Source organism: Scyliorhinus torazame, chromosome 18 (genome assembly GCF_047496885.1).
Source record: "Scyliorhinus torazame isolate Kashiwa2021f chromosome 18, sScyTor2.1, whole genome shotgun sequence".
Classification (NCBI taxonomy): domain Eukaryota; kingdom Metazoa; phylum Chordata; class Chondrichthyes; order Carcharhiniformes; family Scyliorhinidae; genus Scyliorhinus; species Scyliorhinus torazame.
Genome location: NC_092724.1, coordinates 42,751,727 through 42,895,905, shown reverse-complemented (window position 1 = coordinate 42,895,905; position 144,179 = coordinate 42,751,727). Strand labels below are relative to the sequence as shown.

The 144,179-nt window shown below is 47.8% G+C and overlaps 1 protein-coding gene across 1 annotated transcript; it reads right to left on the bottom strand.

The window, feature by feature from the left end:
- Positions 1–27,278: 27,278 nt before the first annotated feature.
- Positions 27,279–99,481, bottom strand: LOC140395170 (G-protein coupled receptor 54-like). The gene is made up of 5 exons (XM_072482674.1): positions 99,046–99,481; positions 98,259–98,383; positions 38,346–38,481; positions 35,825–36,063; positions 27,279–29,619 (listed from the first exon to the last, which is right to left on the bottom strand). Exons 1-5 carry the CDS (start codon positions 99,284–99,286, stop codon positions 29,263–29,265), a joined length of 1,098 nt encoding a protein of 365 aa, XP_072338775.1. The 5' UTR covers positions 99,287–99,481; the 3' UTR covers positions 27,279–29,262.
- Between the last annotated feature and the right edge of the window lie 44,698 nt (positions 99,482–144,179).

Genomic DNA, 144,179 nt, shown 5'->3' with positions numbered 1-144,179 from the left:
ATTCCTGACATACCTATAGAAATGTCCTCTGCTCGCTTTTAAAGGCTTCCCAATCCTGTGGCTTCCCACTAATCCTTGCCACTTTGTATGCTTTTTCTTTTTCTTTTTATGCTGTCCTTGACTTCCCTCGTCAGCCATGGATGCCCTCTCCTCCCCTTAGCATGTTTCCTCTTCCTTGGGGTGAATTTCTGTTGTGCCTCCCGAATAACCCCCAAAAACTCCTGCCATTGCTGTTCCACTGTCTTCCTTGGTAGGCTCCTTTTCCAATCAACTCTGGCCAGCTCATCCCTCATGTCTTTGTAGTTACCCTTATTTAATTGTAATACCATTACATCTGATTGCAGCTTCTCCCTCTCAAAGTGCAGGGTCAATTCTATCATGTTGTGGTCACTGCTCCCTCAGGATTCCTTCACCTTAAGTTCCCTAATCAAGTCTGCCTCATTACACATCACCAAATCCCTAGGAAGCTCTCACAATCAAATATTCCTTTTGCTTTAAGAGGGAGAATCTGTTAGGAAAGAGTTAATGTTCCCCAGTGCTTAAGTTAGAATTGGAGCTTTATTGTAGATCACACTTGTTGTTTGATGTATTGCACATATATATATAAAGGGGATAGAGGTGAAACTGTGGTGCTGGATGAGAAATGATTGTAGAACACAAAATTGGAATTGAGAAGTTAAGACTTGCTTTTCAGATTACATTACTGATACCATCAAAGCTAAACACCACTGGCCCTGATTCATTATGGTGAGGCTCTTTCCTTTGCCCAGCCTGGCGGCAATGGGTCCTCCTCCTCAGTTGCCTGATTTCCAGGTTGATCGCAACATTGCCTGCTCCATAGAATAGTACAGCACAGAACAGGCCCTTTGGCTCTCGATGTTGTGCCGAGCTTTGTCCGAAATCAGCACTTGTACTTGAGTCTGTGAAACATTGAACAGAAACATGAATGAGCACAAGCCTTCAAATGTTACCTTCCAGTTGCAAACTAGGGAGTCAGTGTGGAACCTCTGGTTAACTTTCATCCAGCCATTACATCCCTGGAGTGTTATTACAGACTTCTGGATCACTGGTAGGGCACCCATACCACCAACTCCCCCCTGCCACTCCCTCCCAAATGATAGGGGCATGACAGAGCTTTGACACAGGAGTTTGAATCTAGCTGAGTTCTGCTAGGTGGGAGAAGCCTCAGTCAGGGTGCTGTCAGACTGTATGCTTTGGATTTCACAGCAACCCCAACTTGCACTCATCTTAAGAGAGTTTTGTGGTGGAGGGCATGTCAAAATCTGAAGCTGCCAGTTGCAAGGTTTAGAGTTGCTAGGGCCATGAGGCATATTTATTATGACCCGTGGCCCCTTTTCAGTTGCTTCCTTCTGCTCTTTGGGATTTCCCACAAGAGAGACAAAGGGTCTTTGGAAATAAACCCTACAATGGCCCCAATCAGGTATATCCTCTTGCAAGAATGCCCAACATCTGTTAAGGTGCCACATTTCCTAAATTGCCCTTTGACTGTTCCTAACATGTCCCAGCTGCGCCTTCCACTCTATTTGTTAAAGCGTAAATTAGTCGGGCACCCCTTCAACCAGTGCAGTAGTTGACGCACCTTGCAAACACTGACAGCCACCCCCCCCAGCAATTTTTTCATAGCTTCTTGTATAAGGGCAGCACGGTAGCATTGTGGATAGCACAATTGCTTCACAGCTCCAGGGTCCCAAGTTTGATTCTGGCTTGGATCACTGTCTGTGCGGAGTCTGCACATCCTCCCCGTGTCTGCGTGGGTTTCCTCCGGGTGCTCCGGTTTCCTCCCACAGTCCAAAGATGTGCAGGTTAGGTGGATTGGCCATGATAAATTGCCCTTAGTGTCCAAAATTGCCCTTAGTGTTGGGTGGAGGTGTTGACTTTGGGTAGTGTGCTCTTTCCAAGAGCCGGTGCAAACTCAATGGGCTGAATGGCCTCCTTCTGCCCTGTAAATTCAATGATAATCTATGATTAATCTAGCACAAAGGTTCGGCACAACATCGTGGGCCGAAGGGCCTGTTCTGTGCTGTATTTTACTATGTTCTATGTTCTTTTTACATTGTGTCATTGGGTCAACAAAGAAAATGGTGAAGCTGATCTTTTACTACCAGACCAGCTCTGAGCATCTCCGGTGACCGTTGAAATCCCTCCCGTCATGCTGCAGGAACATCATCTGCAGGTTTACTCCCTCCAATCACTCTCCTTCATCTCCCTCTAATCCTTGATTCCCCTCTAACCCTTGATCCCATTGTTATAGTCATTACTATCCCTGTCCTCCCACCTGAACCGTCCCATGTTGATGTCCTGGCGCCCTTGTTAGCCCTAACCTCTCCCCATCTTCAAGTCAACTGCATTATGACTTACAGAGATCCCCACCCTCCATAAGACTATCAAGTCCCCTCCCCCCACCCCCACAATGCCTGTTCCTCATCTACAGGCTGCAAATTCCTTCCCTGACTGTGACTATGTCATCTGTTGCCCAGTATCAAGAAACCAACCCCCAAGAGCAAAGTGTGTGAGCAACTGAGCACATCTTGTGTACCGTGCTGGGAGTGACTGTTACAGGACTAATAGATCCACCCCCTCCCTGGACTAGGGCCAGAACAAGTGTGCCAAACATAGCCCTATAAATTGTGGTGCAGATCCACAGGACTGACTAGGCTTTGCGGTCCTGACTACCCATGGCTCTTTTGCCCAGGACTGTCTATGTTTTCTGGACCAGAATACTCCCCCCCACCCCACAACTCATGTGTTTCTGCACTCTTTTTGCCAGCCTTTACACCCCCCCCCCAGTTATGTGTTTTTGTGTATTTTCCCTAGTCAACGTCCCCCATTCAAACCTTTGATCTCCAGCCACTTCCCTTGCTTCTACATTGTCTCAGTAACCTCCACTCTCCATCTCAGTCAAGCCTTTACATTCCAGCCCCTTCCAACCCCCTCTCCCACACACCCAAGCCTTCAGGCTGGTCTTGCATGGTAAGCCTTGGTTCTGACCTATGCTTAGGTTCCCGCTGGTCCTGTTTGTGCAGCCTTGGACATACTCAGAGCAGCCACGAGCACAGCACAATGAAAATAGGGCTAACCTGACTTCTGGTGGTGGCCATGGTGTGAGTGGTCGCACATTTGTTAGCTCCCGCTCGTGGCGGTATTTTTGGATCTTTTCCCTGGCTAATGGATGGATGTGTTGAAGAAAAAATATGCAGGGGTAGTGGAGGGCAGGGTGCTCCACAGGTGAATGGATTTGTGGACCAGGAGTTGTTTTAAAAGAAAGGAGCCGTTGGAATGAGACACTGTGTCTGCGACCAGGGGAAGATGGCATAGGGTCAGGGATTGGCCCTACCATCTCAGTGATCGATGGAGCAGTTGGTAGACTTCTCGAATGAGAAGTTCATCCAGCAGAGGAAGGAGACTCTGGAGGACCTGGCGAGGATGGGGATCCAATTAAAGTGAAGGTCGACCGCCAGGAAACTAGGCTGGAGGCCCAGAACCAGGTGATCCAGTGAGTAGACGAGCAGTGGGGGAGCATGAGGAGCAGCTCACCTCGATTGTGGCCAAGTTGGGGGTGTTGCGGGACACTCAGAGGTGGCTGCAGGAGAAGGTGGAGGACTTGGAGAACCGGCCCCGGAGGCGGAACCTGAGGATCGTGGGTCTGCCGGGGGCAGCAAGGGAGCTGATGCCGGCTCGTATGGATGTTTGAGAAGCTGATGGGAGAGGGGACCTTTGAGCTACTCTTGGAGGTGGACCGAACACACAGCGCCCTAATGAGGAAGCCGCAGGGGAACGAGCTGCTGAGGGAGATGGTGGTGCGGCTGCACCGGTTCCTGGATAAGGACCGGATCCTGATGTGGGCCAGGCAGATGAAGCAATGTACCTGGGAGGGTAACAAGCTGCGAGAGTACCAGGACCTGGGTGGGGAGCTGGCCAAGAGACGAGTGGGGTTCAATAAGGTGAGGGCGGCCCCCTTTAAGAAGGGGATGAAATTCGGAATGTTGTACCCGGCTCGCCTATGGGTGTCTTATAATGGTCATGAACTTTATTTTGGGATGCCAGAGGAAGGGGTGGAGTTTGTCAGGGACAATGGGCTGGCAGGAGAAGGAGGACATTCAATTTTGGAGGAGTTCTCTGTTCCTTTTGGTTTGATTTCTTTGGGGTCCATTGTCCTGTGTTTTTCTCTGGGGGATGGGTGATTGGTCTTTTCTTTGTTTTTGGGTTGGTGTTGTTGTTTGCACGAGGGGGGTAGCAATATTGATTAATAACTGGGACGCATAGTGGCTCTGGAAGGAGGTATGTTATGGTGAATGAGAAATTGGAAGGGATGCCAGTAGCATTGGTGAATGTCTATGCCCTGAACTGGGACAATGTGGAGTTCATGAGTTTGGGTGTTGGCGAGGACCCGGGCCCTGGACTCGCACCGGTTGATAATCGGGGTGTGGGGGGTACTTCAATACGGTTCTGGACCCAAGGTTGGATCTGTCGAGTCCGAGGTGAGGGAGAGTATCGGTGGTAACGAAGGAACTGAGGGGGTTTATGGAGCGCATGGGGCGTGGCGGGTGGGGGGGGTGCTGGATCCATGAAGGTTTGATAGGCCATGGGTGAAGGAACTTTTGTTTTTCTCCCATGTGCACAGGGTGTACTCTCGAATTGACTTTTTCATGATGGATAGGACTTTGTTGGTCAGTTCGGAGTACTCTGCAATTGTAGCGTCGCACCATGCGCTGCACTGGGTAGACTTGCGGGTAAACCTGGATCTATTTCTGGAAACAAGCTGGGCGCGATTCTCCAACCCCCCCACCGGGTCGGAGTATCGCCGGGGGCTGGCGTGAATCATGCCCCCGTCATGTCCCGAATTCTCCGCCACCAGAGATTCGGCGGGGGCAGGAATCGCGCCGCGCCGGTCGGCGGGAATTGCACCGGTCAGCGGGCCCACCCCCGGTGATTCTCCGGCCTGCAATGGGCCGAAGTCCCACCGCTGTCAACCCTCTCCAGCCGGCGTGGATTAAACCACCTTGTGAATGGCGGAACCAGGTGGTGCGGGCGGGCACCGGGGTCCTGGGTGGGGGCGCAGGGCGATCTGGCCCCAGGGAATGCCCCAACGGTGGCCTGGCCCGTGATTGGGGCCCACCGATCCGCGGGCGGGCCTGTGCCGTGGGGGCACTCTTTTTCTTCCGCCTTCGCCATGGTCTTCACTATGGCAGAGGCAGAAGAGACCCCCTCCCCTGCGCATGCGCGGGGATGCCGTGAGCGGCCGCTGATGCTCAAGGTGAGGGATTGGCCCCTAAAGGTGTGGAGAATTCCGCACCTTTGGGGCGGCCCGACGCCGGAGTGGTTCCCGCCACTCCATTATGCCAAAACCCCCCGTCCCGCCGGGTAGGGGAGAATCCCGCCCACTCTCAGGTATAAACTTAAAAATTTAAGTGAGGTAATCAAGATAGGCAACTTTTGCAATCACATACACAGTTTGAGATTTCATGTTGATAAAGTTAACTAATAACAGACTCTCATGGTGACAGTTAGGACTGGAACATGTGATAAGTATATTGGTGAAGTAATACTTTTACTTATCAGGAACTAAAGTTACTGTGGAACTCAAATTTTATTTGCTGCACTATTGGGTGAGATGCTGAGGCACTAAGCTCTTAAGTTCCGAAGCCTGCCTGCCTCCCTCCATCTCTTTTCTCCTTTTACACATTGCGTTAAACCAAGCTCTTAACACAAATATTTCCTTATGTGACTCATAACAAATTTCATTTGATAATGTTCCTGTAAAACATCTTTGGACATTTACTACATTAAGTATGCTATTTAAGTGCAAGTTGTTATTGTATAAAATGATTTTCAGGTCATTAAGAAGCCATCAACAAGTTCACCCCAATTTATAATACGTCTTGAGTACATGCATGCATGCATTGTAAATTTGCATATGAGATATCAATATAGCCCTGATATTTCATAATCCTCACATTCTGAGATATAAAATAAGATTTGTGATGAGATAAATTGCAACAGCCTGCAAATGAAAATAAAACTCGATATCAATGCAATGGTTAAAGCATATGTTTTCAAACTGAAGTCTCTGGACCATGAACAATCTTCAGAGGGATCTTGGTGGTTCACCAGATTATTTGATTATTGTGTACTTGGATAATTTTTTTGAATATTTCTGTTTAAACATCGCAAGATAATTTTCTGAAATCACAACAATGTTTTCCTTTGGGTACTTCACTGTTGGAAGTTAGGAGAACAGGATTCTCCGATAATGGGGCTAAGTGTTGACTCGTCGTAAAGACCGTAGAGTTTTACGATGGTGTCAATGAGCGCCCCCCCCAGGTCCATCGATTCAACGGCCCACAAGGGGCCACCACGGGCGCCGCGGGAAGTGCCCGAGGGAGTGGCCGCCGTTACGTGGCGCCTTAAAAGAAACACACATCCGTTGTAGGGAAGATGGCCGCCCGCCGTGCATTGCCGAGATTTTGGGAGGGAGAATTAGATACCCTCCTGAAAGCCACGGAGTAGAGGAGGGTGGTTCTGTACCCCGGACTCGGCCACAGGACACCAGTCACCATTGTCCGGCGTTCGCGGGTAGAGGTGAGCGAGGCGATCAGCGCCGCCGGGCCGGTTGCCAGGACAGCTGACCAGTGCCGGAAGAAGCTGCACGACCTACTCAGGGCAGCCAGGGTGAGTACCCAACACTGTGCCCCTGGCACCAACCCCTCTACCCGACACATGTGAGCCCGCCCCCTCCCCCCCTCAGTGGGATGGCTCCAACCCTGCCCTGACCCACATTGCTGCACCCACCCATGCCAGCTGCAGTGGCCGTGTGCCAATGACTTCACAGACCCAACCGGTGGGCCGCATGCGTCTGACCGTCTAACACTGTTGATGTTTGTGTGCCCCCTTCCCAGGAGAGGTCCGCCCATAACCACAGGGAGCGGGATAAGACCGGGGGGGGAGGGGGGGGCCTGAACTGCGTCCCCTCATTGTGCACCAGCAGATGGCACTCAATCTCGTTGGCGAACCTGAGGAGCGGGAGATTGCCGATGCCGAGGTTGGAGGTGTGCCACCAATGTGAGACGTGCCTCTGCCTGGCCGTGGCCCCTCACAACACATTTGTGCCAACCCCCACCCCCTCACCCCACCCCCCTTTACCCCACCCCCCTCACCCCACCCCCCTCACCACAACCCCTATCACCAACCCCCTCAGCACAACGCCCCCCCCTCACCTCCGTCCGTCAGTCTAACCATACATGCTGTCTTGTGTCTCACAGGACCAGCCGGCGATGTTCTGGGCCCATCCGGCGCCTCCCCCCGCCCCCAGCCAGTGCCAGGGCCGGTGCCATCCTGGGATGCAAGCACCGACGGGGAGGGCAGCCATCTCAACAGCCCTGCGCCCACACGAGCCAGGACACACCTACACAGGGGACAGAAATAGAGGGGACTGAAACAGAGGGGACGGACACACAGCACACGACACAGGGGCTGGACACACATGGGATGATGACACAGGGGACGAACACAGAGGGGACGGGCACACAGGAGTCACTGCCAACAGACAGCACACAATGACACAGGAGACACCGGACTTCGGGTCTGATGATGACACTGCGTTAGACTTTCCAGCACTGCTATCACCCACATCCTCCACCATCGCAGAGACTATCACCTCGGTAGGGATCTTTGGTGAGGAGGCTCCTGGAACACATACTGGTGCGCACCACACAGCCGTTCCGGTTCAGCAAGTGGAGGTAGGAGCTGCCGAGGGGCCGGATGGTCAGAAGGCAGGCCCGGTCCCAGCAACCAGCTGCTGCCCAGCCAGGTCTCGGGTTCCTGAAATTTCCACACCCACCCATAGATCCGATGCAGTCAGTGATCCAGGGACCACACAAGGGGATGACGGCCGGCTTGCAGCACTTGCAGACGCAGGTGGAGGAGTCTAACCATCTGCAAGAGCAGGGAGTGGTGCCGGTCATGCGTGCTACCCAGGCCGAAACCACATGGGTGCGACGAAACCCACTGCCTGGGTATCCTGGTGGGCGCGGTCCACGAGGAACTGCATATAGTAGTCCGCAAGGGCATACAGGGCATCTGTCATGGCACGGATGCACCTGTGCACCGACGCTTGGGAGATTTCGGCAGGTCCCCACTCAGTGACTGGAACGACCCCGTGGCGTAAATGTTTAGGGCGACCGTAATCTTGATGGCCACCGGGAGAGGGTGTCCTCCCCGAGTCCCATGAGGTGCCAGGTGTGCCACCATGTGGCATATGTGGGCCACGGTTTCCCGTCTCCTCCTGCATGCCCTGTCTGGGAGTTCCTGGAAAGACATGCGGCGCCGGTACACACGGGGCCTCATCAGGCACCTCCGTGGCACCACCACCACCTCTCCCTCCTCATCCTCCCCCTCCTCCTCATCGTCATCCTTGTCCTGCGGCTCCCCCCTCGACTGGTTCTTCCACCTCCTCCTCCTCCTCGGCCTGTCGAGCAGACGGACCTGCAGCCTGAGCGGCTGGCACATGCCCCTCTGCAGCCCGCTCCTCTGCTGCGCCCACCACCTCCTCTCTGAGCTGCCCCCGCTCACACTCCCACAGGGCAGCGGCCCCCGCCACGCCGGCCAACATTGCTCGCTGGTGGCCAAACATTTCTGGCTGGTGGTCAAACATTATGATTTGCAAGGGTGAGGGGAAACAAAATGTTATCATGGTGCCTACACCCGTCCACAACCAGGTGCCATGGTCTACATGGCCGCCCCCGATGGCACCGTGCACCCCAGCCACGCATGCTCCCCCACCCCCGCCCCTTCGGTGCCTCTGCACCTATCACCTGTCCCTCCTGCTAGGGCCACCATTCCATGGCACAGCACTAACTGGGGACTGCCGTGGGTGTGGCCCTGCATGTCCACTCCCGATGGGTGCCGCTGGCTGGGTAGGGTGGACGGCGAGGGGCCCGCCAAACACCCAAACGGCCGTGATGCCTGCGATGAGCCAGCGCCCGGTGTGGGTGTGAGGTACCCTCAATAATGATGCTTAGAGATTAAACTGTAAAGAAGGCTTTATTAGGCTAATAACTATGCTACAGATTTGGACGAGAGCTGACTGCTATACAGACCATGAGGCAGGCCTTTATGTATGACTCCCAGATGGGCAGAGCCAGAGGCGGAGTCCCCAGGGTTCCAAGCCTGGTCTTAAAGGGGACATCACCTTACATGATGATAAGGCAGTAACAGTTCATCACAGGGTGCCCATCAACATGGCCGCCGTATTGGTGTCCGTTGTGTGGGCATCGCCCTGTCATGGTGTGGGGTTCCTGGCTGCTCAGCCTGTCTCCCCCGCCTTCCCCGAAAGACCCCCGACCCTGGAGGACTCCCCCCCCACCCCTGCAACAGTAAAGAATTAATAGTAAGAACCTTCCATATCCTGTTACAGTATTATTGTTTCAGGGCCTTTTGACATCCTCTTACAAATACATTTAGTTGTCATAAATACAAGATATATAGCAAAAATAAAGAACATGACCGAGCCTTGCACCACTGAGGCTCCTAAGCATCTTCGCCATTCAGTAGCCCAACCCCAAAGAGTGTTAGATTCGGGTTTTTAAAGTTTTTCAACCTCCTTTTGGGTGTGGTTTGCTAAATCAATGATTTCTTTGGAACTATCTGGATTGTAAGTACAGCATTCTGACCCAATCAGGGCACACATTCCTCCTTTTTCAGCAAGAATATAATCAAGAGCCATTGGATTTTGTAAAGTCACAGTACGCATAACTAGCATTTCAACAGAAATTTTGAATAAGGCTGTAGAAGAGTCTTTAACTATGTTTTCTTTGATGGTTGTCATTTTATTAAATTATTTGGCTACTTTTGTATCCCAATAAAAGGAATAGCCTGAACAGGAAATCTATCTCATGCAGTGAGAGCACGTTTACTTCTTATTCTTGGTACTTCTGATAAAGAAGGGAGATGATAGATGGTGAGTATTACATATCCTAAATAACAAGATCCTAACCAAAGTTTTGGAAGCCAAGGGTATGCTCTATGGTTACAAATAAAATAAGTACCATTGTAAGAAGTGAAGTGGGCAACTTCCTCTGTGTACCAATGATCTGATAATTTATTACCATTAGTGAAATTTTATAAACCTGTCAATAAAGAGGAACCAATAAACATCTGTAATAATGTTGGTGTGCATTTGTAAGCTCTGCTTACATTAAAGTAGTGAGTACAGTTACTATATCCCATTTCTACTCTTTTAGGATGAACTCATCAAACATATTGATCCTTCCTGATTAATAGTAGCTGGGAGGTTTATATGGGGAGGAATTTGGTTCCTGTTGTAATTGGGTTGATACCATCCTGAAGATGTGTTCAGTGAATAACCTGCAGACTTCCACAACTGAATCTTTAAAAAAATTTGACCTGATACTTGGTTTCCCAGTATGTGTTAGCTCCCTCACGATTTTGAGAAGGCAGGCGTACCCTGAAAAATATACCATTCTGCTGTTTTTGAAGTGTTTAGAGGGATAGACAAGAAGGCGATACCTTCTCCTGAGTGAGTAGGGATTGCATAACATACCCAACATTTGGAAAAATTGACATTTTTGGCATACAACTTGGACATATAAAGAAAAGTATTATCATTTAACTCCTTGTGAACCTTTGTGAGCTGGCTGTAGACTGTTAAATAAAAAAGGCATCCAAGAATCAAAGTGGCAAAAAACACTTTATAAGTAACCATTTTAATCTTAATGAGCTCTTTTAACATGTGAAGCATGGATCCAGGACTACTTTCTATGAACCTTCACAGCCGCTGGAGTTGTGAGTAGCATCTGATAGGGTCCCTCCCACTTAGTCCCCAGTGGTTCCTTCTGTAACTTCTTCATGTAGACTTCAATTCCTGGCACAAGGTCGTGTCTGCCTTCGGGAGGATCATCCCACGCTGCTGATACCTGTAAGGAAGCAGAACTGATGGCATTTGTTAGATCCTGACAATATTTAAGTAATGCATCACTCATTAAATGACAATCAGCTTTTGGTAAGTCAATAGTTCCTGGTAAGGGCCAGGTATGGGCCTGCCAGTGATTACTTAAAATGGATTCAGGCCTGTGGTTCTGTTTGGTATTGCTCTGATGCTGCACAGGACTAATGGTAAAGCCAGAGGTCATGGCCTTCCCTCTTGGTGATATTTTGATAATCGTTCTTTCAAGTTTCGATTTGTGCGTTCCACCTGTCCTGATGATTGTGGGTGTTAAGGACAATGTAGTTCCCACTGGATGTTTAATAATCTACAAAAGTCTTTGCAGACAGCTCCTGTAAAATGAGTTCCTTTGTCTGAGTCTATGCTGACTGGTATTTCCCATCTAGGGATATAATCCTTGCATAAAACCTTAGCTATGTGGCTAGCTGTAGCTCTTCTGGCTGTAACATCCTTAGCCATCTGGAAAATGTGTCCATTATTACTGGAACCTCTGAATATCTTTGACATTGTGGAAGGGTAATGTAGTCAATTTGTATCTGCTGAAATGGTGCTGGAGGGGCAGGAACCTTTCACCGCGCGGCATGGATGTTGTAGGTCCCAAATTGTTCTTTTGACTGTTCTACTACTACCTGGACATGTTTCTTGAATCCTCGACCCCGCCACCTCTTTTGGAATCGAGCCATCATCTGTTGAGGAGCCAGGTGCCCCCATGAATGGATTTGTTGGGCTAAATAGATCATCAGTGACTGTGGTGTAATTGGTTTATTAGTCTCAGCTTATCTCCAAATACCATCCTCACAGAATTTGATAACTGCTTCCATCCAGGTCCATTTTCGTTCTCATGGACACTCACACTGCATTTTACATGGATCTTGTAACAGGCTGTACACTCCCAGTCGACAGATTTGTTTTGATTCCACTAAAGGATTACATAGTGAGGCAGCTTCTTTTGCTGCTCGATCTGCGAGGGCATTCCATGTGCTTCTAGGGTGTCTTCTTTGGTTTGGGCCTTACATTTCAAAATAGCTACTTCTTTTGGCAATTTTAGGGCTTCTAGTAGGTTTTGTACCTCATTTACATTTTGAATAAGTGTTCCTATGGCAGTAAGGAACAACTTTTCTTCCATGTCTGACCAAAATTGTGAACTACCCCAAAACCATACCTTGAGTCTGTATAGATGTTGGCTGATGTTGTTCCAGCTGAAGTGCTTCAGCTAGGCCCTCAACTCAGCTTATTGGGCTGATGTCCCTGAGGGCAACCTTCCATTTGCCATAATAGTATACAGACTTGTGACTGCCCATCCTCCCTTCTGAGAACCATTTTCAACAAAGAGGACCCATTTGCAAATAAAATTAGGTCTGGGTTCTGTAATGGATCTTCCTTCATTAGGTGTGCCTCCTCCATCTCTATTGTCTCAATACAGTCATGCTCTTCTTCACCCCCTTTTGTTCTCCGGGAAGCGGGAGCAAAAGTGATGGATTTACTGGGCCTAAGGTTGGCAGCTTCCAAGGTTGTTGTCCATTTAGTCCACCTGGCTGAGGTGACTGTGTGATCCTATTTATTGAAAGTAATGTATGATCTGTGTGAGGGTGTTTAGTGGTCAGTTTTTGGTCCAGAACAATGCCTGCAGACACTGTTGCGGCTTTACATGTGGCTTCTATGTCTCTCAGGCAACTTTCCCATCCAAGGGCCACTGGGTCTAATTTCCTGAATAGTACACAATTGGTCTCTGTTGATCCCCATGATCCTGTGTTAAAATTGTTGTCATATATCCTTTTTTGTGAACAAATAAGGTAAATCTATGAAGGCTTTTTCCTATTCTGTTGAATGATTTCCTCTTTTGATTTCCGACTTCCTTTGAAGAGATCAAAAAGAGGTTGTGCTAATTGGATGTATCAGTCAATCCAATTTATATTAAAGTTACATAAACCCAGAAAAGGTCTCAGCTGTTTAATCGTGGTGTTTTTTTTAGCAATTCGAAATGCCCCTGTTCTATCTTGAGTCTGTTCTCTTTTGCCCTTTGAAATTTTCTGACCTAAGTAGATTACTTCATTTTGAGCAATTTGTGCTTTGGCCATATTGGCTGTATGACTCCTTTGACTGAGATGCTCCAGCAAAACACGTAAATCCTTCTCATGATTTTCTTCCGTAATGGTAGCTAACAGAATGTCACCTATGTGGATGGCACGGTAGCACAGTGGTTAGCACTGTCCTTTCACAACGCCAGAACCCCAGGTTCGATTCCTGCTTGGGTCTCAGTCTGTGCGGAGTCTGCACGTTCCCCCATTGTCTGCGTGGGTTTCCTCCGGGTCCTCAGGTTTCCTCCCACAGTCCAAAGATGTGCAGGTTAGGTGGATTGACCATGCTAAATTGCCCTTAGTGTCCAAAAAAAAAATGTTGGGTGGGTTTACTGGGTTACGGAGATAGGGTGGAAGTGTGGGCTTAGGTAGGGTGCTCTTTCCAAGAGCCGGTGCAGACTCAATGGGCTGAATTGTTGTCATATATCCTTTTTCGTGAACAAATAAGGTAAATTTACCATTTACCTTATTTGTTCACGAAAAAGGATATATGACAACAATTCAGCCCATTGAGTCTGCACCAGCTCTTGGAAAGAGCAACCTCCTTCTGCACTATAAATTCTATGATTCTACATACTGGATAATGGTAGAGGGCAACACGGGTAACTCCCTCAAATAATGTTGTAAAGTCATATGGAATACAGTAGGACTGTTGTGAAAACCTTGTGGTAATCTTGTCCAGGTGTATTGTTGCTCTTGAATCGTAAATGCCAACCAAGGTTGAACATCCTGTGCTATTGGTACTGACCAAAAGCCATTAGCCAAATCATCTGAAACCCATTCAAGTTCTGGCGTTAAAGAGAGCATATGGTGCCACCAGTGTGCTTCAGACCTTGCATGACCAGTGGGCACTGCGGGAGCAGTAGTGCATTATTACCCCCAGTATTGACATTTTGGTTTAGTTAGTTAAGTTTCCACTTTGACGTTTTGTTTTAGTTACAGTGCCTCACCAAGGGCTGTCACCCCTCTCATATAATGTATTTATTTTCATTTCATTTTAAAAGAGCATGAAGAATTATTCTCACCAGGGGCTGTCACCCCCACTCATTATTTTTTGTATATTTTTTATTATTCAAAAGTGTATAAAGGCTGACTTTCACACAGTGCAGGAGTTGAGGGCGATAGGAGGACCTCCCCGTAAGCCTGCCAAGGTGACCATCAACAGATCCAGGCAGCAGGCGGTCGAGGGGAGTCATCTGACCTGACTATTGTTGTGTTCTGTGATATGGTCGTTGCAATGAGATACACAGAACATCTAGTTGTTTAACTAGAAAGATGACAAACACGTGGAAATAGTGTACAGATTACTATACAGACAAAACTACTAAATGAACTCAGTGAATTCTACTAGAACTACTCTAAGCACGACTATCCTCTTGTACGTCTTACTACCAACAGGCAGGTATCTCAAGTCACGTGAAGGATGTCTGATGCCACCAGCTGGTTGGAGATCGCATTACTAACCATCTACAAAACTGCACAGGCATATCTCCACATCCCACTTCCTTTGGAAATGTTAATGTTTATATTTAAATACAAAAACATGGGGCGTCATTCTCCGCCGGCGGGAGTCTCCGTTCTGCCGGCACTGGGGGGTTTCCCGACGGCGTGGGGCTGCCCCACAATGGGAAACCCCATTGACCGGCCGGTGTTACGGAGACTCCCGCCGGACGGTCAGCGCAGAAATGTGGCGGGGCGGGTAGGAGAATTTCGCCCATGATCTGTATTACGATTTTGCACATGTTTATATACATATATACATACAGAACTGTGCTTCAAACAACGTTATATGCCTGATGAAGATATACCTGGTGCACAGCTTATTGTACATCATTGATCTTCTGGGCTCTTATCAGCTTCCCGATGTCGCTTTTGCTTCTGGAATACCAGTTTTCTTGCAGGTCTTTTTTTAATTAACATTTTGTTTGGCCTCTTTATGCGATGCGTCCTGAAGACCGGTTTCCTTGCGTGCTTGCCTGTGTCACCAGATTTTTCATGCAATGCTTTTTGCTGCTTCGCTGTAGACTTTCACTTTCTGGCCTGTCGGCCACATTGCCAATGTCTTCTTGTTTAGTACCATAGGTGGGACTCACTGTATCCTCCACTCTCCTTTTCCTCTTTTTTGTGGAAGGGATCCTTTGAATGCACCTTTTTTTCTGTTTGGTTTTGGTTGCACCCGTCCTGCCGCTGGAGTGTGCCTTGGGAGTAGTTGCTTGTGGATTGTCTGTTGAGACATCCACATACTTATGAGGGACTGTGCAGTTGTGGTCAAGTCTGCATCTTCAGTAGTAGACGTGTCTGGATTGGATGCATGCCTCCAGTATTGGGTGCTGCTCCCTCGTCCCGTGATTGAGCCCCAAGTGATGGCTCATCATCACTTGAAATGATAATGTACAGGTAATCTTTTCCTGAAGAGCCGCGTAGTGGCTCATCCTCACCTGGCAGTACGATGTATGTATCATCTGCTGTTGATGGGGCTGGTTTAGCACAGTGGGCTAACCAGCTGGCTTGTAATGCAGAACAAGGCCAGCAGCGCGTGTTCAATTCCCGTACCCGCCTCCCCGAACAGGCGCCGGAATGTGGCGACTAGGGGCTTTTCACAGTAACTTCATTGAAGCCTACTTGTGACAATAAGTGATTATTATTATTATTACTATTATTATTATTATTATTGTGGAGCTGCATATAGATACAGCCACCTGCTCCTCTAGCACATATTTTGGTCGAGTCTCAGGGGGTCCACTACCGGAATCATTTTGTGGGTCTGAGGTGATTCACCGTATGTGCCTGGCGCCAGTTTCTCCAGGATGGGGATGATTTCTTCTGTTATCAGTCTGTTCGGAGCCGAGTTGCTCTCATCTGAAGTGTTTGCTTCTGCAATCTCACTTTCAGCCTCTGCATATGCCATCTTAGAGCTTTCACACTTCTTGGTGTCCTGCACAGACTGGACGTCCCTTGTGATCACCTCATCACTCCCACCAAACCACTGGAATGGCGTTTCACGGCCATCCCCTTTTGGCTCATCATCTGAGTATTTACTTCCCTCATCGTAGTTTTCATCGTCATAATAATCATTATCGCATTCAGCATCATCGTTCTCATCATCATCGTCTGCAATATTGTCTTCCGTGAAGTATAACACCGCTCGTGGAATTATGTGTGCATGTAAGAAATGACCGATTTTCAAGTCAGCAGCTAGTCTTGCTGTAGAGCTTCCATCTGAAGCTCCATGCTCTGGAACCTCAGGAGGAGTGAAGAAATTGGAGAAGGAGTCATTTAGCACAGTTTCGTAACTGTTTTGTGAGTATTCCGACCCTTATGCGTCTGCTTCATTTTAATGGTTTTCAGTGTGACATTTTTCCTTTCTTCAAGTTGATCTGGCATCCTGTGCATCCCGTGATTGCAAATACAATGAGGTCTGACCCATCAGGCTGCGACTCCATCTGGTATGTTTTTGCGAGTACCTCTTTTGTGAAGTGCTCATTCGGTTCAAACTTAAACTCCAATGTAAAGCTCATTTGCTGCCCCGGGTCTGAAACATTTACAGCTGAAACATTTACAGCTACATCTTGTAGATGCTTCAGGATGGGCTCATCATGTCACTGAGCAAATCCTCATTTTTGAAGACTGCTAACCAGAACTCTGGAGTTCCCTTTGGATCCTCCATTTCTGCTTCTGGTTGAGCTTCCTCCACTTTGCTTGTATCTCATCGGATAACTGTGCCACTGTATTTTGTTTCGAGTTGCAGTAATCTTTTATTGCCTCACAGTCTGGAACGTACAGCCGCTCAACTAGGTTCAAGGCCTCTTTTGTGAGGGCCACGAAGAATCCAGCACGAGTTGAAGAATAGAAAGAAATAACATTTATTTACAATAACATATATATACAACAGCAGCAGCTACTCCCTTGCTGCTCACTCCGGTCTAGCTGGTTCCAAACTGGCTAGCTTTATTTATGCAGGGAATCTGCTAATGATTTCTCCGCCCCCCTCATTGGGGAAGCTCATACTCCCAAAGGATTATGGGATTGCCATTAGTCCCCAGCCAGTGGTAAGCAGGCAGGTTATAGCAGCCTCATACACGTCCGCTCCTATGATGGGCTCGCGTTTCGTGTCCACAATGGAAAATGGTACAATGTGACTTCAACTGTGCACCCATGCTTCGAGTTCACATACACCCAGCATCTCAATTTCATTCCCACTGTAGTCTATTGTTATGGGCTAGGGTTTAGAGAACCCCAAAGTGTATCATGGAGTTCACCTAACCCACAACTTTTAATAGATAGTGGTATGGGGAGCACACGGCCCACTCTACAGGTGTGGTACAGCAGAAATGGAAAAGTATTTTTTGAAGCAAAACAATGTTTATTCTATGAACTCAAGTTAACCTTTTTAAAACATACAGTGAACATCTTAGCAACCATCAATTCAAATACAAACCCCAAAGAATGCAACACTAAGTAATCCTTAATAACTTCCCAAACAACATCCATAAGACAAAAGAAACACCTTTTAACAGAAGCACATCAGGTTTACATTCACTACTGAGAACATTTATAATTCTGAATTCACCTAATGATCAAGAGATAGTCTTTTCATGGCAGAGAGAACAGCAGTACACCTGCTTTGTCTGGCTTCAGCTCCAACACTGAAAAACGAAACCAAAAAAAAACCAGACACACTCAAGCTTTTCTCAAAGTGAAACTAAAAAGCAGAGCCAGAGCTCAGCTCCGCCCACACTCTGACATCACTGCAGTAACATGAGCAGCCAAACATTTCTTAAAACGACATTCTCATGACACGATCAACAGTCTCGGTTGATTGACAACTTTCGGTTTGACCCACAGCCCATGCAAATCGGACAGACTGAAGACGTTTGCCCTCGCACCCGTGTCGAGCTTGCATTTTATCAATGTGTCATTCAACATCACTGGAATTGTCCGTCTGTTTTCTATGATATCAGCTTCAGCAACACTATTGTGCCAACTGGTCAGTGAAACTTTTTCAGTTGTCATGTTTGGTCTCTTCGTGTCCTTGGTTGAAATCAGATCAACAAAAAATAATTCTTCAAGGGGCATCTGATCAATTGCATTGACTGACCCTGTAGGACGCAAAAAACATTGTTTCGCAAAATGATTTGTACAGCCACACTTGGAACATGCTTTTCTATACGCTGGATGTTGCCGTGGCCCATGATGATTGCCACATCTCTGGCATAAAATGGCAAATCCGGTCGGCCACTTAAAATGGCCACCTGCACTGAGACCACATTTTTTATTGAACTGCATCACAGTGCCGATGGCGTTGGCGTCTTCTTCCATATTGGCACCAATATGTTTCAAGCTGAGTGTACGGATCTGCTGTGCAGCCAACTCACTTGTGTGGCTGATCCTATTAGCATTTTCTAATTTCACGTCTTCTTCCCGTAACAATCTCTCACAAAGTTTGTCATTTGATTTCCCAAACACTATTTGGTCGTGGATCATCAATGACTTTAGATTACTGAAACTGCAAGACAGGGCCTTAAACCTCAAGTTGGCTATAAAGCTATCAAAAGATTTGCCTGGTTTTTGGGTACACGTACGAAATATGTATCATTCAAATGTTTCGTTTTTCTTCGGAGACAATGCCGATCAAATTACTTTTTTCACCTCATCGTAGATCTTGCTTTCCTCTTCATTATCAAAATGAAGCTGTCAGAGTGCCTTTAAACCTTCCATCTCTAACTTTACCATTGTTTATTGCGTTGAGTTGCAGATAGCAGTAGTTTACCAGGTGGGCAGAAGAACCTTCTCTTTTCGGCATATTTTGCCTCGTCCTCTCTGTCATTATCTTAAAACATTCTGCACTCTTGGTACCATCATGTGTTTTGTGATTTAGCCGTTGTAATGAGATACAGAAAACATCTAGTTGTTTCACTAGAAAGATGATTTATTAACAAACATGTGGAAAGATAACTAACATATTACTATACAGACAATAACTACTAAATGAATTCAGTGAACTATCCTCTCGTATGTCCTATTACCAACAGGCGGGTATCTCTAAGTTACGTGAAGGATGTCTGATGTCTGATGCCAGCAGCTGGTTGGAATTCACATTACTAACGATCTACAAAACTGTGCACAGGCAGATCACCACAACAGGATGCCCCTCTACCATGGCAATGTTTGGGGTGGGGAACAGGTGACCGTGGAGAGGAACTACGTGCTGTCCACTGGTGCACTCTGTGATGTTCTTTGTTGTTCAGATCCTAGGATGGTTGGCGTAGTGTTTACAACGGCCACAACTAGCTTTTGTAATAAACAAAGCTAAAGATGTATTTACACTACTTAAATGAATTCAACCTTGATAAACAATTGACAATAAACATACAATTTACACTCATCTACCACTAATCTCTACACTCATACAATAACTAAGATCTCCTCTCACTCACACTAGCTTTCTTACAGTCTTTCTCCTAGCCTTCTCCTCAACACTCTCCCAGATGGCTTAGCATCGATGCTTTCTATTGTTCTGCATCTAGCTCCCTGGACATAACATTAACCCTTGCAGTTCTGTACATTTCTCATAATGTCACATCCCCTTTCTTTGAAGAAAAATTCTGTTTCTTACATTTTTTTGAATGTAACACTAACGAGAATGCACCATTATTCTTTTTTACATTCAACAGCAAAAGCTAAATGTCACATTGCAGCAGTGATTACAGAGCAATAGTTATTAACATGTCATTAACAGGGTGTCATGGTGACACAGTGGCTATCACTGTGGCTTCACATGCCAGGGTCCCAGGTTCGATTCCCCGCTGGGTCACTGTCTCTGCGGAGTCTGCACATTCTCCCCGTGTCTGTGTGGGTTTCCTCCGGGTGCTCCGGTTTCCTTCCACAGTCCAAAGACATGCAGGTTAGGTGAATTGGCCATGCTAAGTTGCCCTTAGTGTCCAAATAGGTTAGGAGGGGTTATTGGGTTATGGGGATAGGGTGAAGTGAGGGCTCAAATGGATCGGTGCAGACTCGATGGGCCGAATGTACTGTATGTTCTATGTTCTATGATCTATTAGAAATTCAGTCTATTCAGCAGTTTTCTTGCTCTCGTCGATCTTCTTTGTGTACTTGTTGAAGTGTTAAAATCGTCCTCCATGTTTTCTGGATTTCTTGTCAACAATGAAGGATTTGGAATGTGAATGTTTGGAATATGGCATCCGGAGAAACAATATTAGGAATTTAAAGTGGAACGTAATTCTTTATCTTCAATAATGCTCTTCGATTCCTTCAAAACATTGTGCCATGTTCAGTTTGTACCAAATATGATCTTGGTGCTATCTCTCGTGATACATCAGCAACATGTGACGATCCACCATCAGGATTCTGTATTCTGACACAATCTTCTTCTTGTAACGGCGGTAAAGGTTTTGTATGCCTATTGTAGTCAGCTTTTTGTTTTCTTTTTTGTAAATTTATCCTGTCATGTAGTACTTGTTCAATCATATTTGGAATTGTGATTTCTAGTAGAATCGTATAAATGTTTCTTCCCATCAATATCTGGGCGGGCAACAAACTTGATGACAATGGAGTAGCTCTGTATGTTAACAGTGCTGATGAGAAATCTTTGTTGTCATCTAGTGCTTTGCTGAATAGCTTCCTAACTATTCTGATGTCTTTCTCAGCTTTTCCATTGGATTGGGAGTACAATGGACTTGGCGTTATATGGTGGAAATTATAACTTTCCACAAATTGTGACCATTCCCAGCTGGTAAAGCAAGGACCATTGTCGGAAACAACTTTCAATGGAATTCCGTGTTGAGGAAATATAGATTTGCTGCTCTGATTACTGAACGAGTTGTTGAATCTGTCAGCGTAATAATCTGAGGATAGTTAGAATAGTAGTCAGTAATGACTAAATAATCATGTCCTTTGAAATAGAAGAGGTCCATTCCAACTTTCAACCATGGGTAAGTGACTACTACATTTTCCTCAATGCTTTCTTTACATTGTGCGGATTGATGCATCTGACAAATGCTGCATTCCTGCACATGATTGTCCACATTCTTGTTAATCCCAGGTCAGTACATAGATTGCCTTGCTTGTCTGCGACATTTTTCAATTCCTTGGTGCCCTTCATGTATCTGTTCCAAGATATCTTTCCGTAGGCAGGAGGGAATAACTATTCTATCTCCTTTAAATAAGAATCCATTGATCACAGTGAGATCATCTTTGATACTACAAAAACTGGTGCAACAGCCAATGGGCCATCCTTCTCTCGGGTATTGGATTACCCTTTGGAGTGTCAAGTCCTTTGCTGTTTCTTCTCGGGTTAGACGTAGCTTGTTGTCAGACACTGGTGCGTGTCTGCAATAAATGAAGCTTGTGCTTCCACAATGTGTACTATTTCCGAAGCCGTGGTATCAACATTATTTGTAGCTCTTGATAAAATGTGTTCAATTTAATCTTTAAACATAACATTTAAATTATTGGTTGCGTGTATCCTTTGAACCAAATTGAATTTGCTGCAAGCATCCACCCATAGTGATGATTTGTCATTTTCTACTATTTTGAAGTCTAGTGGCATGCTGATGTCATCATTCTGAACGATGAGACAGCAGGAACCTTTCATGGCTGTGGTATTGCCATTATAGTCAGTCAATTGGCAAGTTGATTTCTTTATCTGTCGTTTGCTGTGCACTTGTCTGAGAGCCTGTTCCTTAATGAAATTTGCATGTGCACCTGTATCTAATTTAAATGGAACCCAAACCCATTAATGTTGTGTAGTACAGTCCACTCCTAAGTAATCTTGGAGAGCTGATATATTGGATTGTTATCACAGTCCAGTACATTAACCCTAGTAATCGCATCAACCATGAAAGTATCTTTCAGTGCATATTGGGACGAACCATCATTATCAGATAAGATTTTTTCTTCTTTTCCTTCACTCTTTATACTCTGAATCTTCCCATAATCATTGTATGAACTTTAAAATTTATTAGCTGTTGAGGCTGTTGCGAAGCGGCATTGTGCTGCAAAGTAATTGTATTTGCAACACTTGGAACATTGTTTGCCTTTTGCCAGACAGTTTTTTTTACTGTGGGCATGGTGTCACTTTCAAAATGGCCGCCAGCCATTGTGCACAATTTTCTGTGCTGCACCAAACATTAATGGCGTTGGCCATGTTTCCCGACTTCATGCCTTTTTTGTTTGCCCTGAACTCCGCATATTCAAAGGTTGTTTGTTCACTGGTTTAACAGATTTTAATTGCTTCATCTAGTGGCAAAGTCGGTCATCTCAGCACTTTGTCTTGCAAACGTTCATCATTAATTCCAAAGACAATTTGATCGTGAAGCATTGAATCATCAACGGAGGAGAAGTTACACGACTGTGCTCTTAATTTTAAAGCAGTAATCAAAGAATCTACTGATTCCACTTTCAGCTGCAGCCATTTTCTAAACATATAGTGCTCCTATGTCTCATTTCACGTGCTTTTTGCAGTGAGCATCAAATTTTTGCAGCACCATATTATATGTTTTTTATCCTCATCTTCTGCAAATTCAAATGTGTTAACTGCTCTAATGCCTGCGGTCCAGCCAAATTAAGAAGAAGAGCGATTTTTCTCTGATCAGAAGCATTTTCTAGCGTGGAGGCAGATAAGAAACTTTCAAACTGTTATTTGATAAATTTCCAATTTTGACACGGTTTACCAGTCGTCCTGAAGTGTTCTGTTTTTTTCAGACCTTCCACCTTACGATCCGTTGGTTGTGCAGATTTTTCAATCGGTGTAGCGGTGTGACTGTTTTTCTGAATTTTCTTAAAGCTATACTATCTAACCTAATTGCTTATTGTTTAGAAATACACTCCTGGTCCCGTGTGGTGTTCTTTGTAGTTCAGATCCTAGGATGGTTGATGTAGTGTTCACAAAGACAACAACTAGCTTTTGTATTAAACAAACCTAAAGATTTATTTACACTACTTAATTGAATTGTATGCACTCCAGAAATTTCTCTTCTTTTGTACTGTGATTAAATTGATTCACCCAATCTATATGCAGATTAAAGTCATCCATAATCAGTTCAGGCAGTTAAGTTTCCTTTGATGTTTCGTTTAATTGTAGTGGCCCACGAGGGGCTGGCACCCATCTCATTTTTCTTTAATTTATTGATTTTAAAAATATTAAAAATAGTATAAAGAATTACTCTCACCAGGTGAGGAGGGGGGCAGGGAGAGAGGAGAACCTACTCTTAAGCCTGCTCCTAGGCCTGTCCAACGTGGCCATCAACAGGTCCAGGCAGTGGGTGATTGAGGTGTTGTGTGACCTAACTGCCTGCCCCTCATCTGTGGCTACATCCATGCCCAGATGTCCTTGGAAAGGGAACACGCAGTGTCCACCAGTGAACTGGAGTTCTTCACTGATTGGCGGACACCACAGAGGCTGGAGTGAATTATCTCCCCGCCAAAATATTATTTTAATTTAATTTGTTAAGTTTCCTTGAAATTTTTGATTTTGCTACAGTGCTCCTTTAAGCAACAGTTCATTAGTTAAATTGTTTATGAGCGAAATCATTAGATTTATCAAAAGAATATAAAGAGACACATTCTTATAGGGCTGTCAACTTTGAACTCAAAAGATATACTTCTCCAAATACTTGAGACCTTCTGTGATGGTTGAACGCTGCAGGGATTCAAGGGCATCATCAGTCCTGAGAACATAGGTCATGATCCAACGGCCATGCTGTGTCCAAAAAGCAGCTCACTGCGGTGCAATATGGACGTTGAAAGCCGGGAGACCCCGCTCCCGAGATCTACCCACCCACAACGCCTCGCGAGATTCAACGCGATCTTGCGAGATGTTGCGATGTGAATCCCGCGCAAAATGGACGGGATCACTTTTTTGCAAATTTGCATATTAGAGCGAGGCAGTAAGACTCACTCTAATGTACAAGTCCCAAGGTACCTGAGGCTTTGGGATTCAACCCCTTCATCTCAGAGACCTCGGGCGAGCACCACAAATGGGGACCCGATGGAACGGCACTCGTGGGGGTCTCCCAGGGGATCGAAAGCCCCCAGCTGCATGTCCTTTGGGTATGGTGGTGCCCTGGCACTGCTGGTGCCACCTGGGTGCCAGCCTGGTACTGCCAAGGTGCCCATGTGGCACTGCCAGCTAACTGGAGCACTGTTAGGGTACCAGCTTGGCACTGCCAAGGTGCCAGGCTCGCATTTTGTTGTGCGCATGAATTGGCCGGGGGTGCCTGCCATGGGTGTTAGGGATTGCTGGGAGTATGGGGGGGCAGGGACCCTCCCTAAGTGCCTTCGGGCTTGGGGGCAGGGAGATCAGGGTTTGCTTTGGGTTCTCTGTTATGGGATCTTCCAGTCCCGCCGACGGCATGGAACACGCCGAGTTAAGGGGTGGATTCAATGGGACATGCCATTGACAATGGCAAGAGCAGAAGATCCCGACGCCAACAGCAGGCCGCCTTCCGCTGACATAAAACATACCGCAAGGTGGCCAGAGAATCTCACCACTTATTTTTCTTGCCAAAATGCACCTTACATTTATCCATATTTAAATTAATGTTCCAATTATTTCCAAGTTTATGAACATCTTCTTGTCAGTTGTTGCAGTCTTCCTCGGTATTAATGATAACTCACAATTTGGGTGTCATCTACAAACTTAGAAATCATGTTTTCATTCCAAAGTCTAAATCAGTAATATAAATTTTGACAAGTTGCATTTCACAAGTGATTCATCCTGAGTTTCAGTAACAGGCTCAGCAATCATCCAGGAGGTGGCCTCCTAATTGTCTGCCAATATGCTTCCTGCTCTACGAAGGGCTCCCATGCAGCGGCCCAATCGGAGGACTGGCAGTTCTGGAGCCTCAGCAGCCTCACTGGGTGTGCACTGCTGAGGCACCTTGGCAACCATTATGGAGACACCTTAAGAGGCATGCATTTAAATTTAAAATTCTGATGGGCAAAGTTGGTAGACTCCATGAATTAGAAGGAGCCCCTCTGGGTGGCTCATTTGGCCATAGGTGAGGTCATTCTGATCTGTGGCCTCATCATTGGGGCATGGCTCCTCTGGTTCTGATGATTCCCCTGCCTTCCACAAAGAGGCTGCCTTCACTAAGCTGGTGATCTTTGTAGACAAAAGGTTTATGTGGCCACAAGATTGCCCCTAATTGGGGAATTAACAATGTTAATTGGCTGCTTACCCTTGTGGGGTAGACAGCTGATCTACTACCCAGCCTGTCCCAGGATAGTTCCCTGGCAACAGGAATGCACTGGGAAGCCATCCAGATGCGGCTCCACAATATTTTCTCAACCCCCAAGCCCACCATCAGAAGGCCTGGTAAATTCATCTCTATGTTTCAGATTATATTTTCTTATTTATGCCTATCCTGGTAGCTTTCAATTCCATTATTTTTTTTGAAATACATTTAGAGTACCCAATTTTGTTTTTCCAATTAAGGGGCAATTTGCATGAGCAATCCACCTAACCTGCACATCTTTGGGTTGTGGGGGTGAAACCCACGCAGACACGGGGAGAATGTGCAAACACCACACAGACAGTGACCCGGAGCCGGGATCGAACTCAGGTCCTCAGCGCCGCAGGCATCGGTGCTTGCCACCATGTCGCCCTTCAATTCCATTCTTAAATAGATATTGATCATCTTCAGAGTAAATTTAGCGCTGGAAATGAGAATTCCAGAATCATTTAAGAACTGATTTAATGGCGCAATGGAGAGAGTTTAGGATTGTTCTGGTTGGATGAAGTAAGATGGACCACAATGTGTTCCCTGTCTACTAGTGACTCATTATCTTGCGAAGATGTTCCATATATTACACAGTTATAAAAATCTTAGCCTAGAAATTAGTGTTACCCATATTGGTTAACATGAACCTAACATATTTATAAAACAATTCTCTGCTATTTTTACCAGAGATGTTGACACATTCAAGATAAACCTGAGATAAAATTTGAATTTTCCATTACTATTCACTTAACACAAATATTTTCATGTCAGATATTTACATGAGGAATTGTAATGTAAAGATTGTTAATACTGTATCCCCTTAATAACTTGTAAGTGGGACATGCTTTAAACAAGAAGACCACCCTTTGAACTTACTGCATCATGTGAACTCACATTTTCTCCCTGGCACAGATAATCCTAGCTCAATGCCTTTTAGTATTAATTTAGTGGGGTGAACCTGGGCATCTTAAATCACAAATATATTTTTTCACGGCATGGCCCATATCTAAACATAAAAATTTGTAAAATATATTCAGCACATGATTTTATTCACTAGCTAAAATTATTTATAAAAGGATATTACTGTACTGAACAAATTAAAAGCTAGGTTTTCTTTACATTGTGTAACTTGTACAATCATTGAAATTATAATCAAATAATGAACAAAACAGCCTAGATATCCCCAACTACAACACAACAACAGAACTTGGAATGTTAATTGAGCCAATTGCATGCAGTGCAGAAATAGTTTTCCATATTATAAATATTTACAATGTTTCTTACTGTTTGAAAAATGGAAAACATTCACAAAGAACAGATTGAAGCTGTCATCCTAATAATATTATTATTGTTACCTCAGTCACAGGTTTTCCTCATCAAAGATATCCATTGTTCAATGCTGCCAATATACTTATTTACCTATGTATCCTTAAAGTTCAGGCAAGATCAAATTTGAAAAAGGGTTAGGGTGGGTGAGTGAACTAAATGGATAGTTTTTTAAAAGAAATTCCACAGGCATGATAGGTCACATGACCTCCTGTGCTGTAAAATCTTATGATTCTGTAAGAAATTGAGACAATAGGTGCAATATCTAACTCTATGGTGACTCCTTTCCATAATTCTCTGGTTATACTACGAATAACCACCAGACATTTTGAAAGATGGTGAATGCTGGCAGTCTAGTTGACCGGGTGCACAAGGGTAGCATAGTAAATCTGATCCTTGCTCCATCTGACATCCACAAACAATGGACAGAGAGCAGAAGAGGAAACACTTCCTGAACTTACCCCTTCTTAGCTTTTCGCACGAAGGTTTTTAGAGAATTTTACTGCCAGCTTGAATTGGGTCAGATAACTCAACAATTTTCAACAATGGAATCTTGAATCCTTCAAGCCTGCATTGGTCAGTAAGACAGCTATTTTTTCTATTTGAGCCATAATTTACTTCACTGTAGAATGCATTGAATGTGCAACAAGAGATTTTAAAACCCCTTTTAATCTCTGAATCATGTTATGCAACAAAACATCCAATGAATATATTTGCAAGATTAACACAAAAATCATGCTTCATGTCTATTATTGTACCGAACACAACATGTACCAAGATACACATATATTAAATATAACTAGTCATTTTCTGTTTATAGACAAAGAAAGGACAGAACTGTTTTCTACATGTTAGGCATGGCTTAGAGAGTAGGTAGCACTCTTGCCTCCGAGACAGAAAATTATGATCATCCAGGCTGGTGCTTCAGTACTAAGGGTGCAGATGAGATGTTAAACTGAGAGTCTGCCTACCCTTTCAAGCAGTTGCAAAAGATCCCCTGACAGTATATTTTAATTAATAATCTTTTATTGTCACAAGTAGACATTAATACTGCAATAAAGTTACTGTGGAAAGCCCTTAGTCGCCACATTCCGGCGCCTGTTTGGGTACATGGAGGGAGAATTCAGAATGTCCAAATTACCTAACAGCACATCTTTCAGGACTTGTGGGAGGAAACTGGAGCACCCGGAGGAAATCCACAATCTGAAGAAGGGCTGAGATTTCTGGTGTTTGGAGTCTTTTTTTAAATTTGGAGCACCCTATTCATTTTTTCCAATTGAGGGGCAAGTTTAGCATGGCCAATCCAACTACCATGCACATCTTTGTGTTGTGGGGGCGAACCCCACTCAAACACGGCCGTCACTGTCCATAAGGACAGTGACCCAGAGCCGGATCAAACCGGGGATTTTGGCGCCGTGAGACAGCATTGCTAACCACTGCCCCACCGTGCTGCCCAGTGTTTGGGGTCTTTAACCAACATCACTAAATCAGCTGCTCGGGTCATTATCACATTACTGTTTGTGGGACCTTGCTATGGACAAAATGACACATCCAAAATGGATAGAGATCAGGAGAGGAAGTATTTTCTAATCATAACTATGACTATAATTTAAGAATATTTAATTTTCTGTGACGTGCTTTGGATGTTCTGAGGTCATAAAAGGTGTACATAAATTAAAGATCATTCTTTCTTCTTGACCTGCAAAGTTATTACCACTTTATTTCTCATCAAATCCTGCAGCTGTCTCTTGAATTATTTGTTTGGGAGGGTATAGGATAGGCTGGATGGAACTGTGCGACACACATAGCACTCTACTGATGATTCAGCCTGAACTTCCAGCTTTCCCACCAGCAGGATCTTCCAGTCCTCCAATGGCAACCCTTCGCGGCGCATTCCCTGGTGGCGTAGGGAGCAGGGCATGCAAAATCCCTTAGACATCAGTGGAGTGGTTTTTATTTACTGCACATTGAAGATCTGGGGCTGAAAAAGACACAGGCCAGGATTTTATGCCCAAAATGACGACGTAGGGTCAAAATCCCACAAGAGTCAAAAGATTTCTTTGCCTTACTACCCGGGATGCTCATTACCTTCAGCTGGAGGCACTAAGAGCATAAGTGTCAGTAGGCTGTTGAAACTCAAGGGACATCAGTCATGTGCCTAATCCAGTGGATAGCAACAAGAGTTCAAAGACCACGGGTCCTGAGGCGAACTCTCATGATGAACCTGACAGATACCATCTACCTCAGCAAAGTCCAGGAACGAATCCAAGGGCCTTCCTGTATTTAATACCTCAGTTATACATGGTATGGGACATTTAGTCCCAAAGCCACCAGGGATGCCAGACTGCAAGGGCCTATACAATACGTTTTTTAAAATCCATCAATGGTATGAATGATAAGTCTTTTTATATGTAAGCAGGCTGATGTTGCTGTCATTCCAGGTTGTGTAGGATCAACGACTCACCCACTAAACTAAAGTTTGAAAGGCTCAGTTAATGGTTGCCTGGCACTTAACCAAATAGAATACAATGTTAACATACATTTGATATGAACTCTCCCTATCACATTATATCCTCCTGAATCAACTGAAATATTTTCAATATTAAAGTAACACATCTCAAAATGCGCAATTTTCTTATGTTCCAGATGAAACAAAATGCATCTCTGTGTTGCCAGCAGCATTTCCACTGTTTGTGTTCCCAACTCTTTGTTTGAAGATGAATGGGAATGCCTTCTTGAACGATTTTCTGAAGTTGTCTCCCATAAATGCATATATTATGGGATTGATGGAGGAATTTGTGTAGGACATGCAATGAGCCCAGATCTTGACTTTGTATGTGTAGTAATTCCTGTTAAAGTTTGGAAGGAAAGATTGGAAAAGGATGTATAACTGGATGGGACCCCAGCAGATAGCAAAGAGAAGGACCATAACTGCCAACATCCTGGAGATCTTTGTGCGCATGGCCTCTGATCTTTCAGCAAGAAGTTGCACCTGCAAAATACAATTGTTGTCTGTGATCAGAACATGGAAACATATGAAAGCATGGGATGAGAAAAGATTGGCCAATCCATCAACCCTATTCTTCCACAGACTCTTTACAATCTACACTATTCAGGATTGTATTTAATTCTGATGGAAAGTTCTGCACAAATATTCCCTGACCTCTCAAAGGCAGCCCAGCAAAACTCTGAGTTGGCTCATTCATTCTTACATGTCCCTTTGGCCTGCTGTCTGCAAGAAAGCGTTCGCCACCCCTTTAATCCACAACAATAATAACAACTTCATATAACACCTTTAACACTGTAAAATGCCTAAAGGGACAATATCAAACAAAAAAATTAACATTAAGCCATATAAGATATTAGGGAAGGTGGCCAAAGGCTGAGTCAAAAAAATAGGCTGTCTAAAAAGTGGAAAAAGAAGCAGAGGTGCAGAGAGAGTTAAGCAGTGAATTCCAGAACTTAGGACCCTAGCAGTTAAAGATACGGTTGCAATTGGTGCAACTTTGGATGCTCAAGAGACCAGATTTGGAGGAGCGTAGATGTCTCAGAGAATTAAAGGGTTGGAGGAGATTAAAGAGTTAGGGTGGGGTGAAACCATGGGGAGGATTTGAAAACAAGGATGAGCATTTTAGGATTGAGGAGTTGCTTAACTGGGAAGCAGTGTAGGTCAGTGAACATGGCAGATGGGTAAACGGGAGTTGGTCCAAGCTGGACAAGAGGCAGCAAGCAGGACATCCGGTGACAGCCATGGTGTGAGTGTTCGCACACAGGGCAGCTCTTGCTCGAAGGGTTAGAAACAAGCTCTTTGTGGCTGAAAACGGGAGAAGGAGTGACGGGAAAATGCAGTTGAAAGTTGGAGGAGAGGTTCCCCCCGGGTGTGGCATGTCTGCTGGTTGCCAGACCCGGCAGAAGAAGGTGGAAGACCAGGCCAAGGAGCTGGAAGAGACTTGTGGCAGCAGCTATTGGAAAGATGGTGGAGGGAGAAGTGCCAGTGCAGGTTGGGAAGCCTCAGATGGAGCAGTTGATGGCCTTCATCAGGGTAGAGTTCCGTCAACAAAGAAAAGAGACACAGAAGGACCGATCGAAAGCCATTGAAGGGGCTGTGGCACTCCGAAGGGTTCGATGGAAAGGGTTGAGAAATGTTTGGAGGCACAGGAGTCGCAGATCCGGGAGATGGAGAGGGTGACGTCGGACCATAGTGATCAGGTGGTGGCATTGGAGGTGGAGGTCGGGCTCTTGGAGAACCTTTACAAACGTTAAGAGCAAAGGTAGAAAAGCAAGAGAACAGGTCTAGAAGACAGAACCTATGCATCGTCGGCCTGCCTGAAGGAGTGGAAGGCACGAGTGCCACGAGGTACGTCTCGGGTTTTTGGCAGGGCTGGTGGCAGGGAGGTGCTGGACACGGCCCCAGAGGTGGATATGGTGCACAGGTTCTAAGACAGCAGCTAAGAGCAGGGGAGCCGCCGTGGGTGGTGATCATAAGGCTCCACAAGTTTGTGGAAAAGGCAAAGATCAAGGGAGAAACGGAATTGTGAATGGGAGGGGGGCAAAGTCCGAATATACCAGGACATTGGAGCTGAACTGGCAAAACGGCGTGCACGATTTAACAGGGCCAAGGTGGTGCTTTATCAATGTCAGATCAGGTTCGGGGTGTTGTACCCGGCAAAACTGTGGGTGACCTATGAAGGCTGGGAATGTTACTTTGAAGCCCCAGAGTCGGCCAATGACTTCATTAAAGAGCACAAACTGGGGGAGAACGGGGCTGGGATTCTCCGAGCCCATGTCGGCTCAGAGCCCGATTCTCCAAGCCCGCGATGCCGGTCCGACGCCAGGCCGCGATTCTCCAGCGACCGGAGCTTCGGTGCCAGTCGCGCGCATGGTCGATGTGGCGCCGGTCGGGGGCCGTTGAAAGAGGCCCCCGCGGCAATTCTCCGCGGTCGACCGGCCGAGTTCCTGCCGACATGGTTCCCATATGGTTCCACTCTGGTGTTTACGCCGGCGTCAACATTTAGCCGCGATTTCAGAGAATCCCGGCCCTGAACTTTATTGGGAGCTGGAGGAGCCGGCAATATGGAGTCCGGAAGATACGTGTAGAGTGAGGGATGGAGGGTGGGGGAGGAGGTATTCTGCTTCATTCCAGGTGGAGGGATCTTATTGGGTCGATTATTTGTTGTTGGGGTAATAGGTTTGTAAGGGGACAGCTGTTTCCACCACCACCCCCCCCCCCCTCTTGCTGACTGTGGCGGGGGTTTTTTTTTTGAGGATCCAACCTGTAGTTTTGGATGTATCTTTGTTTGGGTGGAGATGGGGGAGGGGGAGGTCCACATGGAGCCTTTTACACAGATCAAAGAGGAGGGTGGTGGGAGGGATGGAGGGGTTAGTAGGAGGAGCCTTCAGGCAGGAGTTGCCATGCTGGCAGGTAATGCTGGTGAACGGAAATTAGGTGGAGGAGACGGCCGCAAGGGATGACCGAGGGAGAGGGGAAGGAGGGAGCAGGAGGGATACAGAGGGGGGCGGGGGGGAGACAGAGGGGGGCGGGGGGAGATTGTGGTAATCACCACTGTTGTATATATTAGGAGATGTGTGGTAAGGCCCTGTACTACAGGTACGGGGGTAGTCGCTGCCTGCTGGCTCCGCCCAGTAGGCGGAGTATAAATATGTGTGCTCCCTATACAGCAGCCATTTCGCCAGCTGCTGTAGGAGGCCACACATCTTAGAGTAATAAAGCCTCAGTTGTATTCAACTCTCGTCTCTGTGCAATTGATCGTGCATCAGAGATGCAACGTGGCAGAGCTGGAGAAGCGTGGTCAGGGGCGGAGAAGGGGGCCATCTTGGATGGGCCCGGTACAGGTCAAAATTAAAGGGGAGAGAGCCGAAAGAGGAAGTTGGCGGACGGTAGAGGGGAATGGAGGCGTACGCCTCTGGTAAGGGTTATAACGTAGAACGTGCAAGGGCTCAATGGGTGGGTGAAGTGATCTCGGGTCTTTGCGCACCGTACGAGTTTGAAGGCGGGGGTGGTCTATTTGCAGGAACATAGAACATTACAGCGCAGTACAGGCCCTTCAGCCCTCGATGTTGCGCCGACCTGTGAAACCACTCTAAAGCCCATCTACACTATTCCCTTATTGTCCATATGTCTATCCAATGACCATTTGAATGTCCTTAGTGTTGGCGAGTCCACTACTGTTGCAGGCAGGGCATTCCACGCCCTTACTACTCTCTGAGTAAAGAACCTACCTCTGACATCTGTCTTATATATATCTCCCCTCAATTTAAAGGTATGTCCCCTCGTGCTAGACATCACCATCCGAGGAAAAAGGCTCTCACTGTCCACCCTATCCAATCCTCTGATCATCTTGTATGCCTCAATTAAGTCACCTCTTAACCTTCTTATCTCTAACGAAAACAGCCTCAAGTCCCTCAGCCTTTCCTCATAAGATCTTCCCTCCATACCAGGCAACATTCTGGTAAATCTCCTCTGCACCCTTTCCAATGCTTCCACATCCTTCCTATAATGCGGCGGCCAGAATTGCACGCAATACTCCAAATGCGGCCGCACCAGAGTGTTGTATAGCTGCAACATGTCCTCATGGCTCCTAAACTCAATCCCTCTACCAATAAAAGCTAACACATCGTACGCCTTCTTAACAACCCTCTCAACCTGGGTGGCAACTTTCAGGGATCTATGTACATGTACACCGAGATCTCTCTGCTCATCCACACTGCCAAGAATCTTACCATTAGCCCAGTACTCAGTCTTCCTGTTATTCTTTCAAAATGAATCACCTCACACTTTTCTGCATTAAACTCCATTTGCCACCTCTCAGCCCAGCGCTGCAGCTTATCTATGTCCCTCTGTACCTTGTAACATCCTTCCGCACTGTCCACAACTCCACCGACTTTAGTGTCATCTGCAAATTTACTCACCCATCCTTCTACGCCCTCCTCCAGGTCATTTATAAAAATGACAAACAGCAGTGGCCCCAAAACAGGTCCTTGTGGTACACCACTAGTAACTGGACTCCAGTCTGAACATTTCCCATCAACCACCACCCTTTGTTTTTGAGGAGGCGCACCTCTGCGTGAAAGACCAGGTCAGGTTGAGAAAGGGATGGTTGGGTCAGGTATTCCACTCGGGATTTGACTCGAAGTCGGGGGTGTGGCTATTTTGTTCAGTAAAAAGATGGGGTTCGTGAGTGCGAAGGAGGTGAGGGACCCAGGTGGGAGATATGGGGCAGCATGGTAGCATGGTGGTTAGCACAATTGCTTCACAGCTCCAGGGTCCCAGGTTCGATTCCCGGCTTGGGTCACTGTCTGTGCGGAGTCTGCATGTTCTCCCCGTGTGTGCGTGGGTTTCCTCCGGGTGCTCCGGTTTCCTCCCACAATCCAAAGATGTGCAGGTTAGGTGGATTGGCCATGCTAAATTGCCCTTAGTGTCCAAAATTGCCCTTAGTGTTGGGTGGGGTTACTGGGTTATGTGGATAGGGTGGAGGTGTGGACTTGGGTAGGGTGCTCTTTCAAAGAGCCGGTGCAGACTGGATGGGCTGAATGGCCTCGTTCTGCACTGTAAATTCTATGAAATGTGATGGTGAGTGGGCTGTTGAAACAGACGCTGGTGGTGTTGGTGAATGTATACACACCAAATTGGGATGATTTGGGGTTTGTGAGGGGGTTGTTGGGAGCGATTCCAGAATTGGCCACGCTTCAGTTGATTATGGGCGGAGATTTTAACTGTGTGTTGGAGCCGAGGGTGGACAGGTTGAGCCCCAGGTCAATGGAAAGGTCGCGGATGGTGAAGGAGCTGGGAGGGTTTATGGAAAGGAAGGGCATGGTAGACCCGTGGCGTTTTAAGAATTCGGGAGAGTGGGGGAGAGTACTCCTTCTGCACGTATATAAGCTATACTCCAGAATTGACTTTTTTGTGGTGAGACGTAAGGTACTGGTGGGAGTGGTGGGGGCAGAGCACGCAGGGATAGTAATTTTGGACCATACGCCACACTGGCTGGAGGTTCCTATGGTAGCTATCTTTGAGATATCGGAGAAACTGATGGAGGGGAGGAAGGCCGATGTCGTGGCCTTTGCCTTTCTGATTGCCAGGCGGTCGGCAACGCCACCCGGGGTGGCGGCCTGGCTAGGGGACCTGTATGACTTCCTCTGGTTGGAGAAAATCAAGTATGAACTGAGTGGCTCGGCAGTGGGCTTTGAGACAAGGTGGGGATTGTTCGCGGCTATGCTTGAGGAGCTGTTCATCGCGGGGGGAGGGGGGCACGGGGTGAAAATGGGGAAAAGCCTGTACAGGCTGTAAAACTGAGCTGGGGAGCGTGTTCCCCGGATTATTTATGTTTTGTAACTGGTTGAGTAAGTTTGGAATAAAATTGGGCAGCCAGTGCACAGAAAGAAGAATTAGCTGGAAAGAACCACATGCCTGTTACAGAGTTACAGTGTAAATTTGTGTTGCTGATGATTTTTAAAAAAATTTTGAAGCAACTCATTTTATCCTTAGTCAAAACTGATCCTTTGAGGACTGCAGCAAAAGTGGAACTGTAACAAGATGAAATATTTCTGATTTAATTTTAGAGTGGGATAAGACTCAAGAATCTTTAGTCTAGATGTTCTGATAGACATATTTTACGGTGAATTTTAATCACTTATTCTAATTAGCTACTGTAAGTGTTAAAATGATTGTGATATGCAAATCTAGGCCATAATTATGTATATTTCTCTAACTGAACTAAAAATAATATTCATCAGTATGAGTTTAAAGAAAATAATTTCTGTGAGCATTACATGAAAAAAGCAAACTATTTTGTCCACTTTTCCTTCCTTCCTCCATCTCATCCGATATTGCACTCTTTCTAATTTCTCCTCTTTCTCCTTGATTCCCTTCCATCATTCAGATTCTTCCACTCGCTCTCAATGCAGAAAAACAGCAAGTCACACTTGATGTCCAAACGAAAAGCAGGAATTTTCTATAAGCAGCTTCATGCACTTTAGTAAATGCTTTATTTCTTTGTCGTGTCATGTATTGGCATATTTATTCACTTGATCACTTGGGAAAATATTTGCAAGTAAAGATTTATCCCAAAAAATATAATTTAGCTCAACTAGTCGATTTCCTCTGGCCCTATTTATAAGCAATTCGAAGCACGGGGGGTTTCCTTTAAATTAATGGAGTACACATAAATAAATTCTACCTGGTAGTTATTGTCAATGGGTTCCACAGCTGGTCGCCCCATTTGATGCAGCATGGCAGTATAAGACACACAGATCGTGATCAATGGGAGAAGATAGACAGCTAAGAAGTTATGTAAAATGAAGGCCTTCTCATGTGAAGCTGAAGGGAAAGATTCACTGCAGTAGACCTGGGGCCCAAACCAGTATCCGTTTTGAATTTTCTGATACAAAGCCACCGGTATGGACACAATAAAAGACCCTGCAGTAGATCAGAAGAGGCCATCATTTCATATAAAAGTATAATTTATATCTCATTTTACAGAGTTTCCAATAGTTATTTTTATCATTTCATGACGAAAATTCATTATTATTTTAATTAAATGTCAATACGAGCCAATAGAATCAATTGTGCAGCAATTTACATTTATAGCCACTTTAACATGGAAGCATATCCCAAGGTACTTATCTGGCAAAAAAAATCCATAGAAGGAAAGATTAGGAAGAGTTGACTAAAAATTTCTTCACAGAGGTGAACTTTATAGAGTGTCTTAAAGAGCATGTGTGGCCATCTAAAATGGCTGCCCGCAAAGGATAATGGGAATTGTGGTCAAGTTGGGACACAGAAAGTACACAGCACCTGTGTATTGTGCAAAGGAAAACCAGACCGAACTGAAACTTGCACCTGTTAAAGGTCAATCACCGATTTCCCCAGAACAATAGACTCAAATCAAGGAATAGCAACAGTAGCAGACTCACCGGCGCCGCTTCCCCTTCTTTGGAAAGGCATACGTACTTGGGACAATGGTAACTAGGGCCGCCCAGCCATCGAGATACCTGCCCCTAATTGGCCAGAATCGATTAGGGTGATCGAGACCCTATCGATCCATTGGATCCGAAGTTAGCACCGCCCAAAGGGTGCGAAAAAGGAGAAGGATAAGAGGCACTGCGTCACTCGGGATCGGTCTCTTTTGGGATTCCACTGACAGCCTGCTAGAAACCAGTGCCCTGGGTCGTATAGGTGACCCCCCCCCCCCCCATCCCACCGGAGCACCCCCCTGGGTGCTCTCTGGTCCCAGCCGACCCATCAGCCATATGGGTGGTCCAGCACAACCTTTCGGCCGCGATTTGTGTGTATGTGGGGGGTGTATAGTGTGAGCACGGCTGCAGTTTGTCAGCCCAGCGAGTGTCCATCATGGACCCAGCGATTCCCACACCATTTTTTGTGTGTTCTGCTGGTGTTCCACGTGGCGCCGGTGCTAGCCCCTCACCGATAGCGGAATCGGTGCGGGAGTGGCATTGCTTTTTCTGACATGAAACTCCATGGATCTCTGTTGGTGTCAGCACTTAGACTCAGGAATGGAGAATCCAGCCCCATGGGTTTATTCCTGCGCCAATGTAAAAGTGTGACACAGATATCCCTGTGTCCTGCCAGTGACTTAACAGAAATCCCGGTGTTCAACATCGGGAACATTATTATAATACATTTACACATTATTATCAGCCTTCGACGTTTGAATCATCCCGCCCCGTAAGGAAATCCATTCATGTCGGCATAAGGGCCATGAATTACGACTGGTCGACCACGACATGAACCTTGCAAGTAGATCTCCCAGAGGAGCTCAAATGAGTGCATTGCTTAGGAGGGAGAGGGTGATGCCCGGGCATTACCTATACACTGCCCCCTGCTAATGTTTGGGCACTGCCCCTAGTGTGGAGGGAGTTCATGGGGGCCGGGGGCAGGGGGGGGGGAATGGGGGTGGGGGGGGTCCCTGGTGTACATCTTTGCATCTTTGCACTGGGATGGCCTTTAGAAATGGTGCCCCCACTTTTGAAAAACAAAAGGGCAGAGATTTCTCATTGTTTGGCAGAGTCGCATAGCGGGTAGGAAAAACAGAGTGGAAGCCACCGGACCCAAGAGTGGCTTCTTCTGCCTTATTGTGAGCCTCTTAGAAGAAAATGGCAAGGAGCAGATGCCACAACATCGCAGTGGCGGGGTGGGCTCTGATTCAGCCCACCACCTCAGCAACCTTGGTTTTCAGAAGATTACGGCGTAGTTTTTAATGGTCACCCCGACTTAAAATAGAAAACCCCTTTTCCCAACCGCTGTCACACTCTTCCAAGTACAGGTAAAATTTAAGCCACGATCTTATCTTGCAATTCAATTCTACATTTTCTCAAGATTAACCCCCATCTAGAAGGTTAATGTTGATATTTGATAAGAATAAATAGCAAGTTGTATTAAGTTGTTTGACTTGGGAAAAGATTGATTTATCACCCACATTTGTTTGGTTGCAATGGTTGCAAAAATTTAAGTTACATTTTAACTGTTAAATTAGTAGAGTTAAAATTGTGGAATGTCAATTACACTTTCCTGAAGTACATTAATGAACCAGTTGTTATTGTTATCAGAATATTGTTTTCTGTAAAGAAAATCTTTTTTTGGTGTATGTAGACTGAATGTGCATCCTCTGAAAAAATACTAACCAAATATTCCCTTAATAACGCCCTTTTAGCATTTTTGGCCTTGATGTTTTCACTTACCAATCCATATCCCAAGACTGACAGCCATAGCCACCCGAGGTGTTCTCTGCCTCAGGGATCTGAGTGGATATACTGTCACATACCACCTATCTATGCTCATTGCAGTCAATGTAACGCATGTTGCCTGCACTGATACCTGCAAAGACACAGAGTGCATTTTTGAAAAATACAAACCAAACAGAAAATATTTATACCGGTGGGTCTGTGTGAACTGTGCAATGCTGAGTGAGTAAAGGCAGTGAGTGAATTATTCTAAACAAACTTGAAATTCACCGGTAATCATTTGTCCAAACCCACAATCCAGTGCTGGGCAAAAGAGAGAAAAAAGAAAGTCGCATTAATTTTAATCCCACTTCCCGGCACTTGGTCTATAGCCTTGCAGGTTACAGCACTTCAGATGCAGATCCAGGTAGAGCATTTCAGCCTCAAGCACCAACTTCGACAGTTTATTCCAGATGTCCTCATGTCCACTCTAATCCTTCTACCAATCACCTTAAATCTATGCCCCCCAGTAATTGACCCCTCAGCTGGGGAGACAAGTCTTTCCTGTCCACCCTATCCACAATTATGTAGTTGAAGGAATGTAAATGTAGTCAACGAGAATTTAAGAATGAGAACCATTAAAAAAAATAAAGTCTGTAATAGACACTCAGACCAGGTTCTTCCAGCCCCTCTGCCCACGTGACAGTCGCTCCCTTGGCTGAGGCAGTCACCAGGGGCCACTAGCAAAATCTTCCAGTCCCGCCAAAGTCTACATTGTCTTGCAATGCTCACTGACCCCGCCATGAAGGTCAACTTCAGCGGGACAAGAAGATCCTGAAGTCGGGAAGGGCTGTAAAATCCCACCTTTAGAACTTTGTTTTATTTAATCTATGTATGGGCTCTGAGGTCTTTCCATAATAGATACTAGGTGAGTTGGCATGGAGGGTGTAAGAGCATGGGTTGGCACATAGAGAATGATGGATCATGGGTGATGGGTAGAGGGGCATAGGTTAGCAGGCAAGGTACGAGGGGAAATAGGGAGCAGGGACATGAGGTGGCCTGTAGGACATGAGGTGGCATGTAGGGTATGAGGGCCATGGTGGTGTGTAGGGGGCATGAGGAGGCTTGGGGTGGCATGGATGAGGCATGGGAAGTGCATGGCGGGTTGAAGGAGTGTGTGGGTGTGTGGGCTGGAGGACTGCTTTTTTCAAATTCCAGATTATCAAGGCAGGTCTTTCTCACAGACCTCCTCCATACCCGAAAGTCCTTGCTGCTGACTCCAAACTCTTTCTGGGAATAGAGGGCCGAACTCCCATTAACACCTTCACCCTGAGAACAAAAATCAAACCACCCAGGCCACTTTCTCCCAAATGGGGTTTGCAGAGTTGGAAATGTTCTTGACTCTGCACTCCTCACTCAGGAGTGAAAATTCAGGCCAATATATTTTTGTAGCTCCAGTGAAGTAAAAGTTCCCAGATAAAGAATGTTCTGCAAAATTGTTGGTTGCTGTACACATTCGCTTTACTAACAAAGAGGAAACTTTTCTATTAGTTAACACAATGCATACATCTGTCTGGATTGAGGAACTCATATCCAAACTTAGTTCATAGTTCCAAGTTTCCGGTATCAATTAAATTCATGTTTCTTCCGTTTGCTAGGAATATACTTACTATTTAAATGTATCATGACACTGAGCATTGGTAGGGTATTCAATCATGATGGGCATCGCAATAAAGCACAATTTTGTCCTCATTTAACATCCACTTTCTAGTTGGTAGTAACAGGATAATGATCAGAAGTAGGAATGTGAGTTGATTTTTACCTCCCCAACCCAGAGACATTCAGGAAAATTATAGTTACTGCACGACTACTTCTCTGGGGTCAACTAGATGTGACAACCCCCTGGGCTAGTGCACAGTCAATTCCAGCCCCACTTGACACGGAGTCACAATACAAGTGAAATTAGATGTTATTTTAAAGTACCCGACACCTTGGCTGAGCCCACTAAACTGCAGTCACCAGATTTGAAAATTTAACACAAATAACCTTTTATTATTTAACAATAATATAATTAAACTGTCAAAAATGCAACTGACTGCCTAATACCCCTTACCTAACACCCATCTTTCCAACTCACCATATATACACACACACATAGAGAGAAAGGGTGGTGGAGAGGGACGAAAAATGATGATAAAGCAATATGGGTAAAAGATCTCCAATGCATACGATGGTTTTCGGTTAAAGTCTTTCAGGAGTTCAAGCTTTCACTTTGATGCTTCTTCCTTCTAAGCTTGAGAGGGTTTTCTCTAGCGAGGCCGACTACTCTCTTTGTAAATTCAAGATCATTTCAAATATATGGTAAAGATATGCCAGGCACTCAGGTTTTCAAACAATAAAGCAGTCCTTTACATCAGAAATAAAAGAGAACAATAAAGCAGTCCTTTACTTCAGCAGAGAAATGGAGAGAAAGAGTTCATCCTTCATCCAAGGTCTAATCACATCTGACAAGCTCTCTCGGAAGCATCCCGCAGGAACCAATCACTGACTGGTGTCAGCCAGAACACTATCTCTGGCGTTTGAATCTCCAAGGCCCCAGAAATGATCCCCGACCTTTCCCCCAGCTCAAGCGCATTATGGGAGGAGCCCCCAGCTTGGCAGTGCCAACTTAGCACCCTGTCAACGTCTATGCTAGCTGGCACTGTCAGAGTGCTAAGCTGGCAGCAGCAGTGCCAGGGCACCACCCTGCTCAAAGGCTGGGGGGGCTGCCAATCCTTTGGGAGACCCCCACAGATGCCATTCTGTCTGGTTCCCATTCGTGGGGACCGCCCGAGGTCTCTGAGGCAAAGGGGATAAATCCCAAAGCCTCAGGTACTTCAGGAATCTGCACATTAGCCTCACTCTAATATGCAGATTTCCCAAAACGTGGTCCCGCCCACAATGGGCACGATTTACATCGCAATGTCTTGCAAGATCACATTGGATCTTGTGAGGCGTGGCGATCCAGGTAGATCCTGGGAGTGGGGTCTCCCAGCTTTCATAGGCCACGCTGTGCCGCCGCGAGCTGCTTTTCTGGCACAGCGTGGCCGTTGGATTGCGCCCTAAGTCCACTGCTTGAGGGAGCATTCTGATTACGTGTTCACGGACCAAAACTAATAAAATAAAACAAAAGAAATGGGAGCAAAGATAATTAAAAAGGAAGGACACTAACATAGATCTCATACATTCTCTCTCCATAGGGCAGCACGGTAGCATTGTGGTTAGCACAATTGCTTCACAGCTCCAAGGTCCCAGGTTCGATTCCGGCTTGGGTCACCGTCTGTGCGGAGTCTGCACATCCTCCCCATGTGTGCGTGGGTTTCCTCCGGGTGCTCCGGTTTCCTCCCGCAGTCCAAAGATGTGCAGGTTAGGTGGATTGGCCATTCTAAATTGCCCTTAGTGTCCAAAATTGCCCTTAGTGTTGGGTGGGGTTACTGGGTTATGGGGATAGGGTGGAGGTGTGGATCTTGGGTAGGGTGCTCTTTTCAAGAGCCGGTGCAGACACGATGGGCTGAATGGCCTCCTTCTGCACTGTAAATTCTATGAAATTCTATGGCATATGTTTCAACTGTTCACTGATTCAATGGGGAAGGAAGTTGCTGAGAGCTATATGTATTGACTGGTCTCTAACCAATGCTGTTTTCCAGATAAGCAGTAGAGGATGCCATTGCAATGTGCAGAACTCTTCTTCCTTTCACAAACATAGCTGAAGCTAGAAACTGGGGGATAGGAGTCACAACCTGCCAATTTGAGTATCATTGTACTCTGGGTTTGATTATAGTTCTATTAAAGGCTGGAATTACATATAAAGGACAAGCCACAAGATCTTTTAGAGCATAAATAAGCTGTATTCATATATGTCAAGTTGACAGCATTAACTAATCACATGTATGCTTCTATTTTACAGATCATTTGGAGTCTATAAATAGTCTAATTTCTCAGGGTCTGTTCTTCACAGTTGCTCATAGAAAATGTGACAAGTGAAGCAGTTGTAAAGATTTAAAGACCTAGTTAATTATCACATTACTCAATTTAGGTGATTAAGTTTGATCATTACTAGCTGGCTCCATATATACTGTGACATCGACTGAAAACCTATCTCGTCACCTAGATTTTTGACTTTTTCATTATCTGTTGATTAAATTTCCAATACTATTACATTGTTGGCAGGTACTCCAGCAATATCTTCACAAAATTACAAGTTAGACAACAACTGATTAGCTCTGGAAAATTAAGTGAGAGACTCATAATTAGACATTCCCTGGCAACTTTATATAAATAACACATTTTGTTAAACTCAGGTGTTTCTCCAATCTAAAAAACCTCCTTGCAATTGATTACATCAAAAATAAAAATGATCATTAAAGAATACTTCTTGCCAAAATATTCTAAATGTGATCCATATAGAAATTTTCAAAAGCAGTAAAGGTCTGAATTTAGTCCAGATGACAGGGGTTCTGCCAGCAAGCCCAAAGGTGAGGGCAGGGAAGTGGTATCCCCCCTTTCATCATTCAGTGTGGCCTGGGACTGCACTTTGTCAGCAGCAACCCATTAAATCCTTATTAAGGATGGCTACCCACCCCAAAGACCTGCTGTCCAATCAGAGGATTGGTGTCTCAACAGCCCCACCAAAGGCGGTGGTCACTACCGGAGCTGCACCTGGAGGAGGCGGATCCAGCAATGAATATGCATCTCACGGTCTGGTAAGCGGCCTCTGGGGAGTCAGGACCGGTCAGGTAGGCCCGATGAAGGATGTGGGGCGGGCGGGCGGGCGGGCGGGCGGGCGGGGGCGGGGGGGGGGGGGCGGGGCGGGGGGCATGTTGGTGAGGGCAGGTGGCACCCTTCCCACAGGGGTGGCCATTGCACACTCCCTACTTAAACTAAAATACCACACCTGAAAAGCAACCACAATATGGTCACCCATAACTGTCTTTAAGTTCACAAAGCCAATCCAATAGATAGACATTTATCCCCTTCGAGCCCCCAATTTGTTATGGGCCAGGGTTTAGAGAACCCCAAAGTGTATCATGGAGTTCACCTGACCCACAACCTTTACTAGATTGTGGTATGGGTAGCACATGGCCCACTCTACAGGAGTGGTACAGCAGAAGTGGAAAAGTATTTTTTTAAACAAAACAATGTTTATTCTATGAACTCAAGTTAACCTTTTTAAAACATACAGTGAACATCTTAGCAACCATTAATTCAAATACAACCCCCAAAGTATACAACACTAAGTAATCCTTTAAGCTTTCCTTCTAACATCCATAAGACTTAAAACACCTTTTACCAGAAGCACATCAGGTTAAAGTCACTACTGTTATTAGTATTAAATCACTAGGATCGATGTATAGTCTTTAGATTACAGGGAGAAACTCATACACCTTCTGGCTGTGACTGCAGCTATCCAGCTCTGAAAACGAAACTAAAACACATCCTGCAGCAAACAGCCTAAAACAAAAGTAAAAAGCTGACAGACAGCCCAGCTCCACCCACACTCTGACATCACTGATAAACACCCATTTCTTAAAGGTACTCTCACATGCCAAGGTCTTCAACTGCCCAATTAAGTGGCAATTAAGCACACCAGTCAGCCTGCATGGCCATAAAACCACTGAACAGTGGCAAGTGGACCGAAGTGCAAAAGTCTCTTTCTGGATCTCCATTGCTCTTCTTCCTGGCGATGTTTGCAGCCCCGGTAGCAGCCAGTACTGAGCATGGCCCTGCTGGGGGTGCTAGAGATGCCGGCTGGTACTCTCGAGGGTGGACACTTGCTGTGCACTATTTAGCCTGCGAGCAGCATTATCGTTGTGAGAAAAGCTTTTAAAACGTTGGCCTGTTCAGGAGCCACTTTCCTTCCAGGGAGTGCACTGTTTGCCTTAAGTGCAATGTCTGATGGGCTTTAGAGTGCATCAAGCATTTTCCAATATCCTTCTTCTGCATCCTAGCCCATCATAGTCTTAATCTGATTTATTTGCAGCATAACTAGGGTGTGACCTCACCAGCTGGTGAACTTGCATTATCATTCCTGACTCTTGTACACTTTTTCTGCGTCTCACCACAAGCAGATCCCTCCTTTATCGTAGCCTCTAAAATATATGCCGGCATGGTAGCACAGTGGTTAGCATTGTTGCTTCAGAGCGCCAGGGACAAGGGTTTGATTCCTGGGACATGTGGGAGGAAACCGGAGCACCTGGAGGAAACCCCACACAGACACGGGGAGAAGGTGTAGACTCCACACAGACAGTGACCCAAGCCGGGAATTGAACCTGGGACCCTGGAGCTGTGAAGCAACAGTGCTACCCACTGTGCTATCGTGCCCCCCTCCCTCATCATTGACTATTTCAGGTCCCCCGGTGTCCATAGCCTCAGGTGGTGCGCACTATCTCCTCCTTGGGGCTTGAAATTTACTTGTCCATTTCATGTCCATTACTTCCACCTTCTCCCACAAGAAAGAAGTGTCTCATGAGTGCCCTAGGGGCCACAGAAGAGGCATTCGTACCTTTATTCCTGTCAGTCTTTGTGCAGCCTGGAAATCTCTCTATAGCGCTGCACCCAACTTCCTGCCACCTAGATTTCCTCAACATGCATGGAATAATAACAAGGGATGGTCTTGTGACACAACAAAAAGAAGAAGTGAGTGTTTGAGTGATGTGGTTGAGTATCTCCCAGAATGTGTGAGATGTGACTTGAGAGTGTAAGGCTTGCAAAAGTGCTAAGTCTGTGAGGGTGAGGTAAAGCATAATAACTGTAGATTGTGTACTGATTGCTGGCGATTGCTGGTAGATGGATAATGCTCAGGATGAGGCAACTGTCACAATTGGCAGGATATGACATTTGAAGGTGAGGCACTCACCTTGACAACTTAAGGGACATCATTAAACTCTGACACTCCATCTATTTTCTTGGAAAAACATTTGTGGCATTGACATCTGTTCCTTCTTCCCATTGCCTTCGAAGCTTCTGTCTAGAGGACATCCTGCCCACAACCCCACCCCATGTGGATATTGAGCATCTTTCTTCCTTTCTAGCTCTCCGATCAAGACCTCCAATGTAGGGTTTGAAAACCTTGGCATATGCTGTCTCTTATGCTTGGCATAACCAGCATATGGGGCTGGTTTAGCACACTGGGCTAAATCGCTGGCTTTGAAAGCAGACCAAGCAGGCCAGCAGCACGGTTCAATTCCCGCAGCAGCCTCCCCGAACAGGCGCCGGAATGTGGCGACTAGGGGCTTTTCACAGTAACTTCATTTGAAGCCTACTTGTGACAATAAGCAATTTTCATTTTTCATTTCTCACATGTTCAACAGTTCCTCAAAATATCATAGCACATATTCAATTTTCAAATGACTTTCACCACTTCCTGCAAACACAAGGCACCTCTTCTTTCAGAGATGCTGTCTGCCTTTAAGTAGTGCTAACTGTCGTGTTGGGTGTTCCGATACACAAACGAACCAACACGGTTGTAGATGGTACAACTCTGTTTTATTATTCTGTACAATAATAACTATTAACTTCTGGCTGTGGTTCGTACTTCACCAGTTAACCTGTGGACCCAGCCCTATCACTATCTTAGTGAGGCACTCAACACATGGTGTATGTCTGAGTGGCACGCTGTGAGCTCTGTGCTCTGAGCTATCTCCTGGTAGAATCAGCGGGAATTGTGCTGTTCCCTGTTTTATAGTGCGTGTGCTCTCACTGGTGATTGGCTGTGATGTTGTGTGTGTGTTGGTTGGTCCATCTACCTGTCCATCAGTGTATGTGTGATTGCACCATGATATGTTAATATGGATATCATGACACTAACCATTTGTGTTATTGGGCCCCCTGCTGATGTGTGCAGTCAATGGTCAGTGTGGGTAGCACTGGCTGCACACAGCACCAATGTAAACCAATAGACAGCACAAATTTACTGTGCTGACTGCAGCACAATGAATAAGCGTAGGTCAATTGTGCGCCACATGGCCATTATCAGAGGTTAGCCAATATTCTTCAGGAGAAAATTCTGCAGCACTGCTGCTCTAAGGAAAATATTTTCAGTAAACATTGTCATTGAAACATATCAGGGAAATACAAGAAATTTGAATATTTTCTGCTGGTAATGTTCTGGTTATAAATTGTTACTGTGGGAGTAAGTGAGTAAGATAATTAAAGCAGAGAAAGTATGTGTATGAATGGAACTAGTGCATTTGGTTCGTTGATGAGCTTATCCACCCTGCAAACAGATGTTTATCTAAGGCAATATAGTGAAAATGGATGCAGAACATGAATAGATTTGAAGAAGTTGTTAAGGATTCAAAAGAAAATATGCAAGGTGAGAAGGAAAGGTGTCATCGGGAAGGTTAATGAAGGGAGTTTACTTTTCTTTTAAACTCTAAAAGCTAAAATAGAGAGATGCGAGTAACCAAGTCAGTGAGAGAGCAGTTATAAGGAAATTAGGTCAGAGAAGGGAGAGATCAGAGGAAAAAAGTATTTTAGGAGATACTGAAACCTATGCAAGAGAGCTGTTTTTTTCAATCTCAGTCAACAGCAGGAATAGCTGCTATCCCCCAGCAAGTAGCATGTGAAGGAAACCTGATTTGAAAAGCAAACTGCTAGTTTACCTCAGAAGCAGTCCCAAGAGATGTAAAAGCATTGCGTTGTAAAAGTTATTGGATTTTTATAGACCTTAAAATCTAGAAGGCGTTGTGGAACAGTTTGGGGAGAATTATCTCTGAAGGTGGTTAAGTTAAGATTGTTTGAAACTTTAAATTAGTGATATTGTGTAAAGTTATTCGGCTGGATTCTTCGTTCCTGAGACTAAGTGTTGATGCCAGGGCCGGATCCATGGACTTCCACAACAGCAAAACTGGCACCCCACCTGGACTGATTCAGCGACTGTTAAGGGGCTAACAACGGCGCCACGTGGAGCACAATCGATTCCAATGAGAAACGATGCCGGATTCGCAGGGTCGCAATTGACACTCAGGAGGCTGACAAGCTGCAGCCGCATATACACACTTCACTCCCCACACGCACCATCCCATCCAATAAAATGGCAGCAAGACCCACGACACCAAGGTTCACAGGTGCCGAGCTCAAGTCCCTCCTGGACGCAGTGGAGGAGAGGCAGGCCACCCGGCCTGGAAGGAGGCTGCCAGCTGCTGCCGTTTGCCCTGCCTGGTTGCAGGTGTCAGAGGTAGTCAGTGCCACACCCTCCGAACCGGCTTGCAGTGCTGTAATAAAACTGCATGACCTCCTCAGGGCAGCCAGGGTGAGAAGGCAGCACTCTGCCCCGGCACCAATCCCCATTGCACACACACATCCCCCCCCCCCCCCCAACCAGGAGAGTGAGCGCACCCCCACCCTGCACCACATGCTGGCCACCAGCTACCCAACCCCTGGGCTGCATGCGTTGGACTGTCTAACATTGTCATTTTCTGTTTCACTCCCTTCCCCCCCCCCAGCCCCTCCCAGGAGAAGGCAGCCCATAACCACCGGGAGCAGGAGAAAACTGCCCAGGGACATCCAGACGGGTTTCGGGCTTCTGGAACGGCCGGTCCCATTGAATGTGGAGATGCAGTCGCAGAGCCAGCGACTACATGAGGGGTTGTCGGCGAGCACCAAGCAGATGGAGGAGTCCAACCGCGTGCAGAAGCAGGAGGTGGTGCCAACCATGCATGCCACCCGAGCCAACACCACCTGGGTGGCATCTGCGGTCGAAGCATTGGCGGCGCGGGTTTGCCTATGGATCAGCATGTCCAAGGCCTGGGGCATTCTGAGCAGGCCGAGGCCCAGGACAGGGCCCTCTCACAGGCAACCATGTGCCAGAGCCACCTAGACATTGTAGTGGTCCTTATGAGCGTGGCCCAGTCAAAGGGGGCCATGGCTGAGAATGTTGGCGGCATTGCCCCAGTGCTGGCCGACGTGGCGCAGACACCGAGCGAGGTGACTCAGTCCCAGAGGGAAATGGAGCAGTCACTGACTGATGTGTCACAGACTCAGAAGATAGTGGTACAGTCCCAGACGGAGATGGTCCACTCCCTGTACTCCATGGTCGTGAGCATTCAGACCCTGGTTGAGACCAGAGTTGGCCTCCAGGAGTGGCAGCGGCAGGTGGTGGGGCTGCCTTAGCGGATAGCTCCCCTCGCACTCCTGTCCGATGGAGTAGCCCGGGGGACATCTGGCACCCCAAGCGAGGAGAAGGTGATGGGGCCTGTGCCCGTGACTCCCCCAGAGGAGATTCCGGAACTACGCAGCACCATGGTCTCCCCCCCCCCCACCCCCTCCGTCCATGGCGCAACTGGTGGTCAGTGGTCAGAACAGGGCAGCACAACGCCACCTGGGACACCCGAGCAGCAGCCGGGCCATCCAGGCTCAGTTGCCCCAGAATACGGACACCAACGGGGACCCAGGTCATCGCAGCAGGCGATGTACCATCTGGCTAACCACCTAGCTATAGCGTTAGGGCCCGTAAGGCCAGAACGTTAGACACCAGTTAAGTTGGCACGGGTTAGTTATAGGGGCTTGGGCACGTAACTACATATTTGTGCACATTAAACACCTGGGGCGGGATTCTCCGACCCCCCGTCGGGTTGGAGAATCGCCGGGGGCTGGCGTGAATCCCGCCCCCGCCGGTTGCCAAATTCTCCGGCACTGGATATTCGGCGGGGGTGGGAATCGCGCCGCGCCGGTTGGCGGGCCCCCCACTGGCGATTCTCCGGCCCGGAAGTCCCGCTGCTGGAATGCCTGTCCCGTCGGCGTGGATTAAACCACCTCTCTTACCGGCGGGACAAGGTGGCGTGGGCGGGCTCCGGGGTCCTGGAGGCCCCTAGCCTGGCCCACGATCGGGGCCCACTGATCTGCGGGCGGGCCTGTGACGTGGGGGCACTCTTTTCCTTCCGCTTTCGCCACGGTCTCCACCATGGCGGAGGCGGAAGAGACGCCCCTCCACTGCGCATACGCGGGGATGCCGTGAGCGGCCGCTAACGCTCCCGCGCATGCGCCACCCGGCAAAGTCATTTCCGCGCCAGCTGGCGGGGCACCAAAGGCCTTTCCCGCCAGCTGGCGGGGCGGAAATCAGTCCGGCGCAGGCCTAGTCCCTCAAGGTTAGGGCTCAGCCGCTCAAGATGCGGAGGATTCCGCACCTTTGGGGTGGCACGATGCCGGACTGATTCGCGCCGTTTTGGGCGCCTGTCGGCGGACATCGTGCCGATTGCGGAGAATTCCGTCCCTGTTCACACTTTTACAACCTGCCTCGGTGCTCTGTAAGTGGGTCTGTGGGGTCGGCTGGACTTGGTCAGAGAGGGGACGTGGTGGGTGGTATGGAAAATAGGCAGACGTTGTGGGTGTGGTGGGCTGGGCTCCCCACCCTCCTCCCTGATCGTCCCCAACACCCCAGGCATCAGATGGCACCATGTGTCGTGTGATGGAATGGCCAGCTCGCATACAGAGATCACCCGGTGGATGGTGGAAAGTGTTACCATGGCCACTCGGTGAACCTGGAGACAATCAGAGCGCCCCATGCGCGATGGCCCTGACGCACATGTCATGCGGTCTCCCGTGCATGCCTAGGCCCCATCCCTTGCTCATCCTCACTCTCTCCCTCATCCTCCTCGTCGGAGGAGGCCTGGTGTCCATCCTCCTCCTCCAGCACGTCTCCCCTCTGCTGCGCGATGTTGTGGAGGATGCAGCAGGCCGCCACGATGTGGGCAACCCTCTCAGAGTCATACTGGAGGGCTCCTCTAGAGTGGTCCAGGCACCTGAACCGCACCTTCAGGATGCCAAAGCACTGCTCGATCGCTGCATGGGCGTCATTGTAGCAGGTCTCAGCGTTGGTCTGTGGCTTCCGAATAGGTGTCATCAGCCACGACTGCAGTAGATAACCCCTGTCACCCAGCCGGGGGGGTCTTCTCGAACATGCCAGGAATTGTCGAGTGTGCCAGGATGAAGGTATCCTGCACAATGCCTGGGTATCAGGCGCAGACATGCATGATATCAACTGCACATTCAACAGGTGGAAGTCTTTTCGGTTTGTGTAGAGTGGGCTGTTATCTGCAGGCACTTATAGGATGACATGCACCCAGTCGATCACCCCTTCCACCCGGGGCATGTCGGCCAACCCCGCTGCCTGGGCATCTGGGTAGGCTCGGCCCACATTGAAATGGATGTATTGTGTCAACTGGGCATATAGGGCCTCCGTGACGGCATGGATGTATCTGTACACCGAGGTCTGTGAGATCCCAGACAGGCCCCCACCCGGCACCTGGAAGGGCTCTGTGGTGTAAAGGTTCAGGGTGACCATCACCTGGACGGCCACTGACAGCGGGTGTCCTCCCCCATTCCTCCACGGTGTCAGGTGCGCCATGATCTGGCAGATATGTCGCACTGCCTCCCTACTCAGCTGGAGTCTGCATGCCCAGTCCGGCAGGTCCTCGAATGACAGGCACTGCCGATACATACAAGGCCTCATGAGGCGCCTCCTTTGCACCTCCTTCTCCTCGGCCTGTTGGCTGGCTGGTTCTTCATCCTGAGCGGCTACCTCCTGTTCCTCTGGGGCACGCTCTGCCATTTCTGCTTCCTCCCCCTCGAGCAGCTCTAGCTCGTACAGCCGCAGGGCATCCCCCAGGATTACGGAGACTCGCAGGAAAGCCATTGCTGGTTGAATTCCAATATCCATTGTCTGTAGGGCGTGAAAGACCAACATGTTAGCATGGTGCGTACCCTCAATCCCAAACAGGTCTAACATGGTGCCCCTGGTTGACACTGTGGACCCTGCACCCGAATGTTCCCCCATCCATCTCTGCACCCCTGGCCCTGTCGGTGCCCAGCACCATGGGGGCCTCTGGCCCTGGCACCTGTCCCTGCTACCAGGGATACCATCGGCTCGCACTGCAATTGCCAGCGGTATGCTCTGCTGCCTCCACCCAGCACCCCGGTAGGGGCTACTATGGTCGTTGTTCTCGGGTGGGCCACCTGATGCCTCGCCGGCGGGTGGCAACTGGGGGGTGGTATGTCAGAGTGTGGGGTGGAGGGTGAGGACTGGGGTTCGGGGTCGGTGGGATGGGGACACATATACGACCTGTATCACTGCACAATCAGGGGCCAAGGTGGGTTGTCAGTGGGATGCGTAGCAAGTTGGCTGCCTTGCAGGCCCCGGTAATGGCGGCCCTTACCTGGACACTGCCCCAGTTCCATGGGGTATAGCCCCGGCCACACTGCCTGTTCCCCCCCGTGTCCGGACTGGCAATCCACGGTCATATCTCTCCGTGTCCTACCTCCTCTGTCTCTCCCTCATCAGCCACGATGCCAATTTCACAATTTTTAAAAGTACAAGTGGACGTCACCGTTGAGTATTCGGCCTATTGGAGGCGGAGAATTGCAGAGACTCCGGAGAATACCAGGTCGGGCCCACTAATGATATGCAAATGGTGTTTACTTTATGTGTATTCTGGAACGCATTGACGCCGCTGTCGAGGTGAGGGAGATCTGCGATTTTACTTGAAATCGGCATTCGCCACGATTTCGGCATCGGAATCATTTCTGAACAGAACAGCAGCTCCTGGAAAAAGCTGTGGTTTGACACAGGCAAGAACCTGCAGGCTGTTTCCTGAACGATCTTTCACTCGCCAAGACATCTCTATACAGCAAGTATCCCTGTGTTTGCTGACTGTATTTATAAGTAGTGTTTGAGCTGAAATAGGTTTCGCTTGATTGGAGATAAATAAACGATAGCAGTTAAGGGTTAAAGTCTTTTATTTTATTATGAAGCATTCTTTAACAGGTAATTGTAAGCTATATTTCTGTGATGTTAAAACTAGTTTAATGCTGTGTTAATAAAGTTTGTTTTAATATTCCTGGGGCGAAATTCTCCAGTATCGGCGCGATGTCCGCCGACCGGCGCCCAAAACGGCGCAAATCAGTCGGGCATCACACCGCCCCAAAGGTGCGGAATTCTCCGCATCTTGGGGGGCCGAGCCCCAACCTTAAGAGGCTGGGCCTGCGCCGGACTAATTTCCGCCCCGCCAGCTGGCGGAAAAGGCCTTTGGTGCCCCGCCAGCTGGTGCGGAAATTACATCTCCAGGCGGCGCATGCGCGGGAGCGTTAGCGGCCGCTCACGGCATCCCCACGCATGCGCTGTGGAGGGAGTCTCTTCCGTCTCCGCCATGGTGGAGATCGTGGCGAAGGCGGAAGGAAAAGAGTGCCCCCACGGCACAGGCCCGCCCGCGGATGGGTGGGCCCCGATCGTGGGCCAGGCCACTGTGGGGGCACCCCCCGGGGCCAGATCGCCCCGCGCCCCCCCCAGGACCCCGGAGCCCGCCCGCGCCGCCTTGTCCCGCCGGTAAGGTAGGTGGTTTAATCTACGCCGGCGGGACAGGCATTCTAGCAGCGGGACTTCGGCCCATCCCGGCCGGAGAATCGCGGGGGGGGGCCCGCCAACCGGCGCGGCGCGATTCCCGCTCCCGCCGAATATCCGGTGCCGGAGAATTCGGCAACCGCCGGGGGCGGGATTCACGCCAGCCCCCGGCGATGCTCCAACCCGGCGGGGGGTCGGAGAATCTCGCCCCTGATCCCTATTTGTGCATGGAGTCGCTCCTGGAGTGACTTATCCTTTCCTCACAGCTTTACAAATTAAAAAAAAATTAGGGACTAGATTCTCAGTCCCGCCGCACCAGATTTCTGGTTCAGCACGCCGGCGGGTTGCTCTGTTTCGCTGGCTGGTCAATGGGGTTTCCCATTGTGTGGCAGTCCCATGCCGTCGGGAAACTCCCGGGCTGTCGACAAAACGGAGTAGCCTGATGGCGGAGAATCCAATCCCAGGCTTCTGTCAGGTATCCTAGCAAAGGTTGGGGTCAGGTCCTGGATGGTAATAAAAAATTTACTTTGTTAAAATCATGACATAGAGTTGGGGATGTCATTTTCTGGATTTCAAACCTCTCCTCATACTACATGAACTGGGGGGTTGGGGGGGTGGGGGGGGGGGGGGGTAGCAGTTTCAAGGTTCCCTTCTGGGATTTTGCATAACTCGACATTTACAATCAGCCATGCCCTTAACAGCGTGATTCATTTCAATAAGCACTTGTCAGATTGGTTGTACTAGAGTCTGTCTTACGTACCTGCAGGTTTATGTTAGGAGCACAAATAACCCTAAAAAATCACAACCTAGTTGTGAAAACCTATTAGCTTCCTCTGCAGTTACTTATCTTAGCATACAGAATGCAATGCAGTTTTGTTAAGTACATTTGCCACTGGAATCATGGGAAATCCAGATGTGTCTCATAGCATTTTGATTGGTAAATAAAATGAGTAATAGTCACCATTGTTGTAAGCGCAGCTAGCTGAAAAGCTGCAATATGTAAACACCGAAAGCAACGTAATTAATGGCAAATTTGAATTCTCAGAGTTTAATGTAATATTTAATTCTACTCTGAAATACACTGAATAGAAAATGGTCTTAAAAACTTATATGGCATCATTTTTGTGGCCGTATTTGTATACTCTCAAAGAGATATCTCTGAAAGAGATTGTGAACACTACAGGATTGAAACAGTCTTTTCACTGACTATGAGTCACAGGTCCTTGATGTGAAAATAACAGTCCTTTAGGCTGATGCTCGACATATATCTTGAGATTGCAGAAGAATCACTCCGGAATAGATATTGTCTAAACAGTGTCTGTCACTGTTTTGCTGTTAGAATAATATGCAAATGTTTCTCTCCAGCATTAAGGTAGTAAGAAGTTTTACAACACCAGGTTAAAGTCCAACAGGTTTGTTTCAAACACTAGCTTTCGGAGCACTGCTCCTTCCTCAGGTGAATCCGAAAGCTAGTGTTTGAAACAAACCTGTTGGACTTTAACCTGGTGTTGTAAGACTTCTTACTGTGCTCACCCCAGTCCAACGCCGGCATCTCCACATCATAGCATTAAGATAGCTTGCCGAAACACATTAACCGCAATTCTGGAAAACAAAATTAAGTACTGTATCATCACTGAACACAATACTGTGCGTTACACTTCCTTTGTCTTTATGGTTTTCATATGTGAGAGAGATAAGAAGAATTTCTGTAAGATTAATTGACAAGAGAGAGAATCATAATTTCACATCCATTTGTTATTAGTCCTTTACTTTTTTGTCAGGCTGTTTAACACCATGTCTGGCAGGATGTTAGTTAATTATCCCATTACTGACTAATTCATATTAGTTGTTGTGCTCAGTAAGGAATTATGTTACAACAGGCACGAGAGGAAAATTAACCAATTATAGTGTAATAATTTAGTGTGCAGATTTTGTACAGTGTGAGCTCTGTAGGATCTACCACTAAGCAAGAAAGGTGCTGAAGGTTCAAAACAATCTGCTGTTAATCCAAACATAGTTTAGCAGTGGTGGATAAATCACTATTCCTACACCGCACATGTACATACATGCATAAATGTCCATACATGCACACATCAAAAGGTTGGCAGTTTAATGTTCATTTTCAGTTCATGGATTTTGAAACATTTAGCAGTTGTGATTAAGCCTGATATTTAAAATGCCTATGTAATTTTATCTGTTAAGATTCATTTTTCCTCTTGTACACCACATCCATTCATGAGTAACGGTTTCACAGAGACAGGGGAATAGAGCGTACATCACCTCGAGCAGATCACTACAGCTTAAAGAAAAATTAAGAATGGTGCTGTGTAGCGTGCTTTGCAAAGGTTTTCTTGGAAAATTTTAGTCAGAAACTACCCTAAGAACTAGACTCTGGCCGAGGGAGATTTCTTGACATCACCATAGAAGAGCTGTCACATTTGTCACCCCTACCATCCACCAGGGCAGATATTCACACCTCGGTGGTATTACCTAGGAAGCAGGCTTCTGGGTCACTCACTGGTGAGCGCCTCATAATCAAAGATCCACAGCAGGTGGAGGACGAAATGTCTCCGGGAACTGACACTTAAGGGGACACTGGAGCCCAGGACTCAGCAGAGATCCTAGCCAATGGCCTGCCCCTTGGTTCGGTCGTTACAAAGACTACAAAGGCAGCCGCTACGGCAAGATCCCGATTTCGCCTATGGGAGTGGGCCGGTTGCATCGCAAACTGTTTGCCGCCTGGATAGATCATGTTTTTGGCCTCTCTCGCTATTCACCAGCTTGTTATGCTTGAGCGAGAGCACCATGAAGCCGGAGAATCACGCCCCTAGTCTCAGGAACAGAGAATCCAGCCCAATGTTGGAGGAATTAGTTGACACGAACAGCCTGGGAAAGGGGAACTACAGGAACATATACGGAAAACTTTTAGAAAGGACATGCTTCCCACTGGACGGAACAAGGTAGGAAGAGTTAAGAACAGAAGTAGGGTGGGGACTCTGTGATGCACAATCAGTTGCACAAAAACTAAGGTTGGGTACAACTGTGGCTTTATTGCAGTCAGATGCATGGCCTCCTGCTGCAGCTGACAAAATGGCAGCTGAATGGAGGACACGCATATTTATACTCCTCCTACTGGGCGGAGCCAGCCGGCAGGGGCTACCGGCGAATCTGTAGCACAGGTCCTAACATTACATCCCCTAATACAGGTGTACAGTGGTTCACCACATTCACACCCTGTTAAAAATGAGTCCGGCGGGGGTGGTGTGGAACTATATACAGTGTTGAACATTATTTACAGGGTCGTAGAAACAACACGAAGAGAGAAAAAAAAAAATTGTCCATTTTGAAGGTCCAGTTAAAGGTTCAATCTGTCTGGAGCCTTGACGTTCCGTTGGGAGCGGCGTAACGGTGGCGGCGACGGCGGTGCTGGCCTGCTGTTAGATGACTCCGGGAGCGTGCCGAAATCTTCGTCGTCCTCTTGTGTGAGCAGGGAAGGAGGGATGGGCCTGGTGGGGACAATGGTGGAAACGCCGGGGAAGGGGAGGATGGTGCTGCGGCGGGGGAGTATGTTCGGTTGGAATCCGGACGGTGCCAGGTCCCTGAGGGAGACAGTATCATGGTGGCTGTCGGGGTACACAACGTAGGCATACTGGGGGTTGGCGTGGAGCAAGAGTACCCTATCCACCAACGGGCCCGCCTTGTGGAGTCGGACGTGCCTACGGAGCAGGACCGGTCCTGGAGCTGCGAGCCAAGTTGGGAGCGACACCCCGGATGTGGACTTCCTGGGGAAGGTAAAAAGACGTTCATGGGGTGTGTTATTCGTAGCGGTGCACAGTAGTGACTGGATGGAGTGCAGTGCATCAGGGAGGACCTCCTGCCAGCGAGAAGCTGGAAGGTTCCTGGACCGTAGGGCCAGCTGGACGGCCCCCCAAACCGTCCCGTTCTCCCTTTCTACCTGCCCGTTTCCCCGGGGGTTGTAGCTGGTCGTTCTGCTGGAGGCGATACCCCTGCTGAGCAGGAACTGACGCAGCTCATCACTCATGAATGAGGATCCCCTGTCACTGTGGATGTAGACGGGGAAACCGAACAGAGCGAAGATTGTGTTCAGGGACTTGATGACGGTGGCGGATGTCATATCCGGGCATGGGACGGCGAAGGGCAACCTGGAGTACTCATCGACCACGCTGAAACGTTCAAAGGGGCGGGAGGCCTTCACCAGGTGCGCACGGTCCGGCCAGTAGAAGTGCGGCTTGCACTCCGCACAGACCTGGCAGTCCCTGGTAACTGTCCGTATCTCCTCGACAGTAGGGCAGGTTGCGAGCCTTGATAAGGTGGTACAGTCGTGTGACCCCCCGGGTGACAAAGGCTGTCGAGTAGGGCCCGGAGTTGGTCCACTTGTGCGCTGGCACATGTACCTCGGGAGAGGGCGTCTGGGGGCTTGTTGAGCTTGCCGGGGCGATACAAAATCTCGTAATTATAGGTGGAGAGCTCGATTCTCCACCGCAAGATTTTTATCATTTTTGATCTTGCCCCGCTGCGTTGGTCAGTGAGGAGAGTGAATCTCCTGCCGGCCAGATAATGCCTCCAATGCGGCACAGCTTCTACGATAGCCTGGGCCTCTTTTTCGACGGATGAGTGCCGAATTTCAGAGGCATGAAGGGTGCGGGTCTGCTTGCCTGATTGAGGGTGGCGGCAAGGGCGACATCTGATGCGTCGCTTTCTACTTGAAAGGGCAGTGTCTCGTCTACTGCGTGCATCCCTGCCTTGGCTATAGCAGCTCTGATCCGGGCGAAGGCCTGTTGTGCCTCGGCCGCGAGGGGGAACTGGGTGGACTGTATGAGTGGGCGAGTCTTGTCCGCATAGTTTGGGACCCACTGAGCTTAGTACGAAAAGAACCTCAGGCAGCGTTTGAGGGCCTTGGGCAGTGAGGGAGGGGAAGCTCCATGAGGGGTCGGGATCGGCCCCAGAACTCCATTCTGGACCACATCACCGAGGATGGCTAAGCGGGTCGTGCTGAACACACACTTCTCTTTGTTATAAGTAAGATTGAGGAGAGTGTCGGTGTGGAGAAATTTAGCGAGGTTGGCATCCTGGTCCTGCTGATCATGGCCGCAGATGGTGACATTGGGCGAAATTCTCCGTAATCGGCGCGATGTCCGCCGACCGGCGCCCAAAACGGCGCAAATCAGTCCGACATCGCGCCGCCCCAAAGGTGCGGAATCCTCCGCATCTTGACCGGCCGAGCCCTAACCTTGAGGGGCTAGGCCCGTGCCGGACTGATTTCCACCCTGCCAGCTGGCGGGAAAGGCCTTTGGTGCCCCACCAGCTGGCGTGGAAATGACATTGCCGGGCGGCGCATGCGCGGGTTAATCAGCGGCTGCTCACGGCATCCCCGCGCATGCGCAGTGGAGGGAGTCTCTTCCGCCTCCGCCATGGTGGAGACAGGGGCGAAGGCGGAAGGAAAAGAATGCCCCCACGGCACAGGCCCACCCGCGGATCGGTGGGCCCCGATCGCAGGCCAGGCCACCGTGTGGGCACCCCCCCGGGGCCAGATCGCCTGGCGCCCCCCCCAGGACCCCGGAGCCCGCCCGCGCCGCCTTGTCCCGCCGGTAAGAGAGGTGGTTTATACCACGCCGGCGGGACAGGCATTCTAGCAGCGGGACTTCGGCCCATCCGGGCCGGAGAATCGCTGGGGGGGGGGGGGGCGCCGACTATCCGGTGCCGGAGAATTCGGCAACCGGCGGGGGCGGGATTCACGCCAGCCCCCGGCGGTTCTCCAACTCGGCAGGGGGTCGGAGAATCTCGCCCATTGTCTAGGTACGGGAACGTGGCCCGCAAACCGTACCAGTCGACCATTCGGTCCATCTCCCTTTGGAAGACCGAGACCCCATTAGTGACGCCAAAGGGAACCCTAAGAAAATGATAGAGACGACTGTCCGCCTCGAAGGCAGTGTATGGGCGGTCGGATTTACGGATGGGGAGCTGGTGGTAGGCGGATTTTAGGTCAATCGTTGAGAAGACCCGGTACTGCGCAATCTGATTGACCATATTAGATATGCGTGGGAGTGGGTACGCGTCGAGCTGCGTGTACCGATTGATGGTCTGGCTGTAGTCCACGACCATTCGGTGTTTCTCCCCAGTTTTAACGACTACCACTTGGGCTCTCCAGGTGCTGTTGCTGGCCTCGATGACACCCTCCCGAAGCAGCCGCTGGACCTCGGACCTGATGAAGGTCTTGTCCTGGGTGCTGTACCGTCTGCTCCTGGTGGCGACGGGCTTGCAATCTGAAGTAAGATTGACAAAGAGGGAGGGGGGGTCGACCTTTAGGGTTGTGAGGCCGCACACAGTGAGGGGTGGAAGGGGCCCGCCAAATTTGAGGGTGAGGCTCTGGAGATTGCACTGAAAATCCAGGCCTAGCAATAGTGCAGCGCAGAGATTAGGAAGGACGTAGAGGCGAAAGTCGCTGAACTCTAAGCCCTGGACTGTGAGAGTGACTGTGCAGAACCCTCGGATCGGAACAGAGTGGGACCCGGAGGCCAGGGAGATCCGTTGATTGGCGGGGTGGACCGCGAGGGAGCAGTGCCTTACCATATCCGGGTGTATGAAGCTTTCGGTGCTTCCGGAGTCCAACAGGCAAGAGGTCACGTGGCCGTTGATTTTCACCTTTGTCGAAGCGGTGGCCAGGTTGTGTGGACGAGACTGGTCCAGCGTCATCGAGGCGAGCTGCGGGTGATCGTCACTGGTTTCAGACAGAGAGCGTTGGGGGCCCAGGTCATGGAAGGTCGTTGGCGTCTATGCCCCGTGGGGAAGGCAAGATGGCGGCGGCTGGAGATCCTGCGGGGAACAAAATGGCAGCGCCCATGGGGCGCACGCTGCGGGGGCGGGACAAAATGGCAGCGCCCACTGGCCGCGCGTGGCCCCGGGAGGTGAAGATGGTGGCGCCCACTGGCCGCGCGTGGTCCGTGGGGGTGAAGAGAGCGGCGCCCATTGTGCGTTTGGCAGGGGGGAGGGGGCGATAGCGGCGACTGCGCGGGCCTGGCTCACTGCGGCGAAGTGGCCTTTTTTGCCGTAAGCCTTGCAAATGGCGGTGCGGGTCGGACAGCGTTGGCGAGGGTGCTTCTGCTGACCGCAGAAATAGCATCGGGGACCCCCGGGGTGCGCGGTTTTGCGTGCGGCGCAGGTGTATTGGCTAGGCAGGGCCCCAGCTGAGGCGGTTGTTTGCGGGGTCCAGGAGGGATAGGAGGGGTGGGCCGCGCGGCTGGAGGGGTAGGCCTGAACATTACGGGAGGCGACCGTCATGGAGAGCGTTAATTTTTTTGTCTCCGCTAGGTCGAGTGTGGCCCCTTCCAGCAATCGTTGTCGGATGAGGTCCGATCCAATCCCCGTTACAAAAGCATCGCGCATGAGGAGATTAGAATGTTCGGCGGCCGTAACAGCCTGACAGTCACAGTCCCGGACAAGTGGGATTAGGGCCCGCCAGAAGTCTTCGATGGACTCACCAGGGAGTTGAGCTCGAGTGGGGAGTATGTGCCTGGGGAAGAGCGTGTTCGCTTTCTGCGCGTAGTTCTTTTTGAGGAGTGCCATGGCTTCGGCGTAAATCGGGCTTGAGCTCAACCTGGAATACAGAACCTGTATCTTCTGAGCCTCCGTCAGTGGGGTGGTCGCTGAATTAATGTAGGCCTCGAAGCAAGCTAGCCAGTGATTAAAGTCTTTTTTTTTTAATTTAGTGTACCCAATTCATTTTTTTCCAATTAAGGGGCAATTTTAGTGTGTTCAATCCACCTACCTTGCACATCTTTGGGTTGTGGGGGCAAAACCCACACAAACACGGGGAGAATGTGCAAACTCCACACGGACAGTGACCCAGAGCTGGGATCGAACCTGGGACCTCGGTGCCGTGAGGCAACAGGGCTAACCCACTGCGCCACCGTGCTGCCCTGTGATTAAAGTCTTTTCTGGCGTCGGTCGATTGCGGATCCGGCTGCAGGCAATCTGGTTTGATACGGATGCCCATCCTATGGAAAATCTGACTGCAATAAATTGATGCACGATCAATTGCACAAAGACTTAGGTTGGGTACAACTGTGGCTTTATTGCAGTCAGATGCGTGGCCTCCTGCTGCAGCTGGCGAAATGGCAGCTGAATGGAGGACACGCATATTTATACTCCTGCTACTGGGCAGAGCCAGCCGGCAGGGGCTACCGGCAAACCTGTAGTACAGGTCCTACCTTACATCCCCTAATACAAGTGGTTCACCACACTCTGGAGCGAAGCACTGAACAGGGCCACCTGCATCTCCTCCTGAGCAAGGCTAAGCCTCATGCAGCTTAAATTGGTGCACTGGGCACAGCTAACAAGAACTCGAATGAGCAGGTTCACCCTGGAAGTGGAGGACAAATGTGAACGGTGCCAGGGGTGCATGACCAACCACGCCCCCATGTTCTGGGACTGCCCCAAACTTGTCGGGTACTGGACAGCCTTCTTCGAGGCAGAGGCAATGTCCAAGGTTGTGGGGATGAAGATGGAGCATGCTAATTAGTGGCAGTCTTCGGGGTATCGGACCAGCCAGAAATACATATGGGAAAGAGGCCAACGCCCTTGCCTTTACTTCTTTAATCACCCGCTGGAGAATCCTGCTTGGCTGGCGATCAGCAGCACCATCCACAGCTACAGACTGGCTAGCAGACCATTTGGAATTTCTCCACCTGGAGAAGATCAAATAACAATCTAAGGGTCTGAAGATGGCTTCCACAAAGCATGAGGCCCATTCATTGATTGTTCCAAGACCTGTTCGAAGCCAACAACTGATAGAGTGGGGGGATGCATGGGAGCCACCGTGACCATAGAAAGCAGACAGGAACGAGGGGGGTGCAACAGGGGTGGAGAGACCGGAGGAAACAGCAAGGGGGAGCCCAGAGAGAGACATGGGGACAAGAGTGCCCAACGCAAAGCCACAAGAAAAAGACAAAACCAAACAAACTACCTATGATAAAAGGGTCTCGGATAATAGCATAAGACCCGGAAACAGCCGAAGAGGGAAAGTCAAATAGGAACAACATGTAAACTGTCACCATTTCATCTGTTTTTATGTAATAAAATTAAAATATTTTTTAAAATAATCAACAGGTGATCAGTGTTTTTTAAAAAAAATATATTTTATTCAAATTTTTCGGCCAAACAAAACAGTACAAAAGTTTTTCCCCTTTTTACAACAATAAAACAATATGAATAACAGTGACCGTTTTTAACAAATAAATCAATAATATATAAACTAAATGGCAACTGCCATAACAAAAATAATAGCTCTCCCAAATAATAAAATCAGCAATTCAATATACATAACCAAGTACAAATATCTATACAAAAACACCCCTGAGGACCCACCCGGCCCCCCCCCCCCCTTCCCCCCTGGGTTGCTGCTGTTACCTTCCCATTTCCTTTATCGTTCTGCGAGGTAGTTAATGAACGGTCGCCACCGCCTGGTGAACCCTTGAGCCGAACCCCTTAGTGCGAACTTTATCCGTTCTAGTTTTATAAACCCTGCCATGTCGTTTATCCAGGTCTCCACGCCCGGGGGTTTGGCTTCCTTCCACATAAGCAATATCCTTCGCCAGGCTACTAGAGACGCAAAGGCCAAAACATCAGCCTCTCTCGCCTCCTGCACTCCCGGCTCTTCTGCAACCCCAAATATAGCCAACCCCCAGCCTGGCTCGACCCGGACCCCTACCACCTTCGAAAGCACATTCGCCACCCCCACCCAGAACCCCTGCAGTGCCGGGCATGACCAAAACATGTGGGTGTGGTTTGCTGGGCTCCTCGAACATCTCCCAAGCCTATCCTCTACCCCGAAAAATTTACTGAGCCTTGCTCCGGTCATATGCACCCTGTGCAAAACCTTGAATTGTATCAGGCTAAGCCTGGCGCACGAGGACGAAGAGTTTACCCTACGTAGGGCATCTGCCCACAGCCCCTCTTCAATCTCTTCCCCCAGCTCTTCTTCCCATTTTCCCTTCAGCTCATCCACCATGATCTCCCCCTCGTCTCTCATTTCCCTGTATATATCCGACACTCTACCATCCCCCACCCATGTCCCTGAGATCACTCTATCCTGAATCTCCTGCGTCGGGAGCTGCGGGAATTCCCTCCCCTGTTGCCTCGCAAAAGCCCTCAGTTGCATGTACCAAAATGCATTCCCTTGGGGCAACCCATATTTTTCCGTCAGCGCTCCCAGACTCGCAAACGTCCCGTCTAGGAACAGATCCCTCAGTTGCACAATCCCAGCTCTCTGCCATGCTCTAAATCCCCCATCTATTCTCCCTGGGACAAACCTATGATTATTTCTTATCGGGGACCGCACCGAGGCTCCCGTCATTCCCCTATGCCGTCTCCACTGCCCCCAAATTTTCAATGTTGCCACCACCACTGGACTTGTGGTGTATTTCTTCGGGGAGAACGGCAACGGCGCCGTCGCCAGTGCTTGTAGGCTGGTTCCTTTGCAGGACGCCATCTCCAATCTCTTCCACGCCGCTCCCTCCCCTTCTCCCATCCACTTACACACCATTGAGATATTAGCGGCCCAATAGTACTCACTTAAGCTCGGTAGTGCCAGTCCCCCCCTATCCCTGCTACGCTGCAAAAAAACCCTCCTCACTCTCGGGGTCTTCCCAGCCCACACAAAACTCATGACACTTTTCTCGATTTTCTTGAAAAAAGCCTTCGTGACCATCACCGGGAGGAACTGAAACACAAAAAGGAATCTCGGGAGGACTACCATTTTGACCGCCTGCACCCTACCCACTAGTGACAGGGGCACCATGTCCCATCTCTTAAAATCCTCCTCCATCTGTTCCACCAATCGTGTTAGATTTAGCCTATGTAAGGTTCCCCAACTCCTGGCTATCTGAATCCCTAAGTACCGGAAATCTCTTGTTACCTTCCTCAGCGGTAAATCATCTATTCCCCTACTCTGCTCCCCCGGGTGCACCACAAACAACTCACTCTTCCCCATTCAATTTGTACCCCGAGAATTCCCCAAACTCCCTGAGTGTCTGCATTATCTCAGGCATCCCCTCCACTGGGTCCGCAACATACAGCAATAAATCATCTGCATACAATGATACCCGGTGTTCGTCTCCTCCCCTGAGTACTCACCTCCACTGCCTGGAGCCCCTCAATGCTATGGCCAGGGGCTCAATTGCCAATGCAAACAGTAACGGAGATAGGGGACACCCCTGCCTCGTCCCTCTATAAAGACGGAAGTAGTCAGACCTCTGCCTGTTCGTGATCACACTTGCCACCAGGGCCCAATATAGCAGCTGTACCCATCCAATAAACCCTTCTCCAAAACCAAATCTCCTCAACACTTCCCACAGGTAGTCCCACTCCACTCTGTCGAATGCTTTCTCGGCGTCCATCGCCACCACTATCTCCGCCTCCCCCTCGGGTGGGGGCATCATCATCACCCCTAGCACCCTCCGTATGTTTGTGTTCAGCTGTCTCCCCTTAACGAACCCAGTTTGATCCTCGTGGACCACCCCCGGGACACAATCCTCTATCCTCGTCGCCATCACCTTGGCCAGGAGCTTAGCATCTACGTTCAAAAGGGAAATGGGCCTGTAGGACCCACACTGCAACGGGTCTTTTTCCTTCTTCAAAAGTAACGATATCGTCGCCTCCGACATAGTCGGGGGCAGCTTCCCCCTTTTCCTGGCCTCATTAAAGGTTCTCGTCAAAAGCGGGGCCAGTAGGTTCATATATTTCCTATAAAATTCCACCGGGAACCCATCCGGTCCCGGGGCCTTCCCCGCCTGCATGCTCCCAATCCCCTTTATCACCTCCTCCACCTCAATCTGTGCTCCCAGTCCCGCCCTCCCCTGCTCCTCCACCTTCGGGAATTCCAGCTGATCCAGGAAATGCATCATTCCCTCCTTCCCTTCCGGGGGCTGAGCCTTATACAACCTCTCATAAAATGCCTTGAACACCCCGTTCACTCTCTCCGCTCCCCGTTCCATCTCTCCCTCCTCATCTCTCACCCCACCTATCTCCCTCGCCGCTCCCCTCTTCCTCAATTGTTGGGCCAGTAGCCGGCTCGCCTTCTCTCCATACTCATACTGTACACCCTGTGCCCTCCTCCACTGTGCCTCTGCCTTACCCGTGGTCAGCAGGTCAAATTCCACATGTAACCTTTGTCTTTCCCTATACAGTCCCTCCTCCGGTGCCTCTGCATATTGCCTGTCCACCCTCAGAAGTTCTCTCAACAATCGCTCCCTTTCTTTACTCTCTTGCTTCCCTTTATGTGCCCTTATGGATATCAGTTCCCCTCTGACCACCGCCTTCAACGCCTCCCAGACCACTCCCACCTGAACCTCTCCATTGTCATTAAGCTCCAAGTACCTTTCGATACACCCCCTCACCCTTAGACATACCCCCTCATCCGCCAATAAGCCTATATCCATTCTCCAGAGTGGGTGCTGTTCTTTTTCCTCTCCTACCTCCAGATCTACCCAATGTGGAGCGTGGTCCGAGATGGCTATGGCCGTGTACTCCGTCCCTGTCACCTTCGGAATCAGTGCCCTTCCCAGGACAAAAAAGTCTATCCGTGAATATACCTTGTGAACATGGGAGAAAAATGAGAACTCCTTACTCCTAGGCCTAATAAATCTCCATGGGTCTACTCCTCCCATCTGCTCCATGAAGTCCTTAAGCACCTTGGCCGCTGCCGGCCTCCTCCCGGACCTGAACCTCGACCGGTCCAGCCCTGGATCAAGCACCGTATTGAAGTCTCCCCCCATTACCAACTTTCCCGCCTCCAGGTCCGGGATACGCCCCAACATACGCCTCATGAAGTTTGCATCATCCCAGTTCGGGGCGTATACGTTCACCAGAACCACCGCCTCCCCTTGCAATCTGCCACTCACCATCACGTATCTACCCCCACTGTCCGCCACTATGGTCTTTGCCTCAAAAAGCACCCGTTTCCCCACTAAAATAGCCACCCCCCTATGCTTCGTATCTAGACCTGAATAAAACACCTGTCCCACCCATCCTTTACGTAGTCTAACCTGGTCTGTCCGTTTCAGGTGCGTCTCCTGCAACATAACCACATCTGCCTTTAATTTCTTTAGGTGTGCGAGTACCCGTGCCCTTTTAATCGGCCCATTCAGCCCTCTCACGTTCCACGTGATCAGCCGGGTTGGGGGGCTCTTTACCCCCCCCCCTTGTCGACTAGCCATCCCCTTTTTTAACCCAGCTCCTTCCCCGGTTCCCACGTACCCGTATATCCCACCGACGGTGCCCTCCCGTCTCGTCCACCCCGCCCCATAACAGCTCCCCTTCCCCTTAGCAGCAGCAACCCAGTTAACTCCCTCTCCCCCCCCCCCTCCGCTAGATCCCCCTCTAGCGTAATTACACCCCCATGTTACTCCCAGAAGTCAGCGAACTCTGGCTGACGTCGGCTTCCCCGTTTGCCCTCGGCCTCTCACTGTGCGAGGCCCCCACCTTCCTGCGTCCCTGTTCCCGCCATAATTAACCTAGCGCGGGAGCAACTCCCGCGTTTCCCACTCGGCCCCGCCCCTAATGGCGCAGTTCCCTTCTCCTTCCCCTTTCCTTCCCACCGGCGCCCACAGTTCCTCATACTCCCCCCCCCCCCCCCCCAATGAGGGGAAGAGAGAAAAGTTACAGGATTGAAAAATTAACAAATTGAAAAATCATCCCCCCCCCTTCCCCTTCCTCGCCCCACATAGTCACCCCACCACTTTATCCCAGAAGCTCTTTCTCTCGCCAGACTATTCCAGCTTCTCGTCCACAATGAATGTCCACGCCTCTTCTGCCGTCTCAAAGTAGTGGTGCTTCCCTTGGTGTGTGACCCACAGTCTCGCCGGTTGCAACATTCCAAATTTAACCTTTTTGTGAAGCACCGCTTTAGCCCGATTGAAACTTGCCCTCCTTCTCGCCACCTCCGCACTCCAATCCTGGTATACGCGGATCACCGCGTTCTCCCACCTACAACTCCGAGTTTTCTTTGCCCATCTTAGGACCATCTCTCTGTCGTTGTAGCGGTGGAACCTCAGCACTATGGCTCGAGGTATTTCTCCAGCCTTTGGTCTTCGCGCCAGAACTCGATAAGCTCCCTCCACCTCCAAAGGGCCCGTCGGGACCTCCGATCCCATTAGCAAGTGAAGCACCGTGCTCACATATGCCCCGACGTCCACCCCCTCTGCGCCTTCGGGAAGACCCAGGACTCTTAAATTCTTCCTCCTCGAATTATTCTCCAGGGCTTCCAACCTCTCCACACACCTTTTCTGCTGTGCCTCGTGCGTCTCTGTCTTCACCACCAGGCCCTGTATTTCATCTTCATTTTCAGCAGCCTTTGCCTTCACGACCCGAAGCTCCAGCTCCTGGGTCCTCTGCACCTCCTTTAGCCCTTCAATCGCCTGTAGCATCGGGGCCAACACCTCCTTCTTCAGCTCTTCCACACAGCGCCGCAGGAACTCTTGTTGCTCCGGGCCCCATACCAAATGGCCACCTTCCGACGCCATCTTGCTTCAAGCTTTCCTTCCTTGCCGCTGCTCCAACGGATCCACTGCAATCCGGCCGCTATCCTCTCCTTTTTCCATATATATCCGGGGGGATTCCCTTCTATTTCACCGCACAGTGATTTTTGCCGTTAAAAATTGCCGTTGGGGCTCCTAATAAGAGCCCAAAAGTCCGTTCCAACGGGAGGTGCCGAAACGTGCGACTTAGCTGGTCATCGCCGCACCCGGAAGCATTGTGATCAGTGGTTTTTAACACGATGCAGCGCCAGTTTATATTCCTAAGGGACAAGAACTCTTATTAACCAAAACAAAACAGCCACAAGCGACAAAGAGTTTAGGGACAAAAAGGCAGAAAATGCAAAACACTGCACAGACCATGGTGACTGAGAGCGATACAAAGAACAATAAAAGGAAACAATAGGTAATAAGAGCTACAATTGAGAATGAAAAAAACTTGCAAAAAATATCAAAATCAACACAAAAGAACTTTGCATTTATACTGGGGAAAAAGAAGTGGTCTGATGCAATCTGAGCCCCTTGAAAACAGGTAACTGTAAATGCAAATAAAGAAAAGGTAAACAACGTTGTTAACTTTGAATAATTTCTTTGTGGCCATATTTACAGTAGAATTTGAGGATAGCATGCATAAACAGAGAATGGTATAGAAAAAATGTGATGGGATTGATGCATGAGCGGTGTAACTGATCATCTGTATCTTGGTAGTTGATGAATAATCCTAGCTGAAAATAGAATCATATGGAAGGGCATTTGCCTCTATCAAAACTTCCCAGCTTAGTGTCATTGGCTTACGTGGATACGTGACTCTCATCGAATGAATAAATACAGTGATTGGTTGAGACTACAACATCCCAAAGGGATGCCACTTGTTATGCCCTGCTAATTAGAATATTTGCCACTTATCCCTCCTCATTATCGCCTGCCACTCAGCCAATTTCCGAAACAGGTCAATAATCTGTCTTCAACTTCATGAGCTTCAACCTTTGCTTTAGTTTCTTATGAAGGACTTGATCAAATGCCTAAGAAAAAAAGGATCATATGATAATGGAACTGGGTGACTGACAAGTTCTTATGCTTTCTGTACCCGACCTGATTATAATAACTGACTTACCCTGGTAGAGGGGGAGTTGTCTGAGCTTCAACGGCTGGATTACCAAGGCATGGGGGCTGCAAATAGCCCATAACTTGTCTAACTCTATCTTAGAATGAGCTAGCGGGAGTGAGAATTATTCAGAGATGCGAAAAATCCATTGTGTATTTGTTGATTTTAAAATAGCCGCTTATAAGGTTTAAAAGCTTATTTATGAGGCTAAATTCTATGTAAAACCATAATTACGTTTTTACCCGAAAACGGCAATGGAGAAGTAGCAATAGGATATCTGTCAAAGAAAATGTTTTGAACTGAATATCTCCAAAACAACAGAAAAAATCTTCAGGACACTTATAATTATGAATAAATTATTGTTATTTTTTCACATGAACTTTTAAACAAAATTCAGCCCTTATCAGTCATGTAGAGTGAATTTGCACTTTCAACGGCAGCAAAACCTGAGCCCATTTTACACCCTGCCTGATTGTTGTTTGCACTGAAGTAAGGGATAATTTAAAACAGTCAGCTGATCCATTACCATCGCTCTGCACTGCAAATACTGCGTCAGCTGTGGCTGAGTGGTAGCACTTTTGCCTCTAGGTCAAGAGATTATGGGTTCATGTTCCAACCAGAGCACTGCGCATGAAATCTAGGCTGTCATTCCAGTACACTGGCAGAGGTGTCATATTATTGATTGAAATGATAAACTGAGATCTGTCTTCCTTCTCAAATGGACGTAACATCATGACACTATTCAAAGAACAGCAAGAGAGGTCTCCCTGGTGTCCTGAACAATATTTATCCCACAGTTGACATTGTTAAAAGATAGTGGGCGCGATTCTCAGGCCACGTTGCACTCTCGCTCGAGGTGAAATTGGGATCTCGCCATAGCGTGGTAAGAAACCAATTATTGTCACTTAAGCCCTATTTTAATAGAATTAACTGGAGCCACCCCATATCCAGCGGCCACCCTGTCATGTGAGAGTACCTTTAAGAAATGGGTGTTTATAAATGGGTGTGTATGTAAATATCTGTAGTGAGAGTACCTTTAAGAAATGGGTGTTTACTACTGCAGTGATGTCAGAGAATGGGTGGAGCTGGGCTGTCTGTCAGCTTTTTACTTACGTTTTTGAGCAGGCTGCAGGGTGTGTTTTACCACAATCTATTAAAAGTTGTGGGTCAGGTGAACTCCATGATACACTTTGGGGTTCTCAAAACCCTGGCCCATAACATATCGGGGGCTCGAGGAGGATAAAAGTCTATCTATTAGACCGGCTTTGTGAACTTAAAGACAGTGAGGGTGAGCATATTGTTGTTGCTTTTCAGGTGTGGTATTTTAGTTTAAGTAGGGATTGTGGTGTGGACAATGGCTCTTTCAGAGGCTCTGAAGTTTTTGGGGGTGGAGACGGTCACACGCAATACCTTACGGACAGAGACTAAAAGCAGACTGTTAGATTTGGCAAAAACATTGCAGTTAACATTACCTGACAAAATGCGAAAAGATGAGGTAATTATGGCGGTGGCTAAGCATTTAAAGTTACCTAAGATACAGTTTGACTCATTGGAAATAGCAAAACTTCAGTTGCAAATTAAACAATGGGACATGAGAAAGAACATGAGAAAGAATCCCACTCCTGACATTGACTTGGGGCAGCACGGTAGCACGGTGGTTAGCACAATTGCTTCACAACTCCAGGGTCCCAGGTTCGATTCCCGGCTTGGGTCACTGTCTGTGCGGAGTCTGCATGTTCTCCCCGTGTGTGCGTGGGTTTCCTCCGGTTTCCTCCCACAGTCCAAAGATGTGCAGGTTAGGTGGATTAGTCATGCTAAATTGCCCTTAGTGTTGGGTCGGGTTACTGGGTTATGGGGATAGGGTGGAGGTGTGGGCTTGGGTAGGGTGCTCTTTCAAAGAGCCGGTGAAGACCTGATGGGCTGAATGGCCTCCTTCTGCACTGTAAATTCTATGAATTAAAGCAGCTTGAATACGAAAGAGAGAGAGAGGAAAAAGAAAGAGAAAGAGAAAGAGAGAGAGGAAAAAGGAAGAGAAAGAGAGAGAGGAAAAAGAAAGAGAAAGAGAGAGGAACAAGAGAGAGAAGAAAGGAAAACAGAAAGAATAGCCCGAGCAGAACAAAAAGAAAGAGAAAGGGAGATACAGATCAGGAAAAAAGATAAAGAGAGTTTGAACTTCAGAAAATGGCCATGAAACATGACAGTCAGTTAAAATTGGCAGACGTAAAGGGAAACGTACAGTTGGTTGATAGTGATGAGGATAGTGATAAAGACCGTCAAAGTCCAAGGCTTGGTGGGGATCTATTTAAATATGTCCAAGCATTGCCAAGGTTTGATGAGAAGGAGGTGGAAGCCTTTTTCATTTCATTTGAGAAGGTGGCTCAACAAATGAAATGGCCACAGGACATGTGGGTATTACTGATTCACACAAAGCTGGTAGGTAGGGCTGGTGAAGTGTTTGCATCACTATCGGAGGAGGAATCTGGGACATATGAGGAGGTGAAAAAATCCATCGTAGGTGCATATGAACTAGTGCCTGAAGCCTACCAACAGAAATTTAGGGAAAAAATGTGGTCAAACATACATGGAGTTTGAAAGGATCCAACAGAGTAAGTTTGATAGGTGGATAAGGGCTTTGAAAATAGATCAAACGTATGAAGCTCTCAGAGAAATTATACTTTTAGAGGAGTTTAAAACTTCAATTCCTGATGTAGTGAGAATTCATGTGGAAGAGCAGAGAGTTAAAACTGCGAGATTAGCAGCAGAAATGGCAGATGATTATGAATTAGTTCATAAATCAAAGCATGGTTTCCGACATCAGTTTCAGCCTGTGAGGGATAGAAACTGGGGACATGAGAAATACTCAAATGGTAACGGTAAAGGTGATCTGATGGGAGATAATAAGGAGAGTGTACCTCAGATTAAAAAAGAAATCCAGGAGGGTGGAAGAGACATGAAAAGTTTCAAATGTTTTCACTGTAATAAACTTGGTGATGTAAAGTCATAGTGTTGGTGGTTGAAGAAAAGCGCTGGGAAGGCTGATGTGGTAAAATAGGATAAGATAGTGGGGTTTGTTATAGTGGTAAAGGAAAGCCCAAGTGAAGCGAAGGAGGTGCAAAAGATTGTACAGCCTGATCAAGAGGTGATTGATAAGAAGGTGCCAGATCTCTTTAAAGAATTTACTTGTGCGGGTAAAGTTTACTCATGTGGATCAGGAGGAGCAGGTAAAGAAGTCACAATTTTAAGAGATACGGGAGCTAGTCAATCTTTAATGGTAAGAGATGAGGAGTTATTTCGTTTGGGAAGAATGTTGCCAGAAAAGGTGGTAATATGTGGAATTCAGGGTGAGAGAAGTAGTGTTCAATTATATACGATAAGATTGGAAAGTCCAGTGAAGAGTGGTGAAGTGGTAGTAGGAGTAATAGAGAAACTATCTTGTCCAAGAATACAGTTTATCTTGGGTAATGATATAGCTGGATCGCAGGTGGGAGTGACGCCTACTGTGGTTGATAAGCCAGTGGAAAATCAGACAACTGAAGTGGTGAAGGACGAATATCCTGGGATCTTTCCGGATTGTGTAGTAACAAGGTCGCAAGGTCACAGGTTAAGGCAAGAGGAGAAATCAAAGAGTGAAGATGAAGTTGAAGTGCAATTATCAGAAACGATTTTTGATCAGATGGTTGAAAAACAAGAACAGGTGGAGGATGAGGCGGATATTTTTAGTTCAGGAAACTTGGCAGAGTTACAATTGAAAGATGTAGAAATAAAACGGATGTATCAGAAAGCATACACGGAAGAGGAATCTGAGTGTATACCAGAGTGTTATTACCGTAAAAGTAATGTCTTGATGAGAAAATGGAGACCTTTACATATGCAGGCGGATGAGAAGTGGGCAGAAATTCATCAAGTAGTATTGCCAGTAGGGTATAGAAAGGAGGTGTTGCGAGTTGCACATGAGGTACTAGTGGGAGGTCATTTGGGAATAAGGAAAACTCAAGCTAAAATCCCAAAACATTTTTATTGGCCTGGACTACATAAAGATGTAGTTAAATTTTGTCAATCATGTCATACGTGTCAAGTGATAGGAAAACATCAAGCAGTGATAAAACCAGCACCCTTAATACCCATTCCAGCATTTGAGGAACCTTTTACAAGGGTCCTAATTGATTGCGTAGGACCGCTTCCTAAAACAAAAAGTGGGAATCAATATCTTTTGACTGTAATGCTAGGTTTCCAGAGGCCATTCCAGTACGTAATATTACAGCTAAAAAGATTGTGGAGAAGTTACTTAAATTCTTTACTAGATATGGACTAACCACAGAAATACAATCGGATCAAGGGTCAAATTTTACCTCAAGGTTATTCAAAGAAGTTATGGATAGTTTAGGAATAAAACAATTCAAATCAACTGCGTACCATCCATAATCGCAGGGAGCATTAAAAAGGTGGCATCAGACATTAAAGACAATGTTGAGGGCTTATTGCCAAGATTATCCAGAGGATTGGGATAAAGGAATTCCATTCGTACTGTTTGCAATTAGGGATGCACCTAATGAATCAACCAAATTTAGTCCTTTTGAACTAATTTTTGGTCATGAGGTAAGAGGACCACTTAAATTGATTAAGGAAAAATTGGTGAGTGAGAAATCTGAAATTACATTATTGGATTACTTGTCAAATTTTAGGGAATGATTAAATCGAGCAGGTGAATTGGCTAGACAACATTTAAAAGTTGCAGAAAATGTGATGAATCGGGTAGCAGACAAGAAATCCAAAGTTCGTAGTTTTGCCAGTGGAGATAAAGTTTTAGTGTTGTTACCAGTGGTAGATGAACCTTTAAAAGCTAAGTATTGTGGACCTTATCAAATTGAAAGGAAATTAAGTGAGGTGAATTATATGATACAAACACCAGATAGAAGGAAGACTCACCGAGGTGTCATGTGAATATGCTTAAAAGGTACTTTGAAAGGGAAGGAGAGAAAAAGGGAGGAGGTTTTAATGATTCTAACTCAAAGTGATGAACCAAATCCAGATGACTGTGAATTTGTCATACCTCAAATTAAATTGGAAAATGAGGATGTTCTTAAAAATTGGAATAAACTGTTGAGTTACCTTCCAGAGGAAAAATGAACTGACCTGAAAGAGTTATTGATGTCACATGGGCATATTGTGGAGATAAATTGGGAAGTACTAAAATGGCTATACATGATGTAGATGTGGGAAATGCTGTTCCAATCAAACAGCATCCATACAGACTTAACCCTTTAAAGTTGGCACAGGTTAACAAAGAGATTGAGAGTATCCTTAAAAATGGCATAATTGAAGTGGGTTGCAGCCAATGGAGCTCACCCATAGTGATGGTACCTAAACCAGACGGTACCCAACGGTTGTGTGTGGACTACAGAAAGGTTAATGCAATTACAAGAACGGACTCTTATCCTATCCCATGTTTGGAGGATTGCATTGAGAAAGTGGGACAATCAGCTTTTAATTTCCAAACTGGATTTACTTAAAGGTTACTGGCAGGTACCTTTATCTGAAAGGGCGAAGGAGATTTCAGCTTTTGTGACTCCAGATGGTATATACCAATTCAAAGTTATGCTATTTGGCATGAAAAATGCCCCAGCCACATTTCAACGGTTAACAAACAAAGTTGTTTCAGGATTATCCAATTGTACGGTATACATCGATGATCTGGTAATTTTCAGCCAGACATGAACAGAACATTTGTAACATCTGATGGAGTTATTCGATCGACTTCAGGAGGCGGGTTTGGTGATAAACCTAGCCAAAAGTGAATTTGGAAAATCCCAAGTCACTTTCCTTGAGGAGTTTCCGATACCTTCAAGACGAAGGGAAATAATGCGATTTCTTGGCATGAGTGGATTTGAGCGAACATTTGTGCAAAGGTTTTGTAGTGTGATTGCTCCACTGATGGACTTGCTGACGAAACGGCGAAAATTTCAGAGGACAGCGGACTTTCAACAGGCATTTGACGGCCTGAAAGCTGTGATAACCAATGCTCATGTGTTGGAGAATTACAAGGGATTCTGTGATCAGATTAAACTAAAGTATCTGACTTTAAAGAGAAATGCCAAGGCGTAAAGAAATGGACGGATCGTGCAGAGGCCTTCTTGTTCAAAGAGACTGTCAATCAGGAAGGATTTCAGTTGGAGGAAGAAGAACAAAAATGGACTATATTATTATACCTGTTTGCGTGTGTTGTTTTTTGAAACAAAAAAAGTATATTTACTGTGTGCATTTCTTAAAGGATAGTGAAAAGGTGAAAAATGAGACCATCTTGAAGTTGATGGTTTATTTTTTGTTCTTGGGGGGAGGTGTCATGTGAGAGTACCTTTAAGAAATGGGTGTTTATAAATGGGTGTGTATATAAATATCTGTAGTGAGAGTACCTTTAAGAAATGGGTGTTTACTACTGCAGTGATGTCAGAGAGTGGGTGGAGCTGGGCTGTCTGTCAGTTTTTTACTTTCGTTTTTGAGCAGGCTGCAGGGTGTGGTTTAGTTTAGTTTTCAGAGCTGGATAGTTGCAGTCACAGCCAGAAGGTGTATGAATCTCTCTTGGCAATCTAAAGACTGTAAATCGATCCTGGTGATTTAAAACTAATAACAGTAGCGACTTTAACCTGATGTGCTTCTGGTAAAAGGTGTTTTAAGTCTTATGGATGTTGAAAGAAAAACTTAAAGGATTACTTAGTGTTGTATTCTTTGGGGGTTGTATTTGAATTAATGGTTGCTAAGATGTTCACTCTATGTTTTAAAAAGGTTAACTTGAGTTCATAGAATAAACATTGTTTTGCTTTGAAAAATACTTTTCCATTTCTGCTGTACCACACCTGTAGAGTGGGCCGTGTGCTCCCCATACCACAATCTATTAAAAGTTGTGGGTTAGGTGAACTCCATGATACACTTTGGGGTTCTCTAAACCCTGGCCCATAATACTCCCCAGCAAGCGGTCATGCTAGCACCGATTAGTACTCCTTTTGAAAAATGTGAACCTGGCGGAAGGGCTTCTGCAGGGAGCCGAGGAGGTGAGTAGCCATCTTTGCTCACAGGCTTGCCACCTCAGTGCTCAGCGGGGCGGGGGAGGGGGCTGCCATGGGAAGGAGGGGTAGGAGAAGGGGGGAGGTGCTGGGGGGGGGGCAGCCGCGCAAGGCACCAGCATGCCAACCCCTGGGTCACATATACCCATTCTGGAAGTGACCCTAGCCCCTGCCCGCTTGCCTGACCAACCACTCATAACCTCCACCGACTGTCGAGGCCTCTGGCTGCGCGGCTGAAGGCTATCGCTAATAGGGAACTGGCAATTGTGATTAGGTGAGCACTTCACACAACCCAAGTGGATTCCCGTGGGTGGACAGGCCATGTAGCATGTGGGAATCATTGCCTAGCATCCCAATCACTCCTTGATGCATGGACACTGTGTTTGAACACTGTGAGAGGCAACACCACATAAGCAGCAGCCAACATCCGAACACCCAGGGGACTGGGGACAGCAACAGGGCTTGTCCACGGCTGGAGGGTGGGGGAGTGATACGGGGAAGGGGAGGTGCCTGGAGAGATGGGCCAAGGGTTCAGAGGTCAGCCCGCATAGCAGATGAAAGTGACAGATGTGTCATACTGGTTGTGCTCTGTAGTGATCTCTGAATTTTCATGTACATAAGGGGTTAATGTGTAATCAGTAGCACCACATGATCACTAGAGGGGTATAAAAGAAACCACATTGGGTCCCACTCCCTCTCTTTTGGGTGTACTGTGACTAGGACAGGAGTATCAGATTAGTTCAGATGGTTAGTGGAGTTACGTGTAGTCACTATAGTTAGATCTTGTTAACCTTATCACTAGTATCAATGATTTAGTAAAGAACTCATGCAATTATTGTTATAGTTACTCAATAAACCTTCTGTTACTACGGGACGAGTTCGAGTCTTCTTCATCGAGATTTAGAAGACCTCATCAGTAACCAAGGTTTGAATAACACATATTACACTCCATAGTATATCAAAACACACAGAGAAGTGTAATAAAAGATAATAGAGGAGTGTAATAAAAGATGGTACCAGGCTTGTTGGCTTTAAAAGAACTATTTAGATTAGGTTAGACAAAAAGAGACGAAAATTCAGACAGGATATTCGACTGTGGAAGACTTCGCAGCAGATGGACCCTCAACGACTAAACGATTCGATGGACCATGTTCAAGTATCAATGCAGCTGAAAACTGACGTTAACTTAAGTAATAACTGGAAAATGTTTATACAAAAGTTCCAAGTATATATGGCAGCTAATGATTTAAACACGGTCTCTGAAAAAAGGAAAATAGCACTACTACTCGGTATAGCAGGACTTGAAGCTATCGAGGTCTATAACTCCTTTAATTTCTTGGAAGGTGAAGACAAAACTAAATTTAAAGTGAATATTGCAAAATTTGAAGAACACTCTAAAAGTCAGTCTGGTGAGATGCTGGAAAAATTTAACTTTTGTCATAGATGCCAGAGAAACGGAGAGCCCATCACTGATTTTATTACAGACCTCAAGTTAATAGCACAAGGCTGTAATTATGCTGATTTCAGAGACACTATGATAATGGATCAATTAATTTCTGGACTGTCTGATAAAAATTTGAGGGAAGAACTTTCACAAAATAAGTATCTAACTCTAGAAATCGCTAGACAATAATGCCTTGCTTATGAACAAAAACAAAATCAATACTTTGAGTCTTTACAAACAAAGAATCAGTATCTAGAAAACAAAATTGGTAAAATTGGCGCGAATACTCACCACGAGGCAGAGGCAGGGTTGAAACAGAAGAAGATGGAAGTTCTGAGCGGTAGCTATCTTGTGCATGTGCAGTCTGACCAGTCCGCACATGCTCACTTCCGTAAAAGACGCAAACCGGCAAAACAGTGTTCTGCGCATGCGCGAGATGCCGCGCATATGCAGTTGCGAAAAAAGCGCACAGTAGAGGAAATTCGGATTGCGCATGCGCAATCGAGTCCTACGCATGATGTCACGAGCGTCATGACGTCAGAGGACCCGGACCACGCCCACTTAAAGGGGAAATGCCCGAAAATTGAAAAAAAGAGTTTTAAAGCTACAGAACCCAATTTTTTTACTTTGAAAGACAGAACAATGCCTGAACTTCTACCAGCAGTTGAAAATAACCTCCGCAGCAGCCTGGCACAAGCAGTTTGCACCACCCAAAGTGAAGAGCACAATGACAAATCCGAAACCAAAGAAGATGATTTGTTCATTGAACACGAAGAGCACAGTGACAAATCCGAAACAAAAGAAGATGATTTGTTCATTGAACATGAAGAGCACAATAACGAATGCGAAACAAAAAGAGATGATTTGTATATTGAAGAATACTACTCAGACATGATTGAGTTCTTCGCATATGATGATCATAGCAGCAGCAACATGGTTGAAAAGCTCAATACGAATTAACTCATGGTAGATGAATCCAATACCATGATGCAATGGCAGATCGTTGAAACATTGGACGACAGCAACCTGTCAATCAGCCAAGAAGAAAACGACGCCACACAGAGAGCACAGGACGACTCCATTGAAAGAGCACAGATCGATTCCAAAGAGAGAACACTACACGACTCCACACAGAGAGCGACGAAAGACTCCATAGAGAGAGCGACGCAAGCCTCCACAGAGAGAGCGACGCAAGCCTCCACAGAGAGCTCGTTGACAGACTCCAGAATGGAAGCAATTAAAGACTCCAAACCGACAACCGTGCACGAAGAAGACTATGAAGGTCTATCCACCTTATCTGAGCAACCAGCAGCAGACTATGAAAGTCTACCAAGTTCACGTGTACAACAAAAAGACTCTGAAAGTCTACCCAGCTCATTTAAACAACAAGAAGACACTGAATGTCTACCCACTGTATGTGAGAATAGTGACAATGTGATCACGATCGACATACAAGATGTGCAAGATTACAGCGAGACTGACAGATCTCAGCTTGTATGTACAGAAGCACTCAACAATCAAAGTGAAACTACTCTTGAGTCCAGTGAGACCACGTCAATTAAAACCTCATCTACTCTAAACTACCCACAAGAAAATGAAACCTTGAAGATTTTGACTCCAGAAGAGGAGCACCAAGAAACCAGAGATGATTCAAATTAACCAGAAATGACTCCAGAAGAGGAGCACCAAGAAATCAATGATTGTTCAAGCGAACCTGAAATGACTCCAAAAGAGGAGCACCAAGGAATCAAAGAGGAATCACATCAACCACAAATGACTGATGTCACCAAGATCAACGCAACATCAGATCATTCTCACAATCCTCAAGAAGAAATGCGCAATGAAACATCAGATACCAGAAAGGACACTGACACAAATAACTTTGAGAATGACTTGAATTCTCCACACGGCACAGTCATTGAGCACAACGGGAACAATAAAAACCACAAGAAGCACAACAGAAACGAGAACAACAGTAGTAACAACAAAAACAACAAGAAGCACAACAAGGACACCAAAAGCTACAAGCACAACAAAAACTACAAGAACAACAAAAACAACAAGAAGCATAACAAAAATGACAACAGCAACAACAAACATGACAAAAACAACAAGACCAACAACGAAGACAACAAAAACAGAAACAACAAGCACGACAAAAACAATAACAGAAACAACAAAGACAGAAACGACAGAAACAACAAAAACAACAATAATGAAACAACGACCTGTACAACATGGCACAACTCTGCACATGAAGGACAATGTAACAGCACAGTTCAAACCAATGGCAAGAGTACAAACATAACATGGCATGACAACGAATCTCACAAAATCATATCTGCCCCACAGCAAACAACGAAACCAGCTTTCAAGAAAGATGACATACAGAATCAAAACCGCAAGCACAGGAAAAAGTCCAGGTCAGCCAACAAAGTTGACATACAGAATCAATACCGCAAGCACAGGAAAAAGTCCAGGTCAGACAACAAAGATGACATACAGAATCAATACCGCAAGCACAGGAAAAAGTCCAGGTCAGACAACGGTGCAACACAGAATCGCTACCACAAGCATAGAGAAAACAAAATTCTAAATCAAACAACAAAGTGATTTGACCATTTGAACACCTCATGATGACTTGTTGGTCACTTAAACACAAGAACACTGACAACGTTCACAAAGAAATAACGACATCAACATCGCCACTTCAGCAACAGAAGAAGAAAGCAACTGAACCGAACAAATTCATAAAGTTTGGACTCACAAATTTTTATACTAAGATTGGACTCATAAATATTAATTGGCTTTGTATAATCATCAATATCATCACAACTTGTACATAACATAATTTGTCTACCTGTTTCAAGCAAACGAGGGAACAAACCTAAGAGACTAAATGTATTAACATTTGACTGATTAACTCATTGGTTTTACATAATGCATTTGCAAACTGCATCCATTATGTTTGTTCAATTTGAAATGAAATGAAATGAAAATCGCTTATTGTCACAAGTAGGCTTCAAATGAAGTTACTGTGAAAAGCCCCTAGTTGCTACATTCCGGCGCCTATTCGGGGAGGCTGGTACGGGAATTGAACCGTGCTGCTGGCCTGCCTTGGTTTGCATTAAAAGCCAGCTCTTTAGCCCAGTGTGCTAAACCAGCCCCAATTTTCTTTACAACATACAGAAAATATGTAACACAAGAAAAAAAGGGGGATGTAGTGATCTCTGTATGTGCATGTACATAAGGGGTTAATGTGTAATCAGTAGCACCACATGATCACTAGAGTAGTATAAAAGAAACCACATTGGGTCCCACTCCCTCTCTTTTGGGTGTACTGTGACCAGGACATGAGTATCAGATTAGTTCAGATGGTTAGTGGAGTTAGGTGTATACACTGTAGTTAAATCTTGTTAACCTTATCACTAGTATCAATGTTAAAGTAAAGAACTCATGCAATTATTGTTATAGTTACTCAATAAACCTTTTGTTACTACTGGACAAGTTTGAGTTCTTGTTCATCGAGATTCAGAAGACCTCATCAGTAACCGAGGTTTGAGTAACACATATTACACTCCATAGTATATCAAGACACACAGAGAAGTGTAATAAAAGATAATACAGGAGTATAATAAAAGATGCTTAAGGGTTTTTAATGTGTCACAGGTATATTACAATTCCCCACTCCCGATGGTGCCTCTCCACTCTCCCCATCACACCCTCTTCCCCCCCTCCCTCGGTACCCTCAGTGATCCTCAATGTGCTTAGCCTTCCTAGCTCTACCGCTATGTCTAGGTGTCTCCCCAGGATGCAAATCTGAGGTGGAAGCTGCCAGGTTCGAATCCTGCCACTGCAGATGATGAAAGTTAAATTCAATAAAAATATCAGGAATTAAAAGCCTAAAGGTGACCTTGAAACCATTGTCGATTGTCCTAAAAGCCCTTTAGGGAAATAAATCTGTCATCCTTACCTCGTCTGGCCTACATGTGACTCCAGACCCACAGCAATGTGGTTGATTCTTAAATGTCCTCAGGAATAGGCAATAAATGCTGGCCCAGCCAGTGATGCCCACATCCCATGAACAAATAATTTTTTTAAAGTGCTTTTTACAGGTAGTGACGTTTCAAGCCTCCATTACTTTCCCGGGTGGGGCATTCCAGATTCTCACCACCCTCTGATAGAAAAGTATTTTTCTCAAATCCCCTCAGTCTTCTGCCCCTCACCCGAAAACTATGCACCCTAAATCTATGCCCCCTTGTGATTGAACCTTCAACCAAGGGGAACAATTGCTTCCTACTTAAGCTGTTCAAAGTTACCTAATAAAGGATCAATCATACTAATAGGTAATAATTGTCTCAGCCCACCAATTAGTGCAAGGGAGGTGAAGGAAGAAATGCATAAATTAAGGAACTGAGTAAAAAATGTAGAACAATGATCATAGGGGGTTTCAATTGCCCTGATATAAACTGGACAGAAGAAGTAGGTGAAGGGGCTAAAGGAATGGTGTTTCTACAATGTGTACAGGACTCCTTTCTAACCAAATGTATGAAAAGTCTAACAAGGGGAGATTTGCTATTGGATCTTGTAATGGGAAATGGACCAGAGAAAGTAGAAGAAGTAAAAAAAAGGAAATATCTGGGTAAAAGTGATCATAATGTAATATGCTTTAAGATATTGATAGAGAAGGACATAAGTGTGATGAAAACCTCTGACTCCCCAAAGCCCATCATACATCTACAAGACACAAGTGAGGAGTATGATGGAATACTCTTCATTGTCTTGATAAATGCAGCTCCAACAACACCCATGAAGCTCAACACCTCCTCTTGATCGGCGCTCCATCCACCACTTTAAACATCCACTCCCTCCACCACTGATACACAGTGGCAGCAGTGTGTACCATCTACAAGGTCCACTGCCAAGGTTCCTTCGACATACTTCATCTATCTTCTAGCCTGATGCCGATTATTTTCTCCAATAGATTGGAGAAAAGTTTATTTTGAGGAGCAACACAATCAGGGGCGAGAGGAGCAGCACAAGCAGGATCTCAATATGATATATCTCATATCTTACTATCAATCTTAAAATTCAGTAAAATGCCTCAGCTTTTGGTACTTTATGAACACTTTATGAAGCATATGTAATTATTCTTGTTTAATTGTAGATATTCATTGAAGATTTTTCTTCGGTTAAATATTCCCTTTCCACTCCAGGTCTAAATCCAGACTGCATTTCACCAATTCCTGCTTCAAATGTCTTATTGTTTCTTTGTATTATGATTTCAAAATCATTTGCATGAGATGTCACACTTAGCTTATAGTTCTAAAATGATTGTTTTAGGCTTCTTACATAATTTAACTGACACTGAATGTCCCAAGTCGCTTGGAATATATCCTTTGGTATATATTTGATCACAGGTTTTTGTTATCATCTCAAATTCTGTTTCTCCAAGGGCTTTTAGATGTTCTGTTGTTATTTCATCTATGCCTGGAGTTTTCCATGTACTCATCAATTTCAAAGTATTCTTTACCTTTGATATCGGATTCTTTGTTCCTTCATTTGGCCCTGTGTAATTCTAAAGTGGGGCACCACAGATGAATAAACACATAAAAGACCAACTGAGGGTTAGGAAAGAGGCATATATTAAGTACATAGATAGCAAAGGAGTATATGATAAAAGTGATTTTGATGAGATTAGGAGAGAAGTCAAACAGCAATTAGAAAGACAAAGAGGAACTAAGACATTAAATTGTCAGGGAACACAAAAAAATGGTAACATATTTTACAGGCACATCGATAAAAAAAGGCTGGGATGGAAATGGGAGAAATATTGAATAATTATTTTGCTTTGGTATTTACCAGATAAACATGACATTCAATAATGGAGTGAGTAATGAGATCAGTACATTTAAAATGGCAATACCATTGCTGAATTCCCCACTATCAACATTCTGGTACGCCCAGCTTCTGTCGCGACACAACGGACTTCCTACGGAAACTCAGCACCCATGGACCAGTTGAACCAGGAACATTCCTCGTCACAATGGACGTCTCGGCACTCTACACCAGCACCCTCCATGATGATGGCATTACTGCAACAGCCTCAGTACTCAACACCGACAACTGCCAATCTCCACATGCAATTCTGCAACGCATCCGCTTCATTCTGGATCACAACGTCTACACCTTCGACAACAAGTTCTTCATCCAGACGCATGGAACAGCCATGGGGACCAAATTCGCACCCCAATATGCCAACATCTTCATGCACAAGTTTGAACAAGACCTACTCACCGCACAGGACCTTCAACCGACATTATACACCAGATACATCAATGACATTTTTTTCCTTTGGACCCACGGCGAAGAATCACTGAAACGACTACACGATGACATCAATAAGTTCCATCCAACCATCAGACTCACCATGGACTACTCTGCAAAATCTGTTGCATTCTTGGACACACTCGTCTCCATCAAGGACGGTCACCTCAGCACTTTGCTTTACCGCAACCCCACGGATAACCTCACGATGCTCCACTTCTCCAGCTTCCACCCTAAACACATTAAGAAGCCATCCCCTATTGACAAGCTCTCCGTATACACAGGATCTGCTCAGACGAGGAGGAGCATAACAGACATCTACAGACGTTGAAAGATGCCCTCGTACGAATGGGATATGGCGCTCGACTCATCGATTGACAGTTCCAACGCGTCACAGCAAAAAACTGCACCGACCTCTTCAGAAGACAAACATGGGACACAACCGACAGAATACCCTTCGTCGTCCAGTACTTTCCCGGAGCGGAGAAACTACAACATCTTCTTCACAGCCTTCAACACGTCATCGATGAAGATGAACATCTTGCCAAGATCATCCCCACACCCTCACTACTTGCCTTCAAACAACCGCGCAACCTCAAACAAACCATTGTTTGCAGCAAACTACCCAGCCTTCAGAACAGCGACCACAACACCACACAACCCTGCCATGGCAATCTCTGCAAGACGTGCCTGATCATCGACATGGGTACCACCATTACACGTGAGAACACCACCCACCAGGTACGCGGTACATACTCGTGCGACTCGGCCAACGTTGTCTACCTCATATGCTGCAGGAAAGGATGTCCCGAAGCGTAGTACATTGGCAAGACCATGTAGACGCTGCGACAACGAATGAACGGACATCACGTGACAATCACCAGGCAGGAATGTTCCCTTCCAGTTGGGGAACACTTCAGCAGTCAAGGGCATTCAGCCTCTGATCTCCGGGTAAGCGTTCTCCAAGGTGGCCTTCAGGACGCGCGACAACGCAAATCGCTGAGCAGAAAGTTCTGCACACATGAGTGTGGCCTCAACCGGGACCTGGGATTCATGTCGCATTACGTTCATCCCCCACCATCTGGCCTGCGAAATCCTACCAACTGTCCTGGCTTGACACAATTCACACCTCCTAAACCTGGGGTTATTCCATCTCTGGATCTGTAAAGATTTAATCACCTGCTAATGCTCACGTTCCAAGCATTGTCTGGCATCTTTGAATTTGACTATATATATGTTTCTGGAACATACCTCTTCATTCACCTGAGGAAGGAGCAGCGCTCCGAAAGCTAGTGATATCGAAACAAACCTGTTGGACTTTAACCTGGTGTTGTAAGACTTCTTACTGTGCTCACCCCAGTCCAATGCCGGCATCTCCACAACATTCTGGGAGTTATCACTGACCAGAAAGTGTACTGGATCAGCCACATAAATACTGTGGCTACAAGAGCAGATCAAAGGCTGGGAATTCTGTAGTGAGTAACTCACCTCCTGACTCCACAAAGCTCATCAACCGTCCACAAGACACAAGTCAGGAGTGTGATGGAATACTCTCCATTTGCCTGAATAAGTGCAGCTCCAACAACACTCAAGAAACTCGGCACCATCCAGGGATGGATCATGACATGCTGAGGCCCTAAATTATGTTTTAAGATGCCCCATATAACAAAAATAATGCTTTATTATTCTCACAGAAAGGACACTGAAAATGTAAATATGAAAGCTTTATGTGTGCATCTGACCAAAGGTGAAGGCTTTTTTTATAATTTAACTAAAATACATCTTCCATAATACCTCTTTGCATTATATAATACTTCCAAATTAAAATGTGTGCATGATTTCTTAATTACTGGATATGAAAACTTTTTATCAACACCAATTGAAAAGCTGGTATACAATCAGCAGCTTACTAAATGGAAGCAATAATGCAACCTGCAATGTGTCTGTTTGCACATCACATGAAGTAAACCATTTAAAACATTTTCTTTCATGATTTTTAGAGAGCAACATAATTGATGTTGTCATCAAATGATAAGCTATGAAGTTTTTAACTTCAATATACAAGCTTTGTTGTCTGCCATTCATTTTTTACGCTTTTCAGTCATGGAAAATGACCTTTCCTCTGAACAGTTTGTTACCATTAGACTCAGAAATAGTCATAATGGTGTTTCTCTACATTAGGGATTGCCAACTGAATCTTATCTTGGATGATGACTTGATACAGACACTGGTGGCTAAAATAACCTTTAACTGCATGAATGTCCTTAATATAACCATAGAAGTGCTTTATTTCCCCAATGAGGATTAACATTACACATCTACAAATCTACACATGGCACATCTACAGGTGTGCCATAGAGAGCATCCTATCCGGCTGCATCACAGCTTGGTATGGCAATTTCTCAGCCCAAGACTGCAAGAAACTGCAGAGTGTGGTGAACTCAGCCCAACGCACCACACAAGCTTGCCACCCTCCCATTGATTCTGTCTACACCTCCCGCTGCCTCAGGAAGGCAGACAGCATTTTCAGAGACCCCTCACACAGAGGCTTTGCCCTCTTCCAGACCCTTCCATCAGGCAGAAGATACCAGAAGTCTGAAACCCGCACATCCAGGCATAGGAACAGTTTCTTCCCCACAGCTACTAGACTCCTCAACGACTCTCCCTCGGACTTATCTGTTCCCTATAAGAACACTATTCACGACTCCTGTTCTTGCTCGTGTATTGCTTGTTTGGACCTTGTTCCACACTGTAACCAATCACTATTTGTTGATATACCATTTGTCAATGTACTCTGTCGATTATTCTTTTATCTAATGTGTACGTTCCCTTGGCCGCAGAAAAATACTTTTCACTGTACTTCGGTACTTGTGATAATAAATATCAATCAATCAATCACTCATTGACATCTTCTGGATAGTCTTTCATCAGAGGTTTTACATTTACACACAGCCATTTTGCTAAGTTACGTAAATCAACCAAAAATGAAAAGGCATTTCCAACATTTTTACATGGGATTGCTCTTTTCTTCAAATTGATTTCAAGTGCACTCATCATAGAGGTACAGGATTTTGCCCAAAACCTGTGTCTTGGAGAAAGCATTAAGTACTTTACCATCCCTGACTTACTTTTTTCTGATCATTTTCCGTTTATTTATACACCTGTAGTCTATATCAGGCAGGTTTTCCTTTGCTTCAGATTCAACTTTATTAAAAGTCTCACTGGTTGCTTTCAAGAAGTGAGAGGCTGATGTTGGGATATCTGTACATCCAAGAGCGCATTGTTGATTGTTGTGTTCTGTGGCCTTGCAGGAGCAGCGATACTCACAGAACTGTTGAGAAGTTACTTAGAATGATGATTTATTATTTAACACACGGAAGGATAACATGCAGAATGCTATACACACGAGGTTGCTCTGGAACTATCCGATGTGTGGCTGTCCTTGTGTATGCCTTATTATCAACTGATGAGTCCACCACACCACATGACCAAGGTCTGACATCACCAACTGGTTGGAGGTCGCATTGCTATCTGCATTCAATCTTACTCACAGACATACCACCACATCCCCCTTCCTTTGAAGCTGAGACCATTTACATTGAGACATCCTTTGACATACACAGAATCATTATTTGCATTATACTTCAACACATGTGGCATGTATCCTTACAGAGTTTACCTGAGTTTCAATTTACATAACATGTTGATTTAACTGTGCTTTAATTTCCATGATATGTCTGTTACAAGTGTCCGTTGTGCACAGTGTATTGTGCACCTCTGACAGGATCACCACGCTGATCATCTGAGGTCTTGTCAGCTTTCTGGAAAACTGGTTTCCATGCCGGTCTTTTGTTTTTTATCCTTTTTAGTCGATGCGTCTTGAACTCTGGTTTTCTTGTTGGCCAGCCTCGTGTTTTCAGCTTCTTTAGTTTCTTTGTCCGATGCTGTTGAATGCCATGTTGCTGTGTGCTCTCGCGGTGCTCTCTGCTGCCGCTGCTCTGCTGTATTGTCTCTGGCCTGTCAGCCACATTGCCAACGTCTTCTTTCTTGGTGCCCTCGGTGGGACTCACAGTATCCCCCATTCTCCTTCTCTTCCTCTTTTTTGGTTTGATTGTTAGCTTGTGACCGCTCCTCTGATCTTTCTTGAGAGCTGTCTGTTGAGTGCTTTTCGCCCTTCGTTTGACTCTGGTTGCACCCATCTTGTCGCTGGACTGCGCCATGGATTTGGTGTGTTTTGGGTTATCTGGAGAGACAGAGTCGGCATGCTTCTGAGGGACTGTGTGGTGGTAGCTAATTCAGTACTTTCAACAACCAGCTGCAGATCCTCGCCTTCTGGTAACTGAGATGGATTACCCTCTAGTGTCTGGATTGCTGCACATTCTGGTGTCTGGGTAGGATTGGCATCCACATCGCTGGGCACTGCCCCTTTGTCTTGTGTTTGCCGCCCACATGATCACTCCTCGTCACTCGAGATGCACACCTCATCTTTTGCCGATAGCCCACGTGGGGACTCAGCCTCCTCGTGTGACAGTATGTATGTGTCATCCAGTGCCATGGAACTGCATTCCGATGCTATATCAACTGTGTTTGTGGTGATGCAAGCCATGGTTCATCCTTGCCATGGATTATGATGTAAGTATCATCGATTGCAAAAGGATGCCTTCACCTGCTCTTCGAACTCCTCCTGCGGTGGAATGGCTTCAAGTCTCGGGGAGTCCATTATCTGAACTTCTTCACGGGGCCTCGATGGCTCCCCATATGCTTCTGGAGCTAACTTTTCCAGAATTGGTAGAATTTTTTAAAATAAATGTTTTATATTGGCTTTTTGAACAAAGTATATTTCCCGTTATGTGCACAGGATATATGAAGAGAAGGGCACACACACACAAATCACGAAGGGAGAGGAGAAAAGAAAAAAAAACAGTAACAACACGAGAGAAGTACAAAATCAAATAATGTAACTGGTGGGGTCTCGTGAACCCGCCCAGCAGCAGCAACTCTGTACACTTGGCAAAATGATTTACACACATCAGTAGGCATCTGTTTGTGGGGGGGAGGGGGGAGTAGATATACAATTGGGTGCCGGAGAGACAATTACGAAGGGCAATCCTCGAATGGGTCTGATGCTGGTGTTGTCCCTTGCCTCTCCCGGACGGATTTCGCTGCCGTTGTCATCTCGTGCTCACTACCGCTTCAGCCGGCCCTCCCGTCTTCCGCCTGTATTCTCCTTTTTCTCTGTACATGTGGATGCCAAGTTTGTTAACGTTCCCCCCCACCCCCCTGCACATACCTCCCTGGCTCTCCTCTGTTGTTCCCTGTCACTTCCCTCTTCATCCCCCACTCCACCTCCTCCCCCTGTGGTTGGAAACTTAGATTCCTCTTAGATTTAGCTTTCACCCCCCCCCCCCCCCTCCTCTCCCGGTCTATCTCTCCCTCTAATGCTTTGGGCTGCTTTCCCCTGGTTCTTGGCTACCTGGCTATTCTTCTGCTTGTTTGTTGGCCGCAAACAGGTCCTGGAACAATTGGGTGAACGGCTCCCACGTTTTGTGGAAGCCGTCGTCTGACCCTCGGATGGCGAATTTGATTTTCTCCATTTGGTGAGATTCCAAGAGGTCGGACAGCCAGTCTGCAGATTTGGGTGGTGCTGCTGACCGCCAGCCGAACAGGATTCTATGGCGGGCGATCAGGGAGGCAAAGGCAAGGGCGTCCGCCCTCCTGCCCAGGAATAGATCTGGCTGGTCTGAAACCCCGAAGACCGCCACTTTCGGGCATGGCTCCACCCTCACCCCCACCACTTTGGACATTGCCTCGAAGAAGGCTGTCCAGTACTCCACAAGTCTGGGGCAAGACCAGAACATGTGGGCGTGGTTGGCCGGGCCTCCTTGGCACCGTTCACATCTATCCTCCACCTCCGGGAAGAACCTACTCATAAGGGTTCTTGTTAAGTGGGCTCTATGTACCACTTTTAGTTGCGTCAGGCTGAGCCTTGCGTACGTGGAGATGGAATTCACCCTATACAGTGCTTCACTCCAGAGTCTCTTGCCTATTTCGGTCCCCAGGTCCTCCTCCCATTTCATTCTTGTTGCGTCCAGTACGGTGGCGGTCCCTTCTACCAGTCCGTCATACATGCCGCTACAGTTTCCTTTCTCTAGTATGCTTGCGTCCAGTAACTCTTCCAGTAATGTCTGTCGTGGCAAAAATTGGTATAATGTCCTCTGTTTTCAGTTGATCCGGAGCTGCATCGGTTTTCCCTGAGGTGTCTGCTGCAGCAATCTTGCTGTCCATTTCTAAATGTGCCATCTCAGTGTATTCGCATTTCTCGGTTCCGGCATAGGCTGGGCATCCCTTGTGATCACCTCGTCATTCCCGCCAAACCACCGATGTAGCGCAGCACAGGCTTCCTCACTGAGTTTACCACCTTTGCTGTGAAATAGTTTCACTAGCGTTTCATATTCGTCCAACTCCGGCTCATCGTCCAATCCTTGGCTTACTTCTTCATAGTGTTCGTAGTATTCATGAGGGTACACATATTCGGAGTCAGTGTCATCAGCAAATATTTCTCTTGTAAAATACAACATTGCACATGGAATTATGTGTTCACACAGGATTTGACCAATTTCAAAGTCAGCAGTGAGTTTTGCTGCAGAACGTTTATTTAACATTCCATGCTGAGGAGCTTCTGGAGGACTGAAGAAATTGGAAAACAAATCATTTGGTACCGTTTTTGTAACCGTTTTGTGAGTGCTCTGACCGCAATGCTTCGGCTTAATTTTAATGGTTTTCAATGTGACATTTTTTCATTTCTTTCATTCAATTTGGCACCAAGTGCATCCCGTGATTTCTGGTTCATCACAAAATGAGAAGTCCCATCTGCGATTCCAGCTGATACGCTTTGGTAATTACCTCATTCGTAAAATACTCATTTGGCTCAAACGTAAACTGCAGAGTGAAGCTTCTCGGCTGTGTATGCTCTGAACATTTAACGCTTACATCTTGTAGATGCTTTAATATGGGCTCTTCATGCTCCTGTATCATGCGATTGAGTATATACGCCTTCTTGAAGACTGTTAACCAGAAGCCTGGAATTCCCTTTGGCTCTTCCAGCACCTCGTTGGATTTGTTGTCTTTCGCCTAGACTTTTGCTTGTTTCTCATGTAGTGAGTATACCAGCACATCTCATTGCAAGCCACAGTAACTGTCTAGCCACTTGCTGTCTGGCCCATGCAGCCGCTCACGACTATTTTGAAGGATTCCTTCACTCGTTTCGGTTGGACCGCTATGGCCCTTCACTGAAATTAAATCAATAATGAGCTGCTCTTCTCGAGGCATCTCCTCCACTGCATTAACTGCTCTGAATTGGTCCATTGAAGGACGCGAAAAACATTGTTTCACAAAATGATTCATTTTGCTGCACCTGGAGCATACTTTTCCATATGTTGGACATTGCCACGGGAATGTCGGTTGCCACACTTCTGGCATAAAATGGCAGACCCGCTCAGCTGCTTAAAATAGCTGCCCGCACTGAGACCATTTTTCCTATTGACCTGCATCACAGTGCTGATGGCGCTGGCGTCTTCCTCCAAGTTGGCGCCAAAATGTTTCGAGCTGAGTGTACTGATCTGCTGTGCAGCCAACTCACTCGCATGACAAATCTTAATTGCTTTTTCCAATACCAAATATTCCTCCCATAGCAATCTTTCATGCAGCTTGTCATATGAAATTCTAAATACTATTTGGTCGCGGATCATTGAGGATATTAGAGTACTGAAATTGCAGGACTGGGCCTTCAGCCTCAAGACAGTGACAAAATTGTCAAAAAATTTGCCCGGTTTCTGGGAATGCGGATGGAAAATATATCTCTCAAATGTCTCATTCTTTTTGGAGGAGCAATGTCGATCAAAGTACGTTATCACTTGCTCGTATCTCTTGCTGTCCTCTTCGCTATCGAAAGCAAATGTATTGTTGATTTCAATAGCTCGCAGACCTTCCACCATTAGCAGCAACGCAATGTGCCTCCCATCAGGCTGTGTCTGCAGGCCAAGGGCTGAAACATAGAGCTTAAATTGCTGTTTGAAAACGCACCAGTTTTCGTCTAAGTTATCCGATACTTGAAGCTGGTAGGGTTCCTTTAAACTCTCCAGCTTACGCTTCACCATCTTTCATTGCATTGATTGCCACAGGTCATAGTTCACCAGGTTGGTTGAAGAATCTTTTTTTTGTTTGTTTTGTTCTTTGGCCGGTTTTCCTTTGCCTTTAAACTGAGTAATTTAGAGCAGTGTGGTAATTCGGTGCAGAGTGGGAGGAGGTGCTTTTCCCTTTTGTTTTGATATCTTTCGTCTGGCTTTGTGAATGGTAATCTGCAGGAAGAGATCCAGAGAGCATCCTGGGAAGGTAAGTGATATAAAGACCCTTTTCAAATTTGGGAGGGGGGGGGGGGGGGGGGGGAACTGAAGTGACATAACAATAAAGCTGTGACCTGAAGGCTGGCAGGAAATCTGTTAAATTTGCCAAAAAGATAACATTGAAAAAACTAATTAAAACAAATTAATTTATTAGGTAGAGGAGTAACTAAACCTGAGGGCAGAGATTAGTATTTAGCATTTAATTTTGCAGTAAAAATCTAGCACCAGGGCCATATAGTTAATTGTAACTTAATCAAATAACAATTTAAGTATTTATTTTGAATTAATTAACTAGTGCATAAATGTCACTCAGCGGGGTGCAGTGCTTTAAATGTGAGATGCGGAAGATCCATGACTCTTCTAGCGTTCCGGTCAACTACGTCTGCAGGAAGTGTAACCAATGGCAGCTCCTCACAGACTGCATGGTTCAGTTGGAGCAGCAGTTCGATGCACTTAGGAGTGTGCAGGTGGTGGAAAGCGTCATAGATAGGAGTTATAGAGATGTGGTCACACCCAAGGTGCAGGCAGACAGATGGGTGACCGCTAGAAAGGGCAGGTAGTCAGTGCAGGAATCACCTGTGGCTTTCCCCCTCTCTAACATGTATACCGTTTTGGATACTGTTGGATACTGTTGGGGGGGGATAGCCTATCAGGCGAAAACAACAGCAGCCAGAACAGTAGCACCACAACTGGCTCTGTTGCTCAGCAGGGGAGGAAAAATGCAGGAGAGCGATAGTTATAGGGATACAGATAGGCACTTCTGTGGACGTGAAAGAGACTCCAGGCTGGTATGTTGCCTCCCTGATGCCAGGGTCAAGGATGTCTCTGAACGAACACAGGATATCCTGAAGGAGGAGGGTGAGCAGCCAGAGGTCGTAGTACACATGGGTACGAACGACATAGGCAGGAAGAGTGATGAGGTCCTGCAGAAGGAGTTCAAGGAGTTACGCAATAAGCTAAAAAGCAGGACCTCTAGGGTTGTAATCTCAAGATTACTCCCTGTGCCATATTAAACTGCATTTAAACTGGAGGGCACCAATATCCTGGCTAAGAGGTTTGCTAGTGTCACTCGGGAGGATTTAAATTAGTATGGCAGGGGGATGGGAATCAGAGCATTAGCTTGGAAGGTGTAATAACTGAACGGGAAATAGAGAACAAAAATAAGAGAACAACATCACCCTCAAGCAGAGCAAAAGAGGTGACAAGTGTGAGAAGGGAGGTGGTCAATGCAGGACTGAGGGCATTGTACCTAAATGCGCACAGTCTACGGAACAAGGTAAATGAGCTTGTTGCACACATTGAAATTGCCGGTACGATGTTGTGGGCATCACAGAGACTTGGGTGCAAGGGGATCAGGGCTGGGATCTAAATATACAAGGATATGTGTCCTTTCGAATGGACAGGCAGATGGGCAAAGGGGGCGGGATTACATTGTTCTTAAGGAATGAAGTTAAGGAATCGATAGCAAGGAGCGATATGGGATTAGAAGGCATAGAATCTCTGTGGGTAGAGTTGAGGAATTGCAAAGGTAAAAAGGCCCCCTAGCAGTAGTCAGGATGTGGGGCAGAAAATAAATCAGGAGATAGAAAAGGCATGTAAAAAAGGCAATATTACAATAATCATTGGGGACTTCAATATGCAGTTGGACTCGGAAAATCAGGTTGCCAGTGGATCCCAAGAAAAGGAATTTGTGGAATGTTTAAGAGATGTTTTATGGAGCAGCTTGTGACAGAGCCAACGAGGAAACAGGCAATTCTGGATTTGGTGATGTGTAATGAGGCAGACTTTAGTCAGGAACTTAAGGTGAAGGAATCCTTAGGGAGCAGTGACCACAATATGATAGAATTTACCCTGCAGTTTGAGAGGGAGAAGCTGGAATCAGCTGTAACGGTATTACATTTAAATAAATGTAACTACAAAGACATGAGGGAGGAGCTGGCCAGATTTGATTGGAAAGGGAGCCTAGCAGGGAAGACAGTGGAACAGCAATGGCAGGAGTTCTGGGGGATTATTCGGGAGGCACAACAGAAATTTGTCCCAAGGAGGAGGAAACATGCTAAGGGGAGGACAAGGCATCCGTGGCTGACGAGGAAAGTCAAGGACAGCGTAAAAGCAAAAAGAAAAAACATACAAAGTGGCGTGAATTAGTGAGAAGCTAGAGAATTGGGAAGCCTTTAAAAGCAAGCAGAGGACAACTAAAAAAGCAATAAGAGGGGAGACGATGAAATATGAGTGCAAGCTAACTGGTAATATAAAAGAAGATAGAAGAGCTTTTTCAATATATAAAAGGTACAAGAGAGGCGAAAAATAGACATTGGGCCACTAAAGGGGTCTTTTTCAGGATGGCAGCCGGTGACTAGTGGGGTGCCTCAGGTGTCTGTGCTGGGACCACAACTTTTCACAATATACATCAATGATCTGGAAGAAGGAACTGAAGGCACTGTTGCTAAGTTTGCAGATGATACAAAGATCTGCAGAGGGACACGTAGTATTGAGGAAGCAGGGGGCTGCAGAAAGACTTGGACAGGCTAGGAGTGGGGCAAAGAAGTGGCGGACGGAATACAATGTGGAAAAGCGTGAGGTTATGCACTTTGGAAGGGAAATAGAGGCATAGACTATTTCCTAAATGGGGAAATGCTTAGGAAATCAGAAGCACAAAGGGACTTAGGAGTCCTTGTTCAAGAGTCTCTTAAGGTTAACGTGCAGGTTCAGTCAGCGGTTAGGAAGGCAAATGCAATGTTAGCATTTATGTTGAGAGGGATAGAATACAAGACCAGGGATGTACTTCTGAGGCTGAGGGGCCTAATTCTGCTCCTATGTCATATGGTCTTAAGCGGCTTGTGGTCAGACTCCACTGTTACTTTGGGCAGAATTTCATACGTGACATGCACTATTGGCAGGCGGTACATGAATGAAGCTGCTAATTCCTGATCCCACCTGACCGATATTATGCTGACTGGCCACTTAAGTTGCAGACATCGTAAATCACGGCAGCATTGGGGTCAGCAGGGCAGGCGACCAGGGGACGCCACGTCCAATGGCAGCCAAGTTTCAGAGCGGCATGCAAAGGTCGCTGAGGCATCACTATCTGCAGAATAACCAGTGCTGGGAGGCACCGGAGGTGGGAGGGGAGTTCCAGCAAGCCTCTCATTTCCCGGACAATTGCCTCAGAGCCCTGGTTGAGGCAGTGACAGCCGTGAGGGACATATTAATGCCTATGGATGGAAGGAGGAGGCTGTTGTGTTGGGTGCTCTGGATCCGTGGAACACATACAGGTCACCAACACTTGAAATAGTGCAACACTATTTTATTGAATCATTAACTGTTGTAACATACTCTGACTGTGGGTTAACATGATACTAACTTTAACTAAAGACCTTTGCCTTGTCCTAACCAGTCGATGCACTCAGCACACGGTGAATGTCTGTGCTGCAGGCTGTGAGCTCTGTCCTCCTAGCTAGCTGCAACTCGAATGAGCGGGAACTCTGATGCCCCCTGTCTTTATACTGTGTGTGCTCTGACTGGTGATTGGCTGCGGTGTTGTGTGTGTTGATTGGTCCCACTGTGTGTCCATCAGTGTGTGGCTGTACCATGATATACTGGTGTATATTATGACAGAGGCCACCCACCTCACCTAGAAGGCATGGACAGAGGTGGCCGGTGAGGTAAGCAGATATGACATTGTCCCACACACCTCAATCTAATGGTTCTAGTTTTTACTACTCTCTGACACCATGTTGCAAGTATCAGGACTTTAACAGTCTTTAACTGTGTGTGCTTCTGGGAGAGGCTTTATTGAACTGATCTTAAGATACTTGCCTCCAGACAGAGAGAGACACTCTCATGACATGGTCACATGACTACAGAAAGCCTGATGTGTCAATCAGACTGTCTACAATTTAAAACCCAAAGACTACGTAAATATCACTACGTAAATTCTTGTTCTTTATATTTGTGATTCTGTGCTCAATATTATGTCGAACTGCTGCCGAACTGGTCTGAGAAACAGTTATTCCAACTTGGGTACAAGTCTGTGAGTGTTAATGATGTGGACGTTACAGTATGGCTGGACTTGGATTGCCCAAGTCTTGTCTTAATACAATGCTTGGATTATTGTTGATAAGCCCTTCTGATCTTTTTCCTTACTTTTAAACTTTGTATTAATTGTTCCTTAACCACTTCATGGTGTGTTAGCTGCGTAGGGACTGGAGTCACATGTAAGCCAGACATTTTTTTTGAAACGTGTTTTATCACAAATGTGTGTAAAGAAAACAGTGACATACACAACAACCTCACAATCCACAGTTTGTACAATTTTTACCCCCTACCCATCCCCTGCGATTAACAGTTCCTCAAACATTGTCATGAACAATCTCCACCATGCCTCAAAGCCATCCTCCGACCCCCTTCAACTCAAATTTGATCTTTTCCAGCCATAGAAAGTCATACAGGTCCTCTAGCCAGGCCGCTATTCCTGCCAGCGTATCCAATTCAGCAAGACCCTTCGCTGGCCAATTAGAAAAGTGTAGGCACAACATCAACTCCCTTACCCTCTATCAGCTCCGGCATTTCCGATACCCCGAAGGTCACCAACATTGGGTCTGGCCTGACTCCCAGCCCCACAACGTCCCAAACACCATTTCCCAGTGTTACGTTCTGTGTTGTGGCCATAGTAAAGATGCACACAGAACATCTAGTTCTTTGACTAGTAAGATAGTTTATTAACAAAATGAACATGTGGAAAGATGACTAAGGAACTATAATACAAACGGTAACGAATACTTGAATTCTCCTGGAACTACTTTTCCAATTAAGGGGCAATTTAGCGTGGCCAATCCACCTAGCCTGCACATCTTTGGGTTGTGGGGACGAAACCCACGCAAACGTGGGGAGAATGTGCAAACTTCACACGGACAGTGACCCAGAGCCGGGATCGAACTTGGGAAGTCGGCGCCGTGAGGCAGCAGTGCCACCGTGCTGCCCCGGAACTACTTCAAATGCAACTTTCCTCCAGTACAACTTATTATCAACTGCCGGTTCTGTGGAGTCACATGGTGGATTCTGTCCCCACCGACTGGTCGGAGGTCGTATATCTAACTTTATGCATTACTATGCACATACGTATCACCACACCCAGTACTTCGCCAGCTCCTCACAATCCCAGAACATGTGTGCGTTGTACGCCGGCCCTCGTCTGCACTTATCACACTCATCGGCCACCCATTGAAAGAACCCACACATCCTTGCCCGAGTCACATGCACCCTCTTCACTACCTTGAACTGAATCAAGCTCATCTGCGTGCAAGAGGAGGTTGAATTCACCCTGCGTATTGCCTCACACCGCAGGCCCCAGTCTATTCTCCCCCAACTCATCCTCCCACCTTCAACCAGCCGAAGTGGTTTCAAGATGGCAGTTCACCAGCACCTTCTCAATGGCAATTAGGGATAGTTGACACATGCTGGCCTTGCCAGCGATACCCATATTCCAGGTCTGTGAGAGAAGAACGGTAGCATTGTGGATAGCACAATTGCTTCACAGCTCCAGGGTCCCAGGTTCGATTCCGGCTTGGGTCACTGTCTGTGTGGAGTCTGCACATCCTCCCCGTGTGTGTGTGGGTTTCCTCCAGGCGCTCCGGTTTCCTCCCACAGTCCAAAGATGTGCAGGTTTGGTGGATTGGCCATGATAAATTGCCCTTAGTGTCCAAAATTGCCCTTAGTGTGGGTGGGGTTACTGGATTATGGGGATAGGGTGGAGGTGTTGACCTTGGGTAGGGTGCTCTTTCCAAGAGCCGGTGCAGACTCGATGGGCCGAATGGCCTCCTTTTGCATTGTAAATTCTATGATAAGATGTGGAAATCTGATCCAGGATGCTATGTAATTCCACTGTTATATTCTGTATCACACTTCTAGATACAGGACAGTGGAGGCAACTCGTGTATGCATCAGGAAACCAGACCCCTTAAGGAAGCAGGTGGCGCCACTGAACTAATTTCTAATAACTTATTAAAGATGGTTTGTGTTCAGGTAGGATCCTTAAGTAGAACTGATAGATCAATAAAGCATTTCTACTTCTTTGCAGTTTGGGCCATTTTTAAGCAGATCGTGGAGATTTTTGATATAAAATGTATCTTTCCTGGAATCTGTTTAATGCATGCATGACACACTGTAGATATAACACATCAAAGTTACTGGTGCAAAACAATCTTTAAGAAATGTCAGTAGTTTCATTCAGTTCACATTCATTCAGAGGCTATCAAGCGACTGTCATTACCTGAGTTTGCGGATTTGAACCACTTCCCCACAAGGAATACTTAAGCAGTAACTTTAAAGGGGCGAGCCAGGTTAAAACATCACCCCAGTGCAAACATACGACTGCGCTCCAGACTGCGCTGGAACGGGACTGGTACAATACGCCCACAATCTTCACCAACGTCACGACGTTTCATGGTGGTGGTAAATGTTCTTGAGGACAGATGCAAATCGTGTCCCACGTTGTTCTATAAACGGAACCTGTACGTTTTACATGTTGGCGATGACAAAGCTCGAAAATGACTGGAATATGTCGAGATGCATACACTAATTAAATGAACTCCCGAACGGTGACCAATGAAATTTGGGATGAGCATGGAAAACAAATGTAGCTGCATTCGGAGAGGCAGAAGGAAAACCCACCTGTTGTATGTAATTGACAAATTTGCACATGAACTCTCCGAAAATCCAGCTGGGGAGTGGGTATAGGACTGCGGTGAAAGGAACACAGCACACCAGAAATATAATATCAGTTGTAGCCAGGTTTGCTGTAAAAAGAAACAAAAGCTCAGAGCAATTTCAATCTAAAAGAGGACTAAGAAATTAATCAAGTTGCAAACCAAGCCGTAGTTCTGTTAATCACCATCATAATTTAGAGAGCTTAAATATTTCTGAGTTTATTAGGTCAATCATTTTAATCACGAGCTGAAGGATTGGATTTGACTCCCTGTGTATCAAAAGCGATATTTATCCAAACTTCGGTCTTTTAGATTTACAAATACAGAATAGTTTTCTGAATTTTTACAGCTACTGGTTTAATTTAAAACAAAACATTAACTGGGAGACTAAAGCTAAATTAGCCTTTATTACCGAGCCTGGTTAGTGACATAAACCTTTTTCACCAGCTTTACATTGATGTCCCCGACTCTAGAATTTATGGTTAGTTTAGTAGATTTTGTTTCATCATCAAGCATAAATCTGCATATATTTTTTCAGATACAGACCATCCATTATAAATGATCCATATGGATTATATAGGTTAGCCCTGGTGCAGACAAACTAACTGTACCGATCCCAGGCTGGATAAATGGGGAGGGTTAGCGGCATGAAGGGCACTAACAAAACGCTGGTGGATATGAAAGGGACGATCAACCAGCATTGTGGCGACCCCGTGTAAAATGGGGAAAGTCGGAGAACTCATCGATTTTACCTATGTAAAAGTTGGTAACTGTTCGCATCTGCTTGTGCTTCGTGACCACACAAATCACCAGCGAGTTCCCAGCCAGTCCGACCACCATCAGAATCCCGAAGAAGAGAGGCACCAGCCAGGCGTCCATCAACACCGGGGGGCTAGGAGCGGCTGTCGTGTTACTGCAGACATCCTCCAAACATGAAATGTTCAGATATTGGAAAGACTCATTCATGAAGGGGGCCGCAGAAGCGCCCAGCATCTTCCTGAAAGGATTAAAAACGATGCTCAAAACAATCAGTCATATGGACCTCTCCCGGGAGATTCACGCCGATTCCCCTCTCCAGTTAGGCGCTGGTACCTGTCCAGACGCCACTCGACTTCAGCGCTTGGCCAATGACATCTTCAGACCATTTACTGACGGAGCTGGATCAACTGCGACCTCACTCAGAACTCACTGCCCGAGCTCACTGACAGCAAGAGTCGGAGGAAAAGGAGGTCGGCTCGATGCCAGGCGACTGCAACCCTCGTGTGTTTTTATATAGAGCCTTTGACGCGATCGATGATGTGTCTTTGAAATGAAAGCGGAGGGGCGGCAGGATAAGAGGGCGCTCTCCTAGAATACAAGCCCCCCCCATGTCTATGAGATTAAACTGCCATTGCTCAACCCCTAATGAAAAGGAAGAAACCTTTCTTTAAAGTCGAATAATAACAAACAACTCGAATTCTTCAATCGTTTCAAGAATCTGTTGAATCTGTACAATATTGATGGTTTTCTTCTACATTTTATATAAGTATACATTCCGAGCCATTTCATAGTTATTCAAAAAATACCTGCCCCTTATACTTTTATATTAGTCCAAATTCACAAATCGTTATCAAGTTATCCCAGCCCCTTTATAAAGTAAAAAGATCTATAAGTACCTATGCCCGTAGGATATTTCTGTTCTAAGTGTGGCAAAGTTGGACTTTTTGGGATTCTACTGGCAGCACGGTAGCACAGTGGTTAGCACATAGAACATAGAACATTACAGCGCAGTACAGGCCCTTCGGCCCTCGATGTTGCGCCGACCTGTGAAACCACTCTAAAGCCCGTCTACACTATTCCCTTATCGTCCATATGTCTATCCAATGACCATTTGAATGCCCTTAGTGTTGGCGAGTCTACTACTGTTGCAGGCAGGGCATTCCACGCCCTTACTACTCTCTGAGTAAAGAACCTACCTCTGACATCTGTCTTGTATCTATCTCCCCTCAATTTAAAGCTATGTCCCCTCATGCTAGACATCACCATCCGAGGAATAAGGCTTTCACTGTCCACCCTATCCAATCCTCTGATCATCTTGTATGCCTCAATTAAGTCACCTCTTAAGCTCTCTCAAGAAAACAGCCTCAAGTCCCTCAGCCTTTCCTCATAAGATCTTCCCTCCATACCAGGCAACATTCTGGTAAATCTCCTTTGCACCCTTTCCAATGCTTCCACATCCTTCCTATAATGCGGCGACCAGAATTGCACGCAATACTCCAAATGCGGCCGCACCAGAGTTTTGTACAGCTGCAACATGACCACATGGCTCCGAAACTCAATCCCTCTACCAATAAAAGCGAACACACCGTACGCCTTCTTAACAACCCTCTCAACCTGGTGGCAACTTTCAGTGATCTATGTACATGGACACCGAGATCTCTGCTCAAGCACACTGCCAAGAATCTTACCATTAGCCCAGTGCTCTGTCTTCCTGTTATTCCTTCCAAAATGAATCACCTCACACTTTTCTGCATTAAACTTCATTTGCCACCTCTCAGCCCAGCGCTGCAGCTTACCTATGTCCCTCTGTAACTTGTAACATTCGTCCGCACTGTCCACAACTCCACCGACTTTAGTATCATCTGCAAATTTACTCACCCATCCTTCTACGCCCTCCTCCAGGTCATTTATAAAAATGACAAACAGCAGTGGCCCCAAAACAGATCCTTGTGGTACACCACTAGTGGACTCCAGTCTGAACATTTCCCATCAACCATCACCCTTTGTCTTCTTCCAGCTAGCCAATTTCTGATCCAAACTGCTAAATCACCCTGAATCCCATGCCTCTGTATTTTCTGCAGTAGCCTACCGTGGGGAATCTTATCAAATGCTTTACTGAAATCCATATACACCACATCAACTGCTTTATCCTCATCCACCTGTTTGGTCACCTTCTCAAAGAACTCAATAAGGTTTGTGAGGCACAACCTACCCTTCACAAAACCGTGTTGACTATCTCTAATCAAATTATTCCTTTCCAGATGATTATACATCCTATCTCTTATAAACCGTTCCAAGATTTTGCCCACAACAGAAGTAAGGCTCACTGATCTATGGTTACCGGGGTTGTCTCTACTCCCCTTCTTGAACAAGGGAACAACATTTGCTATCCTCCAGTCTTCTGGCACTATTCCTGTAAACAAAGATGACTTAAAGATCAAAGCCAAAGGCTCAGCAATCCCAGAGAATCCTAGGATAAATCCCATCTGGCCCAAGGGACTTATCTATTTTCACACTTTCCAGAATTGCTTACACCTCCTCCTTATGAACGTCAAGCCCTTCTAGTCTAGTAGCCTGAATCTCAGTATTCTCCTTGACAACATTGTCTTTTTCCTGTGTGAATACTGACGAAAAATATTCATTTAGCACCTCTCCTATCTCCTCGGACTCCAAGCACAACTTCCCACTACTGTCCTTGACTGGCCCTACTCTTACCCTAGTCATTCGTTTATTCCTGACATATCTATAGAAAGCTTTAGGGTTATCCTTGATCCGAACTGCCAAAGACTTCTCATGTCCCCCCCTGGCTCTTCTTAGCTCTCTCTTTAGGTCCTTCCTAGCTAACTTGTAACTCTCGAGAGCCCTAACTGAACCTTCATGTCTCATCTTTACATAAGCCTCCTTCTTCCGCTTGACAAGTGTTTCGACTGCTTTAGTAAACCACGGTTCTCTTGCTCGACCACTTCGTCCCTGACAGGTACATACTTATCAAGGACACGCAGTAGCTGTTCCTTGAACAAGCTCCACATTTCCATTGTGCCCATCCCCTGCAGTTTTCCTCTCCATCCGATGCATCCTAAGTCTTGCCTCATCGCATCATAATTGCCTTTCCCCCAGATATAACTCTTGCCCTGCGGTATATACCTATCCCTTTCCATCAATAAAGTAAACGTAATCGGATTGTGGTCACTATCACCAAAGTGTTCACTTACCTCCAAATCTAACACCTGTCCTGGTTCATTACCCAGTACCAAATCCAGTATGGCCTCGCCTCTCATTGGCCTATCTGCATACTGTGTCAGGAAACCCTCCTGCACACATTGGACAAAAACGGACCCATCTAAAGTACTCGAACTATAGCGTTTCCAGTCAATATTTGGAAAATTAAAGTCCCCCATAACAACTACCCTGTTGCTTTCGCTCCTATCCAGAATCATCTTTGCAATCCTTTCCTCTACATCTCTGGAACTTTTCGGAGGCCTATAGAAAACCCCTAACAGGGTGACCTCTCCTTTCCTGTTTCTAACCTCAGCCCATACTACCTCAGTAGACGAGTCCTCATCAAACGTCCTTTCTGCCACTGTAATACTGTCCTTGACTAACAATGCCACCCCTCCCCCTCTTTTACCACCTTCCCTGCGCTTACTGAAATATCTAAACCCCGGGACCTGCAACAACCATTCCTGTCCCTGCTCTATCCATGTCTCTGAAATGGCCACAACATCGAAGTCCCAGGTACCAACCCATGCTGCAAGTTCACCCATCTTATTCCGGATTGCTGGCATTGAAGAAGACATACTTTAAACCACCTTCCTGCCTGCCGGTACACTCCTGCAACTTTGAAACCTTACTCATTACTCTTAACCTCCTGTATACTGGAGCTACAATTCAGGTTCCCAAGCCCCTGCTGAACTAGTTTAAACCCTCCCGAAGAGCATTAGCAAATTTCCCCCCCAGGATATTGGTACCCCTCTGGTCCAGGTGTAGACCATCTCGTTTGTAGAGGTCCCACTGACCCCAGAATGAGCCCCAATTATCCAGAAATCTGAAACCCTCCCTCCTGCACCATCCCTGTAGCCACGTGTTCAACTCACCTCTCTCCCTATTCCTCTTCTCGCTATCACGTGGCACGGGTAACAACCCAGAGATAATAACTCTGTTTGTCCTGGATCTAAGTTTCCACCCTAGCTCCCTGAATTCCTGCCTTACATCCCTATCCCTTTTCCTACCTATGCCGTTGGTACCTATGTGGACCACGACTTGGGGCTGCTCCCCCTCCCCCTTAAGGATCCCGAAAACACGATCCGAGACATCACGGACCCTGGCACCTGGGAGGCAACACACCAACCGCGAGTCTCTCTCGTTCCCACAGAATCTCCTATCTATCCCCCTAACTATGGAGTCTCCAATGACTAATGCTCTTCTCCTCTCCCCCCTTCCCTTCTGAGCAACAGGGACAGACTCTGTACCAGAGACCTGTACCCCATGGCTTACCCCTGGTACGGCCCCCCCCCCCCAACAGTATCCAAAGCGGTATACTTGTCACTAAGGGGAACGACCACAGGGGATCCCTGTACTGACTGCTTCCTCCCAGCCCCTCTCACCGTCACCCATCTATCTTTATTCTTCAGAGCAACTACATCCCTGAAGCTTCTATCTATGACCATCTCTGCCTCCCGAATGATCCGAAGTTCATCCAGCACCAGCTCCAGTTCCCTAACGCGGTTTCTGAGGAGCTTCACAACTCCAGGGTCCCAGGTTCGATTCCCGGCTTGGGTCACTGTCTGTGCGGAATCTGCACATTCTCCCCGTGTGTGCGTGGGTTTCCTCCGGGTGCTTCGGTTTCCTCCCACAGTCCAAAGATGTGCGGGTTAGGTGGATTGGCCATGCTAAATTGCTCTTAGTGTCCAAAAAGGCGAGGTGGGGCTACTGGGTTATGAGGTTAGGGTGAAGGCATGGACTTAAGTAGGGAGTTCTTTCTAAGGGCCGGTGCATTATGAGGCAGTAGTGCTAACCACTGTGCCTATGGGTTTGCGTTGTTATTATTTTTTCATTTTTACATTTTGCATTTACTTTCTGTTTAATTCCTTCTGATTCTCTCTCTGAGCTGCTCGCCTTTGTCCTGAACACTGAAATTATTAATCAAGCGAATTGTGATTGTGTAACAATTGAATCCTCAAGGTACCTGGACCATTGGGAAGTTATATGTCTCACGGCTAGAACAAAGAATTTTTCATTTCAATAAGACCAATGACCTCAGTCATCTAAAAGGACAAGGGTAGTAGATCCATGGGAACACTACAACCTGCCGGTTTGCCTCCAAGTCACACACATCCTTGGCTTGGAACTACAAAGCCGTTCCTTCACTGTTGCTCAGTCAAAAGCCTGAAATCTCTTTCCTAACAGCACCCTGGGTGTACCTTCAACTGCCTACAGCTGTTTAAGATGGCAGCTCATCACGATCTCATCACGGGCTACATGGTAGCACAGTGGTTAGCAGTTGCTTCACAGCTCCAGGGTCCCAGGTTCGATTCCCGGTTTGGGTCACTGTCTGTCCAGAGTCTGCACGTTCTCCCCGTGTCTGCATGGGTTTCCTCCGGGTGCTCCGGTTTCCTCCCACAATCCAAAGTTGCGCAAGTTAGGTGGGTTGGCTATGCTAAATTGCCCTTAATGTCCAAAAAAGGTTAGTTGGGGTTATGGGGATAGGTTGGAGGTGTGGAGATAGGGTGGAGGTGTGGGCTTGGGTAGTGTGCTCTTTCCAAGGGTCGGTGCAGACTCGATGGGCCAAATAGCCTCTTTCTGCACTGTAAATTCTTTGATTCTATGATCTCAAGCATAATTGGGGATGGGTGATAAATGTTGGCCTGGCCAGTGATCTTCACATCCAATGAATTGATAAAAAGTATCATTTAAAGAAGAGACTTGTTGTTGAAGCTTTTCATTTTGCACTTGTTGGGAAAAGTATATCATCATGAACTGGATTTTTATTTTAAAATTTTGGAGGACTTTGCATTGTTTGGACACGGATGCTGACCTGGAGTTTTGTTTCACAATAAAGTCATAAGTTCACCTTGGGACTGGAAGAATAGGAATCACCTGATCAGCATGGCACTTGAACTGCAATCACTTTAATTGATGGGGAAATAAGTGGCAACAGTTAGCGACTGCTGACAGGGACACGCTGTAAGTTGTTTTTGAAATCAGTGTGGTTTGGAGCTCAGTTTGGACTGAACGGAGAATGGGAAAAGCTGTCCAGTTTGCCTTCCTGCATCGTTTGAAATTCCATGTCTGGTTATCAACTTGCAGCCAGAGAATCCTCATCTGGGTATAACCATTTCTGCATTTGGAAATCTGAAAAGCTGAGATGAGAAGAATTGATCCAGCTCTAAATTCTCCTCCATGCCACAGCTCCGTTGGTGAGAACCTCCAGTTATCTAGGGACCAGCGGCTCGTCTTCACGTGATGGAACTCCAGATTGACAGTGTTGAACCTCTGTGAACTTTACCCTCGTCTTATAGTTGTTATCCAACCGCCCACTGCTGCAGAGACTACTTGTGTGTCCTTTTTTGTCTCGGTGTGTGCTGGGGCATTTTTGAGAAGAGATTGATAATTATACTTTCAGATTACAATTGTGTGTTAACCCAGTTCCTGCAAATTGTTAAAAAAAAAACCTGGTTAAAGTCTCATTTATTTGGGTATTGTAAGGGTCCTTTCTGTATATACCCTTATTTTCCCCTTTATTTTTGCCATTATCATTTTTGATCCAAGAAATTGCAACATAGTATCTCTCCCTCTCTCTCCAGAAATGTCATGACCTGCTGTCTTCCTGAACCTACAGAGGACCTGAATGAATGAAACTACAGTGAAATCCAGTCTGCAGAGACCTCGACCTTAAAGCTTACTTTGAGGGAAGGTTTGCTTCAAGACAACCATCTGAAACAAAGACTTTTTAACCTTATTATTTTTCACCCCTCTCTTCCCCTCTGTTTGTTCATTGTGTGTGTGTAGAGGATGGGGGAAGGTTAAAGTAGGGGATTAGGCATTGTTTTTGCTGCCTTTTATAAGGCCATGAAGGAGTAGTTCAAAGAAGCTGATTTTATTTACAGTAACTATTATATACGTCACACGGTAGATCCCAACTGGGCCTGCCCTTGCCAGTGCCTAACTGGCTGGCTTAATATATCGTACAACTAGACATTGATTAGAGCACCCCCACCACTTAACGGGGGAGCTTGTATTCTGCAAGAATCACAGGGATGTTAATTGTTCCCACCCCGCAAGATACTTGTGGGTTATAACACTGCCCATTTCATTATGGTTCTTACTTATTTCTAAAAAGTAATTGTGTCTATATTTACAATTAGGGGCTGGTTTAGCACAATGGGCTAAACAGCTGGCTTGTAATGCAGAACAAGGCCAGCAGCGCGGGTTCAATTATTATTACCCCATATTAAGGTGTGTAAGGAAGAAGAGAAATTGCCTTTATCTGATTACGCTCATGTGAAGCACCTTGGGCTTGAGGTGCTTTATCAATGCAAATTGTGTTGTTAGAAAAAAGCAGCCTGTGCCAAGAAAGTTCCACATAACCAAGTGTGGTGATACACCACTGCACTTCCCTACCATTGTACATAGTATATAATAGTTGTGTGTGACGTGGCCCTGTAATACTGTGTATTGTACTGTAGCTCTGTAGAGGTTCGGTCACCGGTAGGTAACCCGACCTGGCCACGGAGAGCTCCGCCTTAGCCACTCCCCCGAGAGTTACGTATAAGAACCCTCTTCTGGGACCGGCCCCATTCTGTCTGGGGTCGTCTGTGTCGGGTAAGCCTCCCATGTAGTATATTAAAGCCTTAGTTAAAGTCTCACATGTCTTTGTGGTTCTTGACGCTTAGTGCATCACCAAGCTTCAGAAAAAAATACTTTAAATGAACCACAGACCGAAACAGAGTTTCGAAACAGAGACTGAATGAGGGAACTGAGAGTTAAAGACTAAGTAAAAGAATTACGAGAGAGAAAGTTACAGACTGACAGAGAGAGCTACGCACCAAGAGTTAGCAACTAAGGCAGAGCTACACATCGATTAAGGTACCTTTACCCAATGAACACGTGGAAATTAGGTCAGAATAGGGATTGGTACTGCCTGCATAGAGAGACTCACTGAAAAAGGACAATCTGTTGGATTTGCAGGCCTTGCTTTGCGAAGTGCTTTAGGTTTTTGCTAGGGTTGTTGATCCAGTGATATTTTGCAATGTATATTATTAAGGCACCTATTATATTGAGTATCACAATTTTGAACCATCTGATTCAAGATATCTGGTGTAAAGGAGAAGGAATTATTTTCAAAATCAGGACATGTCACTTATATCTGTAGCCTGTGTAACCTGAATTCTCTGTATCCATTCATTTGGCTGTCACTGGAAACCATCTGGAAAGTGATTATGTAGACTTGGGGAGAGTTGAGTTGGTTTCAGCTGTGATGTCCCAAATGGTCAAATAACCAACGGACATTCACTATTTGGGTTCACACATGAAGAACGGTTATTTGGGTGAGATAAATTAATGCAGCCAATTTTCATGACACTGCATACACGATAAGAGTTAGGGTCTTGAGAGGAAAGGAAACTGGGGGTAAAATATTAAATAGTTTATATCAAAAAATTGGTCATAAAATTTCATTTAAATAAAATCAAATCTCATTTCAAGTGTTGAAACATTTAAGATGCCTCAAAGCATTTAAAGCAGTTGTTAGCTTGGCCAATACATTTATCCAAGTGACAGTTATGGAATTCATCTGTTAGTCTATTTCCCCAGCAAACCTTTACAAATTTTATACCAGCACTGTGAGGTATAAGAATAATAGAATACAGTTGTTATGTATATATTGCTCCTGCTGCAAATTCTAAAGTGGATAGCAACCATTTCACAATTAAATATTAACAAGTGATTTAAAACTCATGCTTCTTGGTATTCGACTGGAAGAAAATCATCTTATTCCAATCTTAAAGCAAAAGACATACAAAATTAATGAAGCAAAGCCAACACTGCAGCTGTAATTAATTTTCAATAATTGATAAGTAAAAATAGGAAAGGTAAGATCATGGTAAATGATCTGTGGCATCACATGTATAATTAGATGTGCAGCTGCTTTGAATCTTCAGTGGCCCTAACCAGAGACAAAGGTTTTTAGGTTTTCATTAGTTTTGTTAATGGTGCTCATTATTTTCTCGTGTTGCTTCCAAGTATTGCATGCTTTGCTTGGAGTTAACTGCAAGAATGTATGCAGGAGCAACTCCTTCTCCTTTTTAACAACATACACAATCTTCACTTAATTGCCTCCCTCTGCCCCACATCAACAGCAGCACAGGTAAGACTGCAAACTCGCCCACTGAGTTGGTAGACTGCCGATGGCACAAATCTGCTGCACAGCATGTTAGTCATTCAACAACAAGAACTTGCGTTTGCAATAAGGCCCCCTGTAGCAATGGAAAAGAACATTAAGTAGCATGTTTAAAAATAGCCGCTTCATAACCATCAAAATTGAAAATGATCCAATTATAGGGCGCGATTCTCCCAAAGGATATCTAAGTGTGGTAACGAGTGGGAATTGCCGCGAACTTCCCGGCGCCTGGCCCAGCGAGGCCGACAATGCTACTCAACGTGAATTGGTCCACTTAACGAGGCCTCACAGTCTTCTCGCCACAAATTAAGGCTCGCCAGCTGATTTGCCGTGACCCCGTTCGCCAGGCCCCCCCCCCCCCACCATTGTGAATCACGCGTATGGCTAATGGTGCCCTCTCTGTGCCTCCTCAGGAAAAGCTCTCCCACAACCATCGGGAGAGGGCCCAGACTGGTGGTGGCATGCCAAACATAAGAATCCTCACCACCTTCGAAGAGCATGCCCTGGAGATGACTCAGGAGGCTGAGGACAGGGTGGTCACCAATGCGGAGGCTGGCAGACGCTGCAGAGGTGAGGAACCACCTGGTCCCACCTGGAGGACCTGTCAAACGTGAGTTGTTACAGCCTTACTGACTGACCCATCACTCCCACTGACCACATGTCCATTCTCCCGCAAGTCATGCAACCAACGACACCGGCCCATCCTGGGGGGCACCCTTCTATCCCTCCCACTGACCACATGTCCATTCTCCCGCAGGTTGTGCAGCCAACAACGCTGGCCCATCCCGGGCGGCACCCTTTCCAGCCTCCCAGGAGACCACTTCGGAGCAGAGCTCCAAAGATGCCACAGTAATAGTCATGGCACAGCTGTCATCCCCATCTCCCACCAGCGCAGATACACACACCTCAGTGGAACATGTTAGTGGTCAGGCTTCTAGGGCACAGTCTGATGAGCACCACACTGCTGATGACCAGGTGGAGTCAGGAACCCCCAGGCGAGACAGCAGTTGGAGGGCTGCTGGATCCCAGAACCCAGATTGGTCTCAGTCTGATGCTGAGCCTGTGGAACAGGGTTATCCAGAGCTGGTGGAGATATTCGCCGCTTTCCCCTCTGTAGTAGCACCTTTCTAACTCTGGCCACCTTCCCTCCCCATATGAACGAGGTAATCATTCCTTCAATCTCTCAAAAAAATGACTTTGGCAGGAAAATCGGAAAGCATTGGAAAATAGACAGAAATCACGGCAACACGTTCATTTTAACCGCCTGTACCCGACCTGCCAATGACAGAGGGAGACCATCCCACCTTGCCAGATCAGCTTTCAATCTCCCCACCAAACAAGAAATGTTGTACCTCTCTGCCATGCTGCTCAATTTCCCTTATCTACATTTCCAGCACTGACAGTCTGCAGCAGCCTTCTTTGATTCTTTTCAGTTCACCTTTAAAGGAGGGACAGACTGCTTCTAAGAGTTGGACGCTGGCACGAATGCTTGCTGATGCGACCATCAATTCACACAAGACGATTAGTAGAAGTGAACAGTGGTTTTAATAAGCTGGATCTGTGCCTGCCTGCGACTGCTCTGTACTGAGTGCCGCCTACAGGCTGCAGACCTATATACCACCCCCGAGGGGGCGGAGCCACAGGCGGAGCCAACAAAGGCATCAACATAATACAATACAATACAGTGGTGAATTGTAGCAGCAATACGTTCACCACATTCACCCCCTGTTAAAAAATTGAAGTCCGGGGGTGAAGTGGGCTCACAGATCGAGTCTGTCCGGCACCTTGATCGTTCTCTGTGATCGCCTCAGCTCCGGCTTCGCTGCGGGCACGGTTGTTGGGCTTGTTGACTCCGGGAGCGTGTCGTCTGGAGCTTCATCATGGTGGGTCGGCGATGGGGCGAGGGGGGTATATGCCGTGTAGGGGTGGGGGCAGTGTTCGGTGTAGAGTGGGTGGCATAGGTGATGGTCGCTGGGGAACCGGCGGGTGCCAGATCCTGGAGGGAGACTGTATCTTGTCGGCCGTCGCGATCGCCACGTAGGCATACTGAGGGTTGGCATGTAGGAGCTGGACCCTCTCAACCAGGGGGTCGGACTTATGGCTCCTCACGTGCTTCTGGAGGAGGACAGGCCCTGGTGTTGTCAGCCAGGACGGAAACGAGACCCCGGAGGTGGATTTTCTGGGGAAGACAAATAGACGATGGTGAGGGGTCTCATTCATGGCTGTGCAGAGGAGCGACCAAATGGAGTGGAGCGCGTCGGGGAGGATCTCCTGCCAGCGGGAAACCGGGAGACTTCTAGACCGTAGGGCCAGAAGGACGGCCCTCCATACCGTCGCGTTCTCCCTCTCCACCTGTCCTTTACCCGGGGGTTGTAGCTCAGGCAATGCCTTTACCGAGCAGATACTGATGCAGCTCATCTTACATAAACGAGGAGCCCCGGTCACTGTGGACGTAAGTGGCTGCACTGACAGTGGCCGCGGTCATGTCGGGGCATGGGATGGCAAAGGGGAAACGGGAGTGATGCTCGATCAATGACTACAGAAGCGAGATTGGATGACAATTGAAGGCTTTATTGGACTAGATGTTTCCCCCAGCAGCGCAGGTACAGAATGCAGCTGCTAGGGAGACACAGACTCTTATACTCCGCCTTACTGGGCAGAACCAGCAGGCAGGCTTCACCAATGATCTTCCTGTCTCAGGTACCTCCCACACCAATGATCTTACAGCCTCAACCTAGGTACCGTAATACCTCTAATACCGACTACCGCATTCACCCCCTGTTAAAACAAAGAGTCTGGCAGGGGTGGTGATCTTGCGTCATACAGTGGTACAGTGTTTTGCCTTATTATATGTCACAACTATTTACAGTATTGACTTTACATGTCCATGTCAGAATGAAGCAATTAGTCGATCGGGGGCCCTGGTCGTCCTCTGTGATCGTCGCAGTTTCGGCGGTGATGCAGGCTCCAGCTCGGGCATCTGTGACTCCGGGAGCGTGGCTTCGGCTTCTTCGGTGGCTTCATCACCCCTGGGTGGGACCAGTGGAAGAACCGATCCACCTGGGAAGGGGGCAGCCGTGGGGTGCACTGGTGGGAGGGAGGGTGGGGTTGGTGGGGGGTGGGGGGGGATCCAGAGGGCGGCAGGTCCCGTAGGGAGACCGTATCCTGCCGGCCATCGGGGTACGCCACGTAGGCGTACTGAGGGTTAGCGTGAAGGAGGTGGATCCTCTCTACCAGTGGGTACAATTTGTGCGTCCGCACGTGTTTGCGGAGCAGAATGGGTCCAGGAGCTGCCAGCCATGTTGGGAGCGAGGTCCCAGAGGAGGACTTCCTAGGGAAGACTAGGAGACATTCATAAGGTGCTTAGTTTGTCGTGGTACACAGCAGTGATCGGATGGAATGGAGTGCATCGGGAAGGACCTCCTGCCAGCGGGAGACTGGGAGATTCTTGGACCGTAGGGCCAGTAGGACGGTCTTCCAGACCGTTCAGTTCTCCCTCTCTACCTGTCCGTTTCCCCGAGGGTTATAACTGGTCATCCTGCTTGAGGCGATACCCTTGCTGATCAGGAATTGACGCAGTTCGTCTGTCATGAAGGGGGACCCCCTATCGCTGTGTATGTAGGCGGGGAAACCGAACAGGGTAAAGTTACTGTGGGGGGCTTTTATGACGGTGGCTGCGGTCATGTCGGGGCAGGGGATGGCGAATGGGAACCGGGAGTACTCGTCAATCACGTTCAGGAAGTACGTGTTGCGGTCGGTGGAACGGAGGGGCCCTTTGAAGTCCATACTGAGGCGTTCAACGGGACGGGAAGCCTTTATCAGGTGCGCTTTCTCTGGCCTGTAGAAGTGCGGCTTGCACTCCGTGCAGATTTAGCAGTTCCTGGTGCCGGTCCTGACCTCCTCAAGGGAGTAGGGCAGGTTGCGGGTCTTGATAAAATGGAAGAATCGAGTGACCCCCGGGTGGCAGAGGTCCTCATGGAGGGCCTGGGGTCGGTCCACTTTTGCGTTGGCACATGTGCCACGGGATAGAGCATCAGGAGGCTCATTTAGCTTCCCGGGACAATACAAAATCTCATAGTTGTAGGTGGAGAGTTCGATCCTTCACCGTGAGAGCTTATCGTTCTTTATCTTGCCCCGCTGTGCATTATCGAACACGAAAGCTACCGACCATTGATCAGTGAGGAGCGTGAATCTCCTGCCAGCCAGATAATGCCTCCAGTGCCGCACAGCATCTACTATGGCCTGAGCCTCCTTTTCAACGGAGGTAGGACAGATTTCTGAAGCATGGAGGGTGTGTGAGAAGAAGGCCACGGGCCTGCCCGCTTGGTTGAGGGTGGCCACCAGAGCTACGTCGGATGCTTCGCACTCGACTTGGAAGGGAAGGGATTCATCGATTGCGTGCATCGTGGCCTTTGCGATATCCACCTTTATGCGGCTGAAGGCCTGGCAGGCCTCTGCCGACAGGGGGAAAACCGAGGATTGAATTAGTGGGCAGGCCTTGTCCGCATAAATGGGGACCCATTGGGCGTAATATGAAAAAAATCCCAGGCAGCGTTTCAGGGCCTTGGAGCAGTGGGGGAGGGGAAACTCCATGAGGGGACGCATACGATCGGGATCTGGGCCTATGACTCCATCATGCACTACGTAGCCGAGGATGGCTAGACGGTCGGTGCTGAACACGCATTTGTCCTTGTTGTAGGTTAAGGTTTAAAAAATATATTTTTATTCAAATTCTTTACATATTTTACAGAAATAAGAAAAAACAAAGAACACATAAGTAAACATCTTATAGCTATGTCACGTATTCCCCCAATATACAAGCCCCCCATTAAACTATACTAAACACAGTAGTAAACACAAAGTACCCCCCCCCCCCCACCCCCTCACCCCCCTGGGTTGCTGCTGCTGACCACCTCCTAACGCTCCGCTAGAAAGTCTAGGAACGGTTGCCACCGCCTGAAGAACCCTTGCACAGATCCTCTTAAGGCAAATTTTACCCTCTCCAATTTAATGAACCCTGCCATGTCACTGATCCAGGCTTCCACGCTTGGGGACCTCGCATCCTTCCACTGTAGCAGAATCCTCCGCCCGGCTACCAGGGACACAAAGGCGAGAATACCGGCCTCTTTCGCCTCCTGCACTCACGGCTCGTCCGATACCCCAAATAGTGCGAGCCCCCAACTCGGCTTAACCCGGGTGTTTACCACCTTCGACACCGTCCTCGCAACGCCCCTCCAGAACCATCCAGCGCTGGGCACGCCAGAACATATGGGCATGATTTGCTGGGGTCCCCGAACACCTCACACACCTGTCCTCCACTCCAAAAAACCAACTCAGCCTTGCCCCAGTCATGTGCGCCCTGTCATAGATCATAGAATTTACAGTGCAGAAGGAGGCCATTCGGCCCATCGAGTCTGCACCGGCTCTTGGAAAGAGCACCCTACCCAAGGTCAACACCTCCACCCTATCCCCATAACCCAGTAACCCCACCCAACACTAAGGGCAATTTTGGACACTAAGGGCAATTTATCATGGCCAATCCACCTAACCTGCACATCTTTGGACTGTGGGAGGAAACCGGAGCACCCGGAGGAAACCCACGCACACACGGGGAGGATGTGCAGACTCCGCACAGACAGTGACCCAAGCCGGAATCGAACCTGGGACCCTGGAGCTGTGAAGCAATTGCGCTATCCACAATGCTACCATGCTGCCCCTAAGGTGCAGAACCTTAAATTGTATCAGGCTAAGTCTGGCGCAAGAGGAGGAAGAATTTACCCTACCCAGGGCGTCCGCCCACGTACACTCGTCTATCTCCTCCCCCAGCTCCTCCTCCCATTTACCTTTCAGCTCCTCATCCGAAACCTCCTCATCCTCCTGCATCTCCTGGTAGATCGCCGAGACCTTGCCTTCTCCAACCCACACCCCCGAGAGCACCCTATCCTGGATCCTACGGAAATTCCCTCACCTGCCGTCTTACAAACGCCCTTACCTGCACGTACCTGAAGGCATTTCCAGGGGGGAGCCGAAGTTTTCCTCCAATGCCCCAAGGCTCGCAAACGACCCATCTATAAACAGGTCCCCCATCCTTCTAATACCTGCCCTGTGCCAGCTCAGGAACCCCCTATGCATTGTCCCCGGGACAAACCGATGGTTCTCTCGGATCGGGGACCACACCGAAGCCTCTGCCTCCCCCCTGTGGCATCTCCACTGCCCCCAAATATTGAGGGTCGCCGCCACTACTGGACTCATGATGTACCTTGTCGCCGGGAGCGGCAGCGATGCCATCACCAGCGCTCTCAGGCTTGTGCCCACACAGGACGCCATCTCCAGCCTTTTCCACGTCGGCCCCTCACCCTCCATTACCAACTTGCGTATCATTGCCAAATTGGCAGCCCAGTAGTACCCACACAGAGTAGGCAACGCTAGACCTCCTCTGTCCCTGCTCCGTTCCAGAAACACCCTTCTCACCCTCGGGGTCTTTTACGCCCATACAAACCCTATGATGCTCCTGCTGACCCACTTAATAAAGGCCTTAGGGATCAGGATGGGGAGGCACTGGAATATAAAAAGGAACCTCGGGAGCACCGTCATCTTCACCGACTGTACCCTACTCGCCAGGGAGAGTGGCAGCATATCCCACCTTTTAAACTCCTCCTCCATCTGCTCCACCAGCCTCGTCAAGTTGAGCTTGTGTAGGGCCCCCCAGCTCCTGGCCGCCTGGATCCCTAGGTACCAAAAACTCCTTTCCGCCCTCTTCAGTGGAAGCTCGTCTATCCCCCCTTCCCTGGTCCCCTGGGTGTATCACGAATAGCTCACTCTTCCCCATGTTGAGCTTATACCCGGAAAAGTCTCCAAACTCCCTGAGGATCCGCATCACCTCCGGCATCCCCCCCACCGGGTCCGCCACATACAGTAACAGGTCGTCTGCATACAGCGATACCCGGTGTTCCTCTCCCCCCCGCACCAGCCCCCTCCAGTTCCTGGACTCCCTCAAAGCCATCGCCAAAGATTGCTGAGCCTTTGGCTTTGATCTTTATGTCATCATTGTCTACAGGAATAGAGCCAGAAGACTGGAGGATAGCAAATGTTGTCCCCTTGTTCAAGAAGGGGAGGAGAGACAACCCCGGTAACTATAGACCAGTGAGCCTTACTTCTGTTGTGAGCAAAGTTTTGGAAAGGTTGATAAGAGATAGGATGTACAATCATCTGAAAAGGAATAATTTAATTAGAGATAGTCAACACGGTTTTGTGAAGGGTAGGTCATGCCTCATTGAGTTCTTTGAGAAGGTGACCAAACAGGTGGACGAGGGTAAAGCAGTTGATGTGGTGTATATGGATTTCAGTAAAGCATTTGATAAGGTTCCCCACGGTAGGCTATTGCAGAAAATACAGAGGCATGGGATTCAGGGTGATTTAGCAGTTTGGATCAGAAATTGGCTAGCTGGAAGAAGGCAAAGGGTGGTGGTTGATGGGAAATGTTCAGCCTGCAGTCCAGTTACTAATGGTGTACCACAAGGATCTGTTTTGGGGCCACTGCTGTTTGTCATTTTTATAAATGACCTGGAGGATGGCGTAGAAGGATGGGTGAGTAAATTTGCCGATGACACTAAAGTCGATGGAGTTATGGGCAGTGTGGAAGGATGTGACACGTTACAGAGGGACATAGGTAAGCTACAGAGCTGGGCTGAGAGGTGGCAAATGGAGTTTAATGCAGAAAAATGTGAGGTAATTAATTTTGGAAGGAAAACAGGAAGACAGAGTACTGGGCAAATAGTAAGATTCTTGGTAGTGTGGATGAGCAGAGAGATCTTGGTGTCCATGTACATAGATCCCTAAAAGTTGCCACCCAGGTTGAGAGGGTTGTTAAGAAGGCATACGGTGTGTTAGCTTTTATTGATAGAGGGATTGATTTTGGAGCCATGAGGTCATGTTGCAGCTGTACAAAACTATGGTGCGGCCGCATTTGGAGTATTGCGTGCAGTTCTGGTCGCCGCATTATAGGTAGGATGTGGAAGCATTGGAAAGGGTGCAGAGGAGATTTACCAGGATGTTGCCTGGTCTGGAGGGAAGATCTTATGAGGAAAGGCTGAGGGACTTGAGATTATTTTCTTTAGAAAGAAGAAGGTTAAGAGGTGACTTAATTGAGACATACAAGATGATCAGAGGATTAGATAGGGTGGACAGTGAGAGCCTTTTTCCTCGGATGATGATGTCGAGCATGAGGGGACATAGCTTTAAATTGAGGGGTGATAGATATAGGACAGATGTCAGAGGTAGGTTCTTTACTCAGAGAGTAGTAAGGGCGTTGAATGCCCTGCCTGTAACAGTAGTGGACTCGCCAACATTAAGGGCATTTAAATGGTCATTGGATAAACATATGGATGATAAGGGAATAGTGTAGATGGGCTTTAGAGTGGTTTCAAAGGTCGGTGCAATATCGAGGGCCGAAGGGCCTGTACTGCGCTGTAATGTTCTATGTTCTAATTGCCAACTCAAATAGCAGGGGGATAAGGGGCACCCCTGTCTCGTCCCCCGGTATAGCCGAAAGTATTCCGATCTCCTCCGATTTGTGGCCACACTCGCCACCGGGGCTTCGTACAGTAACCTAACCCAACTAACGAACCCCTCCCCGAACCCGAACCTCCTCAACACTTCCCACTCTACCCCCACTCCACCCTATCGAAGGCCTTCTCCGCATCCATAGCCGCCACTATCTCCACTTCCCCCGCCACTGCAGGCATCATGATTACATTTAGGAGCCTCCGCACATTGGCGTTTAGCTGCCTTCCCTTCACGAAACCCGTCTGGTCCTCGTGGATCGCCCCTGGAACACAGTCCTCAATTCTGGTAGCCAACACCTTTGCTAACTACTTCGCATCCACGTTGAGGAGCGAGATTGGCCTATACGACCCACATTGTAAAGGGTCCTTGTCCCACTTCAAGATCAGCGAGATCAGCGCCCTGGATATCGCCGGGGATAGGGCCCTCCCCTCCCTCGCCTCATTGAAAGTCCTCACTAGTAGTGGACCCAACAGGTCCATATACTTCCTGTAAAATTCCACCGGGAATCCATCTGGCCCCGGTGCCTTCCCTGCCTGCATAGTCCCCAGCCCCTTAGTCAGCTCCTCTAGCCCTACCGGTGCCCCAAGCATCGCCACCTTCCCCTCCTCGACCCTCGGGAACCTCAGCCAGTCCAGAAAACGATGCATCCCCCCCTCCTCCGTCGGGGGCTCAGACCTATACAGCCCCTCATAGAAGTCTCTAAATCCCCCATTTATTCCCACCGGACTCTGTACCGTGTTCCCCCCTTTATCCCTAACTCCCCCAATCTCCCTCGCCGCCTTCCGCTTCCGAAGCTGGTGTGCCAGCATCCGGCTAGCCTTCTCCCCGTATTCATACACCACCCCTTGCGCCTTCCTCGACTGCACCTCCGCCTTCTTGGTAGTCAACAGGTCGAACTCGGCCTGGAGGCTTTGTCGCTCCTTGAGTAATCCCTCCTCGGGGACCTCTGCATACCTCCTATCTACCCTTAAAATCTCCCCCACCAACCTCTCCCTGTCTTTCCTCTCCTTCCCCTCCTTGTGGGCCCTAGTGGAGATTAGCTCTCCCCTAATCACCGCCTTCAGTGCCTCCCAGACCACCCCTACCTGCACCTCGCCATTATTGTTAACCTCTAGGTATCTTTCAATGCACCCCCGGATCCGCCCACTCACTTCCTCATCCGCCAGCAAACTCACCTTCAGGCGCCACAGCGGGCGCTGGTCCCTCTCCTCCCCTAGCTCGAGCTCCACCCAGTGCGGGGCATGGTCTCAGATGGCTATGGCCGAATACTCCGTGTCCTCCACCCTCGGGATCAGCGCCCGGCTCAAAACGAAGAAGTCAATCCGGGAATAGGTTTTATGGACGTGGGAAAAGAAAGAGAATTCCCTGGCCCCCAGTCTAACCAATCTCCATGGGTCCACTCCTCCCATCTGGTCCATAAACCCCCTCAACACCTTGGCTGCCGCCGGCCTCTTACCCGCCCTGGATCTAGAGCGGTCCAATGCTGGATCCAATACCATATTAAAGGTCCCCCCCATTATCAAGCTCCCTGCCCCCAGGTCCGGAATCCGGCCCAACATGCGCCGCATAAATCCGGCATCGTCCCAATTCGGGGCATACACATTCACCAAGACCACCCGCACCCCCTGCAGCTTACCGCTCACCATCACGTACCTACCTCCATTGTCTGCCACGATGCTCAGCACCTCAAACGACACCCGCTTCCCCACCAAAATCGCCACCCCTCGATTCTTTGCATCCAACCCCGAGTGGAAAACCTGCCCTATCCACCCCTTTTTCAGCCTAACCTGGTCTGCCATGCTCAAATGCGTCTCCTGGAGCATGACCACATCTGCCTTCAGTCCCTTCAGGTGCGCGAACACATGGGCCCTCTTGACCGGCCCGTTCAGGCCTCTCACATTCCAAGTTATCAGCCGGATCAGGGGGCTGCCCACCCCCCGCCCTCCTGCCGATTAGCCATCTCCCTTTCTAGGCCAGCTGCGTGCCCGCACCTCCCGCAGTCTCCGTTCCCCCCAGCGGCAGACCCCCGCCCCGACTCGCTCTTCAGGCTCCAGCTCCCCTTTGGCCAATGCAGCAGCAACCTAGCTCCCCCCCCCCCCCACCCCCCCGCCCAGCTAGGTCCCCCCCTAGCTGCGTTGCTCCCCCCATAGCGCTCCCGTAAGTCAGCTGACTCCTGCTGACCCCGGCCGCTCCCGCCACTCCATCGACCCCCCCAGTGTGAGAATCTCCCCCCCCTCCTGTCCATCAGCGGGCGCTCCTCTCCAGCACCTGACCCCGCCCCCTTCCTTCCCTAGCACAGGAAAAAAAAATGCGCTTTCCACTAAGCCGGCCCCGCCACCTCAGGCGCAGCTCCCTTTCGCGGCCTGATCCCAGCTCCTCCACCTCGGGCCTCCCCTCTCCCCTCCCCCCCAATGGGGCCCCCTCTTCCAACCACCGACGCCCAAACTCTCACCAAACCCCCACTACGACCATTTCACCCTACCCCACCCAGCACCCAAAAAAAAACCCAGTACCAAACAGAACAGAACATCCCCCCCAAAACACAACATTCACATCAATCCCCTCTCGACATCCCCTCGCAACCGACCCTCAATCCGAGTCCAGCTTTTCGGCCTGGATAAAGGTCCACGCCTCCTCCGGCATCTCGAAGTAGTGGTGGCGGTCCTTGAAAGTGACCCACAGTCGCGCCGGTTGTAACATTCCAAATTTCACTCCCTTCCGATGCAGAGCCGCCTTAGCCCGATTGTACCCGGCCCTCTTCTTGGCCACCTCCGCGCTCCAGTCCTGGTATATCCAGACCTCTGCATCCGTTGGGCTTGGGCCTCCTCGCCAGGACTCGGTGGGCCCCCTCCAGCTCCAGGGGTCCAGGGAAGGTCCCCGCACCCATCAACGTGTTCAGTATCGTGATCATGTATGCTCCAACATCCGTCCCCTCCACTCCCTCCGGGAGACCCAGAATCCGCAGGTTCTTCCTCCTCGACCAGTTCTCCGTGTCCTTGAACTTCCCCTGCCATTTCTTATGCATTGCCTCATGCGCCTCTACCTTCACCGCCAGGCCCAAGATCTTGTCCTCGTTCTCCGAGGCCTTTTGCCGCACCTCCCGGATCGCCGCCCCTTGGGCCTTCTGGGTCTCGAGCAGTTTGTCTATCAAAGCCTTCATTGACTCCAACAGCTCTGCCTTCAATCCCATGAAGCAGCGCTGGAGAAACACCTGCTGTTCCTGCGCCCACTGCGCCCACGCTGCCTGGTCTCCACCCGCCGCCATCTTGGTTTTCCTCCCTCGCACTTTTCGCTGCTCCAAAACTACTTTTTTCACCGCTCCACTCCTGGTCCAATCCATAGTGCCGGGGAAATGTTACTATCACCTTTCCACACTGGGAACCGTCGAACAATTGCCGCTGGGGGCCCTAAAAGGAGCCCAAAAGTCCGTTTCTGTCGGGAGCTGCCGAACGTGCGACTTCGCTCCGCATAGCCGCAACCAGAAGTCCTTTCGTTGTAGGTTAAGTTAACGGTTTTTGCGGTATGGAGGAATTTGCGGAGGTTGGTGTCGTGGTCCTGCTGGTCGTGGCCGCAGATGGTGACGTTGTCGAGTTACGGAAACGTGGCCCGCAAACTGTACCGGTCAACCATTCGTCCAGCTCCCGTTGGAAGACCGAGACTCCATTTGTGACACCGAAGGGAATCCTTAGGAAGTAGTAGAGCCGCCCATCTGCTTCGAATGCAGTGTACTTACGGTCGCCCGGGCGGCTGGGGAGCTGGTGGTAGGCGGATTTGAGGTCCACCGTGGAAAAGACCTTGTATTGTGCAATTTGATTGACCAAATCAGATATGCGGGGGAGAGGGTACGCGTCGAGCTACGTATACCTGTTGGTGATCTGACTATAATTAATGACAATCCTGTGCTTCTCCCCGGTCTTTACAACAACTACTTGAGCTCTTCAGGGGCTGTTGCTAGCCTCGATAATACCTTTCTTCACTAGCCGCTGGACTTCCAACCGAATGAAGATCCGGTCCTGGGCACTGTACCATCTGCTCCTGATGGCGTCGGGTTTGCAATCTGGGCTGAGGTTCGCAAAAAGGGAAGGCGGGTCGACCTCGAGGGTCGCGTGGCTGCAAATAGTGAGGGGGGTATAGGGCCGCCGAATTTAAAGGTTAAACTCTGTAGGTTGCATTGGAAGTCCAATCCCAGGAGCGTGGCAGCGCAGAGGTGAGGGAGGACGTAGAGTTGGAAATTTTTTAATTATCTTCCCTGGACCGTGAGGTTCGCTACGCAGAACCCCTTGATCGCTACAGAGGGAGACCCGGAGGCCAGGGTGATTCTTTGGTTAACTGGGTGTATGGGGAGAGAACAGCGCCTTACCGTGTTGGGGTGTATGAAGCTCTCTGTGCTCCCGGAGTCGATCAAGCAAGATGTTTTGCGCCCATTGATGAGCACGGTCGTCATCGGGGTCGAGAGCGTCCGGGGCCGAGACTGGTCCAGGATCACCGAGGCGAGTCGTGGTAAAAGTTGAAGATTTCCCTCTGGCGGTGTGTGGTCATCCGAATTGGGGTCCTGAGACTCCAGCCAAGATGGCGGCGGCCATGGTTCGCACATGGCTGGGGGTGGGCAAGATGGCGGCACCCACGCATCGCACGTGGTCCCTGGGGAACAAAATGGCGGCGCCCAGGGCCCGCACGTGGCTCGGGAAAATGAAGATGGCGGCGCCCGTGGCCCGCATGTGGCCCGTGGAGAGAGTTGTGGTGGCGGCCCCAGTTCGCCCCCCGGAGACAGCGGCGACCGCCTGGGCCTGACATACCGCCACAAAATGGCCCTTTTTGCACAACCTTTGCAGGTGGAGGAGCGTGCCGGGCAGCGCTGCTGGGGGTGCTTGACTTGCCCGCAAAAATAACAGTGGGGCCCCCCCAGGGTTGCCTGGTAGCCGCGTGGCACAAGCTTGTGGGGGGATGGGGGATGCATTGGGGTCGTCCGCGGGTGGGTGCCACGCTGCCCAAGGGGCTGCCGCTCGGTCAGGGACGTACGTGTGGGCATTTTGGGAGGCCACATCCAGGGAGCTAGCAAGGGCCCGTGCCTCCTTGAGGCCTAGTGTCTCTTTCTCCAGCAGCCGCTGACGGATTTGGGAGGACAGCATACCTGCAACGAATGTGCCCCGGATTAAAAGTTGTGTGTGGTCGCTGGCTGAAACACGCGGGCAGTCACAGTTTCTACCCAGTACCAGGAGCGGGCGGTAGAATTCATCCAGCGATTCCCCTGGGGTTTGTCGCCTTGTCGCTAGCAGATGTCGGGCGTAAACCTGGTTCACTGGGCGAATGTCGTGTCCTTTCAACAGGGCCATCACGGCCTCAAAATCGTCCCCATCCTCGATGAGGGTGTAGATCTCTGGGCTCACCCTCGAGTGGAGAACTTGCAGTTTCTGGTCCTCCGTGGGTTCAGTTGTGGCCGTCCTGTGGTACCCTTTGAAACACGCCAGCCAGTGTTTGAAGGTTGCCGCTGAGTTTGCCGCATGGGGGCTGAGTTGCAGACAGATTCGGAGTTGATAAGTGGGCGGACATTCTTTAAAATCTAGTCCAATAAATTGATGCTCGATCAATGACTCCAGAAGCGAGATTGGATGACAATTGAAGGCTTTATTGGACTAGATGTTTCCCCCAGCAGCGCAGGTACAGAATGCAGCTGCTAGGGAGACACAGACTCTTATACTCCACCTTACTGGGCGGAACCAGCAGGCAGGCTTCACCAATGATCTTCCTGTCTCAGGTACCTCCCACACCAATGATCTTACAGCCTCAACCTAGGTACCGTAATACCCGTAATACCGACTACCACAGGGAGTACTCGTCAACGACATTGAGAAAATACACGGGAAGGGGCCCTTTGAAATCGACGCTGAGGCGCTCAAAGGGGTGGGATACCTTCACCAGGTGGGCCTTGGCTGGCCGATAGAAGTGCAGCTTCCACTCCGCGCAGATTTGGCAGTCCCTGATCATGGCCCTGACGTCCTCGGTGGAGTAGGGCAGGTTGCGGGCCTTGATGAAGTGGAGAAGCCGAGTGACCCCCAGGTGACAGAGGTCATTGTGGATGGCCTGAAGTCGGTCATCTTGCGCGCTGGCGCATGTGCCACGGGACAGGGCATCTGGGGGCTCATTGAGCTTCCCAGGACGATACACGATATCGTAATTATAGGTGGAGAGTGTTGTTGAACATAAAGGCTACCGACCGTTGGTCGGTGACGAAGGTGAACCTCCTACTGGCCAGGTAGTGCCTCCAATGCCGCACAGCTTCCACACTAGCTTGAACTTCCTTTTCGACAGAGGAGTGTTGAATCTCGGAGGAGTTGAGGGTACGGGAAAAGAAGGCCACGGGCCTGCTTGCCTGGTTAAGGGTAGCGGCCAGGGCGACATCCGACGCATCGCTCTCCACCTGGAAGGGATGGACTCGTCCACCGCGTGCATCGCGGCCTTGGTAATGTCTGCCTTGATGCGACTGAAGGCCAGGCAGGCCTCAGTCGTCAGGGGAAAGATGGTGGCTTTGATAAGTGGGCGGACTTTGTCCGCATAGTTGGGGACCCACTGGGCATAATATGAGAAGAACCCCAGGCATCTTTTCAGGGCCTTTGGGCAGTGGGGAAGGGGAAGTTGCAGGAGGGGGCGCATGCGGTCGGGACAGGCCCCGGGACTCCGTTTTCCACGCCATAGCCAAGGATGGCTAGTCGGGTTGTGCGGAAAATGCATTTCTCCTTGTTGTAGGTGAGACTGAGGGCTTGGGCGGTACGGAGGAACTTCTGAAGGTTGGCGTTGTGGACCTGCTGATAATGGCCGCAGATGGTGACGTTATTCAAGTACGGGAACGTGGCCCACAGCCCATACTGGTCAACCATTCGGTCCATCGTTCTTTGGAATACCGAGACCCCATTGGTGACGCCGAAGGGGACCCTGAGGAAGTGGAAGAGGCAGCCGTCTGCCTCAAAGGCAGTGTAGTGGCGGTCTTCCGGCGGATCGGAAGCTGGTGGTATGCGGACCTCAGATCTCCCGTGGAGAAAACCCGGTAGTGTGCTATCTGATTAACCCTGTCCGCTATGCGGGGAAGGGGGTACACATCGAGTTGCGTGTAACGATTTATGGTCTGGCTGTAGTCTACAACCATCCGGTTCTTTTCCCCGGTCCTGATGACCACCACTTGGGCTCTCCAGGGGCTATTACTGGCCTCGATGATCCCCTCCCTCAAGAGCCGCTGGACCTCCGACTTGATAAAAGTGCTGTCCTGGGCATTGAACCGCCTGCTCCTGATGGTGACGGGTTTACACCCGGAAGTGAGGTTCGCGAAGAGCAGGGGAGGGGCGAACTTAAGGGTCTCGAGGCTACATACGGTGAGAGGGGGTAGGGGTCTGCCAAACTTCAGGGTCAGGCTCCTGAGGTTGCACTGGAAGCCCAGTCCTAACAAGAGAGGAGCGCTGAGATGGGGGAGGACATAGAGTTTAAAATCGGCGTACTCGGCGCCCTGTATCGCGAGGTTCGTGACACAGTACCCCCGGATCTGCACTGAATGTGATCCGGAAGCAAGGGAGATTGTTTGGGATGCGGGGGAAACCTGGAGGGAACAGCGCTGTACCGTGTCCGGATGGATGAAGCTCTCCGTGCTCCCAGAGTCAAGCAGACAGGGCGTTCGTGCCCATTGACCCGGACGGTCGTCATGGAGTTCTTCAGGTGCTTGGGCCGTGGCTGGTCGAGAGTGACAGCGCCAAGCTGCGGGTAGCCGGCGTGGTCGGTGGTAGCAGGGTGGTCCCAAGATGGTGGTCCCAAGATGGCGGTCCCCGTCGGTCGCACGTCTCGGGCGGCATTGAAGATGGCGACCAAGATGACGGCCCCCGTCGGCCGCACGTGTCGGGTGGCGTTGAAGATGGCAGCCAACCCCCGGGTTGGGCGGGCAGCCGCGCGGCACAGGCCTGGAACATCCTCGGATCGGGTGATGGTCGCACCTCCGGCACCCACGAGGAAATCGCGTGGTCGGAGGGGAAAGCATTTAGGCTCTGGAAGGCTACCTCTAATGAGGTGGATAGTTTTACCGTCTCTTCTAGGTCGAGGGTGCCCTTTTCGAGCAGGCGCTGTCTGACATAGTTGGATCGGATGGCGAGTTCCACGTGTTGCGAGGCCGTGACGTCCTTGTAGGAGCAGTTTCGAGTGAGTACCCTCAGGTCGCGTAGATGTTCCTCCAGCAATTCCCCGGGGCATTGACGACGTGTGGTGAGGAGATGCCATGCGAACACTTTGTTCACCGGCCTCACATAATGTCTTTTCAGGATCGCGGCCGTGGTCGCATCTTCGATTAGCACAGAGATTCTGTGGCTCACCCGGGCGTGGAGGAGACTCAGCTTCTGTGCCTCGGTGACGGCGGGCGAGGAGGAGTTGGCGAGGTAGGCCTCAAAGCAGTGGAGCCAGTGTGAAAAGATTCCTTTTGCTTCAGCTGCCTGTGGGTCGAGTTCCAGTCGATCAGGTTTGAGGGCGGCTTCCATTGCTATATCTTAACTTATTAAATTAATGCGACCATCAATTCACACGAGACGATTAGTAGAAGTGAACAGTGGTTTTAATAAGCTAGATCTGTGCCCGCCTGCGACTGCTCTGTACTGAGTGCCGCCTACAGGCTGCAGACCTAAATACCAACTCCTAGGGGGCGGAGCCCAAAAGGGCATCAACATAATACAATACAATACAGTGGTGAATTGTAGCAACAATACGTTCACCACACTTGCTAACCTTTTGCGCTGGTAAGCCCCCTGTTGTGCACACTGCCAGCCAGCAAACAGTGCACTGAAACTGGGGAGAACACACAAACCATGGAAATAGGTACTCCAAAATTTGCATGGTGCTTTCCCCGACAGGAATAAGTGCAGGCTGAGCGTGAATCATGAACCCGTGCCGGAAAACAAACCTTACTAATTTTGTTCCCTGATGTATGTTCCCGATTCTTATGTTATTATTCATTTCTAATGTCTGCAGCATTTGTTTTTACTTAAGTGGCGGAGGCATCATGTTGGTTAGCACATGGCAAAGATTTTTCTTGATTATAAGATGCTATGTTGCAAATAGAATCCATGATAAACAGTGTAATGGGTATGTTAAAGAATCGATAATGCTACAGTGAATGGTTTGGTAGATTAACCTCCAGAATTTCAATGCGCGAGCAATGACCTCATTCCGAAGTTCGCTGATACTCTTATTTGCAACCTATATTCTGCATGCTCTTGCTGACTACACAATGTTTCTTACATTATTTGTAGCATACTTGCCTCATTTATGTGCTGATGGTACAGCTGCAAAGTAAGCGCATTTGAAATTTCGATCTATCTGCCGATTTCTGTAATCAACTATAACAAATATGTCATCAAATGTATCCAGGTCAGGTATATTATCACCTATAACAAGAGCATAGAATCATAGAAGATTGCAGAACAGAAGGCGGACAGGTTGTACCTGAACCAAAATGGGAACAACGTCCGCGCAGGGAGGTTTGCTAGTGCTATTGGGGTGGGTTTAAACTAACTTGGCATGGGGTGGGACGCTGAGAGAAGGTTCAGAAGGGGGAGATGCACAGCCAAAATTAGAAGAGACAGCAAGTGAGTTCGGAAGGCATAAAGGTTGTAGACCAGTTAAGTCACAAGGGAGTTTGGCAAGATAGAATGGTGCCATGAGGGATGCCAAGAGACAATACCAGACTGAGCTAGAGTCACAGACTAACGACTCGGACTCCCGTCGGTTGTGGCAAGACTTAAATAATAAAATGGGCTGCAAAGCAAAGCCGAGTAGAATCTCTGACAACCGAGCACCCCTCCCTGATTAACTCAATGCATTCAATGCTCACTTCGAACAGGAAACCAACAAACCATTCTCAACTGTCCCAACAGCCTCGGACACACCCATACCTACCGCCGCAGCCTCCAAAGTCAGGTTGGCCTTCTTGAAAGTGAAGCCTTGGAAAGCAATGGGTCCTGACGGAGTCCCTGGTCGTGTACTCAGCTCCTGCACAGATCAACTGGCGGGTGTGTTTGTCGGCACCTTCAACTTCTCCCTACTCCGTCCCGAGATTCCCACCTTCTTCAAGAAGACCACCATCATTCTGGTACCAAAGAAGAACCAGGCAATGTGCCTCAATGACTACCGTCCAGTGGCCTTGGCATCTATCACTATGAAGTGCTTCGAGAAGTTGGCCATGAGACATATCAACTCCATACTCCCAGAATGCCTTGATCCACTGCAATTCGCATATCGCCACAACTGGTCCACAGCAGACGCCATATCCTTGGCCCTACACTCATCCCTGGAGCATCTCGACAACAAGGACCCCTACGTCAGACTCCTATTCATTGACTACAGCTCCGCCTTCAACACCATAATCCCAGCCAAACTCATATCCAAACTTCAAAACCTAGGAATTGGCTCCTCTCTCTGCAACTGGATCCTCGGCTTCCTGACCCATAGACCACAATCAGTAAGGATAAACAACAAAACCTCCTCCACAATAGTCCTCAATATCGAGGCCCCTCAAGGCTGCGTACTTAGCCCGCTACTATACTCCCTATATACACACGACTGTGTGGCAAGATTTGGCTCCAACTCCATCTCTGCTGATGACACGACCGTAGCGCAAACAGCGATGAATCAGAGTACAGGAAAGAGATAGAGAATCTAGTGGCATGGCGTAATAACAACAATCTCTCCCTCAATGTCAGCAAAACTAAGAGCTGGTCATTAACTTCAGGTAGTGAAGTGTCGTACACACCCCTCTGTATTTGGTGGAAATGGTTGACAGCTTCAAATTCCTTGGGGTGCACATCACCAACAATCTCTCCTGGTCCACCCATGTCGACACTACAGCCAAGAATGCACAACAGAGCCCATAGAATCATAGAATTTACAGTGCAGAAGTAGGCCATTCGGCCCATCGAGTCTGCACCGTTCCTTGGAAACAGCACCCTACTTAAGCCCACACTTCCACCCTATTGCCTTAACCCAGTAACCCCACCTAACCTTTTTGGACACTGAGGGCAATTTAGCATGGCCAATCCACCTAACCTGCACATCTTTTTGTTTGTTTTTGTTAAGTTAACATAACTGCCCTTGTTACTTTAGATTATGTATCTACGCTCCAGTTGATAATCAAACTTGCCCTTGTTACAACTGATAATGTATTTATTTTTATTACACTTAACTATAGACCTGTATTTGTCAGTTAATAATATACTTGTCCTTATTACAGTCAATAACATAACTTTCCCTTTTGGATTTGATAATATTCCTGTCCTTGTTAAGGTTGATAACACTTTCATTGATAAGATATCTGCCCCTGCGAGTTAATAATAGTGTTCCTGTTAGTTGGTGATATACTTGCCCTCATTCCAGTTGATAATATAATTGTCTTTATTACAGTTGGTATCATGCCTGCCCTTATTACAGTTAGTAAAACACTTGTCCCTGTTGGTAAAACACTTGTCTCTGTTACAGTGGATACTACACATGTATTTGGATTTAAGGGAAAGTTCTTTCTAACACATTAGAAATTTTTGAGGAAGTAACAAGGTGCTCGTGAAGGTGGTGCATTTTAAGTAATTTTCATGGATGTTGAGAAGGCTCTTGGCAAGTTTCCACATAGCAAACCGATCAGAAAAATAGAAGTTCATGGATAAACGAGAAAATTAACAGTGCAGGAAGCAAAGATTGAAATTTTGTTTGTGATCGGAAGGCTGTTTCCAGTGGGTCCACAGCCCTAAATATTGGGCCCCTTCCTTTTTGTGCTATATATCAATAAATTACATTTAAATGTAGGGATATGACAGGAATGATTCCAGATAATACAAGATTGGATATGTAGCTGTTAATGAGGAAGGAAGCAGTAGACTACAGGAAGATATGAATGGATTAATCAAGTCGACAAAAAAATGGCAAATGGAATTCCAAGTTTCAGTGCAGACTCCATGGGTCGAATGGCTTCCTTCTGCACTGCAAATTCTATGAAAGCAGTGTGAGGTATTGCTTTTGGGAAAGGAAAATGAGGCAAGAAGATATACAATAAATGGTAGGATACTGAGAAGTGTCGAGGAACAAGGGACTTTAGAGTGATGTGTACAGATCCCTGGAAGTAGCAGGACAAGTAGATAAGATAGTTAAAGAAGCCATACTGGATACTTTCTTTTATTAGCTGGTGAATATTCTCCTCATGTCTGCGTGGGGTTTGCCCCAACAACCCAAAGATGTACAGGTTAGGTGGATTGGCCATGCTAAATTGCCCCTTAATTGGAAAAAGAAAAATAATTGGGTACTCTAAATTTAGAAAAAAAAACTTAACAAAAACATGTACATAATCAAATTCAACAAGGTCAAGTGTTTTACCAACTATAATAGGGACAGGTATGATACCAAATTTAGGTTTTGCACTGAGTGCTGAATTTGGTGCATTTTGAGTGCAAAAGTAAGAGTTTGGTGACTGAGGGAGTATAAGGCTTCATTTTTATCTAAAGTTTAGTCTTTCTTTTATTTAGTTAATTAACTTAAAAGTTGCTGTTTGGTTTAGAAGAAGGTGAATTTTCAATCAGCTTTGAACAAGCTTCTACTTGTAGGCACTTGCAGCTGGAGCTTGTTAATTAGTTAATTGGATTAGGCCAGTTTTCAGAGGCTAGATTCACAGTATAAAAGTGATCCCCTACAGTGCAGACTTTGTTTGCACTGAGTGCTGAATTTGGTGCATTTTGAGTGCTATAGTAAAAGTTTGGTGACCGAGGGAGTGCTGAATTTGGTGCATTTTGAGTGCTCTAGTAAGAGTTTGGTGACCGAGGGAGTGCTGAATTTGGTGCATTTTGAGTGCTATAGTAAGAGTTTGGTGACCGAGTGAGTGCTGAATTTGGTGCATTTTGAGTGCTATAGTAAGAGTTTGGTGACCGAGGGAGTGCTGAATTTGGTGCATTTTGAGTGCTATAGTAAGAGTTTGGTGACCGAGGGAGTTGGGTGAGGAGGAAGTAAGGTGCTCCTTTCATTGTGTTTCTGACATTTCCGCAAAGAGTGAGAAGAGAGCCAGGAGTTTACAGAAAGTGTAGCTGACTGGGAGCAGAGTCGGAGGGCGGAGATCTAGTTAGTTCACAGGGCAGCTATATTCTGTCAGGTAAGAGGGGATGGAGGCTAGGCCAGTTGCATGCTCCTCCTGTAGGATGTGGGTGGTGAGGGATACCACCGGTGTCCCTGCTGACTATACCTGCGGGAAGTGCACCCAACTTCAGCTCCTCAAAGACCGTGTTAGGGAACTGGAGCTGAAGCTGGATGAACTTCGGATCATCCGGGAGGCAGAGGGGGTGATTGAGAAGAGTTACAGGGAGGTAACCACACCCAAGGTACAGGACAAGAATAGCTGGGTGACAGTCAGGGGGAAAAAAAACAAACAGGCAGACAGAGCAGGGATCCCTCGTGGCCGTTCTCCTTCAAAACAAGTATACCGTTTTGGATGCTGTTGGGGGGGATGACCTACCGGGGGAAGGCCCTAGCGGCCAGGTCTCTGGCACTGAGTCTGGCTCTGGGGCTCAGAAGGGAAGGGGGGAGAATAGAAAAGCAATAGTTGTAGGAGATTCAATGGTTAGGGGAATAGATAGGAGATTCTGTGGTCGCGAGCGAGACTCCCGGAAGGTATGTTGCCTCCCGGGTACCAGGGTCAGGGATGTCTCGGATCGTGTCTTCAGAATCCTTAAGGGGGAGGGGGAGCAGCCAGAAGTCGTGGTGCACATTGGTACCAACGGCATAGGTAAGAAAAGGGGTGTGGAGGTAATAAACAAGTTTAGGGAGTTAGGCTGGAAGTTAAAAGCCAGGACAGACAGAGTTGTCATCTCTGGTTTGTTGCCGGTGCCACGTGATAGCGAGGCTAGGAATAGGGAGAGAGTGCAGTTGAACACGTGGCTGCAGGAATGGTGGAGGAGGGAGGGCTTCAGGTATTTGGATAATTGGAGCGCATTCTGGGGAAGGTGGGACCTGTACAAGTAGGACGGGTTGCATCTGAACCAGAGGGGCACCAATATCCTGGGAGGGAGGTTTTCTAGTACTCTTCGGGAGGGTTTAAACTAATTTGGCAGGGGAATGGGAACCGGATTTGTAATCCAGCAACTAAGGTAGCCGATATTCAGGATGCCAAGCGTGTAATGAGGCAGTGGGGAAGGGAACACTGACAAAGGAGAGTACTTGCAGGCACGGAGATGGGTTGAAGTGTGTATACTTCAACGGAAGAAGCATCAGGAATAAGGTGGGTGAACTTAAGGCATGGATCGGTACTTGGGACTACGATGTGGTGGCCATCACGGAAACTTGGATAGAAGAGGGGCAGAAATGGTTGTTGGAGGTCCCTGGTTATAGATGTTTCAATAAGATTAGGGAGGGTGGTAAAAGAGGTGGGGGGGGGCATTGTTAATTAGAGATAGTGTGGTGTTGGGTGTTCTGACACACAGATGAGCCAACACGGTTGTATATGGTACAACGCTATTTTATTCAAACTTACTATGTACAGTTTTGTCTTTGCACTCTCCACGTGGGGGTTCCCTGCTTGTGATGTTGTAACAGCTCTTCTCTGTTTCTTTGTCCCCAGACCTACTGCTCACCAGGTGTCGTGCTCGTGCTTTTTATGTGGTTGGTGTTCTTGTCTGTGATTGGTTGTGGTGTTGTGTGCTCTGATTTGCCTGTTGGTGTGTCCATCATGATGTGTGTGTTTGAATATCATGACATCCCCCCTTTTTACAAAGATATGTGCCTACGTGGTAATAAATATGATCGTGTCGTGAGTGCATCTAAGAGTGTGTGTGTGTCGTGTGCAGCATGTGCATATGACGGAACTATGTACATGGGGCGATGTCGGGTGCGTCACATGAACCAAGTTGTACCATAACATAACATAAATGCGAACGAGAGAAGAAGAAAAAAAAAACTTGAACAGTTGTCCAGTCAGACGACATCTGGAACGATAAACAACAACAGGTTATCATGTAAAATTGTGCAACTTGTTAAACATATGAACGGTATTATAAGTCCAGTCTAATGGGCTTGCGACGAGTTCGGGTTGACCGCCTCAAGGGTGGATCAAGAACCACCGGCTGCTGTGCAGGCATGGCCATGGGTGGCGATGGAAAGGGCGTGATGTGCGGCAGCTCCACAAAGTCATCCTCGGAAGCCTGTTGAGGATCTGGCGTGTGCGTACTGTGTGGCTGTGAGCGTGGAAGTCGGCGAAGGGCGCGCCGATTGCGGTGACGCACTGAACCATCCGGCATGCGAACCAGGAACGAGCGGGGAGCCACTTGTCGGAGGACTTCGGCCGGTGCTGACCAGCCACCATACGGTTGATGGACGCGTACTTTGTCTCCGGAGGACAGGGGGGCAGGTCCGTCGCTCGTGTGTCGTACCGACTTTTCTGGCGATCACGCTGCATTTGCATGTTCCGAAGAACCGTCTCATGGTCTGTTGTTGGTGCCAGGATGGAAGGTACCGTCGTCCTGAGGGAGCGACCCATTAGTAGCTGCGCTGGCGAGAGACCCGTGGATAGCGGGGCCGATCGATAGGCCAGCAAGGCAAGGTTAAAGTCCGATCCGGCAGCAGCCGCCTTGCACAGGAGCCGCTTGGCGATGTGGACACCCTTTTCAGCCTTCCCGTTCGATTGTGGATGTAGAGGGCTGGATGTCACATGAGTGAAACCATATGCTGCGGCAAAGGACGACCATTCACGGCTGGCGAAGCAGGGTCCATTGTCTGACATGACAGTCCTTGGAATGCCATAGCGAGCAAATGTTTCCTTGCAGGCCCCAATGACTGCGGACGACGTCAGATCATGGAGAGGCATGACTTCCGGGTAGTTTGAGAAGTAGTCTATAATAACGATGTAATCTCTGCCGAGCGCGTGAAATAGGTCAACACCCACCTTCGCCCAGGGGGACGTCACCATCTCGTGTGGTAGAAGTGTTTCCGGAGGTTGCGCCGGCTGAAACCTCTGACAGGTTGTGCAGTTGAGCACCATGTTGGCTATGTCTTCATTAATACCCGGCCAATATACCGCCTCCCGGGCCCTTCGTCTGCATTTTTCGACGCCCAAGTGGCCTTCGTGTAGTTGATGAAGAATCATCTGGCGCACGCTGTGCGGAATAACGATCCTGTCTGATTTCATAAGGACCCCGTCTATGTTGGTAAGGTCATCTCGCACATTATAAAACTGGGGGCACTGCCCTTTGAGCCACCCTTCCGTCATGTGGCGCATCACTCGCTGCAGAAGGGGGTCAGTCGCCGTCTCTGCGCGTATGTGGGCCAGACTAGGATCATCAGCTGGCAGATTTGCTGCTGTCAGAGTTACGTGTGCCTCAATTTGACGCACGAACCTCTCCGCATCTGGTGGTGTGCTCACTGCTCGGGAAAGAGTGTCCGCCACGATGAGATCCTTCCCCGGAGTGTAGATCAGTTCAAAATCGTACCTCCTGAGTTTAAGTAAGATGCGTTGGAGGCGAGGAGTCATGTCGTTCAGGTCTTTGTTAATGATGTTGACCAGGGGGCGGTGGTCAGTTTCGACCGTAAATCGTGGCAGGCCATACACATAGTCGTGGAACTTGTCCAGTCCAGTTAACAAGCCCAGGCATTCTTTTTCGATTTGCGCGTAGCGCTGTTCGGTAGGGGTCATGGCTCGTGAGGCATATGCAACCGGGGCCCATGACGACGTGCTGTCTTTTTGCAGGAGTACCGCTCCAATACCAGATTGGCTGGCGTCTGTTGAGATCTTTGTAGGGCGAGTCGTGTCAAAGAAGGCCAGCACTGGTGCCGTGACCAGTTTGTGCTTGAGCTCCTCCCATTCCCGCTGATGCGATTGGTGCCAGTTGAATTCTGTCGATTTTTTTACGAGATGGCGCATATTTGTTGTATGAGAAGCCAGGTTGGGAATGAACTTCCCAAGGAAGTTGACCATGCCCAGGAATCTTAGGACAGCCTTCTTGTCAGCCGGTCGTGGCATGGCTGTGATGGCGCTAACCTTGTCTGCATCGGGACGGACCCCTGACCTTGAGATGTGGTCCCCGAGGAATTTCAGCTCCGTCTGGCCGAAGGCACACTTCGCACGGTTGAGACGCAGGCCATTTTGTCGTATGCGGGTGAAGACACGTCGTAGACGATGCATGTGTTCCTGCGGAGTGGTGGACCAAATGATGATATCGTCCACATATACACGTACCCCTTCGATGCCTTCCATCATCTGCTCCATAATGCGGTGGAAAACTTCAGATGCTGAAATGATGCCGAATGGCATCCGGTTGTAGCAGAATCTGCCAAAAGGGGTGTTGAATGTGCATAGTCTTCGGCTGGCCGGGTCCAGTTGGATCTGCCAAAATCCTTTGGACGCATCCAATTTGGTGAATATTTTGGCTCGCGCCATCTCGCTGGTGAGGTCCTCTCGTTTCGGGATGGGATAGTGTTCCCGCATGATGTTGTTATTCAGATCTTTAGGATCTATACATATACGGAGCTCGCCAGAGGGCTTCTTTACACAGACCATGGAGCTGACCCATGGCGTGGGCTCCGTGACCCTGGATAGGACCCCTTGGTCCTGAAGAACCTGCAGTTGTACCTTGAGGCGGTCTTTGAGTGGCGCAGGAACCCTGCGAGGTGCGTGAACGACAGGGATGGCGTCCGGTCTGAGTCGAATCTTGTACGTGTATGGCAATGTCCCCATGCCTTCAAAAACCTCCTGGTTGTGAGCAAGGAGGGAATGGAGATTTGCGTGGAACTCAGCATCCGGGAAGTCGGATATCTCATCTGGAGAGAGAGACATAATGCGCTGTACCAGGTGAAGGACCTTACACGCCTGTGCGCCCAGTAACGAGTCCTTTGATGAGCCGACAACTTCGAAGGGGAGTGTGGCCGTGTGCATCTTGTGAGTTACCTGTAGCTGGCAAGATCCTATGGACGGGATGACGTTCCCGTTATAGTCAACCATCTTGAGCCGGGATGGCGTGATGGGTGGTTTGACCTTCATGGCCTGGACTGCAGAATATGCAATCAGGTTGGCGGATGCGCCGGTGTCCAGACGGAAGGCGACGCGCGATCGGTTGACCGTCAGGGTGGCACACCACTCATCGGCTGGATTGATGGCATTGACCTTGTTGACATCGATGACGGAAACGCGGAAGGCATCCTGGTCATCTGCATCACTTAACTGGAAGTCTTGATGCGTGGGCTGGACGGTCCTGACTTGTCTGCGAGATTGTCGAGGATGCGCCGGATCCATGGGTTGAGCCGAACGACAGTGGGCTGCGTAGTGGCCCATCTTGCCACATCTGAGGCACTGTCGGTTTTTTGCAGGACATTGCCCTTTTAAATGTAGAGCTCCACAATTGCCGCACGTCATGACGTCACGGCGTTCGTTGCGCCACTGCGCATGCGCAGTGCGATCTTGCGGTGGGCGCGCCTGCGCAGTGCGTCCCTCGTTGTGGCCGTTATTTTTGGCGCGCACCTGCGCGGGAGACCGCGAAAAGCGCGGGAAGCGGCCGCTGTCGTCCGGGCCGTGGGTCGGGAAGTAATCGACGGCCTGGATGCGTTCGACGTCGTGGGCGGCCTGGCTTGCCGATTCGACGGCTGGGGCCCCCATCCGTGCCAACTCGGACGCCTGAAATCGGGCAAAACGGCAGGTAGCATTTTCGTGGAGGACACAGGCTTCCACAGCAGACGCTAAGGTGAGGCTTTTTATTTTAAGAAGCTGCTGGCGTAGGCCACTAGAGGCAACGCCAAAAACAATCTGGTCCCTGATCATGGACTCTGTGGTGGTGCCGTAACCGCAGGACTGCGCTAGAATCCGGAGGTGCGTCAAGAAGGGTTGAAAAAGCTCCTCCTTACCTTGCAGGCGTTGCTGAAAGAGGTATCTTTCAAAACTTTCATTTACTTCAACTTGAAAGTGCTGGTCCAGTTTGAGGATGACCGTGTCATATTTGGATTGGTTTTCGCCTTCTTCGAACACCAGTGAGTTGAAGACGTCGGTGGCGTGCTGACCTGCGTAGAAGAGGAGCATTGCAATCTTCGTTTCATCCGAGGCACTCTGTTTTTCGGTGGCACGGATGTACAGGTCAAATCGCTGCCTGAAGAGCTTCCAATTGGTACCTAGGTTCCCCGCGACTTGCAACGGCTGCGGTTTGTCGGTGCGGTCCATGTCCAGAATGGCAGGTTAGTAGGCAGGTATCGATCCACTCCTGTACCATGTGGTGTTGGGTGTTCTGACACACAGATGAGCCAACACGGTTGTATATGGTACAACGCTATTTTATTCAAACTTACTATGTACAGTTTTGTCTTTGCACTCTGCACGTGGGGGTTCCCTGCTTGTGATGTTGTAACAGCTCTTCTCTGTTTCTTTGTCCCCAGACCTACTGCTCACCAGGTGTCGTGCTCGTGCTTTTTATGTGGTTGGTGTTCTTGTCTGTGATTGGTTGTGGTGTTGTGTGCTCTGATTTGCCTGTTGGTGTGTCCATCATGATGTGTGTGTTTGAATATCATGACAGATAGTATAACAGCTGCAGAAAGACAGTTCGAGGAGTATCACCCTAATGAGGTAGTATGGGTTGAAGTCAGAAATAGGAAAGGAGCAGTCACCTTGTTAGGAGTTTTCTATAGGCCCCCCAATAGTAGCAGAGATGTGGAGGAACAGATTGGGAAACAGATTTTGGAAAGGTGCAGAAGTCACAGGGTAGTAGTCATGGGTGACTTTAACTTCCCAAATATTGAGTGGAAACTCTTTAGATCAAATAGTTTGGATGGGGTGGTGTTTGTGCAGTGTGTCCAGGAAGCTTTTCTAACACAGTATGTAGATTGTCCGACCAGAGGAGGGGCAATATTGGATTTAGTACTTGGTAATGAACCAGGGCAAGTGATAGATTTGTTAGTGGGGGAGCATTTTGGAGATAGTGACCACAATTCTGTGACTTTCACTTTAGTAACGGAGAGGGATAGGTGCGTGCAACAGGGCAAGGTTTACAATTGGGGGAAGGGTAAATACGATGTTGTCAGACAAGAATTGAAGTGCATAAGTTGGGAACATAGGCTGTCAGGGAAGGACACAAGTGAAATGTGGAACTTGTTCAAGGAACAGGTACTACGTGTCCTTGATATGTATGTCCCTGTCAGGCAGGGAAGAGATGGTCGAGTGAGGAAACCATGGCTGACAAGAGAGGTTGAATGTCTTGTTAAGAGGAAAAAGGAGACTTATGTAAGGCTGAGGAAACAAGGTTCAGACAGGGCATTGGAGGGATACAAGATAGCCAGGAGGGAACTGAAGAAAGGGATTAGGAGAGCTAAGAGAGGGCATGAACAATCTTTGGCGGGTAGGATCAAGGAAAACCCCAAGGCCTTTTACACATATGTGAGAAATATGAGAATGACTAGAGCGAGGGTAGGTCCGATCAAGGACAGTAGCGGGAGATTGTGTATTGAGTCTGAAGAGATGGGAGAGGTCTTGAACGAGTACTTTTCTTCTGTATTTACAAATGAGAGGGGTGATATTGTTGGAGAGGACAGTGTGAAACAGACTGGTAAGCTCGAGGAAATACTTGTTAGGAAGGAAGATGTGTTGGGCATTTTGAAAAACTTGAGGATAGACAAGTCCCCCGGGCCTGACGGGATATATCCAAGGATTCTATGGGAAGCAAGAGATGAAATTGCAGAGCCGTTGGCAATGATCTTTTCGTCCTCACTGTCAACAGGGGTGGTACCAGGGGATTGGAGAGTGGTGAATGTCGTGCCCCTGTTCAAAAAAGGGACTAGGGATAACCCTGGGAATTACAGGCCAGTTAGTCTTACTTCGGTGGTAGGCAAAGTAATGGAAAGGGTACTGAAGGATAGGATTTCTGAGCATCTGTAAAGACACTGCTTGATTAGGGATAGTCAGCACGGATTTGTGAGGGGTAGGTCTTGCCTTACAAATCTTATTGAATTCTTTGAGGAGGTGACCAAGCATGTGGATGAAGGTAAAGCAGTGGATGTCGTGTACATGGATTTTAGTAAGGCATTTGATAAGGTTCCCCATGGTAGGCTTCTGCAGAAAGTAAGGAGGCATGGGATAGTGGGAAATTTGGCCAGTTGGATAATGAACTGGCTAACCGATAGAAGTCAGAGAGTGGTGGTGGATGGCAAATATTCAGCCTGGATCCCAGTTACCAGTGGCGTACCACAGGGATCAGTTCTGGGTCCTCTGCTCTTTGTGATTTTCATTAATGACTTGGATGAGGGAGTTGAAGGGTGGTCAGTAAATTTGCAGACGATACGAAGATTGGTGGAGTTGTGGATAGTAAGGAGGGCTGTTGTCAGCTGCAAAGAGACATAGATAGGATGCAGAGCTGGGCTGAGAAGTGGCAGATGGAGTTTAACCCTGAAAAGTGTGAGGTTGTCCATTTTGGAAGGACAAATATGAATGCGGAATACAGGGTTAACGGTAGGGTTCTTGGCAATGTGGAGGAGCAGAGAGATCTTGGGGTCTATGTTCATACATCTTTGAAAGTTGCCACTCAAGTGGATAGAGCTGTGAAGAAGGCCTATGGTGTGCTCACGTTCATTAACATAGGGATTGAATTTAAGAGCCGTGAGGTGATGATGCAGCTGTACAAAACTTTGGTAAGGCCACATTTGGAGTACTGTGTACAGTTCTGGTCACCTCATTTTAGGAAGGATGTGGAAGCTTTGGAAAAGGTGCAAAGAGGATTTACCAGGATGTTACCTGGAATGGAGAGTAGGTCTTACGAGGAAAGGTTGAGGGTGCTAGGCCTTTTCTCATTAGAATGGAGAAGGATGAGGGGCGACTTGATAGAGGTTTATAAGATGATCAGGGGAATAGATAGAGTAGACAGTCAGAGACTTTTTCCCCAGGTGGAACAAACCATTACAAGGGGACATAAATTTAAGGTGAAAGGTGGAAGATATAGGAGGGATATCAGAGGTAGGTTCTTTACCCAGAGAGTAGTGGGGGCATGGAATGCACTGCCTGTGGAAGTAGTTGAGTCGGAAACATTAGGGACCATCAAGCAGCTATTGGATAGGTACATGGATTACGGTAAAATGATATAGTGTAGATTTATTTGTTCTTAAGGGCAGCACGGTAGCATTGTGGATAGCACAATTGCTTCACAGCTCCAGGGTCCCAGGTTCGATTCCGGCTTGGGTCACTGTCTGTGCGGAGTCTGCACATTCTCCCCGTGTGTGCGTGGGTTTCCTCCGGGTGCTCCGGTTTCCTCCCACAGTCCAAAGATGTGCAGGGTAGGTAGATTGGCCATGATAAATTGCCCTTAGTGTCCAAAATTGCCCTTGGTGTTGGGTGGAGGTGTTGAGTTTGGGTAGGGTGCTCTTTCCAAGAGCCGGTGCAGACTCAGGGGGCCGAATGGCCTCCTTCTGCACTGTAAATTCAATGATAATCTATGATTAATCTAGGACAAAGGTTCGGCACAACATCGTGGGCCGAAGGGCCTGTTCTGTGTTGTATTTTCTATGTTCTATGTTCTATGTTAAATGTAACAAGAACAAATATATTATTAGTTCTAATAAAAATAGGTATTACCAATTGTAACAAGATCATATATTATCAACTGTCACAGGGTCAGGCAACTTATCTACTGTAATAAGGACAAGGACATTATTAATTGTACTCTGATGGTTGCTGGACAGGTGGAAAGATCTGGTAGATTGTGCAGGTGCACTGCAAAGGCATGTCCGTGGTTCTCTCAATCTAATCCAATATCAACCATGGTTCAGCAACTAATGTTTACACTGCACTTCTGTTTCTTTGCAAAATGTACTGAGGGAGCACATATGCATCATCTAGAGACTTTCCTTATGAGTGTCAGTGATGCAAGATAGCAAACTTCTGCCCTCTTGATTGAGGGTGGTTTCTCACACCAGAGCATTAAGAAAGCTGAAAGGGAAGGAGGAAATATAAAACTGAGTGGGAAGCAGGGTAAGATAAAATATGAGGAGTTGCCTGCTTAATAAAACTCTGTGGGTGGAGAAATTCTCCGGGCTAACATGACCTCAGATTAAACATCTATTTCAGAATTCAAAACCAGTTACCATGGTAATAATGTGGTTAATACTTTTAATACAGCTGTTCTGATTTTTAATGTTGTTCGCTTTCGCATTTGACAGGACGACAGCCAGGAGGGAGTTACAACAGAAATTATGCAATTTGTATTCGCTTTTCTACATAAATGAAAGATCTGATTACCTGAAACAATAATTTTCAGTGACATCTTACAATGCTTTCCTGCAATAGATCCTATTTGCTAAATCATACTCACTCAAGTTGGTTAATTAAATAGGTTTGCTGATATTAATTTTGACTTGATTTGTTAATTAAATAGCTTTGCTAATCCATCTTGGCCTCTCTAGTTGTCCCCAGCATCACAAATGTCAGTTTTCAGAAAATTGCCCAGGTATATCCTGCGCACAAGAAACCGGACAAATCGAACCCAGCAAATTAGCACCCCATCAGTCTACTCTCGATCATCAGCAAAGTGATGGAAAGGGTCATCAACAGGGCTATCAAGTGGCACTTACTCACAATAACCAGCTCACTGATGCTCAGTTTGTGTTCCGCCAGGGTCACTCAGCTCCTGACCTCATTACAGCCTGGGTTCAAACATGGACAAAAGAGCTATACTCCAGAGGTGAGAGGAGAATGACTGCCCTTGACATCAAGGCAGCATTTGACTGAGTATGGAATCAAAGAGCCCTTGCAAAACTGGAGTCAATGGTAATCAGGGGGAAAACCCTCCCTGATTGGAGTCAGACTTGGCACAAAGGTAGATGATTGTTGTTACTGGAGTTCAATCATTTTATTTCCAGGACATTGCTGCAGGAGTTCCTCAGGGTAGTGTCCTAGGCCCAACCATCTTCAGCTGCTTCATTAATGACTGTCCTTCCATAATAAGAAGCTGAGATGTTCACTGATGACTGCACTATGGTAGCACCATTCGCGACTCCTCAGACACTGAAGCAGCCCAAATGCAGCAAGACCTGGACAATATCCAAGCTTGGGCTGACAAGTAACATTTGCTCCACACAAGCGACAGGCAGTGACCATCTCCAAAAGAAAGATTCTAACCATCGCCCCTTGACATTCAGTGGCATTACAATTGCTGACCATCCTTGTTTTTTATAATTTCGAGTACCCAATTCTTTTTTTTCCAACTAAGGGTCAATTTAGCATGGCCAATCCACCTACCCTGCGCACCTTATTGGGTTGCGGGGGTGAGACCCACACAAACACGGGGAGAATGTGCAAGCTCCACACAGACAGTGACCCAGAACCGGGATCGAACCCCGGTCCTCAGCGCCATGAGGCAGCAGTGCTAACCACTGCGCCACCATGCTGCCCTTGATTGCTGACCATCCTGACTTGGAAATACATTGTTGTTTCTTCACTGTTTTGGATCAAAATCCTGGAGCTCCCTCCCTAACTGCACTGTGGGTGTGCATACTCCTCAGGGACCGCAGCAGTTCAAAAGGGCTGCTTACTATCACACCCTCAAGGGAAAATAGAGATGGGCGAGAAATATTGGCCTAGCCAGCGACACTCGCATCGCGCAGATTCATTTTTTAGAAGATTATATTAATTTTGATTTGATTTGTTGGTTTGGTGACAAAAAAAATTGGTCTTTGTATGTTCTTTTGACCAACATCCATACGCCACCTTATGCAAAATGCAACTTACCTAAACTTTTGTTGCAATATCTTCTCTCATACCCAGTCCCATGGTTTCATCATCTCTCACTGTCTGCAGAGAATGTCCTCACTGACATATATTGGCTCGCACCCCACCAATGACTCCAATCAAAAATTCTAATCCTTGTGTTTCAATCACTTTATGGCCACTTCATCACTTTATGGCCACTTCCTTCCTTTATGGCCACTTCCTCCCTATCTTTATATTCTCCAGCTCTACAAACTCCCAACCCTGTCCCTATGGCTTGGAGCAGTAAGTAGCTGCAAAATCTTTGTACAGACTGGAGCAGCATGCTCCTTCTCACTCCACAAGGACCGTCCAGGCTATTTAAGGCTCAATTAGCAGAATGTTCCTCGCTCCAAAAAGAGCGATATAAAACACCTACTGTAAAGTCTCAGGCAAGCGACCACTCGGAAGCGATGTCTATACCAAAACATTTGGTTTTGTTCAGGTTACAATCCTCCTTCTCCCTGAAGGGTCTCCCACACCCGACCCTCATCTGGGCCGGGGTTTTTATATCCCAGCAGTCCTTTGAACAAAGGGGTTAGCCTCGCCCCCTCAACTGGGTAGATCATATTTAGATGAGGCCCAGAGACTCTGATGCTGCAGATCCCTGGGCCTCCTGTAGGGTTATAACACCTATCTTTTCTGAGTGACCTCCAGCCTGAAGGACCACTTATTGGGTCACTCAACACCAGGAAAGACTCGGATGAGAATACATTTTGCACATTTCACCCATTTCTGTATGAAGATTGCAATCGGAATACGACAGCAGGCATAGGACTCCAATTTGCATATTTAATAATAATAAGCTTTATTATTGCCACAAGTAGGCTTACATTAACACTGCAATGAAGTTACGGTGAAAATTCCCTGTCGTCATAACATTCCGGCGCCTGTTCGGGTACACTGAGGGAGAAGTTAGAATGTCCAATTCACCAAACAAGCACATCTTTCGGGACCTTTGGAAGGAAACCGGAGCACCCGGAGGAAACTCACGCAGACACAGGGAGAACATGCAGACTCCGCACAGACAGTGACCCAAGCAGGAAGTCAAACTTGGAACCCTGGTGCTGTGAAGCAACAGTGCTGACCACTATGCTACCATGCCACCCATTTAAATATTTAAAGAGCATTCTGCCTGTTTTGGGAGGAATGTGGAGTAATCATTTTCTGGTTGAAAATTGAATCAAATAAGTAAATGGGAGTCCCAGACCTTGTTTTCAGGCAAGAAACAGGGAACTGGCATCTGAAAATTCCCCTGATAAATGTGAGGATTTTTCAATAATCAAGATAGACTAACAAATTCATTATTACTAATAAGAAGAGAAATGTTGGATAAACTCAGCAGGTCTGGCAGCATCTGTGGAGAAACAAGGGCGTGATTTAACGGAAATGAAACTGTCCCATGTTGGGCGCGTTTAGCCAGGTGTTTCCTGGCGCTTACAGCGTGAGCATGACCCCGCTATTAAACGGGACTCTGCTTCATTAATGAGCCTCGGTGAGGAACGCCCTACTGAGGTCGCACTTAGGCTTACTTCCTGCACTAACGCGCTCAGCACACCAGTGCAGGAAGAGATTGGGGTGCCATTTGATCTCTAGACCCGCCCCAGCCTCCAACCCCCCCCCCTCCCCCCCCCCCCCCCACTCTAACATCCCATCTCACCAACTAAGAGGTCATTGAGCCCCCGCACCCCACCTCCTAAGGGTACCCCCTGGCCCGATCCGCAGCACGGGCAAGTGCACCTGGGCACTGCCAGCCTGGCAGTGCCCCTGCCAGTGCCACCTGGTTGGGTGGTCAATAAGACTGCCAAGTCTCCAGATTTTGTGGCTCGTAGCGCAGAGGATTTTTGCCTTTTAAGTTTTTCAGATCAGGCTATTGGCGGAGATTCAGGACCTCAGTCTTGGCAACAATTGAAGGTCGGGAATCGGGAGTGAGGATGAGGGAAGAGTCGGGGTGGGGGTGGGGTTCTTTGAGAGTGGAGGTGGTGTTCTGGAGTCACAGGCTTTGAGATTTGAGAGAGGTGGAATGAGATTTGGGGAATGAGGTGTAAGGGAAACTGGGGGCTGGTGTAGCCATCTGGGATGGCCACTTACAACCAGGAACAGAGAAACTCGCAAAGCATAGCGGGTAAAATGGACAAAGCAAGATTCAGGCAGGCTCAGAGCCTGAAATGTATATTTGCAAGCAAGGAGTCCAGATGATATCGAAACTCCTGATTAGCATTTGATGGCCCATCTGCACCAAGACAAAGGACTGGTACTTGAGTGACCGGTACAGTCCCAGACATTTTGGCGCCACTCCCTGTTCTAGGGAAGCATAAACAACAGTGTCAGTGACCGTTTGGGACACGCCCAGCCAACCAGACACCCGCCCATTTATTGGTTAGAAATCGAACATAGTGATCGGGGATCACTCAATTAGT

Bases quoted from the DNA above. Each gene is read 5' to 3' on its own strand.
- LOC140395170 (XM_072482674.1), bottom strand. From the start codon at position 99,286: ATGCTGGGCGCTTCTGCGGCCCCCTTCATGAATGAGTCTTTCCAATAT. The intron at 36,064-38,345 runs GTAAGTGAAAAC...GATCTACTGCAG, and splicing joins CAGTCTTGGGATATGGATTG to GGTCTTTTATTGTGTCCATA. The intron at 29,620-35,824 runs GTAGAATTTATT...TGTATTTTGCAG, and splicing joins CCATTGACAATAACTACCAG to GTGCAACTTCTTGCTGAAAG.